The 144,179-nt window shown below is 39.1% G+C and overlaps 2 protein-coding genes, 1 non-coding gene and 3 pseudogenes across 4 annotated transcripts; 5 read left to right on the top strand and 1 right to left on the bottom strand.

The window, feature by feature from the left end:
* Positions 1-35,529: 35,529 nt before the first annotated feature.
* LOC128591439 (synaptosomal-associated protein 23-like) lies at positions 35,530-36,056 on the bottom strand (annotated as a pseudogene).
* Positions 36,057-47,844: 11,788 nt separating this feature from the next.
* LOC128592073 (60S ribosomal protein L26-like) lies at positions 47,845-48,454 on the top strand. Its single transcript, XM_053599912.1, has one exon. It carries the CDS (start codon positions 48,074-48,076, stop codon positions 48,422-48,424), a length of 351 nt encoding a protein of 116 aa, XP_053455887.1. The 5' UTR covers positions 47,845-48,073; the 3' UTR covers positions 48,425-48,454.
* Positions 48,455-53,792: 5,338 nt separating this feature from the next.
* KPNA4 (karyopherin subunit alpha 4) lies at positions 53,793-142,266 on the top strand. Of its 2 annotated transcripts, none has more exons than XM_053599692.1 (17): positions 53,793-53,919; positions 110,627-110,671; positions 111,548-111,637; positions 111,746-111,775; positions 111,867-111,919; positions 113,736-113,831; positions 114,621-114,706; positions 116,325-116,411; positions 118,520-118,689; positions 118,780-118,824; positions 123,512-123,643; positions 127,566-127,694; positions 129,037-129,141; positions 133,866-133,937; positions 135,557-135,719; positions 138,219-138,313; positions 140,290-142,266. In XM_053599692.1, exons 2-17 carry the CDS (start codon positions 110,630-110,632, stop codon positions 140,386-140,388), a joined length of 1,494 nt encoding a protein of 497 aa, XP_053455667.1. In that variant the 5' UTR covers positions 53,793-53,919; positions 110,627-110,629; the 3' UTR covers positions 140,389-142,266. The 2 variants fall into 2 exon arrangements, with proteins under 2 accessions (XP_053455667.1, XP_053455666.1); XM_053599691.1 differs by lacking the exon at positions 53,793-53,919 and adding an exon at positions 69,714-70,072.
* LOC128592974 (uncharacterized) lies at positions 64,744-64,865 on the top strand (annotated as a pseudogene).
* On the top strand, positions 86,560-88,730 carry LOC128591909 (26S proteasome non-ATPase regulatory subunit 12-like; annotated as a pseudogene).
* LOC128593084 (small Cajal body-specific RNA 7) lies at positions 127,910-128,234 on the top strand. The gene has a single exon (XR_008382256.1). It is a non-coding gene; the product is annotated as a small Cajal body-specific RNA 7 (non-coding RNA).
* Positions 142,267-144,179: the final 1,913 nt, after the last annotated feature.

The raw sequence follows: 144,179 nt of genomic DNA, 5'->3' as shown, positions 1-144,179 counted from the left end.
TTGATTCTGTTTTTGGATTTCCTTTTGGTTATTTTCCACTTTATTAGCAGTTTCCTTCATTGTTTCCATCATTTCTTTCATTGTTTTCAACATGTGTATTCTAAATTCCCTTTCTGTCATTCCTAACATTTCTGTATAGGTGGAATCCTCTGCAGTAGCTACCTCATGGTCCCTTGGCGGGGTTGTTCTGGACTGGTTCTTCATGTTGCCTGGAGTTTTCTGCTGATTCTTCCTCATGAGTGATTTCTTTTATCTGTTTCCTTGCCCTAATTTTCCTTTCACTTCCTCTTGCTCTTTAAGTTCTTGTGCCTGTGGAAGTTGTGGGCGGGTTTAGACGGGTTGAACACACGCGACCACTTGCCAGTTTTCCACTGTTTTAGTCCTCCTCTTGGGGTCCAGAAGTCTCTCGCTGACTCCCTGTATCCTCATAGGAGTGATGATAGGCAGTTCCCACCAGCCAGAGATGCCTGGAGTCCTATCTCCCCAGACTGGTCAATTCTGCTCCTCGGTAAGACCTGGCTCAGGGTCCTCAGGACTCAAGGCACCTGGCACACACTTGGTGGGTTTGACGATGCCATGAGGAAGAGGTGAACAAGAAAGGGTGTAGGACACAGCGAGGGCAGGAGTGAGGAACAGGAGGAAGGACGAATGGACCGAGAGTCTGCTTATTAACTCCAAATTCAAAGCATCACATAGGCTCGGCGCCTGTGGCTCAAGTGGCTAAAGCACCAGCCACATATACCTGAGCTGGCGGGTTCGAATCCAGCCCAGCCAGCCAAACAACAATGACGGCTACAACCAAAAAATAGCCAGGCATTGTGGCGGGTACCTGTAGTCCCAGCTATTTTGGAGGTAGAGGCAGGAGAATCACTTTAGCCCAGGAGTTGGAGGTTGCTGTGAGCTGTGATGCCACAGCACTCTACCCAGGGCAACAGCTTGAGGCTCTGTCTCAAAAAAAAAAAAAAGAAAAAGAAATCAAATGTAAAATACCACAGTCTTATTTCTTAGCTATAGAGCAAAGATTTACTACCTTCACTTGGCTGTATTATTCATTCAAACCAAAGACTCCTTCAGAAAGGTTAAAAGACGGAAGGTCCTCATGCCAAGAGCGAACAGTAAAATTAATCAAAAACTATTGATTTAATAACAGGAACCTATGTTCCGATGGATCTGGCTAGAAGTCAGCTATAGGAAGGCATCTATTTTATGGGAAGAGTTGCAACTTCTCTCTCATACTTCTTATTTTCCACCAAGCCTCATGTTAATTTAAGAGCATCCCAAAATGGCAGGAAAGAGCCTACTGTAGAAAAAAAACAGCATTGTGTCTCTCAGTTTGAAGTCAGTACAAAGATTAAAGAGAAAAATGAAGAGCTAAGGCACCCTTTTATCAATTAACTTAAAGGCAAACACTCAAAAGGCAACTGGAAAATCGGGCAAATCGATTCTGGGTTGTAAAATTTGGAACTCTAGACTTTTTAAAAAGACACTTCTATCACTGCTCATTTGCAAGTGAAGTGAGCTGTTCTGCATTTATAGGACTAGGGCAACTGTTAAATTCCAGGAGTAGTTTCAGTCCTAATAATCCAAGGCTGCTCCAGCTCTCCCTTGCCTGTGTCTGTGGAAAGGCTCAGTGTCACTGAGGCCAAGTAAATTAACATATCTTGGTCTCATTTGCTTTGCTGTAAAGTGCTGGTCACCCCAGAAGCTGCTGGAAGAATTTATTAGATAATAATTGTCAGAGGCTTTGCAAGCCTGATGTTCTAGCTGCATGCTAAATAGTAATGATTAAAAGTGGGATATCCTTCAAAAGAAACTTAGGGAAAAAAAGAAACTACTTTGGGATTCATCTGAGAATGACTGAGACGCAAAAAGAAACTTTGATTCAAATTGTTCTTGAGCAGCTAGAGGCCTGGGGAAAGCTCTCTTTACCTCATTTTTCTTTTTTTTACCTCATTTTAGAAAGATACCTAGGAAAGAACAGAATCTAAAGGAAATTATTTATGTCTAAAATAATGCTCTCTACTAATACTAGTCTATATATATAAATGTATGTATAAGTGTGTGTGTGTGTGTGTGTGTGTGTAAAAGTAAATGATTCTGTTTGGGAAAATCTTGTCCAGTGGCTCACTAACACTTTGAAAGAATCTAGATCTGGGCACCGTGAGTCTGGGGAGATAGGACTCCAGGCATCTCTGGCTGGTGGGAACTGCCTATCATCACTCCTATGAGGATACAGGGAGTCAGCGAGAGACTTCTGGACCCCAAGAGGAGGACTAAAACAGTGGAAAACCTGCAAGTGGTCGCGTGTGTTCAACCCGTCTAAACCCGCCCACAACTTCCACAGGCACAAGAACTTAAAGAGCAAGAGGAAGTGAAAGGAAAATTAGGGCAAGGATACAGATAAAAGAAATCACTCATGAGGAAGAATCAGCAGAAAACTCCAGGCAACATGAAGAACCAGTCCAGAACAACCCCGCCAAGGGACCATGAGGTAGCTACTGCAGAGGATTCCACCTATACAGAAATGTTAGGAATGACAGAAAGGGAATTTAGAATACACATGTTGAAAACAATGAAAGAAATGATGGAAACAATGAAGGAAACTGCTAATAAAGTGGAAAATAACCAAAAGGAAATCCAAAAACAGAATCAAATCAGAGATGAACGATATGAAGAATATAAAAAGGATATAGCAGAGCTGAAGGAAATGAAACAGTCAATCAGGGAACTTAAAGATGCAATGGAAAGTATCAGCAACAGGTTAGACCATGCAGAAGAAAGAATTTCAGAGGTAGAAGACAAAGTTTTTGAGATAACTCAGATAGTAAAAGAGGCAGAAAAGAAGAGAGAGAAAGCAGAACGTTCACTGTCAGAATTATGGGACTTTATGAAACGTTCCAACATACGAGTTATAGGAATTCCAGAAGGGGAAGAAGAATGCCCCAGAGGAATGGAAGCCATACTAGAGAATATTATAAAAGAAAATTTCCCAAACATCACCAAAGATTCTGACACACTGCTTTCAGAGGGCTATCGGACCCCAGGTCGCCTCAACTCTAACCGAGCTTCTCCAAGACACATTGTGATGAACCTGTCCAAAGTCAAGACAAAAGAAAAGATTCTGCAAGCTGCCAGGAGTAAGCGCCAGTTGACCTACAGGGGCAAATCCATCAGAGTGACCTCAGACTTCTCTAATGAAACTTTCCAAGCAAGAAGACAATGGTCATCTACCTTTAATCTACTTAAACAGAACAATTTTCAGCCCAGAATTCTGTACCCTGCTAAGCTAAGCTTCAAAATTGATGGAGAAATCAAATCATTTACGGATATACAAACATTGAGGAAATTCACCACAACAAGACCAGCTCTACAGGGAATACTTCAACCTGTTCTGCACACTGACCACCACAATGGATCAGCAGCAAAGTAAGAACTCAGAAATCAAAGGACAGAACCTAACCTCCACACTGATGCAAAAGATAAAACTAAGCAATGGACTCTCACCAAATAAGACGAATAGAATACTACCACACTTATCAATTATCTCCATAAATGTTAATGGCTTGAATTCCCCACTGAAGAGACATAGATTGGCTGACTGGATTAAAAAACACAAGCCATCCATTTGCTGTCTGCAAGAAACACACCTGGCTTCAAAAGACAAATTAAAGCTCCAAGTCAAGGGTTGGAAGACAATTTTTCAGGCAAATGGAATTCAGAAGAAAAGAGGAGTTGCAATCTTATTTTCAGATACATGTGGATTTAAAGCAACTAAAGTCAAAAAAGACAAAGATGGTCACTTTATATTGGTCAAGGGAAAACTACAACAAGAAGACATTTCAATTCTAAATATCTATGCACCAAATTTAAATGCTCCCAGATTCTTGAAACAGACCTTACTCAGTCTGAGCAATATGATATCTGATAATACCATCATAACAGGGGACTTTAACACACCTCTTACAGAGCTGGACAGATCCTCTAATCAGAAATTAAACAAAGATATAAGAGATTTAAATGAGACCCTAGAACAATTATGCTTGATAGACGCATATAGAACACTCCACCCCAAAGATAAAGAATATACATTCTTCTCATCACCCCATGGAACATTCTCCAAAATTGATCATATCCTGGGACACAAAACAAATATCAACAGAATCAAAAGAATTGAAATTTTACCTTGTATCTTTTCAGACCATAAGGCACTAAAGGTGGAACTCAACTCTAACAAAAATGCTCGACCCCATCCAAAGGCATGGAAATTAAACAATCTTCTGTTGAATAACAGATGGGTGAAGGAAGAAATCAAACAGGAAATCACTAACTTCCTTAAGCATAACAACAATGAAGACACAAGCTACCAAAACCTGTGGGATACTGCAAAAGCAGTTTTGAGAGGAAAATTCATCGCTTTAGATGCCTACATTCGAAAAACAGACAGAGAGCACATCAACAATCTCACAAGAGACCTTATGGAATTGGAAAAAGAAGAACAATCTAAGCCTAAACTCAGTAGAAGAAAAGAAATCTCCAAAATCAAATCAGAGATCAATGAAATTGAAAACAAAAGAATCATTCAGAAAATTAATGAAACAAGGAGTTGGTTTTTTGAAAAAATAAATAAAATAGATAAACCATTGGCCAGACTAACTAGAAATAGAAAAGTAAAATCTCTAGTAACCTCAATCAGAAATGATAAAGGGGAAATAACAACTGATCCCACAGAGATACAAGAGATCATCTCTGAATACTACCAGAAACTGTATGCCCAGAAATTTGACAATGTGAAGGAAATGGATCAATATTTGGAATCACACCCTCTCCCTAGACTTGGCCAGGAAGAAATAGACCTCCTGAACAGACCAATTTCAAGCACTGAGATCAAAGAAACAATAAAAAAGCTTCCAACTAAAAAATGCCCTGGTCCAGATGGCTTCACTCCAGAATTCTATCAAACCTTCAAGGAAGAGCTTATTCCTGTACTGCAGAAATTATTCCAAAAAATTGAGGAAGAAGGAATCTTCCCCAACACATTCTATGAAGCAAACATCACCCTGATACCAAAACCAGGAAAAGACCCAAACAAAAAGGAGAATTTCAGACCAATCTCACTCATGAATATAGATGGAAAAATTCTCAACAAAATCCTAGCCAATAGATTACAGCTTATCATCAAAAAAGTCATTCATCATGATCAAGCAGGCTTCATCCCAGGGATGCAAGGCTGGTTCAACATACGCAAGTCCATAAACGTTATCCACCATATTAACAGAGGCAAAAATAAAGATCACATGATCCTCTCAATAGACGCAGAAAAAGCATTTGATAAAATCCAGCATCCTTTCCTAATTAGAACACTGAAGAGTATAGGCATAGGTGGCACATTTCTAAAACTGATTGAAGCTATCTATGACAAACCCACAGCCAATATTTTACTGAATGGAGTAAAACTGAAAGCTTTTCCTCTTAGAACTGGAACCAGACAAGGTTGTCCTCTGTCACCTTTACTATTCAACATAGTGCTGGAAGTTCTAGCCAATACAATTAGGCAAGACAAGGAAATAAAGGGAATCCAAATGGGAGCAGAGGAGGTCAAACTCTCCCTCTTTGCTGACGACATGATCTTATACTTAGAGAACCCCAAAGACTCAACCACAAGACTCCTAGAAGTCATCAAAAAATACAGTAATGTTTCAGGATATAAAATCAATGTCCACAAGTCAGTAGCCTTTGTATACACCAATAACAGTCAAGAGGAGAAGCTAATTAAGGACACAACTCCCTTCACCATAGTTTCAAAGAAAATGAAATACCTAGGAATATACCTAACGAAGGAGGTGAAGGACCTCTATAAAGAAAACTATGAACTCCTCAGAAAGGAAATAGCAGAGGATATTAACAAATGGAAGAACATACCATGCTCATGGATGGGAAGAATCAACATTGTTAAAATGTCTATACTTCCCAAAGCAATCTACCTATTCAATGCCATTCCTATCAAAGTACCTACATCGTATTTTCAAGATTTGGAAAAAATGATTCTGCGTTTTGTATGGAACCGGAAAAAACCCCGTATAGCTAAGGCAGTTCTTAGTAACAAAAATAAAGCTGGGGGCATCAGCATACCAGATTTTAGTCTGTACTACAAAGCCATAGTGCTCAAGACAGCTTGGTACTGACACAAAAACAGAGACATAGACACTTGGAATCGAATTGAACACCAAGAAATGAAACTAACATCTTACAACCACCTAATCTTCGATAAACCAAACAAGAACTTACCTTCGGGGAAAGACTCCCTATTCAATAAATGGTGTTGGGAGAATTGGATGTCTGCGTGTAAAAGACTGAAACTGGACCCACACCTTTCCCCACTCACAAAAATTGATTCAAGATGGATAAAGGACTTAAATTTAAGGCACGAAACAATAAAAATCCTCAAAGAAAGCATAGGAAAAACACTGGAAGATATTGGCCTGGGGGAAGACTTCATGAAGAAGACTGCCATGGCAATTGCAACAACAACAAAAATAAACAAATGGGACTTCATTAAACTGAAAAGCTTCTGTACAGCTAAGGTGACGATAACCAAAGCAAAGAGACAACCCACACAATGGGAAAGGATATTTGCATATTTTCAATCAGACAAAAGCTTGATAACCAGGATCTATAGAGAACTCAAATTAATCCACATGAAAAAAGCCAACAATCCCTTATATCAATGGGCAAGAGACATGAATAGAACTTTCTCTAAAGACAACAGACGAATGGCTAACAAACACATGAAAAAATGTTCATCATCTCTATATATTAGAGAAATGCAAATCAAAACATCCCTGAGATATCATCTAACCCCAGAGAGAATGGCCCACATCACAAAATCTCAAAACTGCAGATGCTGGCGTGGATGTGGAGAGAAGGGAACACTTTTACACTGCTGGTGGGACTGCAAACTAGTACAACCTTTCTGGAAGGAAGTATGGAGAAACCTCAAAGCACTCAACCTAGACCTCCCATTCGATCCTGCAATCCCATTACTGGGCATCTACCCAGAAGGAAAAAAATCCTTTTATCATAAGGACACTTGTACTAGACTGTTTATTGCAGCTCAATTTACAATCGCCAAAATGTGGAAACAGCCTAAATGCCCACCAACCCAGGAATGGATTAACAAGCTGTGGTATATGTATACCATGGAATACTATTCAGCCATTAAAAAAAATGGAGACTTTACATCCTTCGTATTAACCTGGATGGAAGTGGAAGACATTATTCTTAGTAAAGCATCACAAGAATGGAGAAGCATGAATCCTATGTACTCAATCTTGATATGAGGACAATTAATGACAATTAAGGTTATGGGGGGGGAAGCAGAAAGAGAGAGGGAGGGAGTGGGGTGGGGCCTTAGTGTGTGTCACACTTTATGGGGGCAGGACATGATTGCAAGAGGGACTTTACCTAGCAATTGCAATCAGTGTAACTGGCTTATTGTACCCTCAATGAATCCCCAACAATAAAAAAAAAAAAAGAAAAAAAAAAAAGAAAGTGAGCCTCAGAAAAGAGAGACATCACCCAGAGGAAAAGTGTCAGACGTTGTATCCCTAAATATAATATTTTTCTAAGTTCTGTCAAAAAAAAAAAAAAGAAAGAATCTAAGACACTATAGGTAACTCTCAAGTAATTATTCTTTGCATAATAATGTTTAGGGTTATATTAGTACTATGTGAATTTTTTATAGATGCCCGTTTCATAAATTTTCTCAAAGCAAAATCATTTGTGTGCAGATGTATGTTTCTCTATGTGGGTATTTACTATTCTTTTGACAGAGAACCACTAATAGACAATCTGCAGAATATGTCATCTATTTTCAGGATGTTAGAGAAGAGAGATCTGAGATCTCACCTAATCTAGTAAATTCTCCTCACCAACGAGGGAACTGAGGCCAGGAGACTTTGGGTAACTTGTCCAAAGTCATACTAGAACAGTGAATAAAATTCAGGTCTCTTGACTACCAATCCAATATTCTTTTAATGTCTCTCTCTTTTTTTTTTTTTTTTTTTTTTGAGACAGAGTCTCACGATGTTGTCCTCTATACAGTGCTATGGCATCACAGCTCACAGCAACCTCCAACTCTTGGGCTTAAGCGATTCTCCCGCCTCAGCCTCCCAAGTAGCTGCAACTACAGGTGCCCGCCACAACGCCCCGCTATTTTTTGTTGCAGTTGTCATTGTTGTTTAACTGGCCTAGGCCGGTTCGAACCCACCACCCACGGTGTAACCATTGTGCTATGTGTGCCAAGCCTCTTTTAATGTCTTTAAATAAAATTTAAAAGGCAATCCAACATACTACTACTTTTTAAAAACTCCAGATAGATTCTAAACATCTTCTTAGTGAAATTGTATTTTTATACATCTTTGTATTCACATAGGGTCTAGAATTCTTCCATGTAATGAGTGCTCAGGACATATATTTAAATGAATGAATGGATTTTTCTTAAGGTTGTAGTGCACATGTACTACAATCTTTCTTTTTTTTTAGTGTAATTTAACAAAAATGGATTTGTGTTCTTTTTTTAGTGTAATTTAACAAAATGTTCTTTTTTAGTGTAATTTAACAAAAATGGATTTGGTTCTACATAATTATTAGAAACTACATTATGATGACACAAACAAATGAATAAGGCACAGTTATTGGAATTTTTAAAACTCATCTGTCATCATATAAAGAAAGACTGCTAACATAGATTATACTAAATTACCCATTTCTAAACAATGGAGGGGTTTATTTTTTGTCTATGGATTTTTATTTAGAAAACATTTTAACAGTGGTAAAAATATATAGAACATGAAACTCACCATATTAACCATTTTTAAGTGTGCAGTTCAGTGGCATTAAATCCGTACCCAGTGTTGTACCACCATCACCACTCTCCATCTCCAGAGCTTTCTTCTTCCCAAAGTGAAAATCTGTACCTATTAAACAAGATATGCCCGTCCTTCCCTCCTGTCCCCAGCCCCTGGCAACCACCCTTATACTTTCCATCTCTATGAACACGAATACCCTGGGTACCTCCGAGGAGTAGAACCTGAAGATTACATTTTGGTAGTTATAAAACAACTGACTGACATTTTCACATTCCTTTCCCTATCTACATTCAGTGTTGGGCTACGTCGCTGGAAGGTCACACATTCTGATGAAAATTGAAAAATAAGATGTTGGTTCAAATTGTGGTGGGACCACACCTCTGGTGCATTTCACAAGGGTACATGTTAAATCTACTAAAGGTAGAATATAAATATCTTAACACAATAACTAAGAAAATGAGGTGAAGGCTATGTTAACCAGTTTGATGAAAGCATTTCAAATTGTATCTAAAACCAGCACATTGTTCCCCATAATTGTGTTAATGTACACAGCTATGATTTAATAATAATAAAAAATGTTAGTTCAATTAAACCATAACTGGAAAAATAAACACATATGCAGCAGTAAGCAGAGATGTTATACCCATTGGACTGCATCACAATATTGTAGATAATATAAAGACATAAGGAAAATGTCCATATTCAGTTATCTCACTAGAAAATTGATCATCATTGTCCTGTACTTTTATATTTAAAATATACCAAAATAATATCAGTGGCTTTGTTAGGGTGGTAACAATGTGAATGGTTCTTTCTTATCTCTATTTATACTACTTCTGTAACAGAAAAAAAATTGTCTGTATAATTAAAATGAGTCCTATAAAAAAAAGTTACTAACATCTGTTCCTTATGGCAGCTCAAATCTTTTGAAAAACCACCCTACATTTTGATAGTTCCCCCATTGGGCATCCGGCCTTCCTAAGGTCAGTTCTAACACTTGACATTTCCTGGTCTTCCTAGCCTCTAGAGTCCAGGGTTAGGCTCTATAACTTCCCTTCTGGCTCTCGGTTGCACCTGGTAAAAAACTACCTAAAGAATAGGCAGGGTGTAGAAGACACTCATTCTGCTGCATGGTTTCAAGGTCATGGTTCAGGGTGCAGAGGTAGGAGCAGGAATTTCTCCATGGCCAGCAAGACTGTTTGGTTCTTGGGTTGGTGGTAGCTTTGTCTGGGCTAGAACCTGTTCTGCCCACCTTCCCAGTGATTCCCCGCTCCTTCTAGTCTTCCTTAATAAGTCTCTTCTTATTTAAAAAAGCTAAAGTTGAGGGTGGTGCCTGTGGCTCAAGGAGTAGGGCGCCAGTCCCATATGCCGGAGGTGGTGGGTTCAAACCCAGCCCCAGCCAAAACTGCAAAAAAAAAAAAAAAAAAAAGCTAAAGTTGAGTTTTGCATCTGCAACTAAAAATGTGGACAGACGGAAAAGGCTGACTAAACTGGAATTTGTCTAAGGAAAGATGAATGAGGGGTGAAATAAGAGAAGATCTTTCAGCCAGAAGGTTCTGGATTAAGTGCACGTTGAGACTTTAAATATCTTAACGGCAAAAGGACATTGGGATAGAATAAAGACCTTGTGAGTAAATGCCATGAGTGTCGCTTCCAGTCCGAGGTGTTGAAGAACTGGTGTGTGACTCTACAGCTCTCACTGTTCCTGCTGCAGCAACCGTGGGGCCTTGTGTTCCAGACGAGGTAGCTGTAAGGTGTCTGAGTGTCCACCAGCTCAGGTTCTTGAAGACGGTGTGGAAGAGAGCCTCCCACTGATCACATAAAGCAAGCAAGGTGAGCAAGAAATAAACCAGTGTTAATATGAGGGCACTGAGATTGAGGGGTTAATTTATTACATGATATAGTCCAGCATAACCTAATTAATACACAATAATATCTAAAATGGAATGTTTTAATAATCAAAATAAATATGTATATACAAGTTTAAAGATTCGTATGTCTTAGAGAGCATCTTATTCAATAAAAGTAAATCAAATAAAGCCTGGATTGAGGATTTGTTGCCATTTTGCATTAAGCAAAGATATTTGGGTTTACCTGAAAGCAACAGTAATAAAAAACAAGTAGCACATTATGAAAACTCCTAACAATTTAGTGACGTTAAAAAGAACAAATAGAGCATGCTTTTCAGTTCTCACACTTATAAAAAAAGAATTCAGAATGTGATTAATTTTCTTAAAATAATTCCCCATAAAGCAGGATACAATAATTAAAAAGCAAACCTTTTTTATTTGGTATGAAACTGTCATTTGTCTGCAGAGAGAAGTGTGAGAAAATCGTTAATAGAATTTGTTGAAACTGCTTCTGGCAAAACTAAAGGAGATGTGAATTCAACACTCATTCGAACAGATTCATCAATATCTACTTGTCTTTGCAGCCCCTTTTCCTTTTTGAATGTCTTTTCTGGCCTGCACAACAGCGGTTTTTTTCTGTTCGGTAGTAAATGACCTTTGTTTTATAAAGCCAGCACAAAAGATCAAATTAGAGAAAATAGGAGAAAAATAGGAGACATTTCTGTTGGACATAAAAAAGAAGAGTTTCCAGACTGCCAGAATGAAAGAATATTGGGAGTGGTTATTAAGAGAGAAGGCCTGGTCTTTTGTCAAGCACATCATTAAGAAAGACTAACTTTTCTTAAGACATATGCCTAGGTCAGATATTCTTTCATGGTCCTTTACAGTTCTGTGTTTTTATAATTGTAAGACTAATATCATCCCCGAATTCTATTGGCTTTGGGTGTTTTCATTCCTATCATTTAAGGTCTCTGGTACCTGTTCAGTGGGGCTGAGGGACGGTCTATGCCCCTTCACTGGCCAAGTGCGCGCGCACACACACACACACAGAGGTCAAACAATTCTTAGGCACCTGCAGAGACAGAGTCCAGACTGTGTGAGTAGAGTGGTGGCAGTTCTCCAGGGCCCTCACTACTGAACTGCTTCATCTCTGAGCATGGGTGTTCTTCCGTGGATGTTCTCCTGGTGATGGAAAGTGTTCCTGTAGGCACCTGTCTCCCATCACGCCACCCTTCCCCCTACCGTCAGTGTGCCTTCCCTCACTCCCTCTCTCCCCTCGTTTTCCGTGCCTTCTCTCCCCATGGCCTCTTTGTGTGGCCTAGAAATCCTGTGAGTCCCTGTCACAGGCTGGGAGTCACAGCCAATCTTTCTTCCACCTGTCCCTGTTGCTGAATGGGAGAGGAAAGGAGAAGGAAGGTTTATATCCTGAAGACAGAGACATGATCAGAAGGACATGTGTATGAAATATTTTTTCTTTTTTTCTTCCCCCCTTTCTTCTTTGACCAACCCATTAAAAACTTCAGACATCTTGTACCAGAGAGTTAATCTGCCGACAGCTCACAACAAGTCCATATAGAGGAGTCGTATTCCACCAATTCTATAACTGATCAATTTTATAAAGCATTGCTTTCCTCCCAACCTTCCATAACATTGCAAGGTTCCTTTTTGTTAACTAGTCTTGGGATGAGCCATTGCCCTTTGCTAAGAGTTGAGGGAAGGGCAGCCTCACCACATACATCAAGTATCCTGTAAGGGGCACGGGCCAGCAAACTACACAGGTGCGGCCTATGAGCCAAATCCAGTCCATTGCCTGTTCCGTAAGAACAGTTTTATTGGCACATGGCCCTGCCTGTGCACTACCTTACTGTCAATGGCCACTTTTGCTCTAAAAGGGCAAAGTTGAGCAGTTGCAACAGAGGCCATATTCCAAAAAGCCTAAGATATTTACTATCTGGTTCCTTATAGAAAAAGTTTCCCAGCTCCTGATACAGTATATCGTATCTAAAAGCCAGAACACCCCAAATGAAAGGATCTATGTCAGCTGGAGCTTGTAAGGGTTTTGGATAGTTAGGGATTTTTGATTTGTCTTCTCTTGAACAGACCTACTCTCTGCCGAAGTTGGCCCTCTCATTTTCCTTTCCCTATATCCTGTGTGCTTTTATTGTAGCTAAAAGAGTTATCACATTTAAAATGGAAGAATCTATAAAATTGACATAGTTAGGTAACTGCCTTATGTTTAATTTAGATGGCCAAGTCCATAAACTTGAAACCTTGCAGTCTCTCTTGACTCTTTCCACATCCCTCTGCCCATATCCAGCTGGTCACCAAGTTCTATTAACCCTACTTTCTAAGTGTGTCTAACATGAAAGCCCCTTTCTCTATTCCAGGTATCCTACTTGAAGCCCTTCACTCTTATCTGAACTAAATCAACGGCCTCCTACTTACGCTCCCTGCCTTCCAGCCAGCTGACCCATCCGAATCACTCGCCAACGCATGGCCTCCCCTCACACACACTAGTCAGTCTCACCACAGGGACACCACTAATCTCAGAATTAGGGCTTCTATATCACTCAATAACACCACTATGTACCTTGTCACTCAGGCCGGAAACCTAAAAATCATCTTTGATTTCTCGTTTTTCTTGATACCCTACACCTAATTAATCAGCAAGCTCTATCAGCTCTACTTTCAAAAATTTCTAGTAATTCTGATAGAGTTAGAGGGAGCCCAACAATTGACACAGTCCCACCGTAAGGTAAGAACCAGCTGAAAGATAGGCACAAAACTCAGACAAATGGAGATCAAAATATTACCTGTATCAGTAATAGAGCAGATGTGGATGGCTCCCTTCTCCTGTATCTGCAGGGAAGAAGGCATCTGGATAGCAAACCACATCTAGGCAGGCTTCCTACCCAGCCTCAGGCAGCATGGACCACATCAGAGACTCATGTGCAGGGCAGAGGACACCTGCCCCTGCCAGCCTCACAGAGTTCAGGACAGGGCAGAACACACATTTGCAGTAATGCAGGCAGGAGGAGCGTGCTGCTGTTGTCCAGCACCGCCTGTGCTGTCTGGAACTCGGACAAGTTCTGGGAGGACTCAGTGCTGATGAGTAAAGAGGCAGGAAAGCACAGGGAGGAAGACTTCCTTCCTCCAACATCCCCCAGATTAACGTTCTCTTACCCCAGTTGGCCTGACTGTTACTAGTGGTGTAGCTGCCTTCTTTAGGGGCCAAGGTGAAAAATCTTTCCCCAACCATCTTCATCAAAAGATTACACACCCAACCATGGCTCTTCTGGTACGCTGGTGGGCAGTGTTTTATTTTGAACCCTGGGAGACTCCAAAAGGAATCCAAATTATACATTAAATTAATTCTAAAACTGCATCCCAACCTGGAAATTCTTGCTCTATTCTATTTTCCTTCCCAAACTACGTCTAGCTACATTGTCCAAAGTTTTGCTGATCAAAGGTTTGGCAATGAGATTATGATAACAACATAAAAATATTCTGCTAATAAAAATGCCAACAAAGTCCCAGATTTGAATATTAACTGCTTTTTAAAAAATAGACTTTCCTGGGAGGAAATTAAAGTTAAAAATTAAATCTCCATGCAAATTAGCCTGAAGATTTTAGACGTTAAAAGAATTAAAGTCTGAAATAACATTCTCATGTACTTGCGAATGAAAAATCCAAAGAAATTGAAGTCTAAACTTTGTCCTTTCTAATTTCTTATTCTGCCTGGTGTCACCTGGGAGTGTCTTCACTGCCACAGAGAGTGGGGCGGCTACAATCTGGGCTATCTTCTGTGGAATAAATGTAGATTGTTTAGGACTTTAGAAATTCAATGTTGTCTCCACTGTGTCCTATGTTTAAAGGCTCCAAGATCTAACAGAACATAGATAATCACAGCACTGTCCCCTCACCCACCAAATCTAGAAAATAAGCCATCTTGTTATCACATGATATAAAATTCTAGAGCCCAGAGTTATTGTTGTCAAAGACCAGAGCAGAGACTCACTGGTACTGGACAGAAAGAAGTTAGACCAAGGCAGTCACTTGGTTTAAACTTTCCAGGGGGGAATTCAGTCTGGGATAGTTATCTAAAGTTCAGAATCCCTGAATTTGCACTGAATTAGGTTCATTCTCCCATCTAGTAGTTAATTTGGGGGTGGGGTGCTGGGGCTCTGCAAATAGCCTTCTTTCTAAGACAGCAGCGTTTGAGACATTACAATTTTCTGGCAAAGTAGAAGCTTGATCGGTGTCAGGCCAAATCACCAGACTTTATTTGATGTGCCTCTGCCTTTCTACTTAAAATCTCTAATTTCCCATTTCCCCTTTGAACTACGTGCTGCTGGCACCCCAGAGCAGAGCTGACTGTGGGCCTCGCCAACAACCCTTTCCCATCTGAGGCATGAAGGGTGCTTCCATTGTCTCTTGCTATGAAACTGCTTAGGGCTGTCAAATCTGTCCAGGGGAAGAATTTTTGCCTCATCGTCATATTTGATTCAGATGAAGAATTGACCTTAGCAGATTCCCAACTGAACGACTATTGATGCTTCAGAGTTTGTGTTTCTAGTGGGCTCTCCTGGGCTCCTGGGTTCACTGGCTTTCCTCCACTTTTGAATATTCCATGATTAAGTAGCCTTTATTCTGGTTTTCTTTACATCTTTAAGAGAAATACTAGTATTTTCCTTTAGTGCTTCCTTCCCTGTGCTGTTATCCTGATCTTTCCAGAAAGAATTCTAGAAACTGAATTTCTAGAAATTTAACCTGCTTCTCAAATAGTTTTCTTCCTTTTCTAACACACATGAAGCCAGAATTGAGGGCCTGCCTTCTTTTTTTTTATTTTCTCTTTGCCTTCTGGCCCAGAATCTGGCTTTTCTGGCATGTTTCTCTAGGGTTCAGGGTGGGGGAATTGAAGCAAAGTTTCTTTCTTTCTTTTTTTGAAGCATAAGTTTCAAATCACCCCAATTTCTCCTTCATTCTTTGAGGAAGCTCCATTGGGGAGGGTGACGGGTCCAGGCCCTACCTTGAAGTTGGGTATCTGTCTCGACACAAGAAAATGGCATATTCCCTTTACCTTAAAGGTGATCATTCCTGTCCACTCCATTCATTTATTTACACATTTATTAATAAAATTTATCATTTTTTTAAGAGTGACATTTTCAAGTTCAGTCTCTAAAATCTAAAGCCATGGTGGGCTGGTTCTTGAGTCTATAGACAAACCACATGACTAGTTGTGTCACAATTTTTTTTTCTTGGGTTTAAAACAATATAAAGTGGAATAAAATTTCAGACAGCTGATATAACACTGCCTACCTAGAGCAAGGCGGTGTGTCATATGACTCTAACCCACCTCTTATCCATCCCCCTCATCACCTTCACTCCCTACCCCCATGTACCTTATACCCCAGGTTCACTGGCGCTCCCAACTCCAAGTCAAGTCTTTACACATAATCTTGTCCCTGCCTTGAGTATTCTCTGCCACTCCAGAGGGTTTTTAGGAGCTCTCATGGAAGGCTCAAATCAATGTCACCTCTTCAGAGAGTTCTCCTTCCCCATCCCGTCCCTGTCTGTCAATTACCTTGGATTATTTTCCCACAGCACTTACTACTCTCTGAAATCATTTCTTCATTAACCTCCTCTTCTATGAAAACATACATTCCCTGAGAGAAGAGATTTTGTTTTTCTTTTTCACTGCTATAATCCAAGTGCTGACATCAGAATAGATGCTCAAAAATATTTTTTTGAATAAATGCTGGGAGCTAATATGTATACATTGGAAATTTAGACATTTCGTTAGTATTTGGGTGCGGACTGAGGTGGTAGCTTTGAATGAGGCCCTCAGCAACCATGTTCCTGGCACACTGAGGCCATATGTCTGACATCCAGGGAGGAAGGAAGAAAAAGAGGAGTTGGGGAAACAACCCCACCATCATTTCCAAATTTCCCAAAGACAAAGTTCTATAGTTGTAGAAACCATTATAAAACCAACCAAAGTTTATGAAATCAGCTGCATAAATCACATAATTTAATACAAGATTCTGTTAGTTCTCTAAGAAGAGAATTACCAGGTGTTTGATCCGGGTACACAGGAGGAACGTACCCAAGAGGAGGCATTCCTCTGATCCTCTGGGTTATATGGCCACACAGTAAGGTGTCTCTGTGATTGCTACTTGGCCCAGCCTTCAGGTGTGTGCTTTGCTCCTGGAAAGGGGCAATAATAAAGAACAGAACCACTGAATACCAGAGGCCAAGAGCACCAAGCCCAGCTGGAAGCTGGGAGAGGAGGATGGGAGGAGAGCCACTGAGAGTGGAATTAAGGAGCAACCATGAACACGTCAGTGTTGGGAGTGAAGGGAGAGATCAGGCCAGAGGGGACCACGTGGCTACTGACGATATCAGAAGCCAGGAAGACACCTGGTGCAGCTACCCTAAGGATTCCGTACAGGGGTTGGGACCTGGGGTCTCTAGATTTTACTAATAAAGACTGAGCCATGTGCTGCTGTTACATCAACATGGCCTGGGGAAACCTGAGTTACACACACAATCAAATATGACATAAATTAAGAGGAAACAACATTGGGGAAAAAACCATCTGTCGCTGTATATTTTAGTAAGTTTGATCATCAGAAAGAAGAAAATAGGGCGGTGCCTGTGGCTCAAGGAGTAGGGCACCGGCCCCATATACTGGGGGTGGTGGGTTCAAGCCCCACCCGGTCAAAACTGCAAAAAAGAAGAAAGATGAAAATAAATACCTCTAAACTAAGCCAGGTGAAAGAAGAGCATAAAGATCATAGAGGTTTAGATTATTAAATGAGGAGAAAAGTTGCTGAAACAGGAAAGAAGAAGGTTGGAGGGACGAGAATGTGGGATGACAATGAGGAAATTAAAGGCTAGTTTGGAAATAATAACCAACATTGTGACACGGAAACAGCAGAATTTTTAGTTTGAAGTGATAATGCTTTGAGATGTACATAGCAATTTTGGAATTCTTTTTCTGGAATAGCCATCAGAGCTGTCATCATATGGGGCCTGACAATTAAGTTCATGAACTCATCCTAGAAAAAGTGCTCTGGAAGGGTAGACTAGGTGCTGGGATTGGTGCGTAGCTTCCTACGGGGAGGACTTCAAAGGTGACCACAGCAATAGTCAGCGATAAGGTGTGTAGCACTTTCTCTAGGATGAGTTCGCGAACTACATTGTCAACTCAATTTAAATAATTACATACAATCCTATAAGTGAAAGTGGTTTCTAGAAAGTTTAAGAAAACGAGCCGAGCACAATGTGGCCTGGCTTGCCCAGACACACAGAGGTGATAATATCCAGGGATGTCTTGGGCCAGGGATTAGATGCATTTCAGGCTGTTGTGAAGGAGACCAGGGCTGGCTCACACAGGCTGAATTCAGAACAGCCTGCCAGGTGGTTTTCACCGTCAAGCCATCCTGCACACCCCATTGCCTGACTAATGTGTCTGAAGCAAGCCTTTAATTACCAATAAAACCTTCTCACATCTCACTAACTCAACTCTGAACTCGGCCTGGCTCTCTAGGCCAAGCCCTTCCTATTAACCTTCCTTCCCAGTTCTCCCCAGTACGTCCCTCTCTCAGGCCTCTCTTTCTCCCCTGTCCAGCCTCCTGGTCTTTTCTCAAGATGCCACCTTGGTCTGAAATGCATGCTGTCTTCTGTCTGATTAGCCAAATGTCATCCTTAGTCAAGGTCACACATTTCAATTCCACATGGGTCTTGCCTGATTACTCCCATCTTTGAACTCCTAAAAACCTATTGCTTAGTTATATTGGTGTGTATTATTCACAATTATTTTATATCTATTAGTGCCAGGAAATAAAAGAAAGAGAAGTTTGTTTGTTTGTTTTTTTGAGACAGAATCTCACTATGTCACCCTCAGTAGAGTGCCGGGGCATCACATCTCACAGCAACCTCAAACTCTTGGGCTTAAGTGAATCTCATGCCTCGGCCTCCCAAGTAGCTGGGATTACAGGCACCCACCACAATGCCCAGCTATTTTTTTGTTGTAGTTGTCATTGTTGTTTTTAGCTGACTGGGGCCAGGCTCGAAACACAGCCCCAGTGCACCCTAACCACTGAGCTATGGGCACTGAGCTGAAAGGAAATAAATTAACAGCGAGAAGTGAAAGTCAAGGGGGAAACCTCATTTTAGATTCTGACCTGGAAGTGGGCGATGCTGGAAGAAGGATGGATTTATTAATTTAGATAAACCCTGGTTATCTTGTATTTACTTTTTTTTTTTTTTTTTTGTAGAGACAGAGTCTCATATACCGCCCTCAGGTAGAGTGCCGTGGCGTCACACAGCTCACAGCAACCTCTAACTCTTGGGCTTACATGATTCTCTTGCCTCAGCCTCCAGAGCAGCTGGGACTACAGGCGCCTGCCACAACGCCCGGCTATTTTTTGTTGCAATTTGGCCGGGGCTGGGTTTGAACCCGCCACCCTCGGCATATGGGGCCGGCGCCCTACTCACTGAGCCACAGGTGCCGCCCTTGTATTTACTTTTTAGAAGTAAAAAAAAAAATCATTCTGTCATTGCTTCTGACATCAGAATTAAAAATCAATCATTACTAGAAAAAAATTAATTGAAATAAGAATGGAATCATTTACAACTCCTTGTTTGGCAAAATTTAGGAAGGAAGATAATGGTTTCTAATGTGGCAGGAATATAGAGCCGTAGGCAGGAGTGCCGAAGGGTGCAGCCGTGTAGGAGCACAACCAATCACTGCTAGTTCAGCTAAGCACACTCCACAACCCAGTAATGCCTGGCTTCAGTATGTAGCCAGAGAATTTTTGTACGAGTCTATAAAGGGCCAGGAATGAAGATATCTGCTGTATTATTTATTATTCATGGTGACAAGACGTTGGAGGAAAGCTAGGGGCTGTCAAAGGGAAAGAGGCAGGCTAACTTGCAGATGCATGACATGGAACTCTACACAGCAAATAAACCACAGATTAAATGGATTCACAGAAAAATGGATAGAAAATAAAAACATATCTTACTACTTCACGAAAAAGTTAACAAATAAAATAGATCTCAGTAATGCAAAACCATAAAACTGCTAAAAGATAAGGCAGGTGAAAACATAGCCAATCTTCAGTTTGCAATGATTCATGGCTATATAATACCAAAAGTACAATCCATGAAAGAAAATATCAATAGGTAGAACTTTCGCTAAAATATAAAAATTTCTGCTCTGTGAAAGATGCTGTTAAAAGAAAAAACAAAAAAATAAGCCACAGATAGAGAGAAAATTTTACAAATACGTATCCGATAAAGAACTTATATCCAAAATATACAAAGGGCTCTTAACTCAACAATAAGACGACAAGCAACCCGATTGAAAAATCTCGACCAAAGAATATAGAGAGATGGCAAATAAGCATGTGAAGGATGCTTAGAATTCTATGTTATTAGGAAAATGCAAACTAAAACAACAATTAGACTCCACTGCACACCTACTAGAATGGCTAAAATTCAAAGCACTGAGACAACAATTAGATTCCACTGCACACCTACTAGAATGGCTAAAATTCAAAGCACTGACACCACCACATGGTAGTGAAGATGTGGAGCAACAGGAACGTTCATTCATTGATGATGGGAATGCAAAATGGTGGGGCCACTTAGAAGACAGTTTGGAAGTTTCTCACAGAGCCAAACACACTCTTCCATACAATTCAGCAAGTGCACTCCTTGGTATTTACACAAATGAGCTGAAAACTTAGTTCATACAAAAGCCTGTACACAAATGTTTATAGTGGCTTTATTCACAATCACCAAGCTTTGAAAGAACCTGAGATATCCTTCAAATAGGCAAATGGATCAACATAATAAAATATTATTATGTGATAAAAAATATTATTCAGTGATAAAAAGAAATGAGCCATTGGGATCTAAATACATTTTGTTCAATGAAAGAAGCCAATCTAAAAGGACTACATTCCCACGTGGTTCCAACTACAGCAGGTCCTGGAATAGCATCCTTCCATTCAATATCATTTGGTTACAACATTGACAAGAATAAAAAATGGATTCCTGGCTTGGCGCCTGTGGCTCAAGTGGTAAGGCGCCAGCCACATACACCAGAGCTGGCGGGTTCGAATCCAGCCTGGGCCCACCAAACAACAGTAATGGCTGCAACCAAAAAATAGCCGGGCGTTGTGGTGGGTGCCTCTAGTCCCAGCTACTTGGGAGGCTGAGGCAGGAGTTGGAGGTTGCTGTGAGCCGTGAAGCCATGGTACTCTACCCAGGGTAACAACTTGAGCTCTGTCTCAAAAAAAAAACAAAATCGGTTCCCAGGGGACACTATGCATGATGAGTCTGCATGGTCTCGCCGTGTCTACATGGGTTTTCTGTTGGTACTCCGGTGTCCACCCTTGTCCCAAAGCTGTGCACAATAGGTGATTTGGCGTGTCTAAAGGGTCCCAGCCTGAAAGAGTGTGTCCCGTGATGGGACGACGTCCTGCCCAGGACGGGTTCCTGCCTGGTGTCCTGAGCTCCTGGATAGGCTCTGGTCACCCTCCACCATGAGCAAAATAAGCAAGTTGGAGAACAAATAAATGAATAAATGCAAATTATTGTCAAATAAAAATTGGTAAAGCACACGATAATCATGCCAATGTATGACAATAAAGGCTGAGGTACTGTTTTTTAACTAACTGTGTGAAGGTAGAAGGAGGCCCACCACCACTGTGACCATCATCACTCACTGAGTCACCAAAAATTGGGCAATCATCATATTTGTTTTCATTAAACTTTCTTAAATGTATGCATACTTCACGTTTATTTTGATGTTTAATTTTAATAGTGTTTTAGGTCTTTATTTAGAAGTGTGGTGATGGGGCCAGGTGGAGAAGCTCATGCCTGTAATCCTAGCACTCTGGGAGTTGGAGGTGGGTGGATTGCTTTAGCTCAGGAGTTCAAGACTAACCTGAAAAGAGAGAGACCCTATCTCTACTAAAAATAGAAAAATTAGCCGGGCACTGTGGCAGGTGCCTGTTGTCCCAGCTACTGGAGAGGCTGCAAACAAGAGGATTGCTTAAGTCAAGAGTTTGAGGTCGCTGTGATCTATTATGATGCCATGGCACCTGACCCAGGGCACAGAGTGAGACTTGTCTCAAAAAAATAAATAAAAATAAAAAGTTTGGGGTGGTGCCTGTGTCTCAGAGGAGTAGGGCGCTGGCCCCATATGCCAGAGGTGGCCAGTTCAAACCCAGCCCCGGCCAAAAAACTGCAAAAAAAAAAATAAAAAGTTTGGTGATATTTCTGTGACCAGAAATATCCGTTAGGAACTTAACTCGTATTTGTATTGGTTAGGCTACAGTAAAAATTGATTTCATTATACATCATTTTGCTTAAAATCACCATTTCCAAGAACATCTCAACCACAGTGAGGACTTCTTGTATATGACATTCTAGAGAAAGCAAAACTATGGAGACAATAAAAGGATTAGTTGTTGCCAAGAGTTTGGGAGGGAGGGGAGAGGCATTATGCCAATATAAACATCCTGGCTTTACTATTACACTATAATTACAAAAGATGTAATCAATGGGGAAACAAAGTGGGACCGCTAATCATAGGATCTCACTATCCCATCTTCGCAACTCCCGTGAATCTATACTTCTCTTAGAAATATAACATGACGTCTTGGCACCATAGCTCAGTGAGTAGGGCACTGGCCACATACACTGAAGCTGGAGGGTTCGAGCCTGGCCCGGGCCTGCCAAGCAACAATGACAACTACAACCCAAAAATAGCCAGATGTTGTGGTGGGCGCCTGTTGTCCCAGCTACTTGGGAGGCTGAGGCGAGAGAATCTCTTAAGCCCAAGAGTTTGAGGTTGCTGTGCGCTGTGAGTTCACAGCACTCTACTGAGGGTGACATAGCGAGACTCTGCCTCAAAAAAAAAAGGAAAGGAGGCGGAGCAAGATGGCAGCCGAGTAACAGCTTCCTTGCATCTGGGCACAGTGAGTCTGGGGATATAGGACTCCAGGCATCTCTGGCTGGTGGGAACTGCCTATCATCACCCCTGAGAGGATACAGGGAGTCAGCGAGAGACTTCTGGACCCCAAGAGGAGGACTAAAACAGTGGAAAACTGGCAAGTGGTCGCGTATGTTCAATCCGTCTAAACCCGCCTGCAACTGTAAGTTCAGTAGCAGCAAGACTGCAAACCAGAAAGGCCTTACCTGTGAACTGTTTCAGTGTCTTTGGACTTGGCACTCAGCTGAACTGCCTTGGGGAGAGCCTGAGCGGGAGTGCGGAGAACTTTGGCCTTTGTCTAGGGCCCCAGTCTGAGTCGCTGAGCCAGACAGAGCTAATAGTGTTTGACTCTGGGTCAAAGGCAGACATTGTGAGCCATCTGCCCGGGCAAGCTCCGCCCTCAGGGTCGCAGAGCTGGAATTGGGTGGGAGCTGCTAACTCAGCGACCAAGTAGCCTAAGGGCGGGGTCTGAGCCGCCTTGCAGCCCTAACCCTCGGGGGCAGAGGGAGACCAGTTTTGACACACAGGGTAAGTGGATAGCCACTTCAGCAGTGATTCCAGCGACAAGCACTTCCCTGAGAAAGCTTCTGCTCAGTAAGTGAACAAGTTCAAAGTGCCTTTTAAGTGGGCTGAAGAGAGATTTAGGGTGTCTACCTGCTGGGATTTGAGAAACTAGCAGCCTCCAGTCGTATCAGAACTGTGATTAACATCTCATACCCCAGAAGACCACGTGTTACCCAGACAATATTCAATAACATATACATACTGCTCTGTTTTTGGTTGTGTTTTTTTTTTTTTTTTTTGGTTTGTTTGTTTTTTTTTGTTTATTTTGATGTTGTGGATTGTTGTTTTGTTTTTTAAGTTCAACCTTTTCCATACAGATCCTTTTTCTTTCTCAATTTTTCTAGTTTAATTATAATTTCCCATTGCTGCCTATTTCAATAATTAGAACTTCATTTTTGTTAGTGTTTCTACCGCTATTATTTGGTTTTTCCAGCCAATTTTATCCCGTAAAGTTTTCTGTTTGCTTGTTTTGGATGATTTATAGCATTTTTGTCTTTCCTCTCTACTTGGTGGAGGTGGGGTACTGTGTCTGATCAGGTTAGCAAAGAGCTGCTGACCTCAAGGGAACCACCCAACTGGGCACCCCCAGAAGGTGGTTTTCTTTTTTTTTAAGGTTCTATCAAAGTACCCTACTGTACACCTATATTGCTCTGTCTCCCTCTTTCTGTGCCTCTCTTCTTTTTGTCAATATTCCTTTTACCCACCCCCTCTACTTTCTCTATTTTTCTTTTTTTTTTTCTTATCACTCGGTCCTCCTTTCTTTCATCCCTTTTTTGCTCTTAAACCTTCTCACCCTTCTGGTCCTGTAACCCTTAGTCCACAGGCACGAGAACTTAAAGAGCAAGAGGAAGTGAAAGGAAAATTAGGGCAAGGAAACAGATAAAAGAAATCACCCATGAGGAAGAATCAACAGAAAACTCCAGGCAACATGAAGAACCAGTCCAGAACAAACCCGCCAAGGGACCATGAGGTAGCTACTGCAGAGGATTCCACCTATACAGAAATGTTAGGAATGACAGAAAGGGAATTTAGAATACACATGTTGAAAACAATGAAAGAAATGATGGAAACAATGAAGGAAACTGCTAATAAAGTGGAAAATAACCAAAAGGAAATCCAAAAACAGAATCAAATAAGAGATGAACGATATGAAGAATATAAAAAGGATATAGCAGAGCTGAAGGAAATGAAACAGTCAATCAGGGAACTTAAAGATGCAATGGAAAGTATCAGCAACAGGTTAGACCACGCAGAAGAAAGAATTTCAGAGGTAGAAGACAAAGTTTTTGAGATAACTCAGATAGTAAAAGAGGCAGAAAAGAAGAGAGAGAAAGCAGAACGTTCACTGACAGAATTATGGGACTTTATGAAGCGTTCCAACATACGAGTTATAGAAATTCCAGAAGGGGAAGAAGAATGCCCCAGAGGAATGGAAGCCATACTACAGAATATTATAAAAGAAAATTTCCCAAATATCACCAAAGATTCTGACACACTGCTTTCAGAGGGATATCGGACCCCAGGTCGCCTCAACTCTAACCGAGCTTCTCCAAGACACATTGTGATGAACCTGTCCAAAGTCAAGACAAAAGAAAAGATTCTGCAAGCTGCCAGGAGTAAGCGCCAGTTGACCTACAGGGGCAAATCCATCAGAGTGACCGCAGACTTCTCTAATGAAACTTTCCAAGCAAGAAGACAATGGTCATCTACCTTTAATCTAAAGGTTCTGTTAAACAGAACAATTTCCAGCCCAGAATTCTGTACCCTGCTAAGCTAAGCTTCAAAATTGATGGAGAAATCAAATCATTTACAGATATACAAACATTGAGGAAATTCGCCACAACAAGACCAGCTCTACAGGAAATACTTCAACTTGTTCTGCACACTGACCACCACAATGGATCAGCAGCAAAGTAAGAACTCAGAAATTAAACGACAGAACCTAACCTCCACACTGATGCAAAAGATAAAACTAAGCAATGGACTCTCACCAAATAAGACGAATAGAATACTACCACACTTATCAATTATCTCAATAAATGTTAATGGCTTGAATTCCCCACTGAAGAGACATAGATTGGTTGACTGGATTAAAAAACACAAGCCATCCATTTTCTGTCTGCAAGAAACACACCTGGCTTCAAAAGACAAATTAAAGCTCCGAGTCAAGGGTTGGAAGACAATTTTTCAGGCAAATGGAATTCAGAAGAAAAGAGGAGTTGCAATCTTATTTTCAGATACATGTGGATTTAAAGCAACTAAAGTCAAAAAAGACAAAGATGGTCACTTTATATTGCTCAAGGGAAAAATACAACAAGAAGACATTTCAATTCTAAATATCTATGCACCCAATTTAAATGCTCCCAGATTCTTGAAACAGACCTTACTCAGTCTGAGCAATATGATATCTGATAATACCATCATAACAGGGGACTTTAACACTCCTCTTACAGAGCTGGACAGATCCTCTAAACAGAAATTAAACAACGATATAAGAGACTTAAATGAGACCCTAGAACAACTGTGCTTGATAGACGCATATAGAACACTCCATCCCAAAGATAAAGAATATACATTCTTCTCATCACCCCATGGAACATTCTCCAAAATTGATCATATCCTGGGACACAAAACAAATATCAACAGAATCAAAAGAATTGAAATTTTACCTTGTATCTTCTCAGACCATAAGGCACTAAAGGTGGAACTCAACTCTATCAAAAATGCTCGACCCCAACCAAAGGCATGGAAATTAAACAATCTTCTATTGAATAACAGATGGGTGCAGGAAGAAATAAAACAGGAAATCATTAACTTCCTTGAGCATAACAACAATGAAGACACAAGCTACCAAAACCTGTGGGATACTGCAAAAGCAGTTTTGAGAGGAAAAGTCATCGCTTTAGATGCCTACATTCGAAAAACAGAAAAAGAGCACATCAACAATCTCACAAGAGATCTTATGGAATTGGAAAAAGAAGAACAATCTAAGCCTAAATTCAGTAGAAGAAAAGAAATATCCAATATGAAATCAGAGACCAATGAAATTGAAAACAAAAGAATCATTCAGAAAATTAATGAAACAAGGAGTTGGTTTTTTGAAAAAATAAATAAAATAGATAAACCATTGGCCAGACTAACGAGGAATAGAAAAGTAAAATCTCTAGTAACCTCAATCAAAAATGATAAAGGGGAAATAACAACTGATCCCACAGAGATTCAAGAGATCATCTCTGAATACTACCAGAAACTCTATGCCCAGAAATTTGACAATGTGAAAGAAATGGATCAATATTTGGAATCACACCCTCTCCCTAGACTCAGCCAGGAAGAAATAGAGCTCCTGAACAGACCAATTTCAAGCACTGAGATCAAAGAAACAATAAAAAATCTTCCAACCAAAAAATGCCCTGGTCCAGATGGCTTCACTCCAGAATTCTATCAAACCTTCAAGGAAGAGCTTATTCCTGTACTGCAGAAATTATTCCAAAAAATTGAGGAAGAAGGAATCTTCCCCAACACATTCTATGAAGCAAACATCACCCTGATACCAAAACCAGGAAAAGACCCAAACAAAAAGGAGAATTTCAGACCAATCTCACTCATGAACATAGACGCAAAAATTCTCAACAAAATCCTAGCCAATAGATTACAGCTTATCATCAAAAAAGTCATTCATCATGATCAAGTAGGCTTCATCCCAGGGATCCAAGGCTGGTTTAACACACGCAAGTCTATAAACGTTATCCACCATAGTAACAGAGGCAAAAATAAAGATCACATGATCCTCTCAATAGATGCAGAAAAAGCATTTGATAAAATCCAGCATCCTTTTCTAATTAGAACACTGAAGAGTATAGGCATAGGTGGCACATTTCTAAAACTGATTGAAGCTATCTATGACAAACCCACAGCCAATATTTTACTGAATGGAGTAAAACTGAAAGCTTTTCCTCTTAGAACTGGAACCAGACAAGGTTGTCCTCTGTCACCTTTACTATTCAATGTAGTGCTGGAAGATCTAGCCAATACAATTAGGCAAGACAAGGAAATAAAGGGAATCCAAATGGGAGCAGAGGAGGTCAAACTCTCCCTCTTTGCTGACGACATGATCTTATACTTAGAGAACCCCAAAGACTCAACCACAAGACTCCTAGAAGTCATCAAAAAATACAGTAATGTTTCAGGATATAAAATCAATGTCCACAAGTCAGTAGCCTTTGTGTACACCAATAACAGTCAAGATGAGAAGCTAATTAAGGACACAACTCCCTTCACCATAGTTTCAAAGAAAATGAAATACCTAGGAATATACCTAACGAAGGAGGTGAAGGACCTCTATAAAGAAAACTATGAACTCCTCAGAAAGGAAATAGCAGAGGATATTAACAAATGGAAGAACATACCATGCTCATGGATGGGAAGAATCAACATTGTTAAAATGTCTATACTTCCCAAAGCAATCTACCTATTCAATGCCATTCCTATCAAAATACCAACATCGTACTTTCAAGATTTGGAAAAAATGATTCTGCGTTTTGTATGGAACCAGAAAAAAACCCGTATAGCTAAGGCAGTTCTCTGTAACAAAAATAAAGCTGGGGGCATCAGCATACCAGATTTTAGTCTGTACTACAAAGCCATAGTGGTCAAGACAGCATGGTACTGGCACAAAAACAGAGACATAGACACTTGGAATCGAATTGAAAACCAAGAAATGAAACTAACATTTTACAACCACCTAATCTTTGATAAACCAAACAAGAACATACCTTGGGGAAAGACTCCCTATTCAATAAATGGTGTTGGGAGAACTGGATGTCTACATGTAAAAGACTGAAACTGGACCCACACCTTTTCCCACTCACAAAAATTGATTCAAGATGGATAAAGGACTTAAACTTAAGGCATGAAACAATAAAAATCCTCCAAGAAAGCATAGGAAAAACACTGGAAGATATTGGCCTGGGGAAAGACTTCATGAAGAAGACTGCCATGGCAATTGCAACAACAACAAAAATAAACAAATGGGACTTCATTAAACTGAAAAGCTTCTGTACAGCTAAGGACACAATAACCAAAGCAAAGAGACAACCTACACAATGGGAAAGGATATTTGCAAATTTTCAATCAGACAAAAGCTTGATAACTAGGATCTATAGAGAACTCAAATTAATCCACATGAAAAAAGCCAACAATCCCTTATATCAATGGGCAAGAGACATGAATAGAACTTTCTCTAAAGACAACAGACGAATGGCTAACAAACACATGAAAAAATGTTCATCATCTCTATATATTAGAGAAATGCAAATCAAAACAACCCTGAGGTATCATCTAACCCCAGTGAGAATGGCCCACATCACAAAATCTCAAAACTGCAGATGCTGGCGTGGATGTGGAGAGAAGGGAACACTTTTACACTGCTGGTGGGACTACACACTAGTACAACCTTTCTGGAAGGAAGTATGGAGAAACCTCAAAGCACTCAAGCAGACCTCCCATTTGATCCTGCAATCCCATTACTGGGCATCTACCCAGAAGGAAAAAAATCCTTTTAGCATAAGGACACTTGTACTAGACTGTTTATTGCAGCTCAATTTACAATCGCCAAAATGCGGAAACAGCCTAAATGCCCACCAACCCAGGAATGGATTAACAAGCTGTGGTATATGTATACCATGGAATACTATTCAGCCATTAAAATAATGGAGACTTTACATCCTTCGTATTAACCTGGATGGACGTGGAAGACATTATTCTTAGTAAAGCATCACAAGAATGGAGAAGCATGAATCCTATGTACTCAATTTTGATATGAGGACAATTAATGACAATTAAGGTTATGGGGGGGGGAACATAAAGAGGGAAGGAGGGAGGTGGGTGGGGCCTTGGTGTGTGTCACACTTTATGGGGGCAAGACATGATTGCAAGAGGGACTTTCCCTAACAATTGCAATCAGTGTAACGTGGCTTATTGTACCCTCAATGAATCCCCAACAATAAAAAAAAAAAAGGAAAGAAATGGAATATAACTTTGCAAAAGAAAAGTGTTATTATTATTGGTAGTACTAATATAGAGATGTCAGTTATCTAAGAAAAGTTCAAATACATTTTGCTTCTGGCTTTTTAATGCATAATACATCTAGGCAACTTGCTCTGCTCCTAGACCCAGCTATTCTTCAATATATTTGCTTGGCTCCACCTACAAATATATTCTTCTGTTCCTTGCAACTACATGACCCATCTCCTAACACTATCACCGCTCAGCCTCCTCTGGGGATGAGGGATAAGCCTCAGCGCAGTCTCCATTAGCAGGAGCCAACACAGAAATTCCTTCTCCTCCCGCCATGGTCCATCCTGTGCTCCAAGGGCTTTACATGGTGTCTCCAGAGACGGTCACATAACCGAGTAACTTGTGTCTTTGTGAGTTTGCGGCCAGCTTGATAACACACTGCACTGTATTTGATTTCCTTTCTTCCTTGCCTTATTTCCTATTTCTCTCACTTTTGCTGCCCTGGGATGGCACCTCCTGTACATTTTTAGCAGGTAAGGTTTGCCTCAGATTTTGCTTTTTAGGAAACCTGGGCTAAGACAAGTGTGCTACTGAAAAGTTATGCTCAAATTGAATTTTGTTAAATTGAATTATATTTTAAGTGCATTTAAAAGATTTTCTGCTTAAGTTTTTTTAATGAAGTGAGAAACTTTCTGTAATTCACATAAATCTATTCTGTCAAATTTACTTTTTTGTATGGTTAAACTGTTTAGTCTAAATTTACTAGTTATCCACCTCAGTTTTTTTTAAAGAATAAGTGAGAAATTTCTTTAACAGATAAGTACTATACAGATTAGTGGTGTAATCTACATAGATTTTCGCCCACAGAATAAAACATATGGGATTCCACTATTACGTTTATAGAGCAATGGGCAAATGGCCGGTACTGAACAAAACACAATTTTGTTAAACTAGTAAATTCAGACTTAACAGTTTAACCATAATTATATGTATATCTTTAAGTGTTTTTCCATTAATGATGAGCACTTTCAGCACTCAGATTTTGGATTTTAATACCTTTCTCTAGTAAATGGAACCAGGGATCCTTGGAGAAATGGCTGATTCTACAGCTGGGGCAGGGAAAATACAAGATGGAACATCCTAGAATGCCCAAAAAGCAAAAGTATGTAGCCAATGTGAGTGAGCTCCCAAGGCAAACTGGAAGGATTTGAGGGTGAAACTATGAAGCATGTCATGTCTCTGTTAATAATGATGTAAATAAATGATTAAATAAATAAGAGGGAAGAAAGAAATTTTCCTTTCACTGGCATTTTGAACACTTTTTGTAAGGATACTCTCCCCGCAGGAGGTTGAAACTGAATCTCTCTTTCCCCCTTGAGTGTGGGCTAGATTTAGTCATTTTCTTCTAAAGCAGCAGTTCTCAACCTGTGGGTCGCGACCCACAGGAACTGTATTAAAGGGCCATGGCATTGGCAAGGTTGAGAACCATTGTTCTAAAGAATAGAGCATGGACAAGGAGGGAGAGAAGAAAGAGTAAGAAATGGGACCAACTCTACCTTAACCAGGTGGTCAAGGTTAACACACCAATGCTAAGTCAGACTGGCAGAATGTATCCATGGCGTGACGTCTTGACAATAGCACTTCGTCTCAGTGGTCATCCTCTCCAAAACCCATCACCCCATCTCACTGGAGAAAAAATCAAATTGAAGGAAACTCTACAAAATACCTAGCCAGTGCTCCTCAAAAGTGTCAAGATCAGGAAAAATAAAGACTGTTCCAGATCAGAGCAGGCTAAGGTGATACAATACTTCAGTGTAATGTGGTTTCCTGGATGAGGTGTGGAACAGACAGTGGCAAAACTAGTGGAATCCAAATGAAGCCTGGACTTTAGTTAATAGCAACATACCAGTGTTGGTGTCTTAGTTGTGACAAATGTACTTTGGCAATGAAAAATGCTAACAGCAGAAGAAATTGGGGGTGAGGGGTGTATGGAAAATCTTTGCAACCTCCTTATAAATCTAAAACTATTCTAAAATTAAAAGTTTTCTTTAAAAAAGCTCTAAGTTGCCAAGCGATTATAATGTAACTAAGAAAACAGAAACCAGAAAGGAGGAACATTTCATCCAGATTCAGTTGGAGAGAAGAAAAATAATACATGGCTTATTTTCACATTATTATACACTTCTTTTTTGTTTTGTTTTTTTTTTGAGACAGAGTCTTACTTTGTCACCCTCGGTAGAGTGCTGTGACATCACAGCTCACAGCAACCTCCAACTCCTGGCTTAAGCAATTCTCTTACCTCAGCCTCCCAAGTAGCTGGGACTGCAGGCACCCACCACAACGCCCAGCTATATTTTGTTACAGTTGTCATTGTTGGTCAGCTGGCCTGGGCTGGGTTTGAACCTGCCAGCCTTGGTGTATGTGGCTGGTGCTGTAACCACTGTGCTACGAGCGCCGAGCCTATACACTTCTTTTTAAAAAAACCGTTCTGAGAGCATTAAATACTGTAAATGAGCAAAGGAAATAGAGAGGTAAAGTCGAGTGACAGGCAAGGTCAGAGACTAGGCTGAAGGCTGAGGAGACCAGCGTGAGAGCTCAGAGCCGTGGAGCTGGCACAACGAGCTTGGGTTGCCCAGGGTGACACGGAGCACTCAGCCTGCTCAGCCTCTTCCCTCTCAATGCCTACCTTGCTCAACATTGTGACCCAGTTGGCACTGATCTCATGATCTCAGTGATCCAGAAAGAGACAGTTTGGTATAAGAGGGAAGTCATTAAAATTTGGAAATGTAGTGTCTCCTTCCTGTCCATATCCCAGATTGTCCAGAACTGTCTGCTTCAAAATCTGGCCACTGGTGGGTAGGGAACAATTCAGCTAAGTTTCTATTTGCCCTACCCCCCCAGGAGCTCATCGTGGTGCTGTCCAATTTTCTCAGATGAAAAATATTTAGAAATATACAAACTGCAGCATAATTTTCCCTTTTACGGATGGTGGTCCTGATTCACATCCAAAAACTACCTGGAGAAAAAATAATTACTCCTACTGTTAACACCAATTAATAGATCCCTGTAGCTTAAGTCATTACAAACACTACTGTGGTGGCAAACATTAAATATGAATTTAAAACTTACCTTACTTTTACTTCCACGGTAGAAATGGGCAATCATATCAAGTTTATTATTTATTCATTTGTTTGTGTATTTATTTTAGAGAGGGAGTCCCAGGCCGGAGTGCAGTGGCATCATCATATCTCACTGCAGCCTTGAACTCCCGGGCTCAAGCCATCCTTCTACCTCAGTGATTTCACTGTACAAGTGAGGAATATGAAGATCTGAGTACTTCTGTAAATGGTTATCTGGCTTGAGTTCTGGATCCTGCCCACCACTCCACATGGCTTTCCATGCTGGTTCCTCCATATTTTTAGCCTGCTTGGCACTGCCAGGTCCCTTTATGAGCTCAAAGTTTCCAGACTGAATGAGGTGAAGGTAGATTTGGGGACAACATGGGAATAAGATGTGCCTCTCCCCAGCGGGCAGGCTTCACTCTGCAGCCCTCACTGCCCTCCTTGTGTGTTGTCAAGCAACGGGAATTGGCCTTTTTCACAGTTTCACAAAAAGCACTGAGTTCCAGGTGCTGGAATTCCTCCAGGTAGAGAAGGTTTCACATGACATTTAAAACTCTAACAAAGCAATGTGATATTTGAGATTCTGAGATTTGTTTTAAAATGATCCAGGAAGGAACAGGGGAGAATGGGGTACTAAGGAAATAGAGTTGGCCATACATATATAGGAGATGGCTTATATACATAGGACATGGGAACAGCCTAATAACAGAAATGTTGAAGCAAAGTGACAGCTACATGAGGCTTCCTTATATAATTTCTTCTACTTACGTTGTGTTTGAAAATTTATAGAATAAAGGTCGACAAATTGACAAGCAAATGAAGAAATAAACAACATCAAAAATCAAAATTTGAAGAACATATAATCAGGGCAGGCTAATCCAGTTTAATGTATAGGCCTTAGAGATAATAACTCAAATGGAATGGAAGCTTATTCCTCTTTAACAAAATGGTTCAGGGTAGGTGTGCTGGACTGCAGGAGACAGGCTCTGCTCCATCAAGTCATTCAGAGACTCAGGCAGATGGAGGTTCTATCTTCTTCAATATGTGGCTTCCAAAGTCACTGTCACCACCAGAAAAAGGAAGGGAGCACAATGCCCAATCTCTTGAAAGAACAGTTCAGAAAGGCACATACTACTTCTGTTCACATTCCATTTGCAAGAGCTTAGTCATGTGAAATAGCTGCAAAGAGGGCTGGGCAATGTGGCTTGTAGTTTGACAGGCACGGCCCAGTTACATCTGCAGTGACAGAAAGCACACATTTTGATAGACAACTAGCCATCTCTGTCTCAACCATCTAGTAGACCTGGCCATTATCATAGACAGAGGTCAATTTATCATAAAGCTTGATAAAACTTAAACTTCAGGGCCTCTCACTTGCATGGGTCTCTTCCAAGGACCTGTGAAGGGGTCTACATCAGCTACCAATTTCTGTATAACAGATTACTCTAAACAAACCAGCTTAAAATAGCAAACTTAAAATAAAACACTGTTTCTCTGAGAGTGAGGAATCTGGAAAAGACTTAACTGGGTAGTTCTAGCTCAGGATATTTATGAAGTTGCAGTCAAATTGTCAGCCAGGGCTACAGTTATCTGAAGGCTTGACCAGGGATGGAGGATGTGCTTCCAAAATGGCTCGTTCACATAGCCATTGGCAGGAGCCTGCAGTCTCTCACCACATGGGCTTCTCCACAGGGCTGCCTGGGGGGTTTTGACAACATGGAAGCTGGGTTCTCCCACAGTGAGTAGAAGTCATACGTATGTTTGAAAATTTGTAGAATAAAGGTTAACAAAGCTAGCCTCAGAAGTGACATACCATCACCCTACTGTCTTCCATCAGTCCCAGACCAATCCCAATACAAAATGGAAGAACTATGCAAGGGCATGGATATGAGGAGAAAGGAAGCATTTACATGGCCGTATATTTCTGTAACATTTGCAAAAGTAAGATATTTCTATATATTTTTTTAATTTTCAAAATTACTTTTAGTAAAACAGAATAAATTTTAATTTTTTGAACATCTAAAGCTACACAAAACACAAAGCAATCTATTTTCTACCTGAGATCAAAATAAGTTTCTTTTTTCTATCAAAACAATTCTTGGCACTGAGATCAGTCTGAATTCACTTGATGTACTTTATCAAACTTTTCCAAGAAAATACAAGCCCTCTTTTACAAGAGAAATTCTCTTGTTACAAATATATATTTACATGTTCTTTAAAGACTAATGATATACTTAAGAGGTTAATAGGCCTGGAATGGGACCATTATACTATAATAATAGGAAAATAAAAGTACATTCATTTATCCAAAGTGTCCCTGAATGGTGCAATAAGAAATGGGATCACAGTTTCTGTGATCAATGAGGTTGCAAAATTGTGACATATAACAAAAATATTGTGTATAAAAGCTCCAAAATCAAGCATTAGCCTAAATCAGCAGTAACTGCAACTTGAATAAAAAATTATACCCAACTAGATCTTTACCATGGCTATGCAACTTCTTGTTTTGTGGCCTGCAGATTTTTACAGAGGTAACAACTGTTCTTAGATCTGCGCCTGTCACCCCTCCCCCCCCACCATAAGAACAAAAACAAAAAAGGGAATAAACACATCTATAGCTTCCTTCTTCATGGCTGTCTTTGGCAATGCTTCCAAATTTTGAAAGCAAAATAAACTGCTAAAGAAAATGAAGAGGATGAAAACACTATATGTGATGTATGAAAACCAATGGAAGACCCTAGTAATGTAAGACAGTGAGAAAGAAAGTACTGGAAGGAAGGCTGAGCAGCAAGCCTCAAGAGCAACAGAAACACAACACGAGGGGCTGCCTGCTACATCTCTGGCCCTTATTCCACATTACTTCCTGAATAGAAGAATGTGGAGTCAAAATTTCAAACTCTGAAAAATATAATAACTTTGGAGGAAGAGCTAGGGATGTGAATGAATGACAAAGGGGCATAGTAGTGGCTTCAGCTGTCAATGACTTTCTTTGCTCTGGCATTGGCAATGTCACCACCTTTTTGGTGTCAGCCTTTTCTGTGATCTGTTTTGCTATTTGGAGCTTCAATCTCAGCACCCATGTCCAGGGCCATGTTTTTTTACGTTTCCCAGGATGCTGCCCACAAGAGCAGAGTGGGAAATGGAAGAGTGAGCTTCTCTTCCATTTCATCTTCTCTGGCATCTTAGTTGTATGTTTAATGTATCCTCCACTGGCCACTCTTGCTGTTGGTGGCTGAGGCTGACTATGTGTCACCCAGTCTGGCTGCTTAGATATCACATTGCTAGGCAAGTCGTCTAGGCCATCTCCCCATATCATCTTATAGGTCTTACCAGACCCACAAGTTCTTAGTTCTATTACGTGGAGGAGACACTCTAGACCCCTGCACTTGTTGAGTTCTGTTCAAGTCTTCTCCGCCCCTCTCCTGTCCTTATTTGTTTGGTCCATACCTTCTTCTATATGATTTAGTTGTTCCCCTTGTTCATCCAGCACAGTGATGGTCTTGATTCCTGCATCCTGAGACTCAATGACTAAACCCAGGATTCTTCTTGTACTTCGCAGAGACTCATCAGTAACCTGGTGAGCCCTCAGCTGAATTTCTTCTGATGATAGATTATCTATGATGAATCAAAACTCTATCAGGCACAGAAATGGAAATGTGGATAGCAAGCAGTTCCGGTCACTCCTCTGCAGCAACTGCAGCTCAGAACCTCCAGACTGGACCTGGAGCTGCGCCCTTACCATGCCTGTGTGCACAGAGCCTGCACACATGTGCCTGTATATTTTTTTCTTAACAAATTAATTCCCCAAATCGCAAAAGCTTTTAGCTACACAAAACATGAATCCTTTTCTTATGTGACCTTCCTTAACACTTTCTAAATGGTTTTAGAACTTGGTGAAACTATTCCACAAGACAAAATCATCCTTACTAAATTCCAAAGGGAATGAAGCACTTTTGTAAAATGTATTTTTTGTTCGTTTGGTTGGTTTTTGCAGGGTTTTTTTGGCCAGGTTTGAACCCACCACCTCTGGTGTATGGGGCTGGTGCTCTGCTCCTTTGAACCACAGGCACTGCCCAGAATGTATTTGTTTTGATTACTGTTAATGTTATCTAGTTTGCGCACTGATGATTTATCATCAATGCTGATGAGAAGACAGGAGATCTGCATTGTAACCCAGATGCCATGCTAACAAGCTGAATCATAAGATGCAGGCTGCTTTCGGGGCTGGCTTTTTGTCAGTACACTAGTGGCTGCATGAACTAGTGTATACAGACCCTTCCAGCCAGTTCTAAAAAGTCTATGAATTAATGACATACCTCTTTATGCCTCAAACTCCTTAACCATAAAATGAGGATAACAGTGTCCCCGGTTTCACGCAGCTGTCACAATGATTAAGTAAGGAAGCCTACATAAAGAGCTCAGAATACGCCTGGCAAACATGCTCAATATATGTGAGTCTTTCTTATTACTTTATCCCTGAAAACTCACCAACCTCAAGAAGCATATTTTGAAATGTTTTCAGAGTATCAAAGTAATTTGTAATTTCGGTTTTCATCTCAGATGATTGTATATTTTTAAAAGTTGGCAAATAGCAACGTGAAATAATACACATTGATGGGATGGGAGTGTAAACTGGCATAATGACTTTGGTAGTATATCCACTTATGCTAAATATGTGCATACCCTATGATAAAATAAATCCTCTTTTGGCTATAAACCCAACAAAAATGAGTGCGTATGACTACCAAAGATATATACAAGAAAAATCATAATAGCTTTATAGCCCAAAGGTTAAAAAAAACTCACAATGTCCTTTGACAGTAGGAAGGATAAACTATAGTGTATTCATCTGATGGAATGAACATAGCAATGAAAAAGAACAAATTATACCAACATGATGCTGAGTTGAAGAAGCCAAGCATACAAAATAATGCATACTTTACAATCCCATTATGTGGTGTTCAAAATCAGGTAAACACATCTCTGATGATAGCAGTCAAAGTACCAATTACCTTTGGGAGGATATTGATTGAAAGAAGGTGCAAGACAGTAGAGGACGCCCAGAGGCAGACGACCTGAGCAAGATGATCTGCAGCTGCGGGGGACCCTCGGACGATTCGGCCGCAGGTGCTCCTTCCAGAGAAAGCGCCCGAGCCCATGGGGATCCTTAGGCACGCAATCATTGTCTAACACTCCCCCTCACCTGTCTTGTGCTGTCTCAATAAAAGGCTACTGCGGAGGTTGCTCGGGGCTATCTTGCAAATAAGGTTAGCCCGCCTCCTGCAAGCTTGTACTTCTTTTTTTTTTTTCGTAGAGACAGAGTCTCACTTTATGGCCCTCGGTAGAGTGCCATGGCCTCACACAGCTCACAGCAACCTCCAACTCCTGGGCTTAAGCGATTCTCTTGGCTCAGCCTCCCGAGTAGCTGGGACTACAGGTGCCCGCCACAACGCCCAGCCATTTTTTGGTTGCAGTTTGGCAGGGGCCGGGTTTGAACCCGCCACCTTCGGTATATGGGGCCGTTGCCTTACCGACTGAGCCACAGGCGCCGCCCTGCAAGCTTGTACTTCTAATCCGCGTCACACCTGGTTCCTTCCTGCTGCGATGGAGACCAGGGCCATAGGGGTCCTAGGGGCTGCGACACAAGAGAGCCTTCCAGGGTGCTGGAAATGTTCTATGTATTGATCTGAGAAGTGGTCACATGGGTGTATATGTAAGTAAAAATCAACCTTTAGATTTAATAATTGTACATTTTATTGTAAGCTTAACCTCAATGAAACTTTTGTTAAAGTTGGTGATGGTATAAGGAAACATTGGTGGTATCATTGACAAACAGGCTGGAGAGTGATTTAGATTTATTCAACTCTTTCATTTTAGCTAATAATAAAGCTTTACAGTTGTGTTATTAGGCACTAATTAATGAACAATTATTTATTTATTACTCCCCTAACATATACTATCCCATTAATTGTATAAACGGTTCATACTTTGACAAATATTTAAGTACTCAATACTCTGCTAGGTGGTGGGACTATCAATAACTAACAAAATAGACATAGCCCTTGCCTCCACAGAGCTAGTTCTACTGGGTCAAGATGGAAAGTAAATCGTGAGTGACAACTGCATGTCACAAATGTATTGCAGAGGGGTTAGAAAGGTGTGGAATAAATCAGTCAGTCACATATGCCACCGTCTATCCCTTCAGCGGCTCAGCATCCATTCACTCTTCTTCCCACATTTCAAACTTCAAATTGCAGCAGTATGTTCCTGCCTCTCATTATAGCAATCATCCCTGTACAAAAGAAGCTACCATTCGTTGTCTCCCTTTGAGACACAGAATCTCAGCAATAAGTTCATTTATTTGGGGGTAATGTTTTTTCTTCCTCTTGCTAAGTCACAACTCAGTATTAATATCCTGAAATCTATGGACTAAGCTGTGACGTAAACCACAAAGGAAAAGGGCAAGGGAAAAAAGATCTTATAAAGGAAGAAAATAAAGCACCATAGCTGGTTTTCATAACTTACTTCCTTCACTACTTACTCTATGACCCCTTTTCCCTCAGCCAGAAACTTAAGTGATTGGAACAATTTACCTGATGAGATGGCCTAGCCTTCCTTCCTAAAAGTCCTAGCCCATTATGGATCTTATATACAGGTTACTCAGGGTTTGCATTGGGTTTTACCACTGGGCAAGGTGGTAGTAGAAGGCAAAAGATGCCCTACGGTCCAAATATGCTCCTCCTGCATTCATTGTGCAGTAGAAATCCTACTGCTCCTTTAAAATCAGAGTTAAGTACCCTAGCCAATATATGTAATCTTTTTCTTCCCTTGTTCATAAAGCATGAGAATAAAAAGAGATCAAGTATCAGTCTCAACTCCCAGTTCAATATAACCACTTTGTGTCTCCTGATGGTCTCATTCCTCCCTTGTATTATAAAACTGTTAGAGAAGAAAGATTAAAATTTACAGGGACAGGAAGCAAAAATTTCGGTAGTGGGGCGGCGCCTGTGGCTCAGTCGGTAGGGCGCCGGCCCCATGTACAGAGGGTGGCGGGTTTGGACCCGGCCCCGGCCAAACTGCAACAAAAAAAAAAAAAAATTTCATTAGATTTATTGGTGGGATGTGTCACTGTTACTTTATATTCAGAACCCATCAATTATGGTTGACTGCTAACATTACAACCACACAGGGTGGTGTTTCCCAGCTGGTACCTCAACTGGTCTACCCAAGGACCTTCCACCTTTCTAAAAGCCTATCCACTTCTCCGTAATGGGATACATGGTAAGTCTAGTGAATCTCAATAGTATTAGCACAATGCTTTACTTCATTCACCAATAAACAAATTCCCAGGTCAGAAGCAATGGTTAATGGGATACTGGTAAACTTGGTACTTAGCAAGTCTATAGATAATAACACAGGTAAGAATTTTGCATGCAGGAAAAATAAACCTATATCTATGGAAAATGCACATTGCAATGAGGAAAAATAGCTGCCCCCTCTGTGATGGAAATAGGCCTATGTAATCAACCTGCCACTAGATGACTGATTTATATCCAGGGATGGGGCTATTACCCTTGTGAAAGGTAATAAGGGCCCCAAATCAGTAATGACTGTGGGAATGTAAATGAGAGAACAAATATAGGAGATGTCCCATACAGAGTCCAGGGATCCTATAATGTACAGGACAGCACTCAACAACAAAGAATGATCCAGCCCAAAAGGTCAGTGGTGCCAAGGTTAAGAAACCAATCAGAAAACAAGTTATATGGCCTTTCTTAAGAAATGTTTTAAATTATGAAATAGTTGGCTTGGCGCCTGTAGCTCAGCAGCTGAAGGTGCCAGCCACATACACCAGAGCTGGAGGGTTTGAATTCAACTACAACAACAACAACAAAAATAGCCGGGCATTATGGCAGGCGCCTGTAGTCCCAGCTACTTGGGAGGCTGAGGCAAGAGAATCACTTGAGCCCAAGAGTTGGAGGTTGCTGTGAGCTATGAGGCCATGACACTCTACCGAGGGCGATATAGTGAGACTCTGTCTCAAAAAAAAAAAAAGAAAAGAAATGGTTAAAACACACAGTATGATAACACAGCTACACACTTACCACGAAAATTTTGGAGATGTTCACAACATGGTTATTCTCTCTCAGGAGAAAGAGGTGATGCTGCAGGTCTGGATAATCCTTGTGAAACATTCTGGCCCTCCAGAACTGAGGATCGGTCATATCTGATGGAGGAATACTTACATATCCTCAGAGAAAGGTGAATCATTTCTCCTTTACATAATTTTAAAACAGAAATTTTCTGAAAGCAATAATGTATTAAATTAAAAGTGAGAATTTTCTATTTGGCTCATTAAGCAATAATATTAACAAATACCAATAAGATACCATAGTATCTGGAAAAGAAAGAAAAATTATGATGTGAGTGAAGAAAAGTTTCAATAAATGGAGCATAACACTTCATAAGGACTCTGTAGTCTTTGCTTAAATAGAATCAGAGAGGAGAAGCCAGTCTAGTCTTAAAAGACCCTCTAACTCCATCAAAATCTAACTTGGCAAATACTTTAGTCTCATTGTAGGCAAGATCCACCATCTGTATATTCCACCATGTATGTTATTTCTCCTGTAAGATGCCACAACTATAAATGAACAAATTAAGTGTCTCCTTTAGGCTTTTAATGAACATTAGGGCTTATGAGGTAAACAGTGATGTGCAGACTAAGAGAGGTCAGACAGGCTAGCCAAGGCACTCTTCCTATAGGCAGGCTGCTTCAAGTTCACATCACGGCATATTTACAAGATCTACACATAGCAAGACCGTAAGAGTCACTCCTGTGTAGGTAGTATTCCAAACGTAAAGTCTTCGTGAGCCAAGGATCCATAGTGTTTCTATTAAATCATAGCAACTACCACAGTTTCTGTGATGGTCAATTTTATGTGCCAGTTTGACTAAGCTAAGGGATGTCCAGATCACTGATAGAGCATTATTTCTTGGTGTGTCTATAAAGGTTTCTTGAAGAGATTGGCATTTGAATCAATAGACTGAATAAAGAAGATCCACGCTCACCAATGTGGCTTGGCACCATCCAATCTTTTGAGGGCTGGAACAGCACAAAAAAGCAGAGGTACAATAACTCCTGGTCTTGAGCTGGGACATCCATCTTTCTCCTGCCCTCCCAGTCATTGAGCCTTGGGGCTTGGACCAGGACTTATATGTTTGGCTCCCCTGGATTTCAGGCTTTTGGGCTTGGACTAGAATTACACCACCACTGTCTTGGTCATCCAACCTGCAAATAGCAGACTATGGGACTTCTCAGCCTTCATAACAGTGTGAGCCAATCCCTCGTACTAAATCTCTTTCTATAAAGCTCTCTGTATACTATTGATTCTTTTGCTCTGGAGAACCCTTGTTTGATCCATGTCTACCCACCCATGCAGATCTTGTATTTGTGTGTGTGTATACATATATATATATAATATGCATTTTCTTTTTTTAAATTTCAGATTGATACTAAGGTATAAATGTTTAGGTTACATTTTCATTTCTAAGGTAAAGTTCAGATTGTAGTTGAGCCCTTCACCCGGGGATGTGCTCAACACCCTCACATTGTGCACGGTAGGTGAGATCCACCAAACACCCTCCTCCCTCCTTCCTTCTCCTCTCCTCCTCTCTCCTTTCCCCTCCCCCTCACTAGACTATACTTGTGTTTTTCTTTTGTGTGATCATGTAGTTGTTTATATTTTGCTTTCATATCAGTATGGAGTACATTGGATACTTTTTTCCCCATTCTTGTGATACTTTACTAAGAAGAACGTGTTCCAATTCCATCAGGTAAACACGTAAGATGTAAAGTCTCCGTCTTTTTGCAGATGGCTGAGTAGTACTCCCCCCTACCCATGTACCACAGTTTGTTAATCCATTAGGATGTGCATTTTCAATCCAGAAGACCCCAGCCCCCTCAAGCAGAATTTTGTGTGGATAATAATCCTGTCTGTGGTTTAACACACTCATGTAAGTATTTAAAGCTGTACTGTCCAGTACACTAGTCAATAAGCCGGGTACGCTTACTGAGCATGTGAAACATGACTAGTCTAAATTGAGACACGCTATTAGTGTAAAGAAAATGGGATTTTCCAGACTTGAGGGAAAAAGAAGGAAAAATAGCTCTTTAATTACATTAATTACCTTTAGAAACTGTATTTTAAATCTTTGATTAAATAAAATATATTATAAAAATCAATTTCATCTGTTTCTTTTTAATTTTTTAAATGTAGCGTCTGGAAATTTTAAAATTAAATGTGTAAGTTGCATTATATTTCTATTGAACAGAACTAACATAATTGAGACACATTGCTGATATGACCTATATGGTCCAGAACTTAACATTCATACGTTTTTCCATATATGGAAAGTATGTGGATTGGGGTTTCGTCGTCGTTGTTGTTGTTGTTGTTTAGAGACAGAGTCTCACTTTGTCACCCTTAGTAGAGTGCCGTGGATGTTAAGATCGATGGTGTTACAATGTTTTTTTTTTTTTTTTTTTTTTTGAGACAGAGCCTCAAGCTGTCCCCCTGAGTAGAGTGCTGTGGCATCACAGCTCACAGCAACCTCCAACTCCTGGGCTCAAGCAATTCTCCTGCCTCCGCCTCCCAAGTAGCTGGGACTACAGGTGCCCGCCACAAGAACCAGCTATTTTTTGGTTGCAGCTGTCATTGTCGTTTGGTGGGCCAGGCTGTATTTGACCACCAGCTCAGGTGTATTTGGCTGGCCCCTTAGGCGCGTGAGCCACAGGTGCTGAGCCAGGTGTTACAATCTTAGTTAACATAATCACAGCAACCTCCAGCTCTTGGGCTTAAGCGATTCACTTGCCTCAGCCTCCCCAGTAGCTGGGACTAGAGGTGCCCACCACAACACTTGGCTATTTTTTGTTGCGGGTTCGAACCCGCCACCCTCTCTGTATATGGGGCCGGCACCCTACTCACTGAGCCACGGGTGCCGCCCAGTATATGCATTGTTAACAAGTGATATTGTGCTAGGATGGGTGATCCTATTCACAAGAAAGGTTTTCTCAAGGAAGGAGTAGTTCCTTGTGAGGAAACTGGTGAGTCAGTTACAAAAGGCATATGTCTGAGGCAGAAGGAAGGATGATAGGGATGTAGAAGACAGAAGTCATTCTTGATTAGGCATTTTTTGGTAAGTAAATAATTACGAGAACAGGATAACCTTTTTATCCAAAAAGCTTTAGCCAAGGTCCATGTTGGGAGTTTTCTCATCCACAATGAATAGGTAAAGAAAATATGTATTGCTGCAAAACAATATTATATAAACTTAGTGACTTAACAACACACTTTTATTGTCTCAGTTTTTGTGAGTCAAGCATTCAGGTACAGCTGGGTCCTCGACAAGACTGAATTCAAGGTGCTGGCCAGGGCTGTGTTCTCATCCAAGCTTTGACTGGCCAGTGATCCACTTCCACATGCCCACACGGCTGCTGGCAGCATCCAGTTCTTTCTAGGATGACAGAGGATGATCCTCAGTTTTTGTGTTGTTGGCTGGAGGATGCTCTCACTTTCCTTGCTAAGTGGTCCTCTCCATAGGGAAGCTCACAACACAGCAGCTTATTTCTTTAGAGACGGCACAGGAGAAAGTCCCCCAGCAAGATGGTGTTACGATAGTTGACATAATCACACACGGGTAACCAAGTACATCCTATTACTTTTTGCTGTATTGTACAGCTTAGAAGCAAGTCACAGGTCCCATACACACTCAAGGGAAAAGGATTACACAAGGGTATGATTATCTGGAGGTAGAGCTCTCGAGGCTACCATACAGCCTGTCCCACAATAGGGTTAAAAAATTAGGGAAAGATGTCACAGTGGTACCAAAAGTGTCTGTGTTAAGATCATTTTCATTGATATTTGCCAAATGGATTTGGAAGAGAATAAAAATAATGAAATTTCTTAGTTTTCCCATAGGAATTATTTTCTAAACAGTAAAATGTCATAACGAAAATAAGCAAAGATTAGTCGATGGAAATTGTGAGCAACAGCAGTGGCACCAACACAGGGACTTACAGCTGAGAACAAGCACAGAAGCAGAAACCGGAACCGCACAGCAGTCTTGGTGAAGCAAAGGTCAAGACAGGTGCCTCCCCTTCATGAGTGCCCGGGGTTGGGGGCATTCCGGCCAGGGCAACCCCAAGACTTTAGCAAGATCATGGGAAAATGTGCTGGCCAGCCTGGCAGCAAAAGGGCAGTAGGTGCCTAGCGAAGGTTCCCTTCTCACAGAGATTCGAAAAACCCTCCACTGAATGGCCAGAGATGAGGCATAGACTGTGACTATTTTAAAGGAGAAGGCAAAGGAAAAATGTGCTAAACCATAGTGTCTGGTGCCAGTGCTCAGAAAAGGTGACTGCCTCATTAGTTGTAGATTTTGAGTTTAATAAAGATGCTCTTTAATAACAAAAATTCCATGCACTAAAGCTAAACCATACTGCATTTTAGTACATGCCCTGATTTGTTTTCAACCAACATTTATCACGTAGTCATTGTGCTAGGAAGTCTAGTAGGTGCTTGGAATACAATGTGAGCAAAAGTGGGTAAGGTCTCTGCTTTTGGAACTTACAGTGGTGGGAAAGATGGACATGGATTGAGTAATTAGACTTATAACTGTATGATTATTACTGGTGGCCATCATAAAAAGAAAATAATAGAGTACTTTCAGAAAAACATAACAGGGGGATCCTATCAAGTCCTGGGGATCAGGATTGAAGCACAAGACATTCAAGCTAACACTTGAAGGATGTACTTCCTGCCAAAAGGAAATAACACCTGAGTGGCCCTGAGGGGAAGGAGTTTGAGATGCCCTGGAGGAGGAGGGAGGCTAACAGGGTGGGGCACAGCCAGCAGGAGCTCAGAGTGACAGGAATAACCACGCAGATCTGCCAGGCCACAGCAGGGAATTTTAAATTGTATCCTAAGAGCACGGAGAAGTCACCAGAAGGTTTTCATAGAGAAATAACATAATTTGATGTCCCTTTTAAACTGTCATTCTCATAGCTGTTGGGGATTGGACCAGAAAAGGTGCAAATATTGACATAGTGCAGCCAGTAAGAGGGTTTTAATAGTTGTCCAAAGAGATACAATGGTGGCTTGGACTAAGGCAATGACAGTGAAAATGGACAGAAGTGGATGCATTCAACAAGTACTTCCAAGGTGGAAAAATCATTGATTGAATGTGAAGTACCTTGCACAGAGGAATGGAATTTTCAAGGATGACAACCAAGTTTCTGGCAGGAGCAACTAGATGTGGAGAGTTAACACTGACTGATAAAAGGAAAAAGTAGATGGGAATAGATTTGGGGAGTTCAAGAGGTTTCGGTTAAAGACAAAAGATGCTCCTTTCTCTTGCCTAGGACAATAATAAAAATAACTATAAAGAATGTTGTGATTAGATAACAACTGAACCATCTGACTTTTGCTTGTCGATGTAAAGCATGCACTGAGTATTAAGAGGTAGAGTGTGTGTGCTACGGGAGCAGACCGTGATGTCACAGAGCAACCTTTGGACCATTCCTACAACTTACTTCTGAATGGAAATGCCTGTGATGCGGCCTATTTTGACAACATCCCACTATAATCAACTCTGGCAAGTCAGTACTAAGCAAACCAAGCATTTGATCAATCTTCCCCCCATTAATGGAGCAGCTACCAAAAAGTGAAACCTTAGACACTAGGACCAACAACTCTTTCAAAAGAGTTCGTAAAACACAAAGAAAATCATGAATGACCAAACATTCTGATCTCTCATCCAATTACCTGCAGATAGCAGGCAACTGTTTTTCTAAGTGAGAATGAAGGTTATTCTACAAACATTATTAGTTCAATATCAAGCAGGTGTTTAGATTATGAGTGTATCTGCTATATTAACATTTCATAACATTGATTTATCCAAGTGTTTTTTGCTTTTCCATGTTCGTTGGCCTCTCAGGGCAAACACTGTGAGGCTGCAGAAAGTGGCACTATGACCCAAAGTGGATATTCATGCTGGAAAGAAAATGTTTATTGTGTGGATTATAAAGTGTAATTGATGTCAATAATAGCTCCAAAAATGTACTAATTTGACAGGCGAATTCAATATAGATAAAAAGAATTGGAAGACGATAATTCAGATCACACTAATAAAATATTGTGTTCTGAGCTACCCAAATACAACCAGAATTAAGCTAGAATATAAATAACTTGTTCATAGAAAATATCTATTCTATATTCTAAGATAGTAGCTGAATGCAATAGACTGTAAAGAGAGTTCATTGTGATTTTAGAATCACATGAATCACATTCACTGTGATTTTAGAAATGTAGATTCAGATATCAAACACAAATGATTATTGACTATGAAAAGACAAATAATTTCTTATGTGAAAAAATCAGATAGCAATGAATACAAAGACAAACATTTACAATTTAGGTTTATAAAAATAGAAAATGAATTCATCTACCTCTGAAAAGTGCTATTCAATCAAAGATAACAATTACTTTAGACAGTCGTTCAAATTTCATGACACTGAGGAGAAAGGAATACGCCATAAATTATCAATTAAAACATAATGATTTCATTATATTTACTTTCTTTTGCTTACTACCATTCCATAGTTTGGTGTCTTTGGTCTGGTTAAATTGTAACCTGAGCAGTACCTATTCACTGATCCACAACAGGGGATTCTAATTTTTATTGTGCAATCATTTATAAACCTTGGACTGTATCCACTTACATGTAAGCAACACCAGTGATGACTCTTAGGAAACCAATGCTTTGTGGCCTTTTCCAACAGTGCAGAGGTTTGTAGCTCAACATGTTGGTTTTTTAAGTTTTTAAAGACTAAGATGAGTTGCAGAAAGGATTAATTCACCAAGGGCTCTTCAACCTTAGCTACAGAAACTGGTAGTCTCTTCCCAGGGAAATTTGCAGATTTGGGAGCAGTTCCAGAAGTAACATTTGCTTTTCACTGGACAAGCTTCTACTCTTTGATTTTCTTTATGTATTTATTTTTACCACATACTTGTACTACCTTATAATCACGAGTCACAACTTTAAAACATCGATAACTACAACAACAAAGTTATGTACAGAATAAATAAAACTACAAAAGTAGTTTTTCATATCTGCCTTGGAAGTAGTGTTTTTCTCAAAGTTCCACAGAATTTACTGATATTCCTACTATAAAATAATCTACTGTATTACATAAGATCAAAGCTTAAGCTCTATATAGTCAATAGGGAGAAGTTAATTCTCTGCATTTCTAGATTCATGATATCAAAAATAAACTGAACTCCTCAAAAGCCAAATCTCTTTTTAATCAAAAGTTCTGATTTCGGGAGAGGCAGCGGGTGAGGATTGCCTAGGGGTCGCCGTGAAGCAGAGGGATGGAGGGTCAGGGGATTTGGAGACTCAGAAACGAGAGCTGACGGGAGGGATCATGTGGAGATACAGAGTCAAGTCCAGGCAGTGCTATTTCCTAGAGTGGTCTCCGAAAGTAACAGTTGTAGCCAAAATGAAGTTCAATCCTTTGTGACTTCGGACCGAAGCAAGAACCGCAAAAGGCATTTCAATGCACCTTCCCACATTCGCAGGAAGATTATGTCTTCCCCTCTTTCCAAAGAGCTGAGACAGAAGTCCAATGTTCGACCCATGCCCATCCGAAAGGATGATGAAGTTCAGGTTGTCCGGGGGCATTATAAAGGTCAGCAGAGTGGCAAAGCAGTCCAGGTTTACAGGAAGAAATACGTCATCTACACTGAGCGGGTGCAGCCGGAAAAGGCTAATGGCACAACTGTCCACGTGGGCATTCACCCCAGCAAGGTGGTCATTACTAGGATTAAACTGGACAAAGACCGCAAAAAGATCCTTGAAGGAAAAGCCAAATCTCGCCAAGTAGGAAAGGAAAAGGGCAAGTACAAGGAAGAAACAATTGAGAAGATGCAGGAATAAAATAATCTTATATGCAACTTTCATTAAACACTGCTAAAATGAAAAAAAAAAAAAAAAGTTCTGATTTCATCCCAATGACTTTCTTCTGTTACAGCTGCTAACAAGAAATAAAATGGGCTAAGTTGAATTGAAATTGTCTCTTATTTCCTACCCTCCAAGCTCCAAAGAATGTACCATGAGAAGTGAAAAAGTCTTGTTTTTTTGTTTTTTGAGACAGAACCTCATTTTGTGACTCTCAATAGAGTGACTTGGCATCAGAGTTCACAGCAACCTCAAACTCTTGGGCTCAAGCGATCCTCTTGCCTCAGCCTCCTGAGTAGCTGGGACTACAGGCACCTGCAACAATATCCAGCTAGCTTTTCTATGATTTTTAGAGACAGGGATCTCACTCTTGCTCAGGCTGGTCTTGAAGTCCGTGAGCTCAGGCAATCAATCCCCCCACCTTGGCCTCCCAGAGTGCTAGGATTACTGACATGAACCACCACGCCTGGCCAAAAAGCATTGTTTTAAAGACAGAGAATCTGAACAAATCATGACAGTGTTACGTCACCACCAGGTAGCAAGGCCTGGCTGTACATGGCACTGAAGTTAAGGTTCTAGCTCAGTGGTTCTCAACCTTCCTAATGCCGCAATCCTTTAATACAGTTCCTGTGGGTCGCAATCCATAGGTTGAGAACCACTGTTCTAGAAAGTGAAGCAGGCAAAACTCACCCTGGGTCTAGGTTTCAAATTTGCCTAGATGTGAGCCCCAGATAAAATGGCTAATACCATCTGCACTCACCTGTGGCTCAGTTGTACTAGTAAATCAACTTATTAATGAATAGTGAGCAAAAAGATCTAGGTCACCTACATTTTCTTTCTTGGTGAGCTAGGTCCATTTCTGACTCCAAAGTCTAGATCTGAAATTGTGTTGGAGAAATCCAAATCAGAACCTAGGACTTAACCTGGTTTAAAATGTTTTCTCTCCTTTAGCTCTATGTTGGTTCAAAGAAATGGAACAAGTTATGGAGAATTTAAAAAAAACTTGCTGATAAAGATGTCATTTTTTCTTTAAGATTTTTCAATATCACTCAACTAGATGTTATTGTGCAAAAAAATTTAGGAGTAGGAAAGTTTTCCAAGATATTCCATACCGATATGCACAACCTCTGTACACAGGTCAAATATCTCTCCAACTGGCTTGAAGTAGTCTTGCTCTGTTGCCCCAGCTAGAGTGAAGTGACATCAGCATAACTCACTGTAACCACAAACTGCTAGGCTCGTGGGATCCTTCTGCCTCAGTTTCCTGGGCAGCTAGTACTATAGGTGCATGTCACCAGGCCTAACTAATTTTTCTATTTTTTGTAGAAATAAGGTCTTGCTATGTTGCTTAGGCTGGTCTGGAACTCCCGGCCTGAAATAATCCTCCTGCCTCAGTCTCCCAAAGTGCCAAGATTATAGACATACAGATGTGAGCCACCACACCCAGCCTCCAATTGGCTTTAATTTTTTTTTTTTAATTTAGAGACAGAGTCTCACTTTATCACCCTTGGTAGAGTGCCATGGCATCACAGCCATATTGGATACCCTATGTGGATACCCTTGATTGCCTTTTCTTCCCTAATTGCAATGGCTAAAATTTCCATTACAATGTTAAAGAGCAATGGAGACAATAGGCAACCTTGCCTGGTTCCTGATCTAAGTGGAAATGATTTCAATTTAACTCCATTCAATACAATATTGGCTGTGGGTTTGCTGTAGATGGCCTCTATTAGTTTAAGAAATGTCCCTTCTATACCAATTTTCTTAAGTGCTCTGATCATGAAGGGATGCTGGATATTATCAAAAGCGTTTTCTGCATCAATTGAAAGAATCATATGGTCTTTATTTTTAAGTTTGTTTATGTGTTGAATTACATTTATAGATTTACGTATATTGAACCAGCCTTGACACTCTGGGATAAATCCGACTTGGTCATGGTGTATAATTTTTTTGATGTGTTGTTGGATTCTGTTTGTTAGGATCTTATTGAGTATTTTAGCATCTATATTCATTAGTGATATTGGTCTATAATTTTCTTTTCTTGTTGGGTCTTTCCCTGGTTTGGGGATCAAGGTGATGTTTGCTTTGTAGAATGTGCTGGGTAATATTCCTTCTTTTTCTATATTTTGGAAGAGGTTTAGTAGTATAGGTACCAGTTCTTCTTTAAATGTTTGGTAGAATTCTGACGTAAAGCCATCTGGTCCTGGGCTTTTCTTTTTAGGGAGATTTTGTATAGTTGATGCTATTTCAGAACTTGATATAGGCCTGTTCAACATTTCCACTTCGTTCTGGCTAAGTCTTAGTAGGTGGCGTGCTTCCAGGTATTAGTCGATTTCTTTCAGATTTTCATATTTGGGAGAGTAGAGTTTCTTGTAGTATTCGTTAAGGATTTTTTGAATTTCTGAGGGGTCTGTTGTTATTTCATCATTACCATTTCTGATTGATGAAATTAGAGATTTTACTCTTTTTTTCCTGGTTAGGTTGGCCAAAGGTTTATCTATTTTATTGATCTTTTCAAAAAACCAGCTTTTGGATTTATTGATCTGTTGTATAATTCTTTTGTTTTCAATTTCATTTAATTCTGCTCTGATTTTGGTTATTTCTTTTCTTCTGCTGCGTTTGGGGTTGAAGTGTTCTTCTTTCTCCAGTTGCTTGAGATGTTCCATTAAGTTATTGACTTCTTCTCTTTCCGTTTTCTTGAGGAAGGCTTGCAGTGCTATAAATTTCCCTCTTAGGACTGCCTTCGCAGTATCCCAGAGGTTCTGGTAATTCGTGTCTTGTTGTTTTGTTCCAAAAATATGGTGATTTCCTTCTTAATCTCATCTATAACCCATGTATCCTTCAGCATAAGGTTGTTTAGCTTCCATGTTTTTGTATGGATATGCAGGTTCCTGTTGTTATTTAGTTCAACTTTTATTCCATGATGGTCTGAGAAGATGCAAGGAATAATTTCTATTTTTTCAAATTTGCTGAGGATATGTGGCCTAGGATGTGGTCGATTTTGGAGTATGTTCCATGGGCTGATGAGAAGAATGTGTATTCAGTTTTGTTGGGATGAAATGTTCTGTAGATGTCTGTTAAGTCTAGATGTTGAATGGTTGAGTTTAAATCTAAAATTTCTTTACTTAGCTTCTTTTTGGAGGATCTATCCAGGACTGCTAAAGAGGTGTTAAAATCTCCAACTACTATGGAAGTGGAGGAAATCGAGTTGCTTATGTCTGTAAGAGTTTCTCTTATAAATTGAGGTGTGTTGTGGTTGGGTGCATAAATATTAATAATTGAGATCTCATCGTATTGAGTATTACCTTTAACAAATATGAAGTATCCATCCTTATCCTTAATTATTTTGGTTGGTTTAAAGCCTATTGTGTCTGCGAACAGGATTGCAACACCTGCTTTTTTCTGCTTTCCATTTGCCTGGAATATAGATGACCATCCCTTCACCTTGAGTCTATATCTGTCTTTTAATGTAAGATGAGATTCTTGGATGCAGCAGATATCTGGCTTGAGTTTTTGTATCCAGTCCACCAACCTATGCCTCTTTAGAGGACAATTTAAACCATTCACATTAATTGAGAATATTGATAAGCCTTTTAAGAGACCGGTGGACATTTTTAATCCTTTTGCGACTGTGGAAGTTGGAATTTGATCAAAATTTTTTTGGGTGGGTTTACTTTTGTGGTGGAGAATTACACTGGTCTTTATGGAGGATAGGTCGAAGAATGTCCTGGAGAGCTGGTTTAGTTGTGGCAAATTTCTTCAACATGTGAATGTCGTTGAAGTATTTAATTTCTCCGTCATAAATGAAGCTCAGTTTAGGTGGGTACAGGATCCTGGGTTGAAAGTTATTTTGTTTTAGGAGATTAAAAGTCGATGATCCTCTTCTAGCTTGAAAGGTTTCAGCAGAGAGCTCTGAAGTTATTCTGATATTCTTCCCCTTGTAGGTAATGGTTTTCTTTCATCTAGCAGCTTTCAGAATTTTCTACTTCATATTAACTTTAGTGAAATTGATTATGATCTGTCTGGGGGATGTCTTATTTGGGTTGAGTTGTGTTGGAGTTCTGAAACTGTCTGCTATCTGAATTTCGGAATCTCTTGGCATGTCTGGAAAGTTCTCCTTCATAATCTCATGGAGAAGAGACTCTGTGCCTTGTGAAGCCACTTCATCACTTTCAGGGATCCCTATAAGACGAATATTGGTTTTCTTCAAATTATCCGATAGCTCTCTGAGAGAGTAGTCTGTTTTTGCTCTCCATTTCTCTTCTTCTTTGAGGGTTTGGGAGCATTCGAAAGCTTTGTCTTCAATGTCAGAAATCCTTTCTTCTGCTTGCTCCATTCTGTTACTGAGGGATTCTATTGTGTTTCTCAGATCTTTGAGGGATGCAACTTCTTGTCTCAATGTGTCAAAATCTTTGGTCATTTGGTCTTTGAATCCATTGAATTCTTGAGATAACTTTTGGAATTCTAATTCGATCTTATTTGCTATCCAGATCTTGCATTCAATTTCTGACACCTCAGCTATTTGTTTGTGCATGGGGTCTTATGCTGTTTCTGCCTCATTGATCCTTGGGGGAGTTAATCTAATCTGAGTATTCATATTGCCAGAGTTTTTCTGTTGATTTTGCCTCATGATTGTTTTTCACCGTTGCCTCTGGCTGTCCTCAGAGTTGGGGAGGTGTCTCTCCAAGATTAGACCCCAGCAGGATCACTCTATTGTTGCTGGATCTTTGTAGGGAGTGACCCTGTGTAGTTCCTCTGGGGCTGCTCTAGCTAGGGAGTTCTGATTGTGGAAGCAGCTCCGGTTTGTGACACACCCAGATCCAGCAACAGGGCTGGGGGTGGTGCGCATGGTTCTGGGAGTGCCAGGCACCCAGTGACTTTGGCACAGAGAGCCCAAGGCTCCAGCAGTCTCTGGCCAGGAGAAGAGCTCTGCACAGAGGCAGGGAGGGCTCCAAAGGTCACGCAGGTACCAGAGTCCCTTTTCAGATGAACAGGCTAGTGTGGAAGCTGGGAGGACATAGGATGGAGGACGCAGGGTTGCATGGTTCCCGCAGTTCCTGGTCAGGGAATGCGGAGGCCCGGTGGGTGCAGGTCACCTGTCCGGGGTCGCTGCACTGTTCTTATGGAGGTCTGGGTGGCGTCAATCCCATGAGTTTGAGCCAGGGCAACAGCCCAAGGCTCCAGTGTGCCAAAACCGTCTCACTCTGCCCCTAAGGATTAAGGTTGTAAGGCAGCTCAGTCCCCGCCCTTAGGCTGCTCAGTCAGTAGGTTACTTTGACCCACCCAATCCTTGCTCTGATACCCTGAGGGCGGAGCTTGCCAGGGCAGTTCTTTCACAATGGCTTCCTGCGCCCAGCTCAGTGGCTCAGTCTGGGGCCCCAGACAATGCCCAAAGTTCTCCACACTCCTGCTCAAGCTCTCCCCAAGGCAGTTCAACTGAGTGCCAAGTCCAAGAACACCGAAACAGTTCACAGGTAAGGCCTTTCCAGTTTGCAGTCTCACTGCTGCTTGTACTTACGGTTGCCGGCGTGATTAGGTCAGTCGAACACACGCAACCACTTGCCAGTTTTCCACTGTTTTTGTCCTCTTCTTGGGGTCCAGAAGTCCCTTGCTGGCTCCCTGTATCCTCAAAGGAATGATTATAGGCAGATCCCACCGGCCAGAGATGCCTGGAGTCTTGTCTCCCCAGACTCGCTGTTCCCAGTTGCAGGGAAGCTGTTACTGAGCCGCTATCTTTAATCTCTCCCCATTTGACATATTTTCATCACACTGGTTAACATAGCCTTCCTGGCTATGTTATTGTGTTAAGACATTTATATTCTACATTTGCTAAGTTTCACATGTACCCTTGTAAGATGCACCGTCAACTCCATATTTTTAAAAATCTTAAATCTGAAAAAAATTTTAGGCTCAGTGCCCATAGCTCAGTGGTTAGGGTCCTGGCCACATACACTGAGGCAGGTGGGTTTGAACCTGGCCTGGGCCTGCTAGACAATAGTGACAACTGCAACAACAACAACAAATGGCCAGGCGTTGTGGCGGGCGTCTGTAGTCCCAGGTACTTGGGAGACTGAGGCAAGAGAATCGCTTAAGCCCAAGAGTTTGAGGTTGCTGTGAGCTGTGACAACACAGCACTCTACTGAGGGTGACATAGTGAGACTCTGTCTCAAAAAATAAATAAATAAATAAATAAAAATAAATTTTTAGTCCCAAGCAGTGCTGATGAGGGATACTCAATCTGAAATAATTTCACACAAAATCCAACCTCAATATTTTTCTGTTGTTCATTTTCATATCAATTTAGTTTTTCTGAACTTTAAAAAGGAAGTGTGGTTCAGGTAGCTTTTATAATTTCAGTTGTTAAAAATACGGTCGCTTGCTTTCAGAGGGTCCCTGCTCTGTAACCCTCTTTCGTTTTAGTCTGGACTTTCTTTCCATTTCCATTGTAGCTGTCCAGCCGACTTCTGACTGTGCTCTCAGCCATTTCTCCTCAGTGTGAGGCCCCAGGCTGGAAGTGAAACTGCTGGGTTCATTTCAAAAGTTCATGAGATTAAACCACTCAGGCCCCTGGAAGTCATCCCTGGAGATCCCCCGAGTTTCCTAGCTCTGCCACCTAACTAGCTGAGTGACCTGGGACAGATTACTGCTCTGGATGCCTACTTCCTTAGTAGTAAAATAGAGATCAAATAGTATAAGGAGATGCTTACAAGATTGGGTAGCACCTGTGGCTCAGTGGGTAAGGCGCCGAACCCATATACCGAGGGTGGTGGGTTTGAACCCGGTCCCCGCCAAATTGCAATAAAAAAATAGCTGGGCATGTGGCAGGTGCCTGTAGTCCCAGCTACTCAGGAGTCTGAGGCCAGAGAATCACCTAAGCCCAGGAGTTGGAGGTTACTGTGAGCTGTGACGCCACAGCACTCTACCAGGGGTGATAGAGTGAGACTCTGTCTTTAAAAAAAAAAAAAGAAAAGAAATGCTTACAAGATTGCTGAAATTAAGTTAGCAATTTCTGAATGTTTTTTCAAGGAAAATATCCATCCGCTCCTTACTGTGAACTCACCTTGAAGTTGAACGAGCTCTCAGGTGAGCTGCTCTCAACCCTCTGCCCTCCGTATTTCAGGGAACCTACTCAAATAACCATAGTTAAAGCTTTAATTTACCCAATCAGCACATTTCACACTATTTTGGTTTTTAATAAAAGACTCGAGAGAAAGGAAAGATATTCAGTGTCACCCTACCAAGAAAAACAAAACATTTGTCTCCAGTTTTAATGGAAAAGGGTATTTCTCATTATTTCTGTTTTTTCCCCTTTCCTAAACTTTCTAGGGACTCATAGGTAACTTTGTGCAAATGCAATCAATTAGAACTTCTTAACACCTGGTCCCATTAGCAAAGGTGACAATCTTTTTAGAAAGGCTCTGGAAGAACTTTAAGTTTACAGCATTTTTGAAAGGTTTTTGAAATTTTCATTTTTTACAGCTTATGACTTCTTACCAGAAATTTCTATTATTTATGAATACTTCTTTAATCTGTTGGGGGTCTCATTTTTCCTTTTTTAGCAACTTTTCTCTGCTTTAGAACATACTACATATAAACACAAAAAAACTAACCAATCAGATTTTTGGTATTCAGGCTGCCAAAAAGAATTTCACAAGAAAAGTACGATCCCCCCAAACAGGAGGTATTCATAACAACCACATATAATGTGTGTGAGGTTTATCCAAGGTGCAATTATTGTTAGTTAAATATAATGTGTGGTCCTGGTTTGAATCCTGGACCAGGAAGGTTTTTCCCTGATTTTTCTATAAAGGACACTATTGGGGAAATTAACAAAATTTAAATATCTGCAAATAACAATTTTGTATCAAATTTTCTTATTTAAGTAGTTTTACTATGATTATGATAGGAAATGAATTTGAAGCATTTGGGTTAGAAATAGCATGCTATATCGTACTCTTGGAGTTGAGAAAAAGAGAGAACATGAAAACAAATGTAGTGACATGTTAACATTTGGGGAATCTGGGTGAAGAAGGTACATGGGAATTTTTAGTACTATTATCTAAAATAATATTTTGAAAATGATTTGGGTTTTTTGCTTGTTTTTGTTTTTAGAGATAGGGTCTTGCTCTGTCACCCAGGCAAGAGTGCAATGGTGTAATCATAGCTCACTGCAGCCTCAAACTCCTGAACTCTAACAATTCTCCCTCTTCAGCCTCTCAGGTAGCTGGGTCTACAAGGGCATATCAGCACACCTGGCTAATTGTTTTTTATTTTTTGTAGAAATGCAGATCTCACTATGTTGCCTAGGCTGGTCTCAAACTCCTGGCCACAAGTATTCCTCCCACCTCAGCCTGCCAAAGGGCCAGAATTAAAGGCATGAGCCACCACGCCAGGCAAAAAAAAAAAAAAATTTAAAGAGTTTGTGGGGTTAAGAGCAGAAAAAGATTAAGATCAGTGTATCAGAAGTTCTCTTTGAGAAATTACAGGAGTGAATGTTACACATGAAAAGCAAAAACCTTACTAGTTTAAAAGAAAGTTGGGCTCGGTGCCCGTAAGTCAATGAGTAGGGCGCTGGCCACATACACCAATGCTGGCGGGTTCCATCTCGGCCTGGGCCTGCTAAACAACAACAACTGCAACCAGAAACAGCCAGGCGTTGTGGCAGGCGCCTGTAGTCCCAGCTACTTGGGAGGCTGAGGCAAAAGAATCGCTTGAGCGCAAGAGTTTGAGGTTGCTGTGAGCTGCAAAGCCATTGCTCTCTATCTAGGGCGACATAGTAAGACTCCTGTCTTGAAAAAAAAAAGAAAAGAAAAGTTGGGAGCATATAGTGCCTTGCATATTTGGCTAGGAAAGCCAGTACAAAGTCACTACCTGAAAGGTCCTCACTTCGATAGATACACTGATGTTTAATTCAATACACTGCCATTCCATATTAGCAGAATCAATGGTACCCCAGTGAGCTAACAGAGCAGACTAAGGCCATCAGAAACAGCAAGCACTAGTAGAGTGGCAGAGATGAAAATGACTTATTATGCTCAGTTAGCAAGTGGGGCAAGAGTCACACTTGTGCACTATTGGTGGGATTTAGATTAGTATAATCTAATATTTCTGAGAAGCAGTCAGGGAGTGCATATCACATTTTAAAACATTCATGCCCTGATTGCAAGAGGGACTTTGCCTAACAATTGTAATCAATGTAACCTGGCTTATTGTACACTCAATGAATCCCCAACAATAAAATAAATAAATAAATAAAAAAAAATAAAAATAAAAACATTCATGCCCTTTGACTCAGCAACTCCACCTCTAGAGATGTATCCTAAGGAAACAGTGGGGCAAGGGAAAAGAACAGGAGGCAATATATGTCCATCAGGAAGAGACTGATTAAATAGGACACGATTTATCAATACAAGAGAATATTCTTCAGCTATAACAAAGTATAAAATAGGGTGGCGCCCGTGGCTCAGTGGGTGGGGCGCTGGCCCCATATACCAAGGGTGGCTGGTTCAAACCCGGCCCCAGGCCAAACTGCAACAAAAAAATAGCCGGGCATTCTGGTGGACATCTGTAGTCCCAGCTACTCAGGAGGCTGAGGCAAGAGAATCGACTAAGCCTGGAGGTTGCTGAGAACTGTGATGCCTTGGCACTCTACCAAGGGCAATAAAGTGAGTCTCAAAAAAATAAAGTATAAAATAAATGAACCGGAAGCAATGTCCCAAATATATTAAGTGAAAAAGCAGGTTGCAGAACGGTATATATAGTATGACCCTATTTAGATTTATATTTCTTAACTTAAACATATCATATAGGCATTTTTTAGAAAATATTGATGGAATGGGAGGGTGAAGTGGCTCACATCTGTAATTCTAGCACTCTGGGAAGCTGAAGCCAGAGGATCCTTTCAGCTCAGGAATTTGAGACCAGCCAGAGCAAGAGTGAGACCTCGTCCTACTAAAAATAGAAGAACTAACCAAGCATTTTGGTGGGCACCTACCGTCCCAGCTACTCGGGAGGCTGAGGCAGGAGGATCACTTGAGCCCAAGAGTTTGAGGTTGTTGTGAGCTATGAGGCCATAGTACTCTACCCAGGGCGACAGAGGGAGACTCTGTCTCAAAAAAAGAAAAGAAAATACTGAAATAATGCTGCCAAAAAATAATCGTGGCTAGGTAAGGAGTTAGGATAATGTTCACCACAGTAAACACAGCAGATTACATATTTGTAAGGACTGATACAAAATGAAAACATACAGCCCCTGGTATAAAAACTGAGACATTCTAAGATAAAGACAGCAGAGTATTAAGCCAAGCACGGGGCTCTGTGGGATTGCATGGGTCACAAGTCCATAAAGCCAGGCCTGACAAAACACAATGCTACATTACACTGTAAATTACACGTCATGCATACTACGATATATGCTACAGTAAGTGGGCAGGTAGGTCTATATCTTTCTCTCTCCCTCCTTTTTGTTGTTTTGTGTATTATATTAAGGGCAATACAAAGTGTGTTTAAATTATTCCTAAAAGCAGCTAGCATAATAAGGGTGCTGAGATCACTAATTTGCCAGTGAGCCCTTTAGGGTACTTCACATGCCACAAGAGTGCCTCCAAGAGGACTGACAGCGATCCAACCAGGAGACGGAGACATATGCATAGCTGTTAAGAAAGATCTCTATAGTCAATTCTCACTACTCTTTTAAAGAGTTTTCCATACTGGTGACTACTGGGACAGATAAATGCAGGGTAATTTTTTTCTTCTTTTTGTGTGGCAAGTAGAAGTGTAAGAACATGAATAGAAAACTTAAATAGGTATTTTTTTAAATAGGTATTTCTTATCTCTAAAAATTAAATAGCTCTTCTAGCACACTTGGATATTGTTTCTTTTTTTTTTTTTTTACTGCTCTAAATGGTTCTATGACGTCTTTCAATTAATCAAATAGTAATGTTACTAGTCATTAGTTGACTTGATCTGCTTACAAGTTAAATGTTTCCTGTGATGCTTCTATTTATAAATAGAACTAAAAACCTGGGAAGTCTAATTTGGGATCAGTATGGTAGCTATGTTCTGCCATGTAGAACATCAAGGTTTGATTAGGCAGATCTTAGGATTGTAGCCAAAAAGCAAGAGCACAAGACATTATAATACCTAATGGACTTTAAATAAGATGATCTAACACTTACCAGGTTCTGATTCTTATTAGTTATGTGGGTAGCAACCTTCAACAGGCCACAGAGAGAATGTTAACATAGGCATGTAGGCAAAAGAGAAGGACTTCTAAGATTCAACAGAGTGAAGAAAAACACTAAAAGCTGTCGTTAAAGACTTTTCTGAAGTCCATCATAAGGTAACTAGTGGTAACTAAGTCTAAATGGCACACACCAGGAGCTGCAGACCTTTAACTTCATAAGCATCTGGAGAATTTGTTGAAATTCTATTTGAGAAGTTCTCCAAGGGACTTCAGGGGTTTGTATAACACCGTGACAGACTATAAATAGAACACTGATAAATCCTATGAGGTGTATGTTTCAAGATTAAATTCTGTGCCTTGAAAGTGTTCAATCTTGCACTATTTTTTAATTGATGTTCCAGAATTATAATGATATCTGTTTACATGGTACCACATGTCACATCTAATCTATGCTCAGTAATAGGGAAAAACAACTAATAAATCCATCTGAGTCTTCCTCATATGAGATTATCCAAGGCAGTCATCTGTTTTAGGATATCAATCTGTCTTCATTAAAGTTATGAAAACTACTCATATCTGTGAGAATTTTCTTTTATTTTTCCTTTTCTTTCCTTCCTTCCTTCCTTCCTTCCTTCCTTCCTTCCTTCCTTCCTTCCTTCCTTCCTTCCTTCCTTCCTTCCTTCCTTCCTTCCTTCCTTCCTTCCTTCCTTCCTTCCTTCCTTCCTTCCTTCCTTCCTTCCTTCCTTCCTTCCTTCCTTCCTTCTTTCTTTCTTTCTTTCTTTCTTTCTTTCTTTTGAGACACAGAGTCTCATTTTGTCACTCTTGGTAGAGTGCCAGGGCATCATAGCTCACAGCAACCTCAGACTTTTGGGCTCAAGCGATTTTCTTGCCTTAGCCTCCCGAGTAGCTGGAACTACAGGCACTCGCCACAACGCTCAGCCATTTTCAGAGATGGGGTCTCGCTCTAGCTCAGAGCTGGTCTGGAACTCATGCACTCAGGGGATGCACCTGCCTTGGCCTCCCAGAGTGCTAGGATTACAGGTGTGAGCCACCGCACCCAGGCTGTGCTCTCATTTCAAAACATAACCTATAATCTAAATGTAAGACATTACTGCAGATAGGAATCTATCATCTTCACAAATGCAAAAACAAGCTCTATTTAATGCATTTGCCTTTCGTCACCTCCATAGATACTTCACTGCTTTTACCTTAACTATTACAATGACTTTTTCTTTTAAGTAATTATATACAAGTGTGTCATACAAGAAAAAGTTTCTAACAGTAAGTATCCTCTGGAGACTGAATGAGATACAACTCAAGACATGTTGCAGATGGAAAAACCACTTGATGGGGGTGTTGAAGTGAGAATTCAAGCACAAAATAGGTAGTTGAACTGGATAACATTTAGGTTTTCTTCCAATTTGAGACATCGTGAATATGAAACAATGCTTACAGGTCTTGAACGGGCAGAGGCATTGAGAATGGAGTAGGCAAGCGAGAAAGACTCTGAAGACATCGTATTTATTGATACATTTGGCAGTGATTGAATGTGGGATATAGGAGAAAAGGATGAAGAATCAAAGATACTTAATGTTTTTCAGCTCAAGAAAGTGAATAGTACCATTTGCAGAAATGAGAAAGGATTAAGAATTAAGAGGCTTTCCTTTTTTTGTTGCTTTGATTGTAAAGGAATCCCCTTGAACAGGGTGACTAAAAATAGAGAAGATAACTCTATTTCTGTCTTGTTTGTTGGTATTATGGATAATTCCAGGAGGTCAGTCCAGATGTGGCAGGGGATCTCAGTCCACTGGGCTGGACCTGCGGGGGCAGGGCACTGAGGAGACTAGTAGAAGGGAGCCAGAATGCTTGGCATATAGGCTACAATTCAGGAGCAGCAGGAGAACAGCTAATGGAGACACAGTCTGCCTCTTCGGGAATTGACTTAAGAACAAGGACAGGCCTGAGCCTTCCAGGAGCTAGGGAAGGGAGTGGCAGAGCAAAGAGATCTACGCTGACACCAAGAACTCAGAAATAGACTTCATAAGCTTAATGGAGCCAGTCTTAGTAAAGAATGTCATAAAGAAAATAGTTTTTGAGTTTTTAGTTCTATTTATAAACAGAAGCTCAGTGAGTAGCGCGTCGGCCCCATATACCCAGGGTGGCAGGTTCAAACCCAGCCCTGGCCAAACTGCAACAAAAAATAGCCGGGTATTGTTGCGGGCACCTGTGGTCCCAGCTACTCAGGAGGCTGAGGCAAGAGAATCGCCTAAGCCCAAGAGCTGGAGGTTGCTGTGAGCTGTGACGCCACAGTACTCTACCGAGGGCAACAAAGTAAAACTCTGTCTATAAAAAAAAAAAATAGTGTTTGAGAAAATTCAAGAAGAAAACTAAAGGCAGAGAGGGTCCCAGGAAAGTATTGCATAAATCTATTCAGAAAGTAATATATATCTGTATATTGCTTGTAAAATTCTCTTGTTGAAACACTAATTATTTGGTACATTTTTGTGTAAGAGATATATAACCAGAAATTTACATGTGCATTACTTTTTTTTTCTGTTGCCCAGACTGGAGTGCAGTGGTGTGATTATAGCTCATTGTAACCTTGAACTCCTGATTCAAGTGATCTTCCTGCCTATCTCAACGTTTTTATTTTTTTTAGATATGGGGTCTCACTATGTTGCCCAGGCTGATCTTGAATTCCTCACCTTAAGCAATCTTCCTTGGGGCACCCATAGCTCAGAGGTTAGGGCGCCAGCCACATGCTCAAACCAGGCCCAGGCCTGCTAAACAAAACAACAACAACAATAACAAAAAGCCGGGCATTGTGGTGGGCACCTGTAGTCCCAGCTACTAGGGAGGCTAAGGTAAGAGGATCGCTTGAGCCCAAGAGTTTGAGGTTGCTGTGAGCTATGGCGCTACAGCACTCTACAGAGGGCAACAAAGTGAGACTCTATCTCAAAAAAAAAAAAAAAAGAAGAAGAAGAAGCAATCTTCCTACCTTGGCCTCCCTAGGTGACGGATTACAGGCGTGAGCCACTGTGCTCAGCCCTGTGCATTACTTAGAAACGTGGCATGATATATGATCTATTGCTATAATATGAAGCCTAATTACCCTTAATTGCCCTTATTTTAACTCTGTCCTTACCTTAAGGCTGAAACCACTTTATAATGAGCTCTGCTAAGCCAGATCTGGTAGTTCTCAAAGTGTGTTCTCAGAACTGGAACATCATTAGCATCACTTGAGCTCTTGTTAGAAATTCAAGCCTTCAGGGGCTATTCCAGAGCTACTGAAACAGAAACCATAGAGTCCACCAATCTGGGTTTTAAACCTTCCAGGTGATTCTGATACACTTACAAGTTTGAGAACCACTCCCTTAGGCATTTTAGAACTAGACCTCTTTAGATGCTCAGCTGAGATCTGTGTGATAGACAAGGGAGTCGAATGGTCAAGTAGAAATAAAGGGTCAACTATAAATAATTTGCAGCAAGGAAGGCCTGGAATCAAACAAGGGCTCCAGCACCTGTTGTGCAGAGTCTGGAGTAAGTTAAGTACTTAGCCTCACTGAATCTCAGTTTCCTCATACATAAGATGGAAAAAATATCTACCTTGAAATGTTACTATGAACACTGATGTTTATGTAACTCCAAGGTAATTAGTAGTGCTGGCTATACTTCAGGCCCAGTCCAAACGCCTGCCCTATCTCTTACTGTATGATTTTGAGCAAATTACTAAATCTCTCTGTGCTTAAATTTTCTCATTTGTAGGCTCAGCGCCTGTAGCTCAAGCGGCTAAAGCGTCAGCCACATACACTAGAGCTGGCGGGTTCGAATCCAGCCTGGGCCAACAATGCCAACCGCAACCAAAAAATAGCTGGGCATTGTGGTGGGCACCTGTAGTCCCAGCTACTTGGGAGGCTGAGGCAAGAGATTCGCTTAAGCCCAGGAGTTGGAGGTTGCTGTGAGCTGTGATCTAAAAAAAAAAAAAATTTCTCATTTGCATTTGTAAAGTGAGTACAGGTACCTCATTGTGTTGTTGTGAGGATTCAAGGAGTTAGCATATAAATAACTTAAAAGAATGCTTGCCACCTAAGTGCTCAGTAACTGTTATCTGTTTAATAGTAGAAATACAAATAACAACAACAATGAAATACTTTATGTAAATTACAGATTTATATCCATTTAATCTATATAGATACATAGATTAAACACCTAGACCTAGAATATGGTAGATGCTGTATATTTGATAACAATTGTTACTACTAGTGACATTATAGCATTCGTTCACAAAAAGAAAGATTACCAAGGGTTCCAGTATACTGGCACCCCTCATACTTCCATATAGTCTTTACTTTTTTTTTTTTTTTAGAGACAGAGTCTCACTTTATCACCCTCAGTAGAGTGCTATGGTGTCGCAGCTCACAGCAACCTCCAAGTCCTGGGCTTAGGCGATTCTCTTGCCTCAGCCTCCCAAGTAGCTGGGACTACAGACACCTGCCAGAACGCCCGGCTATTTTTTTTTTTTTTTTTATTTTCCGGCTATTTTTTTTGTTCCGATTTGGCTAGGGCCAGGTTCGAACCTCCACCCTCAATATATGGGGCCATGTCCTACTCGCTGAGCCACAGGCACCACCCTTATCTTTACCTTTTAATGTCTTATCTCCCCTAGGAATAATCTCTGTGGATTATATCAATACTAATTTTCTTTTCTTTTTTTTTTTTTTTTTGAGACAGAGTCTCAATATGTCACCCTTTGTAGAGTGCTGTAGTGTCACAGCTCACAGCAACCTCAAGCTCTTGGGCTTAAGAGATTCTCTTGCCTTAGCCTCGCCAGAAGCTGGGACTACAGGCACCTGCCACAATGCCTGGCTATTCTGGGGGTGTAGTTGCCATTGCTGTTTGGCACAGCTCGGCCGGGTTCGAACCCACCAGCTCCGGTGTATGTGGCTGGTGCTCTAGCCGCTGAGCTAAGGCACTGAGCCTAATTTTCTTGTTTTAATAGACTACTATAGTTATACAAGATGATACCACTGGAGGAGGTAAAGGGTGGATGAGACCTCCTTGTATACTTCTGTGCAATTCCTGTTAATCTGTGATTATTTAAAAATAATAAAAAGTGCTCCCTTTGGCAGCACATGTAGTAACATTGAAACGATACAGAGAAGATTAGCACAACATGGATGCTAGGGTTCCACCACAAGGATGACATGTAAAAATAAATAGAAGCCTGGGGTGGGGAGCTTGCCTGAAGTGAGAAGTATTAGGACTGCAGGTTGGGCCTGTAATTCTGTTTTTCTCCAATTAAATAGTCAAAAATAAGTTTAAAAAAACCTCAGATGAAGAAAAACTAGATGATTCCTCTCTCTCAATTAAATTAATATCAATTCATTATCTCTTACCATTCAGGGACTTCAGTTAAAATACAGAAGTAGTTTTCTACAGGCTTCCTGAGTTTTTTTTTTTATTGTTAAATCATAGCTTTGTACATTAGTGCAATCGCCTGTACCCATTCTAAGATGCACCATAGATGTGGCCCCACCCATTACCCTCCCTCCACCAAAACCTCCCCCCTCCCTTCCCTTTCCTTGGCCCCTTCCCCATAGTCTTGTGCTATAGTTACAGTCTTCATGTGAAAGCTATAATTTCTTCCTGAGTTTTAAGCCAGAAATGTCTGGCAATAAAAAGGAATAAAGTCCTCCAATACCCGATCAATTTTTTTTTCAGAGAAAAATAAAGGTATATTACCAAAGGTTCAATGTTTTTCTATTTAAAAAAGAACCAACTCAACTGTAACAAAAACAAATTATATTTTAGTAAGATTTGGCAACATCTTAAATTTTTTCAGTTTTCAGGCAATACTATCCAGTATTTTACTCAAAAAATCAACCCTAAGAATTTGGGTGGTGCCTGTAGCTCAAGCGTTTAAGGCATCAGTGATATATACCAGAGCTGGCAGGTTCGAATTCGGTCCAGACCTGCTGAACAATAACAACTACAACCAAGAAATCACATGTAATCTAAGGCAGTCCCCAAACAGTAACAGAAACCATAAAATCCATATTACAGATTAAAAAGAGATGCTATAATCTTAATTAAACATATGTATGAGAATAGTTTAAACTGGTTAAATTAAATAATTAACAATTATAATTCTTTTTGAGATTACATTTGATCAATTAAAATCCTCGTTAAGTCTTCACAAATCCCCTCACAAATCTCTGTAATAGAACAGAGAAAGTGTCTTTCTTTACAGAGTGACTCATGAAATATTAACAGCAAGTATCTCCATAATATTTTAGACTTTCCCTATGCCAAAGGTAATTCCAAGTCAAGAGATTATATTACCTAACATCGAATAGCCAATTTGAAAACAGTTTTTTTTTTTTTGAGACAGCCTCAAAGCTATTGCCCTCCGTAGAGTGCTGTGGTGTCACAGCTCGCAGCAACCTCAAACTCTTGGGTTTAAGGGATCCTCTTGCCTCAGTCTCCTAAGTAGCTGGGATCACAGGCGTCCACCACAACATCCGGCTATTTTTTGGTTGTGGTTGTCATTGATGTTTGGCGGCCCAGGCTGGATTCGAACCCACCAGCTCCAGGGCATGTGGCTGGCACCTTAGTTGCTTGAGCTACAGGCTCCGAGCCTTGAAAACAGATCTTATATGTGCGTACACAAAACAAACTTTGTAGTATTTGGTTGTAACTACGCTTCATATACACAAAAAGCATCTTTGTTACATAGTCTTTTTGCTATAGACTGAATGTTTGTGTACTCTCAAAAATTCATGCTGAAATTCTACCCTGCACTGTGATTAAGAGGTAATGAGGTCATGAGGGTATAGCCTTCATGAATGGTATTAGTGCCCTCATATGAAAGACAAAGCTTGCTTTCTGGTTGTTCTCCAACACAGAAGGGTACAGAGAGAAGACAACTATATTCAAACCAGGAAGTGAGCCCTCACTAGATACCACATCAGCCTTGATATTGGACTTCATGTCCTCCAGAACTGTGAGAAGTAAATGTTTGTTGTTTAAGCCACCCAGTGTGTGGTTAATTTCTTACAGCAGCCCAAACTAAGATAATGTTGACATGGAACTAATAAGTCTGCATTTTACTACTTTCTTAGTTCAATAAATTAAATTTCTAAAACCTCCTACCCAGAGCTAGATCTATCATCGCTTGCCAATTTTGTTGCCAATCTGCATTTAGAGGTATTACAACCTCTCTGAAGAACTTTGTTTCCTGTAACAAATTGTGTATTGTATTTTACTTGGGAAAAAACTAAAGTATAGACACTAAAGATGCAAACTTGTTATCAAATGAGTAGTGACGATTTTAAGTGAAAAATTTAGGCCAAGAAAGAGACTACCTAAGAATTGTAATTAGAGATATTCCTTGTCTTAACAAAGTGTATCACAACTACTTTTAAAAAAGTAGGTGTTTTTTTTTAACCTGAAATATATATCTTGATTTATTCCCTAAACTTTAACCCTGGAATGAGCATGACATCAAATCAAGAATTCACAGAAGGAACTCAGTGTAATTTAGAAGCAATTATAACTCAATGCACAGTTTTGTCAAGAAGGGTTAGCTTGTTTTCGAACTTCAGGGACACACATTCAATAAAGCCTGATTCAGGTCTTGTATTTGACAAATAGGCACAGAGTATGCACTGTATGCCAAGTGTTACTGGGTACGTGATAGTGAACTACAAAAAATATGCATAAGGTCCTTGACCTCAGAGAGCTTATTGTCTAGAGAAAAAGACAGACTGTAGTCAGTTGATAAATAAAATAAAATAAAATTACAAGTTGGTGCTGTTTACTATTTGCATTGCATCTCTCTCATTTTTTAGGAGTATTCTGCAGAGAAAACATTGGGTTGTTGTTTAAACATCAGAAACAACCAGTTGTAGCTGGGAGCTATGAAGACATGTAACAGTAGACAATTCTATTCCTTTCATCATGAAACCTTTCATAATATTTACTCCAAAAAGTCCAAAATATTCATCTAAACATGCATGTTGAGAGGATAACTTCTAATCATACAGGGAGCACTCACCAGTAATTTGTTTTCTTGTACCCTACTTATGAAACAATTCATGATGGTGGAAAATATACACATACTCCAGCTTTTGAAATGAATTTTCTTATCCTAAATTCATTTTGAAAAACATCAGTGCTGGCTCTGCACCTGTGGGTCAAGAAGCTAAGGCGCCAGCCACATACACCTGAGCTGGCAGGTTCGAATCCAACCCGGACCCGCCAAACAACAGTAAAATAGCTGGGTGTTGTGGCTGGCGCCTGTAGTACCAGCTACTTGGGAGATGGAGGCAGGAGAATCGCTTGAGCCCAGGAGTTTGAGGTTGCTGTGAGCTGTGATGCCACAGTTACTCTACCCAGGGCGATAGCTTGAGGCTGTCTCAAAAGAAAAAAAAAAAAAAAAAAAGAAAAACATCAATGCTCTAGCACACAAATGGAATGTTACTTCAATTAAATCAGTCTTTGGGGAATAACAATTTATAACAAACTTCATCATTCGTATTTAAAGATTGGCATTGAATTTACATTCAAGTTAACTTGTTATTTTCAAGCACAGCTTTTGTTTGCTATAGTGCAGCTGAAAATATACAAAGTACTGAGGACGTTAAAGGTATTACTCTGCCTCTAATTTTTTACCTATTATAACATTCTCTCCACATGACTGCGAAAGTACTCCAACTCTCTTAATTCCCTCTCCTCCAAAAGAAACTCAGTCATTTATGTTGGCTAAACCCATTGACTTCTTTTTTAAATGTAAAAAAAAAAAAATTCCCCCTCTTTTGACTTCCTAAGTGTTTCCTAAGAAACATTTGCATTTCAAACGTTTCTTTCTGCACGTTAGTCTACTAAAAACAATTACACACACACACACACACACACACACACACACACACACACACACACACACACACACACACACACACACACACACACACACACACACACACACACACACACACACACACACACACACACACACACACAGCAAGTTCCCGGAGTGTCAGGGTTTCTTCCCCCTACCTCACCAATTTTGAACACACCCAATGCCTGTACTCCTTGATCCCGACCCAAGTTGCTACTTCACATATCACTGCACGTTGGCTGTTATTTGAATACATTTAAAAATAATTTCCTCGTGCTGTTTTCTGAAATTTTTGAACATGTTCTTTTCTATTTTATGTCTGCCTCTGCTGCTGATGTTCCTGGTAAAGATGGTATCCTTGGAATTCCTTTCTTAAAAGAGTTACAATATTACATTCTGTGTCAGATGCCATGGTCCCGCCCTCCAGCAGTTAATGCTTTCTGGTTAAGTAGCTTCTTTAACTTTCTAAGACGAAATACCTAGTAAGTGGTGTCATCCCAGATCATCAGCAATTCCTAAGTTCCTAACTGTTGCGGGACTCTGTCAGAAGGAATGAATCTGGTTTGTTTAATGATCCCCTTTCCTTTTCCACTCACTGTCCCTCTCGCTCTCTGCTGCGCCTCCGGAACCGACATCAACTCTGTCAGTCCTGGTCCCCAGACCCGGCCCTCAGACAGCAGGGACCCCCCTGTCTGCGGGGCGATGCAGCAAGGGGTTCTCGACCTGGGCTAGAGCCGAGGCTCAGCTCTACTACCTGCTAATGAGCGGAGCGTGCAAGGAATGCCCTCAAATAGAGGACGCACTGGGGAGGAAAGAACGTTACTTTAACTCGTATTCCACCCTGGACCCCGACGTCTGCGGCTGCCCTGACAACCGGAGCAAACCAACTCGCCCGGCCCCTCCTTCCACCCTCCCCCAGGTCTACTTTGCTTTCGCTTCCTCCCCCTCTCTCCGGAGGCACGTGGTCCCTCCCCGCCTGCCCAAGCTGCACGCCTCGCCTCCCCACCCCTCCCGGCCCCCAGGCCACTCCTCCCTGCGTCGCTAGCTTCCCCTTTCCGTTCGCTCTTCCGCCCCCGCTCTCCATCGCCCCTTCTGATTGGTCAAACGCGCCGGAGCCCAGTGGGCCAATCGGCGATGTGGACTGTCGGCGATGGGCGTGGCCGCGGCGCCTGGGCCCTCAGATCGAGGCTGCCTCCCCCTCTCTGCCGGCTGCACACATTCCGCCGCCGTTGCCGCCGCCCGGCCCCGCAGTTGTCTTTGCTGGATCTGCGGTCGCGCCGGGGTGAGAGCGAGAGGGCGGGCGGGGAGAGGAGGAGAACGCCCAGGTGGAGGCAAGTGAGAGGAGGAAGGAAGCGGCGGCGCGGCGGGCATAGCAGCTGAGGCGGCGGCCCGGTTCCTGGGAGTGTCGGTGCGGCGCGGTGGTTGGGGCGGATCCCGCGGGGCCCGGGCGGGGGAAGGAGTCACCGGCCCGGCCATGGCGGACAACGAGAAACTGGACAACCAACGGCTCAAGAATTTCAAGAACAAAGGCCGCGACTTAGAGGTAAAGTCAGGGGCGCCGGAGCGGTGGGGGCTGTGGGCCTCGGGCCGGTCTCCGCCGGGACGCTGAGTGTGCGGAGTAGGGGCGGGAGCGGCCGCCGGCCCGGGGGAATGGCGCTGGGGCCGGCCGGCCCGTGACGCCGGTGCTAACGCGCCGGGAAGTTTGTGTCGGGCCTCCTCCGCCTCCGCCAGGGAGCGAGGTGCCCGGGGACGGCCGGCGCGGCCTAGGCCTGCCCAGCGGAGCCGGCCCGGCGCGGGTGCGAGGGGCTGGGCCGCGCGGCGGGGAGGCCGGGCGCGGCCAGCGCGGAGGAGGCGTGCGTGTGCGGCCGGCTCTGCCCGGGCCCGGCCCGGCCCGGCCCCCTGCCCGGCGGCGGCGGAGATTACGGCTCTCGCTCGGGCACCGACGTCTCGCGCCGCGGGATGGAGGGCGATGGGGGCTGGGGTGCGACAGTGTGGTGACATACTGGGGCACGGAACTTCCTCCGCGGGGCCAGAGGCGTGTCCACATTAAGATATTTTTTCTGGTCTTCCCGACTCCCACTTTTATCCCTGCTTTCCCCCCAATATTCAAACTACAGGAGTCAACTTCTCCGTTGAAAAAAACACACCCCGGCATGAGAGGCCATCCTGGTGATGCTAACAGTGCCTTCCAGCGGCCTGTGTTTCACTCGGGATATAGCTGATTGAAGATGTAGCCCATGGTATGCCCTCTTCCAGGCAAAGGATACCCCTTATTTCATCTTGTTCAAAAATGTCTTTCCCCCTCCTGAGAGGAGACCACCAGCTGCATTCTTACATATAACGTCCAAAGGGTTGTACAAAACTGTCATCCTCTAATCTACAGTATCCTTTCCCTCCACCTGCTGGTGGTGGTTGTGGGGGATGGGGTGGGCTATAGAATGGCACCATAACGTTTTCCTATTTAAAAAGGGAAAAAAAGGCTTCGCCGTCTGACACTCAGCTGCTCCCCAAGTTCTCAGTCTACATAGTGTATGTGTTACACTCACATACTCACACACATGCCACTGAGACTTCTGATAGAATACTTTAACTCCTCAGTTATTAAGAGTTTAGGTAAATAAGTTTAATTCTCCATTCTGCATCTGAATCAGGAGTTTAACTTTTAAGAGAAGATGATCAAGTAGTATTTTTTATGTCCTTTGTACATTTTTGTAATAGCATCTTCAAATTCTCATTGTGTGTTTCTGAAATGAACATTTGCTTGACCGAGTTTTTTTGGGCTTTTTCACAAAGCTCCTTGTGATGTGTTAATGGATTTCATAGTTTGAGAGACTGTTAAGACTGGGAGTGTTTTAGTTACGTGATTGTTTTAGGCTTAACCTGAGATGCGTTATTCTTGCGATTCTTTTTTTAACACAAAAATTAAACATCTTTATTGAGATAATTCATATGCCATAGAAATCAGCCTTTTAAATGTACAATTTATGATTTTCAATAAATTTACCTAGTTGTGCAACAATATTGATGGATTTTTTTTTTTTACTACTGTGAATATTAGAATGATAAAAATCACACAACTTAAAAACTAATGAATACCACAAAGTAACAAAGTCCAGAAAATAGCAGTTAGGTGCTTGACAAATCCCTGTTACCTCACCCCGCCCCACATTTCTGGTTTCATTTTTCTACCAACTTCATCAAGATGTAATTTACATGCCATACAAATCGTCCATTTATAGTAGCATGAAGTGTATTCAGGAAGATGTATAACCATTATCTCAATCGATCTTTGAACATTTCACTTTCATGAAAAGAAACCTGTACTCATACACAATTGCTTTCTATTTCTCAACTACCCCAGCCCGGACAACTACTTCATCTTTTTAGATCTGTCTACTCTGGATATTTCCTATAAATGGAAATATACAATTTATGGTGTTTTGTGACTGACTTTTTTCGAGTAATGTTTTCAAGGTTCATTTATGTTGTAACAAGAATATATCAGTGCTTCATTTTTTCTTAGGGTTCAATTCCAGTTTATGGTTATGCCACATTTTGTTTATCCATTCATCAGTTGATTGGTGTTTGCATTGTTTTCACTTTTTAGCTATTACTCAAAATGCCCCTGCAATGAATATTCATGTGTGCTTTTTTTGTGTGGTGTGTGTTTTCATTTCTCTTGGCTGTATACCTAAAAGCGGAATTGCTGGGTCATATGTAAACTTTATGGGTAAACTTTTGTGGAATTGCCGGATTATTTTATGAAGTTATCCTTATTTTTATAATTGCTATTTTCCCTTAATGTCTATCTCTACCATTTTGGTCAAAATCAGATCAAGTGTTGGGTTTGTATTAGAAGAATACCACATCATGATATGTGACTTTAAAAAAAATACTTGTATATAGACATAGGCAGTTTAATTTTTTTGGTTTTGTTTTTTTGAGAAGTTCACAGTGCTTTATGGGCATCCTCTGTTGACTTTAATATCCCTGTATATATTAGGAATAGGAATATGTTCACTTTTCTTTCTTTTTATGGAGATAGTTTCACCTTATTGCCCTCTGTAGAGTGCAGTAGCGTCACAGCTCACAGCAACCTCCAACTCTTGGGCTTAGGTGATTCTCTTGCCTCAGTCTCCCAAGTATCTGGGACCACCACAACACCCAGCTATTTTTTGTTGCAGTTCGGCTGGGGCTGGGTTTGAACCCGCCACCCTCGGTATGTGGGGCCAGCGCCCTACCCACTGAGCCACAGGTGCCACAAAGTACTAGACCTAGAGTACAATATTCCAGGAATATTTTCACTTTTCATTTTTTTTTTTTTGTTTTTTTCTTTTTTCAAGTCTCACTGTGTCACCCTTGGTAGAGTGCTGTGGCGTCACAGCTCACAGCAATCTCAAACTCTTGGGCTCAAGTGATTCTCTTACTTAAGCCATCCAAGTAGCTGGGACTACAGGCACCTGCCACAATGTCCAGCTATTTTTTTGTTGTAGTTGTCATTGTTGTTTTAGCAAGCCTGGGCCGGGTTCGAACCTGCTAGCCCTGGTGTATGTGGCCAGCAGCCTAACCACTGAGCATGGGCACTGAGCCTGTTTTCAGTTTCCACCTAAGGAAATGGTATAAGATTAATGGAAAAGTCATACTTTATTCTGTGACTTACTGAGAGTAACATACTCCTGATGAGATAGAAACATCTTTGATTATCCTTGGAGAACCCTGTAATGGCATATTTTGTATAGTTGTTAATTATATATATCCCTATATTTCTCAAAACACTTATGCTCATTTTATCCCCTTCCAAGATGTGGTTACTATGTTGTGTTATGTACATAGTGTATACAAAAATTCTAAGAAAATAATTGCTTTTCGGTGACATCTGTTTCATTGGGAAGTCTTTGGGGAAGAAATACAGACCAGTGTTGTCCAAAAAAGTTTTTTGAATCCACTGTATCAAAATCCCATTGCAACATCTAATACGTATTAAAAAATTAGTGAGATTTATTATTATTTCTTTCATACTGGTTTCAAAATCCAGTTTATATTTTACAGTTACAGCATCTCCATTTAAACTGTATTTCAGGTGCTTACTAGTCATATGTGGCTAGTGGCTACCTTATTGGGCAGTGCATATATAGAGTAGAGCTTATACAGAAGTGTTTTTCAACCTTTTTTTTTATCTCACAGCACACTTGAACCTGTAGTTAAACTTCCATGACACACTTAAGTTATGGTGATCAAAAAAAGAGTAAAAGAAAAGAATATACTTACTGTACTTTGAAGTTCTTTAAAAAATAATTTAATTAATGGTTTTTAAAAATATTCGAGACACACCTAAAATCCTCTTAGAGCACACCCGTTGAAAATCACTTCTATAGAGTAACATCATGGTAGCTTTTTGTTTTATCTAACAGTTTGATTAGAAATGATGAAGAGTACAAAGTACTAGACCTAGAGTTTAGTTTAATCTAGTCTCTAACTTTGTTATGTGACCTTGGGGGAAATCACTTAGTCTTATGGTTCTTTTTATCAGTAAAACTAGAGGTACTTGACATCTGCTTCCTGAGTGTTGTAAAGATTAATAGGTTAATGTTAGGAAGATGCCTGGCAGTGTACTGAGCATTTTATCACCTTCAGCTTTTCTGTTTAGGGGGAGAGTGGGGATTTAATAGGATCCAGTGTAATTGAAGTCTCTTCCTCCTCTATTTGCACTTGACTCTTTTTTTCTTTATGTGTATGTATAATTTAAGTTATATTGGAAGGTTTTAATACAGAGATACGTAGTTGCTCATTGAAGGGTAGTTTGGGCACAAGGAGTTAATGACCCTTTTAAAGTTAAAATTTCTAAGTTTTAGAGTTGAAACTTAACCCTTAGCTTTCAATCTGATATTTGCTCCTACCTTTTAGTCTACCAATCTGGCTTCTCCAAAATATGGTTATGCTAACTTTCTGGAAAGACAAAAAGCATCAAATAAGGCATATATGTTAATGTCCATTTAAAATAATTTTCAGGAACTGTTGATGATGTACACCACAGCTTGACTTCTTCCCTTCTGTGTGGTAGATTTCCAGTATTAGTTGAGAACAGTAACCATACATAGAGGGTACACAAGCAACACAGGAAATGGATAGTAACCAAACTTCAAATAAAAAATTTGCCAGGATAAAGCAAATTACACTCATCTAATTTATGTTTTTAAAGTAGATGGAAATTCTCCTATAGACTTTATAATAAACCTACATAGTTTTTGTGGAAATTCTGAGACTATCCAGGGTCAAATACAGTGTAAAGTATGTTAGAAAAATAATTATATCTTATAAAAACATAATTTCGAGAAAACATCTTACCCTAAATATGAAAGAATGTTAAAATGCTTCATAATTAGAAACTTGAGATTGTCCACCCAACATATAATGAGAAGTCAGCTTGAACTTTTTTTAAAAAGTTGTGGTTGGCAAGAGTTTAATAAGTTAATCAGCTGTTGTGTTGTTTTGAAATAGCCTTGGTAATACGTTAAAATGTGCAGAAGGAAAAGCGTTGTTAAGCTATTAAGTCTTGTTAACTTTTAGAGACTGACCTCTCTCATCACAAATCTTGGAACATATTTACTATACTTAAAATAACTACTGTCTAATTTTTCATTTAATAGTCCAAGCATGTGACAATATGAGATATCTGATAGAAATATAGTTAGGAATTAAATAGACATTTTTGTGCTTCCTGCCACCTTTTCCTGGTTTGCAAGGTAGCAGATTTCAGAATTGCTTCATTTGTAATTTTTTTAGAAATACCAAGATAGCCTTGCTTTTCAGTCACTAGTATGTCAAATAAATATACAAGATTGTGAAGTATTGTAGGAGTGATACAGATTTAAAAGAAATTAAACTACTTTTGAAAAAAATGCATAATAGTTTTTAAAGATTAACTCCTAATACCTGATAGTCCTTAAACTATTTTAAAATGTTTTCTGGAGTAGCATTCTTCTACTTGAGGCCTGTAATAATGAAATGAGAGCATACCATCAAATTTAACCTTGATTGCTGATTCTGGTACTCCCTGGTTTAGTTTTGGAACAGAGGAGAGGAGTATAATTGGAGGGAACTTTTTGAGGACCTAGTATATATGCTTTTAACTGAATTCTTATTTCTCTCAATCTTGTAAGTAGAAATTATTGACTTCCTTTTAAGGAATTAAGATTCTCGTGCTTCTGATTTAGGATAATATTCAAGGGAATGGCTTTAATTTGTGTGTCAAAGTAAAGTCTGTTTTTTGTCCTATACCACACTTTTTCCCATTGACTTCTTTCAGCCGTAATGCAGGTCTCAAATTTGATTAAAAGATTTTATGTGAAAGTTTATGAGGTATAAAAAGTATTTAGGGCTTGGCGCCTGTGGCTCAAGCAACTAAGGCGCCAGCCACATACACCTGAGCTGGCGGGTTCGAATTCATCCCTGGCCCACCAAACAACAATGACAGCTGCAACCAAAAAATAGCTGGGCATTGTGTCCCAGCTACTTGGGAGGCGGCGGCAGGAGAATCATTTGAGCCCAGGAGTTTGGAGGTTGCTATGAGCTGTGATGCCACAGCACTCTACCCAGGGTGACAGCTTGAAGCTGTGTCTCAAAAAAAAAAAAAAAAAAAAAAACGGTATTTAGTAAGAGTTTTCATTTTCTCCCAGAATTGATTTTTGGAAATTGTATATCATGTGCGGACTTTGAACACTACAGAAAAGAATCCATTTTCTGTGCTTTCCATTTAGGTTTGTTGAAAGACAGGATTGGAGAGACTCACTGTTTCTGTAGTTAATATGAGAACAGTTGTTATATGGTCATCTTCAAAGTAATGACAATATTATATGCATTTGTAATGCCCTTAATTGTGATATTTTCAAGGGTTTGGGGCTAAAGACCCATTTACACTGTTAAAAGTTAAAGACCCTCAGACAGCTTTTTGGGGTGTGTATCAATATTTACCACTTCAGAAGTTAAAAGTAAGCACTTAAAAAATATTTTTCATATGAAAATGAAGGCATTTTACACAAATATAAAAATTTTAATGAAAAATAAAATTTATTTTGCAAACCCAAAAATATTTAATGAGAGGAGTGGCCCTGTTTAACCTTTTTTTTCAAGACTGTTTAAGGTTTGACTTAAGAGAAGGCAGCTGAATTCTCATATCTATTTCTGAATTCAATCTTTTCTGATATATTGTTTGGTTGAAGTGTATGAAAAATATCCACCTTCACATGGATAGGCAGTTGAAAGAGAGGGTGTTTTAATAGCCTTTTCAGGATAATTACGGAGATTACTTTTTGATACTACAGCATAATTCCACAAATGGTAGTTTTTTTAAAGATTAGTTGCAATGTAGAATCTGGAGCAACATCAACGAGCTTTTCTTGTCTTTTTTTTTTTTTTCCAAGATAGCGTCCCACTATGTCGCCCTCGGTAGAGTGCCATAGCATCACACAACCTCAAACTCCTGGGCTTAAGAGATTGTCTTGCCTCAGCCTCCCAAGTAGCTGGGACTACAGATGCCTGCCACAACGTCCGGCTATTTTTTGTTGCAGTTGTCATTGTTGTTTAGCTGTCCCAGGCCAGGTTCCAACCCGCCAGCCTTGGTGTATGTGGCTGGTGCCGTAAGCACTGTGCTACTGGCGCTGAGTTGTCTTTTTTTTTTTTATTTCAATATATGTGTATTATTTGGGGGGTGGGGGGGAGTTCATACATTTTGGTTGCATAGTTTGCTTTTGGAAAAATCAGGGAACTTTTCTTACACTGTTACATTAAAATCCCTTTTCTGTCTTTTTCTGTCTTGCACTTCAAATGTATCTTTTACCCAGGCCTGATTTTGTAATGTCATGTCTTGGAAAACGTTATGTCACTGTGTTATGCAGATCTTCCAAATGCTGACACATTTTATTAGACAATGAAAAATAATTCACAATTAATGTTACCATGCTGTTCAGAAAAAAAGTCCTCTAAGTATTGGGAATCTAGCAAGCTTACAGTGGTGGATACAAGTTTGCTAAAATTCTAATTTTCACTTGCAGGCTCAAATTTTGTCATTAGCAATAAATGCTATGAATTGTTTTTCTTGAAGCCATAGGCCCACTTTGCTCATTTTTGTGAAAACATCTGCCAGACACTGAGTCTGAATAACCATAATCTGACTGTCAGTCGTTCTTTAAAGTAAAAGTGGTATTCCATGAAAAAATGGCCAGTGCAATTCTCAGCTAAATTGCATAAGTACTTTCTCCAGGAGAAGTCAGCATAATATAGAATTGGTTTATGTGTAATCCCCATTTTATAACACAACTGGAAAGTAAAGGCTTATATCCAATAAAATCAATCAGTTTTTACTTTTCATCAAAGATATTCTTAAGTGAGCTGGCTTTTTGTTCTTTAGCTGTGAAATACAATACTTATAGCTTGATACCATTGCCTTAATTTTTGGTAAATTGCAGTAATCTTAACCCTATGGTATTAATTCACATGTTAATACAATAAAAAAGTATTATTTATAGTATTAGGAAAATAGTTTTCCTGTGGACTCTCTATGAAAGTCTCAGGGCCTACACAGGGGCCTGTGAACCAAACTTTGAGAACCACTATCTTAATTTATTATCATAGCTTGTGTTACAGATTGCTGGCACTTTTAATTATTACAGGCTCTTAAAAGGCTTTATAGAATAGGAGTTAAAAGAACATGGGCCATGTACTCGCTTAGATCTAGGTTTGAATTCTGATTCCTCAATTTAATAATCATGGAAGTTAACTTAAATCTTTCTGAGCCATTAACATGCTTAATGGTGCCTAGCATCAGAGTGAATGGAGGCTCTTAACTATTTCAACCAACTTACCTCATAACATTATATCCAAGTAAACCCTTGTGGTCCATGTCAGAATAACATTTTGCTTGTGATTCCTTTTTGTACCCCTGTGTGCCATAATCCAAATCACATCACACAAATTGGCGGAGGCTTTCTATCCCCCTTATTAAGAGTCTGTTGAAAGCTTCCTTTTCCCACATACTTCAACCCAGTTACCACAACCTCACTGGTTTCTGACTACATTTCTCTAATCCAGTGTTGTAAGTAGGTTTTGTAACTGTTTTCCCACAGAACTGTAAATTTGACCAGAAAGCAGCTCTATCTAATTCACGCTACTTAGTACCAATAATGAAAATGATCTAAGTTCATTGACATTTGCTGGTATTAACATTAGCTTGATTATTAAAAATGCTAAAAAAATTTTTCCAAACTATTAGAACAAAGTTTGGTCACCTGACATTTTTACCCTAAATTTAATTTATATTAAACTTAATATAATTACATTTTAAATAATGTATTTTTGGCAAACCTGGAATTTTATTACATTTTTACTAAGAAAAGTCAGAATCCTAGGGCTGTGCACGATGACTGCTAGCACTCTGGGGAGACCACGGTGGGTGGATTGCCTGAGCTCACAAGTTCGAGATCAGCCTGAGCCAGAGTGAGACCTCACCTCTAAAATAAAAAATAGCTGGGTGTGGTGGTGGGCGCCTGTAGTCCCAGCTGCCCGAGAGACTGAGGCAAGAGAATCACTTAAGCAAGAGTTTAAGGTTGCTGTGAGCTACGATGCCACAGCATTCTACCAGGGGAACAGAGTGAGACTGTCTAAGAAGAAAAGTCAGAATCCTAAGATAAAGTGGTTTCCTAGTTTGGTGATACATATTTTCTAATATTAGAAAAAGTGAATCATATTCTATCTCAGATTCTGTTCTTCAATGAAAACTTTACATGCTCAGTACTCTTAGTACTTGCTTTAATTATGGTGTGCCTTTGTGGTTCCTTAAAGTAGGTGTTACATAAATTAATTTAGTAGTTGTGTCCTGAAAGACGACTTGTGGTCTCTGATGATTGTATCAAATGGCTGGGTCCTGTTTGTTACCTGTCCCACCTCTGTACACTGGTCCTCTTTAGCCACTTTGATCTGTTACTGGTGCATAAAAGCAAAGTACTTGTTTTAAGATTTTCAAATAACGGTTACATCACTCCTGGTTCTTTAGTAGGTGTGAAACCTAAATGTTTTTCTGGCTGTCCTTAGAATGATGGCTTTAAAGATATAAGGTTTTTTTCAATAATGTTGATATTGAAAGTTAAGTCTGATAACTTTAGGTTGAAAGAGCTGATTTTTATATTATGTAGTTAGGTTTTAGGGAACAGAAACCTAGCTCAAATTACTTTCAGCCTAATAGAGGAATCTGGTTCGCATAACCAGCTAAGTCCAGGGTTATAGGTGGAATTAATTATGATAAGTACTAGTGAAAGTCTAGGAAGGGCTTTGATTGGACAAGGTTTGATTGCAGGCTTATTCCTTAATTAGTCACCTTGGGGATAGAGTAATATGGTTCTGTGATTGGCCAGTACAAATTATCAAGTTGTCATAGTACTTCATTCCTTTTTATGGCAAAACAATACTCTATTGGTTTATCCATTCATCAATTAATGGACATTTGGTTTATTTCCTTGTTTTGGGTATAATGGATAATGCAGCTGTGAATGTTCATGCACAAATTTTTGTGCACCCATGTTTTAAATTCCCCTGCATTTTTTGTAGAGATGAGGAGTGTTGGTACCTTCACTTAAACCACAGGTTTGCTACAAGAATAAGGAGTCTGTTAGAATAAGAAAAAAGGAAGGAAAAAGCCTATTGAAGATAAAATTACAAAGAACCACTATCCAATACAGATGTAAGTGATTGGTTCCTTATTTCACCTTTCAATATTGTGTGGAGATGTTCATTATATCACAGGTGTATCTGTAGAATTGAGTTTATCGCTGACCAGTTGTTTTATCAAACATCTTACAGCGAGTATTTTGTTCATATTTTTTCTTCCTAATGTCTTAAATAATTTTTCCCTTTCGTTTTTCAACTTTAAAGACAAGTCAAACACCCATAATCCAAAAAAACAGAGTGCTCCAGAATCTGAAACTTTTTGAGCACTGGCAATGACTTTGAAGGGAAATGCTCATTGTAGCATGTCAGATTTTGGTTTAGGGATGCTCAGTCTAAGTATAATACAAATATTCTAAAATCTGAAAAATCTGAGACATTTCTGGTCCCACATATTTCAAATAAGAGAAACTCAATCGGTGTTACCTTTAATGATGAAAAGCTTAATCAAGATCAGTAAACAAATGAGAATATGCTCAACATAATTAGTCACTAAGGAAATCTAGATCTAAACCATAATGAGATACCACTTTACACCCACTAGAATGTCAATCTGTAAAAATGACAATAGCAAGTGTTGGTATGTGGAGAAAGCAGAACCATTGTAGATGGCTGAAGGAATTGTAAAATTTTTCAGCTACAAGGACTATAACTTAGCAGTTCTTGAAAAAGTTAAGTAGTTACCATGTGACCCAACAGTTTTACTCCTAGATAAAAATGCAGAGGAATTTAAAACATATGGCTGTGCAAAAATTTGTGCATGAACATTCATAGCTGCATTATCCATAATACCCAAAACAAGGAAACAAACCAAATGTCCATTAATTGATGAATGGATAAACCAACTGTGGTATGTCTATACAATAGAGTATTGTCTTGCCATAAAAAGGAATGAAGTACTATGACACCCCCATCTGTTGTTTCAGTTACCTACTGTCAACTGTAGTAGGAAAGTAGGTGAGTACGGTATAATGTATTTTGAGAAAAGGAAGAAGATCACTTTCTCATGAGTTTTATCTTATTTTTAATTTTTTTATTTTTTTTGAGAGTCTCACTATGTCACTCTGGGTAGATTGTCGGGGCGTCACAGCTCACACAGTAATGTCAACTCTTGGGCTTAAGAGATTCTCTTGTCTCAGCCTCCCAGGTAGCTGGGATTACAGGCACTTGCCACAACACTTGGCTATTGTTGTCAATGTTTTAACAGGCACTGGCCAGCTTTGAACGCACCAGCCCCTGTGCATGGGGCTAGCGCCCTAACCACTGAGCTAAGGCGCTGAGTCGCTTGTGACTTATTATAGTATATTGTTATATTATTGTATTTTATTATTAGTTTCTGTTAACTCTTATTTTGCCTAATTTATAATATATATGTGTAAGAAAAAACATAATACAGTATAGAGTTCAGTATGTGGTTTCAGGGGTCTGTTGGGAGTCTTGGAATATGTCCCTTACAGATAAGGGAGGACTACTGTACTGATAAATGCAACAGTATGGATGAATCCTGAAGATATACTACCTGAAAGAAACCAGTCACAAATAATTCCATTTATATGTGAGAAGATATAGCAAAAGAAAAAACATCCTACTCTTAAGTCACTCAACACAGTATTTCTGGTATCAGATGTGTGGGGTTTTTCCACACACCAAGCAAGCAATCAGTTCTGTAGCAGACACCAATTCTGTCCATTAATTCAATTTAATTTTTACACAATCTACTTGAAGATAATTCAAATCACAGGTTGAGGGCTTGGTGTCTCGCAAGTATGTACCCATGCAGATGTGATCATAGGTTGTGGCCAGCAAATCAAGGGTTCCCACGACCCTTTTCTTGGGTTCAATTTATTTGTTAGAGCAGCTCACAGAACTCAGGGAAAAGCTTTGCTTACATTTACTGGTTTGTTATAAAGGATATCACAGAATCAGGGGTTCCCATGACCCTTGTTTTGGGTTCAATTTATTTGTTAGAGCAACTCACAGAACTCAGGGAAAGGCTTTACTTACATTTACTGGTTTGCTATAAAGGATATCACAGAGGATGCAGATGAACAGCCAGACATGGTATATGGGAAGGGATACAGAATTTCCATGCTCTAGGCACTCCAACCTTCAGGCACCCCCATGTTCAGCTATCTGTAGGCTCTCAGAACCTAGACTTCGGGGGTTTGTGGAAGCTTCATTACATAGGCATGGTTGATTAAATCATTGACCATTGGTGATCATCTTAATTTTCAGCCCCTTTCTCTTACCTGGAGGCTTGGGGGAAGCCCCAACCTTCTAAACGTGCCTTGGTCTTTCTAGTGACCAGCTCTTGTCCTAAAGCTATCTAGGAACCCCTGGCACCAGTGATTCATTAGCATACTAATGAGACACTCCCAATCACTCCATAAATTTCAAGGATCTTAGGAGGTCTATCTATGTCTAGAGATGGTCTGAAGTCCAAGTATTTCACAATGTGAAATGTCCATTATAGGCAAATGCATACAGAAAGAGAGGAAATTAGTAGTTGCCAGGGATTGGGACAAATGGGAAATGACTGCTAATGGGTATGGGACTGCTTTTTGTAGTAATGAAAATCATCTGGGGTTAAGTTGTGATCAGCACATAACTTTGTGAATTGTACTAAAAGGTACTGAACTGTATACTTGAAATGGATGAATGGTATGGTATGTAAACTATATCTCAATAAAGCTATAAATGTTAAAAACAGCAATAAAAAGCAGGAGCAGTGGCTCACGCCTATAATCCTAGCACTCTGGGAGGCTGAGGTGGGTGGATTGTCTGAGCTCAAGAGTTAGAGCAGCCTGAGCAAGAGCGAGACCCTGTCTCTAAAAAACTAGCTGGGTGTTGGGCAGCACTGTGGCTCAAAGGAGTAGGGCACCAACCCCATATCCCGGAGATGGTGGGTTCAAACCCAGCCTCAGACAAAAACTGAAAAAGAAAAAGAAAAAAAAAAAAAAGAAAGAAAAAACTATCTGGGTGTTGTGGTGGGCTCCTGTAGTCCCAGCTACTTGGGAGGCTGAGGCAAGAGGATCAACTTGAGCCCAGGAGTTTGAGGTTGTTACGTGAGCTATGACACCACAGCACTCTACCAGGGTGACAAAGTAAGACTCTGTCTGGCAGAGAAAACTTAAAAAGACATGAGTGGGGGCTCTGACTGCTTTCCACTGCTGAGGGCGTCACAGTTAAACTCCAAGCCGCTCTTTTCCACTGATTTCCCTTTCTGCCTTCTCTCTGTTAAATTCATTGGCTCAGCAAATATTTATTCAGCATCTGTCTGTGGTAAGCAGTGAGGATAGAGCAATGAATAGCACAGGCTAAGTTCCTATTATCATGTAGTTTACATTCTAGCAAGTGAACATCTCTCAGATCCCTGGCCTTAAGCTGACTCTGGAGATGTTCAACCACCGTGAACTAGGGTCATAGTAGATTTTTTATTTTTCTTTCCTAAGCTTAGATTTGTAATAAATAATATACATTAAGTTTGGAGAAAAGTTGGAAATCCCAAATGTTTTGTGTCTGATAACTCTTCCCTTGAGATTTGTGGTAAACTTAATTTTTAGAATGAAAAGACCTAGGATTACATCTCATTAGCTATTGACCTAAATTAGGAAAGTTTAATCATTTTTTTCCAAAAATTTTTTTTCGCCCTCATTTCTTGCATCTATAAAATTAAAATTCTACATTAGTGGGTACTTGTTTTGAATTAAGATTTTGAGAATGCTAGGGGCTGACCACAGTGGCTCACACGTATAATCCATTAGGGAGGCCAAGGCAGGAGGATCAGGCCAGGAGTTTGAAACCAGCCTGGATAACACAGCAAGACTCTAGCTATACAAAATATTAAAAAAAAAAAAAAAAAAAACATAGTAGCATATGCCTGTAGTCCCAGCTACTTGGAAGACTGAGATGGAAGGATTGCTTGACCTTAGCATTTGGGGCTTCAGGGAGCTATGATCTCACCATTGCACTCTGGCCTGGGTGACAGAGTAAGACCCTCTCTCTGAATGAATGCAAGGAACACATCCTTATTCAGACTACATTAAGTAGGACAAAATGTTAGGAAAATTAAAGGTCCAGTTCTCACATATCCAAGGTACTTCCTAGGATTGTCTTGGTGATGGGAATTCATGGACCTTTGCAGTACTGCCCTGCCAATCGCTCATCAGCTATACGTTTTCTTTTCTTTTTTGTAGAGACAGAGTCTCACTGTACCACCCTCGGGTAGAGTGCCCTGGCGTCACACGGCTCACAGCAACCTCTAACTCTTCGGCTTACGTGATTCTCTTGCCTCAGCCTCCCGAGCAGCTGGGACTACAGGCACCCGCCACAACGCCCGGCTATTTTTTTTTTTGTTGTTGTTGCAGTTTGGCCGGGGCTGGGTTTGAACCCACCACCCTCAGCATATGGGGCCGGCGCCCTACTCACTGAGCCACAGGCGCCGCCCTATACGTTTTATTTTCCTATTACTAATTCTTAGTCTTCCCCCCGCCCCTTTGGTCTTAGTCTTTATGTGCTAAATTACAAGAGAGAATGTGGCTAAGCTTAATAAGCTTTGCCCAGGCTGAAGCAAATGGTTTTTACTGGTGACCTGCTTATGGATTGGTTTTTCCTGAGACAGGTGCTTTCCTCCTAACTCCCACCTCCAGTCTGCTGTGATTTGGGGAACATGGGAGTATCCCATGATAAAGACCATCTTTTGATAATTTCACTTCCATTCTTTTAATGTTAACTTTCTACTCTTATAATCTAGGGCAAATTATTGTCTCATCTCCAAAGTAATTGCCTTTTTTCTGCTGTTGCTCCTAATAATCAGTGTGGTTTTTTTCGAAAAACAAAGCAAACCAAATCATGCTTCTTCTGTACTCCAGCAGCTTCCCACCACATGTAGCTTTCACACTCCTTACTGAGACCTTCCAGATCTTGCCAGATTTACTTTCTATCTATTGCTATCTCTCACTTCAGTATCTACCTTAGTTACTGTATTCTCTTTCATCATCTTTTAATTGGAACACTCTTAACCCATCAGTGGCCCTCCAGGCCCTTCACACATGCTGATCTCAGAATGCCTTCTTTAGGCCTCTTATCTCTGTTACCTTCCCTTCACCTGCATGGTTATTTGAGAATCAGCCTTTGAATCTCAGCTTCAATGTCATTTAGTCCCAGAGGCCATCCCTGAACAATTTAATTGTTCAACAGCAATTCCTGTTGTTTTCTTTAAGATCACTGATAATAATTTATGTATTTACTCAATGTTAGGTTTTCCCATCAGGTATAAGCTCCTTGAATATTAAGGACCTTGTCTGTTTTGTACACCACTATATTCTTAATTCTCATCATAGGCCTGGCATATAGTCAGCAATTAAGTAAAATTTGAGAGAACTAAATGAAATTAAAAAAAAAATAGGAACTGTAGCATATTCTGTTTATAATTGGTAACTAAATCAGAATTTTGAAGTTAGGGTTATTTTTTCTCTTGATTGTTAGAAGTAGTCTATGGTAATTTTTTAGAAAAACAGGAAAATAAAATCTTTAATATTCTCACTATTTTTTAGAATATGTCCTTTTTCTTGTTTACATTTTTTTCAAACATGTTTCAATTTAAATTCGGTTCTCTTGAGAATAACTCATATTAGAATACAGCAAAGTTTTCAACCTTGACAATGTTGACCTTTGGGGCCAGGTAGGTTTTTGGAGGTGGGGACTGTCCTGTGCAGTGTAGGATGTTTGGCAGTGTCCGTGGCTTCCACGTACTAGAGGTCAGTAGCACATTCCCCACTCATCCCCTGTTGTGACAGCTAGAATAGTCTCCAGAAATTGCCAAATGTCCCCTGAGTGGCAGAATCATCCCAGACGAGAACTACTAAAATACAGTTACTTCAGTAAACTTCCCAGACCATGATTGCTATTTTCACTTTTTGATTCACAAACCTTAAGCAATTTTCTATTATCTCTACAGGGTGTTCAGCCTTTCTTTTAATAAGCTGGGCATTTCAGGCTTTCAGTTCAGTTAGATATTTGAGTGTTTGCTGCATAAATGCTAGTGAAGATAAACATGAAATTACTTGATCAAATTCTTTTAAATTTATAACTCCCTCATCCATATAAACTTCATCTGTGATTTTTTTTTTTGAGACAGTGTCTCACTATGTCGCCCTCAGTAAATTGCTGTGGCATCACAGCTCACAACAACCTCAAACTCTTAGGCTTAAGCGATTCTCTTGCTTCAGCCTCCCAAGTTGCTGGGACTACAGGCGCCCACCACAACGCCCGGTTATGTTGTCATTGTTGTTTGGCAGGCCTGAGCCAGGTTCGAACCTGTCAGCTCCGTTGTATGTGGCCGGTGCCCTAGCCACTGAGCTACAGACGCCGAGCCCATCTGTGACTCCTTTTCCACTTCAGGCAAGTGAACCCATCTCACGTGTAACATTCAGTTCTGCTTTTTGTTTTAGTCATTGCTTTTGCCTTCCTGGAAACACCTAGTCCTCCCTTTACCTTGCCATTTCTTTTCAAATCCAGCACTATGGGAGGTAAAGTGAGAGGATCACCTGAGGCCAGGAGTCAGAGAACAGCGATAGCAAGACCTCGTATCTACAGAGTATTTTTGAAAACTAGCTATATGTGGTGGTACACTCTCTAGTCCAGGTACCTGGGAGGCTGAGGTGGGAGTACGGCTTGAACCCAGGAATTAAGAGTGCAGTGACCTATGATTAGGCCACTGCACTCCAGAGTGAGACCCTATCTCGGAAAAAAAGAAATAGAAAATAGTCCTAAAATTCATGAGGTGCACCACAAAGGACTCTGATGAATAGACAAAATAAATCTTAAGAAAGAACAAGACTGGAGGAACAGCATGGGGATAGGCAGGAACACTCAAACAGGAACCATGGTGGTGCAAAGGGGGCTGACGGGCACATCGTCAGGATGGAGGTGGACACCAGAGCTGCAGTGCACCTGCGCCTGCCGGAGGGTAAGAAGCTGGAAAAGGAAGGAAGGCTTCAGGAAGTTATTGAAACCCTCTGGTCTTCGGAAAAATAGACCCGAACTGCTTCTGATATGCTGTCTACATCCCGAATCTTAGTTGGCAGTAGTAAAGACATGCTGTGAGGCTATAAAATGGAATTTACTTTTTGAAAATATTATGTTTTTGTCAAAAAGGCAGAGTCGATTAAAACATGCTGTTGCAAAAATGGTTCAAAAATGCTGTACTTTATGTTGAGGAAATCATAGACCTTTTTTTTTTTTTTTTTTGTAGAGACAGAGTTTCACTTTATTGCCCTGGGTAGAGTGCTGTGGCGTCACACAGCTCACAGCAACCTCCAACTCCTGGGCTTAGGTGATTCTCCTGCCTCAGCCTCCCGAGTAGCTGGGACTACAGGCGCCTGCCACAATGCCCGGCTTTTTTTTTGTTGTTGCAGTTTGGCCAGGGCTGGGTTTGAACCCGCCACCCTCGGTATATGGGGCCGGCGCCCTGCTCACTGAGCCACAGGCGCCGCCCAATCATAGAGCTTTTAATCAAACTTTTATTAATTGATACTTTATGAATGGTTACAGAAGGAAAGATTTATGTTGAAGTCAAGTGTGCTTGACAGACTAAAACATGAGCAAATGTATAAGAGCGAAATGGTTATATGAAAGAGACAACCTCCGTATTTCAAGAGTTACAGGTAGAAACCTGTGGGTCGGTTAAAAAGAGTGGATGGAGTTTATTTTGGAGCACATAAGGCCCTGCCTACCTGTGAAAGATTATATTTGGACACAAATCATCTGCAAGAAAATTAACACCAAGTTTTTCCAGGAAGAAAACAGAGAAATTAAAGTTGAAATACTACAATTTAATGATTCAGTTGGATTAACATGAGGAATCCTATCTATTTGCAAGCACCACAGAGCAATATATGATACTCCCTGTATACAGGGTCTGAAGAGTGTTGGACTTTATGTTATTCTGGCTCCTTTTGACAACCAGATTTGGTTCACTGAATAAGTGGTAACAGGAAGTTGGAAGAAATTTGCAAATACAACAATCTCTTAAAGCTTTCTGTCACAATGGCGATGGTACATTGGTGCACACATGTTAAGGACAGAGGGATGGAATTAAGAAACGTTTCCCTTGAGAGTCCTACAAGTGGTGTTTTTGATTCTACAGAGGAAGGTAAAAAAAAAAGGTAAACTTGAAAAACAGCATTGTTGAATGTATATAGAATAATGACCAAGTATTATACGTACATAACATTTAGAAGAATGGCACAACTTTTAGATTTACCTGTTAATTGAGTCAGAAGCTTTTCTTTCCAATCTAGTAGTTAACAAGAACATCTTTGTTAAAGCATACAGATTGGGCAGGAAGTATAAACTTACAGAAACACAAGGATCCAAGTAATTTATTAAATGACTAGTCTCAGAAACTGAACTCATTGATGTTGCTAGTTAACAAAACTACCCACCCCAAAGCTAGATATGAGATAATACGTAATCTACAGTAAGGGTCTTAATGGTTTTAGAAAATAATTAAAATTAGAAGTCATTAAAAAGATTTTTAAAAAGACTGGTATATATGTTGGGTTTTGTTCCCCTAATCTCAGCCCCTTTATCCAAAATTTTATAATAGTAAATGTATTTGAGGCCTCTTTTAACCTTTCAATTTTCTGATTTCATTGTTAACTTTGCATTTGCAATTGGTGCAAATATATAACAAATTTTTATTGTATGAATATGCAAAAAATCATGTCATAATTTACCCAAATGTGTTTTTCTATCGTTTGAAACATTTTTAACTACTATTTGTTTTTATTCAGCTAACAAACATAACTTAAAAACAGCAGCATATGCACATTCACTTTCTAAAGTTACTTCTGTTTCTAAACATTTCATGGGGTACTGATTTGACAGGTTTTTTTTATTTATTTATTTTCATTGAGACAAAGTCTTACTTTGTGGCCCTTGGTAGAGTTTCGTGACATCATAGCTCACAGCAACCTCCAACTCTTAGGCTTAAGTGATTCTCTTGCCTCAGTCTCCCAAGTAGCTGGGACTACAGGTGCCCACCTCAATGCCTGGCTTTTTTGGGTAAAAATGGAGTCTCTCTCTGGCTCTGGCTCAGGCTGGTCTTGAACCTCTGAGCTCAGGGCAATCCACCTGCCTCGGGCTCCTAGAATGCTAGTATTATAGGCATGAGCCACCATGTCCAGCTTTGACAGATGTTTTTTTTTTAAATAAAATAAACTCTGTCATAAAGCTATCAGTCATTTAGTAGAATTAAAAAGCAGCACAGAACATACCCCCCAAAAAGAACAAGGCTCTCCAGCCTTATACGTCATAACTGCAAAATACATTACAAAGCAGGCTCGTCACCTGTGGCTCAAGCGGCTAAGGCGCCAGCCACATACACCTGAGCTGGCGGGTTCGAATCCAGCTGGGGCCCGCCAAACAACAATGACGGCTGCAACCAGAAAATAGCCGGGCATTGTGGCAGGCGCCTGTAGTCCCAGCTACTTGGGAGGCAGAGGCAGGAGAATCGCTTGAGCCCAGAAGTTGGAGGTTGCTGTGATGCCATGGCACTCTACCCAGGGCGACAGCTTGAGGCTCTGTCTCAAAAAAATTACCAAGCTTCTGTAATCAAATCAGCATGGTACTGGCATAAAGACAGATGATACAGATCAGCAGTGAAGAACAGAAAGCTCAAAGTAAATTACTGCATATGTGGGCAAATTGATCTTTGACAAAGATGCCAAGACTACAGGTTGGAGAAAGGATAGTGTACTTTCTTTCACAAACAATCCTAGGAAAACTAGGTATTCATGTGCAAAAGAACAAAATTGGACCCTTCCAAAAATTAACTCAGAATGGATAAAAGATTTAAACATAAGATGTGTGATTATAAAACTGGAGGGAAACAGGGAAAGTTTCATAAACTTGGTCTTGGCAATGATTTCTTAGATATGACACTAAAAGCATGCTATAACAGAAAAGTGGGACTATACCAAGTGTATGGTGCCCCACGATCATACTAATGTACACAGCTATGGTTTAATAAAAATAAATAAATATAAAAAAAAAGAAAAACAAAGAAAAGCTATGCCGCAAAGGAAGCAATCAACAGTGAAAAGCAGCCTTTTTCACTGGAATGAGAGAAAATATTTACAAATGATCTATGTGATAAGGGGTTAATATCTGGAAGATATAAAGAACTAAAACTCAACAAAAAAATCTAACAGCTCTTTAAAATGGGTAAAGGAAGCCAGCCATGGTGGCTCACACCTGTAATCCTAGTGCTGTAAGGCAGGTGGATGGCCTGAGCTCAGGAATTGGGAGACCAGCCTGAGCAAGTGTGAGACACGGTCTTCAAAAATAGCCAGGCATAGTCCTGTAGTCCCAGATACTTGGGAGGCTGAGACAAGAGGATAGCTTGGGAGGCTGAGTCAAGAGGATAGCTTAAGCACAAGAATTTGAGGTTGCTGTGAGTTATGAAATCACAGCACTCTACTGAGGGTGACAAAGTAAAACTCTGTCTCTAAATAAATAAATAGGGCAAAGGACTTGACCAGATGTTTCTCTGAGGAGGATATACAAACAGCCAGAAACACACCATCAGTAGTTATTACTGATGCAGATCAAAACCACAATTAGATCTACCTCCCATCCATTAGATTGACTACTTACTATAAAAACAAGAAAAACAAAAGGTAGCAAATGACAATGAAGATGTAGAGAATTTGGAACCCTTGTGCCCTGTTGGAGATAATGAAATAGTGCAGCTGCTATGAAAAACAATATAGTAGTTCCTCAAAAAGTTAAAAATAGAATTATCATGTGATCCAGCAATTGCAATACTAGATATATACCTAAATGAATTGAAAGTGGGAATGAGGGGCGGCGCCTGTGACTCAATGGGTAGGGCGCCAGCCCCATATACTGAGAGTGGTGGGTTCAAACCCAGCCCCGGCCAACTAAAACAGCAGTGACAATGCAACAAAAATAGCTGGGCGTTGTGGCAGCGCCTGTAGTCCCAGCTACTTGGGAGGCTGAGGCAAGAGAATCGCCTAAGCCCAAGAGTTGGAGGTTGCTGTGAGCTGTGACGCCATGGAGCTCTACCCAGGGTGACAAAGTGAGACTCTGTCTCAAAAAAAAAAAAAAGTGGGAATGAAATATTTGTACACACCTTTTTTTTTTTTTTTTTTTTTTTTTTTGCAGTTTTTGGCCAGGGCTGGGTTTGAACCTGCCACCTCCAGCATGTGGGGCCGGCACCCTACCCCTTTGAGCCACGGTGCCACCCTGTACACACATGTTATAGCAGCTTTGTGCACGATATCCAAAAGATGGATACATAAGGTCTTTTGACAGATGAATGGATAAACAAAATGTGCATGTACACACAAGGAATATTACATAGACTTAGGAAATTCTTTTCTTTTCTTTTTTTTTTTTTTTTTAGAAATAGAGTCTCACTTTATCCCTCAGTAGAGTGCTGTGGTGTCACAGCTCACAACAACCTCCAACTCCTGGGCTTAGGTGATTCTCTTGTCTCAGCCCCCTGAGTAGCTGGGACTATAAGCGCCTGCCACAACACTGGCTACTTTTTGTTGCACTTTGGCCGGGGCTGGGTTCGAACCTGCCACCCTCAGTATATGGGGCTGGTGCCCTACCCACTGAGCCACAGGCACTGCCCAGGAAATTCTGATACTTGTTATGAGCCTGAAGCATTATGCTAAGTGAAAAGACCAAGTACTCCATCATTACACTTTTATAAGATATCTAGAATGGTCAAATGGATAGATACAGAAAACAGAATGATTGTTTCCAGGGGCTGGGAGAAGGGGATTTGTTTAATGGGTATAAAGTTTCAGTTTGGCAAGGTGAAACAAGTTTTGGGAGATTGGATGCACAACAGTGTGAACGTTCTTAATATTACTGGATTGTACAGTTAAAACAGTTAAGATGGTAAAGTTTACATTATTTTTTTTCTTACTACTATTTTTTTAAATTTTAAAATAGGATAATTGTTATATATATTTTACTATTAGCAAAACACCAAATGCTGGTGAGGATGTGGAGCAATAGAAATTCTCACCCACTTTGGAAGACAGTTTGGCAGTTTCTTAAAAACCCAAAATAGGCTACAGTGGTTTATGCCTGTAATCCCAATGCTTTAGGTGTCCTCAATGGGAGGATTACTTGAAGCTAGGAGTTCAAGAACAGCCTGGCAACATAGTGAGAACCCCCTCCCCCAACTCTATAAGGAAATTAAAAAGTTAGCCAGGCATGGTGTGGTGTATGCCTGTAGTACTGTAGGAGGCCAAGGTGGCAGCATTGCTTGAGCCTAGGAGTTTGCGGTTATGGTGAGCTATGATCATGCCACTGTACTGTACCCTGGTGACAGTGAGACCCTATCTCAAAGAACAAAAACAATAAATTGGAACTTAACTATTTTATCCCTAGCATTCGTACTCATTGGTAATTACCCAAATGAGTTGAAAACTTACATCCACACAGAGCAGCTTTAATTATAATTGCCCAAACTTGAAATCAACCTATCCTTCAGTAGGTGAGTGGGTACACTGTGGTACATCCAGGCAATAGCATATTACTCTGTGCTAAGAAGAAATGAGCTCTCAAGTCATGAGAAGACATGGAAGAACCTTAAACCATTGACTGACACAGTAGAAGAAAGAATTTCTCCCTTGGCACAATGTTTTATTACGAAAATAAAATGAAAACTTTGAAAACAAAATGAGCCTAGAATGCACATCAATAAAAAAGTAATATGAAGCTTAAAATTAGTAACGTAAGAAGTAATGTGGAAACTTGAAAAATAGTTCATAAGGGTAAAGTGCTTTTCTTAACTTGTCAGACTTAAGTGTAATTTTAAGTCAAACATAAATAGGAAAAAATGAGATCTGTTGAGTTCTGTTTATCTAATCCACATTTTTAGAATTAAATTTTCAATATTAATCATAACAATATGAATATCAACAAGTAAGATTTTCATGAACCAACTGCATGCAGGGTTTTTGCCTGGGAGACAACCCATCACATAACATGTAAGGTCAAGAGATGTGAGTTTATATGCTTCCTGATATCCTGGGTTTAAAACTAGCATGAGGCCAATATCTTCCAGTGTTTTTCCTATGCTTTCTTGGAGGATTTTTATTGTTTCATGCCTTAAATTTAAGTCCTTTATCCATCTTGAATCAATTTTTGTGAGTGGGGAAAGGTGTGGGTCCAGTTTCAGTCTTTTACATGTAGACATCCAGTTCTCCCAACACCGTTTATTGAATAGGGAGTCTTTCCCCCAAGGTATGTTCTTGTTTGGTTTATCAAAGATTAGGTGGTTGTAAAATGTTAGTTTCATTTCTTGGTTTTCAATTCGATTCCAAGTGTCTATGTCTCTGTTTTTGTGCCACTACCATGCTGTCTTGAGCACTATGGCTTTGTAGTACAGACTAAAATCTGGTATGCTGATGCCCCCAGCTTTATTTTTGTTACAGAGAACTGCCTTAGCTATACGGGGTTTTTTCCGGTTCCATACAAAATGCAGAATCATTTTTTCCAAATCTTGAAAGTACGATGTTGGTATTTTGATAGGAATGGCATTGAATAGGTAGATTGCTTTGGGAAGTATAGACATTTTAACAATGTTGATTCTTCCCATCCATGAGCATGGTATGTTCTTCCATTTGTTAATATCCTCTGCTATTTGCTTTCTGAGGATTTCATAGTTTTCTTTATAGAGGTCCTTCACCTCCTTCGTTAGGTATATTCCTAGGTATTTCATTTTCTTTGAAACTATGGTGAAGGGAGTTGTGTCCTTAATTAGCTTCTCATCTTGACTGTTATTGGTGTACACAAAGGCTACTGACTTGTGGACGTTGATTTTATATCCTGAAACATTGCTGTATTTTTTGATGACTTCTAGGAGTATTGTGGTTGAGTCTTTGGGGTTCTTTAAGTATAAGATCATGTCGTCAGCAAAGAGGGAGAGTTTGACCTCCTCTGGAAGATATTGGCCTGGGGAAAGACTTCATGAAGAAGACTGCGATGGCAATTGCAACAACAACAAAAATAAACAAATGGGACTTCATTAAACTGAAAAGCTTCTGTACAGCTAAGGAGACAATAACCAAAGCAAAGAGACAACCTACACAATGGGAAAGGATATTTGCATATTTTCAATCAGACAAAAGCTTGATAACTAGGATCTCTAGAGAACTCAAATTAATCCACATGAAAAAAGCCAACAATCCCTTATATCAATGGGCAAGAGACATGAATAGAACTTTCTCTAAAGACGACAGACGAATGGCTAACAAACACATGAAAAAATGTTCATCATCTCTATATATTAGAGACATGCAAATCAAAACAACCCTGAGATATCATCTAACCCCAGTGAGAATTGCCCACATCACAAAATCTCAAAACTGCAAATGCTGGCGTGGATGTGGAGAGAAGGGAACACTTTTACACTGCTGGTGGGACTGCAAACTAGTACAACCTTTCTGGAAGGAAGTATGGAGAAACCTCAAAGCACTCAATCTAGACCTCCCATTTGATCCTGCAATCCCATTACTGGGCATCTACCCAGAAGGAAAAAAATCCTTTTATCATAAGGACACTTGTACTAGACTGTTTATTGCAGCTCAATTTACAATCGCCAAAATGTGGAAACAGCCTAAATGCCCACCAACCCAGGAATGGATTAACAAGCTGTGGTATATGTATACCATGGAATACTATTCAGCCATTAAAAAAAATGGAGACTTTACATCCTTCGTATTAACCTGGATGGACGTCGAAGACATTATTCTTAGTAAAGCATCACAAGAATGGAGAAGCATGAATCCTATGTACTCAATTTTGATATGAGGACAATTAATGACAATTATGGTTATGGGGGGGGGACAGAAAGAGGGAAGGAGGGAAGTGGGTGGGGCCTTGGTGTGTGTCACACTTTATGGGGGCAAGACATGATTGCAAGAGGGACTTTACCTAACAATTGCAATCAGTGTAACCTGGCTTATTGTACCCTCAATGAATCCCCAACAATAAAAAAAAAAAAAAAATTAAATAAATAAATAAATAAAAATAAAATTACAAAAGAAAAAAAAAACTAGCATGAGTTAAATACAACTCATGTGGCAGTTAATGTGTTAAATTTATATTGCTGAGTGAAAGAAGCCAATCTGAAAAGGTTGCATACTGTATAATTCCAATATAATATTCTTTAAAAGGCAAAACAATGGAGATAAGAAGATCAGTGGTTTATAGGGCAGTGAAAATATTGTTTGATATTATAATGGTGGATGTATGTCCTTATACATTTGTCAAAACCCACAGAATGTACACCACCAAAAGTGAAAACCCTGATGGCCGTTGGGTGATGATAATGTGTCAGTGCAGGTTCATCAACTGTAACAAATGTACCAGGATGTTAGTAGAGAAAGGTTTTGTATGTGTGGAGGCAGAAAGTATAGATGAGTATATGTTTTACTATACTATGAACCAGAAACTGTTCTGAAGAAGTATTTTTTTTCTTAAGAATATGTATGGCATGCTACAATTCATGTAAAACATGTTAAGGATATATGTGTAAAACTATTGTAGATATGCTGACAGGCACTAAAAAGACCAAAACATTCATGAGAATTAAACTATTCAAATTCAGGAAAATCATTGCTTTGAGGCAGAAAAAGGACAAGGGGACTGGAAGGTTTCATATGCAGTGAGATTTTTAGAAGTATTTATAACACTTTAAAATGTTTGTTTCATTTAAAAATAAGACAAATAAGATAATATTTATTATACATGGGTATTATGAGTTTTGATTTTTTAATATTTGACATTTTTTAATATTTGACGTTTTTTAAGTTCATCTTACAGAAGTGATTAAGTTGAGAATGCATATGTTAAAACTTAGTCTACTCCATTGACTGCAATGGGAGAGGGGGGAACCCTTATTAAATTTACACAAATTTAGTCAAAGGCTCACCCTAGAAATGACACAACCTCATCAGAAACGGGACTCTGCTCTCAGTGTGGCATAAGAGACCAAGAAAAGGCTGGAAAATGGATTTTGTTTTCATTTGGAGAAATTTTAATGTTTTTTATTATTTTTTATTTTATTTTATTTTTTTTGAGACAGAGTATCAAGCTATCATCCTGGATAGAGTGTCATGGGGTCATAGCTGACAGCAACTTGCAACTTGCGCTCAAGTGATCCTCTTGCCTCAGTTTTTCTATTTTTAGTAGAGACCAGGTCTCACTTTTGCTCAGTCTGGTCTCAAACTCATGAGCCCAAGCAATCCACCTGCGTTGGCCTTCCAGAGTGCTAGGATTACAGCCATGAGCCACCTCAGCTGGCCATAATGTTTTGTAAATCTCAGAGCTCAGGTTTGTTTTTTTGTTTTGTTTTATTTTTGTAACTAGGTGCACTACTACAGCAAGTCTTGAGTGATATTTTAAGCTTACTATGTCTAGGGATCGGAATATATGGTGACAGAAACAGCAGAATTCATAGGGAGGGAAATGTTGGAACCTTGATTCTCTGATGAGGATTAGCAATATTAAACTACTTTATAAAGTAAATATATATTTAGTAATCCAGTGGTTCCCAGTCCTAATCTTATTTGACCTGTCACCAGCATTTGACATAGTTAATGACATCACAGCTCACAGCAACCTCCAGCTACTGGGCTTAGGTGATTTCTCTTGCCTCAGCCTCACAAGTAGCTGTGACTACAAACTCCTGCCACACGTGCAGCCATTTTTTTTTGTTGGAGTTTGGCCGGGGCCAGGCTCGAACCTGCCAAAACTGGCAGGGGCTAGCGCCCTACTCACTGAGCCACAGGCACCGCCCGTAGTCAGCATCGTAAACTTAGCATGTTCAAAAGTGATACTACCCTTAAAACCTGCTGATTACTTTGTCTGCTCCATCTCCGTGACATTTCTATCCTTCAGTTGCTTGATCCAAAGACCTTGAAGTCATTACTGTCTCTTCTGTTTCAGTCTGTCCAGTCCATTAGCAAATTTCATAGATTCAGCCTTCAAGGTAAATCCAGATTTGACATTTCATAATTCTCTGCACTACTCTGATCCAAGCTATTATCTCTTGCCTGGATCGCTGCAGTTATGGTATACTCCCAGCACAGGAGCTGGAATGATTCTGTATTTTAGGTTAGAACTTTGTCTCTCCTTTGCTCAAAATCCTCCAGTGACCTTCTGTCTCTCTTAGAGTAAATGTCAAAATCTTTCCAGTGGCTGGCCATCCATTTCCTACTCCTCTTACTCATTGCACATTTCTCTAGACCAGTCGTTCTCAACCTACCTAATGCCACGCTCCTTTAATACAGTTCCTCATGTTGTGGTAACCCCGAACCATAAAATTATTTTCGTTGTTACTTCATAACTGTAATTTTGCTACTATTATGAATTGTAATATAAATATCTGATATGCAGGATGGTCTTAGGTGACCCCTGTGAAAGGCTCGTTCAACCCCCAAAGGGGTCACGACCCACGGGTTGAGAACCACTGCTTTAGACGAACCTTACGTGTTCTTTCATGTTTGATTCTTTTTTACTTGTTAATCCCTCTACCTTGTATATTTTCTGCCAGTTACCTGCGTGGTTCGTTCACTCACCTTCCTAAGGCCTTTACTTTAAAATATCCCCCTTCCTGGCTTTATATTTTCCTAGTAACTTAATCACTGCTCTACTATGTATAAAATTTAACTGCCATGAAGACAGGGATTTTTGTTGTTTTGTTTCCTGCTATCTCCTTAACACTGGGGACAGTTTTTGGCGTATAGTAGGAGGTTAGTAAAAATTTGGTGAATGAATGGCTTTCTGTGTAGATAGACGTAAAAATCTGTTTAGTATATGAGTATAATTTTAAATAGTCCTTTAGGAAAGTAATTGAATGTTTGACTTTTAATAGAGTTTTTTTATTGTTGAAGATGAAATAATTGAACCTAAGTTCACAAAGAAAAATCAGAGGACTATTTTGAAGGTGAATACTGAGGGAAGAAAGTGAGGGAAAAGTAATGTGGTGTAGTATAACATTGGGCTGAGTCCAGGATATCTGAGTCTTGGTATTCTTGAGGAAGTCACTGGGCCATAGTTCCTTTCTCTGTAAAATGAAATGATTCAAATGATTTCTGTTTTTTTCAGTTACAAAATCCTGTATGCTGTTTGTTTAAACTTTTTCTGTAAGAAAACCATGAATTTTTGAAATTATTATGTTCTTACAGAATGAAAGCATTCTTCCTTTTTTTTTTTTTCTTGAGATAGACTCTCAAAGCTGTCATTCTGGGTAGAGTGCCATGGCAACATCATCGCTCACAGCAACCTCCAACTCTTGGGCTCAAGTGATCCCCTTGCCTCAATTTTTCTATTTTTAGTAGTGATAGAGTCTCACTCTTTTTTTTTTTTTTTTGAGACAGAGCCTCAAGCTGTCGCCCTGGGTAGAGTGCTGTGACATCACAGCTCACAGCAACCTCCAACTCCTGGGCTCAAGCAATTCTCCTGCCTTCGCCTCCCAAGTAATTGGGACTACAGGCGCCTGCCACAACACCCGGCTATTTATTGGTTGCAGCCCTCATTGTTGTTTGGCGGGCCTGGGGCTGGATTTGAACCTGCCAGCTCAGGTGTACGTGGCTAGCGTGGCTGGCATCTTAGCCGCTTGAGCCATAGGTGCCGAGCCCCCCCCCTTTTTTTCTTTTAGAGATAAGAGTCTCACTTTATCACCCTTGGTAGAGTGCTGTGGCTTCACAGCTCACAGCAACCTCCAACTCCTGGGCTTAGGTGATTTCTCTTGCTTCAGCCTCCCAAGTAGCTGGGACTACAGGTGCCTGCCACAACACCCAGCTATTTTGTTTTGGTGCAGTTTGGCCAGGACCGAGTTCAAACCTGCCACCCTTGGTATATGGGGCCGGCACCTTACCCACTCAGGGCTGAGCGTCGCCCTGGAGTCTCTCTTGCTCAGGCTGGTCTTGAACTTGTGAGCTCAAGCAGTCCACCTGCCTCAGCCTCCAGTGTGCTAGGATTACGACATGAGCCACCATGCCCAGCCTGAAATCATTCTTTTAATCTTTGTTGTTTTTCATATTTCATTTTAATTTGATATTGTTTTATAAATGAAAAAAATGTAGTTTTCACTTGAGAACACACAAAATCAGCAGAGAAGGGCGGCACCTGTGGCTCAAGGAGTAGGGCGCTGGCCCCATATACCAGAGGAGGTGGGTTGAAAACCCGGCCCTGGCCAAAAAACTCCAAAAAGTAAAAAAAGATCAGCAGAGAAATCAGACTGGTCCAAGCAGTTTTATAAAACCTGGGTTCTATCAACTTAATTTGGTTGTATCTCATTTCATCTCCTCAGTAATTTGTCCCAGTGTCTTTTCCCATGAGTTGAGTTTTCTTTAACCCTTTATTCAGACAGTTCCTGAAGTTTTATTTCTTCTGTTAAGGACCCAGTTTGAAGGGAAGTGACCATTCTTACCAGCATTTGATCAATCCCTTTGTATCCGTTCATTCTAGCATACCTTCCCTTGTGCTCATATAAAACTTAAATACACCTTTCTTCAGTGTAATTGGTTTCTTTATATGTTGTCCTCAGTCACTTTTCTGTGATTCTGAAAGTTTATCTTGCAGCATTTACCAGTCCTGAGAGCTTATGTATTATTTTCCAAACCTATGGTCACGTCTAACCTTTTTTTCCTTTCCTGTCAAATCTCATCTTTTTGCCAGCATGCTGCTCACATGCATGCACATGCACACACAGTTCATTTGGAAACTACTTCTGCTACCAAAATGATCTGTTGAAAGGTCAGTGATTTCTATATCTTCTTGGCATTGCAGCATAATTTAAGGCAAGAAAAGCAGGATATGAAAATACTAAGCAGCTATACCAGAGTCACAAAATAGCTCTTTATTGTCTACAATTTTGAGCTATGACTTTTTTATGATTCTTGGCATAGAAACTACTTTACCTTGCATGATAACCTATACAAATGACAATTAAATATTTTTAACATTGTCTTTTGAATTTGATAAAATTGATACAATTTTTGAGGCATAAACTTAAGAGATCTATTGAATTTTCTTTACAAAAGAGGGAATTAGTGCCCATAAAAGTGGTAACTTGCCTGAGATTTTAATAATTAAAAATAGAGGGCGGCGCCTGTGGCTCAGTGAGTAGGGCGCCAGCCCCATATGCTGAGGGTGGCGGGTTCAAACCCAGCCCCGGCCAAACTGCAACAAAAAAATAGTCGGGCGTTGTGGCGGGCGCCTGTGGTCCCAGCTGTTCGGGAGGCTGAGGCAAGAGAATTGCGGAAGCCCAAGAGTTAGAGGTTGCTGTGAGCCGTGTGACGCCACGGCACTCTACCGAGGGCGGTACAGTGAGACTCTGTCTCTACAAAAAAAAAAATAGAGCTGAGATTGGTATCCATATAAAAGTAGTATAACCATATATTAGTGAACCATTTTGAGAGGAAATATATGCATTTATTTTCTTCCCTACCATACGTAACCTCTTGTATAAGATAAGTGAATATAGAACACTGTGGGTATTCATACATCTCCTTTCAAAATAGACATGTGTAACTTTTGAATTTAATACATTTTTCTGTCATTAAAGTGTTGAGATAGTGAAACTGTACTGTAACTGCATTCTTTGGAATTAACAGCTGTTAAGTTTCTAACATTTTTGTGACTTTTAAAAATTACATTTATGAGTGTACTAATCAGTTTTGTTTTGTTTTTTCAGTTTTTTTTTTTTTTTATGAATGTACTAATCAGTTTCTTTTTTTTTTTCTTCAGAGACAGAGTCTCACTTTATGGCCCTCGGTAGAGTGCCGTGACGTCACACAGCTCACAGCAACCTCCAACTCCTGGGCTTAGGCGATTCTCTTGCCTCAGCCTCCCAGGTAGCTGGGACTACAGGTGCCCGCCATCACGGCCGGCTATTTTTTGTTGCAGTTTGGCTGGGCCAGGCTTGAACCCGCCACCCTCCATATATGGGGCTGGCGCCCTACCCACTGAGCCACAGGTGCTGCCTGTACTAATAAGTTTCAGTGCTAATAATTTAAATATGATTGTATGACATTTCTGGACTAGAATTATTTCTTAAAATTGCTCCAATAGCTTGCCTAGAATAAATCTGGGCCTCCTACACTGAATTTATTTTCAAATTTCTTTTATCCTCAGTCTCCATTTATCTTTCCCTTATTAAAAAGAGATAAGAACTTAATTCTGCATATTAAGATTTTTGCCCATAACCAGCATAACTTTAGAACTTTGATACTGTTAATAAGTACTATCTCTGAGAATTAAATCTACAGATTGAAAATTAGAACTTATTCCTTAAGTGAACTTTTCTAAATGAAGCATTAGGATAAGATTTTTTACCCCTAGTAGGTATTAATTATTGGCCCACTTGGGGTAAGCATTTTCACTATTTGATATTTTAAGTTTCCCTGTTATTGACATAAATTTAAAACTCAAGATTTATTTACTAATTGTATGCCACATGCCAGCATATATACTGTTCGACAAAGGCATGATGGCTGCTGCTGGAGAAATCAATAAGTAGAGATGGAAGGAGAGAGAAATAGAAAAGGAATGGGTAAACCTACTTTTGCAATTATAGTATTTTTAGCTTTTGGCTTACCATATTAATTAGATTGTACTTACCAAGTATGTTTGGGTTGTGGCGATCATTTGGATTGAAAACACCTAGTAACTCAACTTTTTTCCAAAAACTTTTTTCCAAACTCACCTAGTTTTTTGTGACATGATTGATTTGGCTCTTTGCCTACGGGTCATTTCTGGCTTCAGACATTCTTCAGCAAACTCTGCATGAGGAATCTTTTATAGTTCTCTCTTTTTGTATGTGTTGTATTTTCTACCTGGAATGCCTGTCTCTAAAATCGTCAGTCTTGAAAAGTGAGCTTGTTATGTAGTCTTTAGTACTTAACTTCCATACTGTCAGAGCACCTTGTTTGTTGTAGCACATTTATTAAATAAGTAAAATCAGGTAGCATGTTTAGAATGGTTTTGTGGGGGGTTGGCACCAAATATTTGCTAGGTGTTGGTTGGACCTTCCTTTACTATTTTATTAAATTATGTTTCTATGTTGTAAGAATGCTGTCTCCACAAAGGCATAGATGTGCTATGTCTGGTCTATCTTCATATTCCCGGTGCTTGACAAATAGATGATTAATAACCATTTGAGTGAGTGAGTGAATGTTTTCCAGCAGGATCTAAGTAGTATTATAATATTAAGCCCTATGTATATACATAACATTTTAAAACAACTTTATTGAGATAATTTGCCTGTCATAAAGTTCACAAAAAAGTTCAGATTTTAAGTGTACAAAACAGCGTTATTTAGTACATTTTCAAAGTTGTGCAGCCATTATCATAGTCTATTCACTGCACAAAAATCTCTCATGCCTATTTAATTTTTTTCTTTCTCCTTTCCTTTCACTTTCCTTTCCTTTCCCTTTTTTCTTTTCTTTTTTTTACACAGGCTCTCTGTTTTCCAGGAAGGAGTGCAGTGGACATTTATAACTCACTGCAACTTCAAACTCCTGGGCTCAAGCTGTCCTGTCACTTCTGCCTTCCCAGTAGCTGGGGCTATAGGCATGTGCTACCATACCCAGCTAAATTTTGAAAATATTTGTGTAGAGGCAGGGTCTTGCTGTGTTGCCCAGCCTGGTAAATTTTTCTTCTCTCCCTCCCCTCCCCTGCCTTCCCTCCTTTTTTCCTTTCTTTTTTTCTTTTTTTGGAGACAGAGTCTTACTATGTCGCCCTCAGTAGAGTGCCGGGTTGTCACAGCTCATAGCAACCTCAAACTCTTGGGCTTAAGCAGTTCTCTTCCTTCAGCCTCCCAAGTAGCTGGGACACATGCCTGGGCCATGCTCTCTCATGTTAAATACAAAAACATGTTTTATTTATTTATTTACTTTTTTATTTTTAGAAACAGAGTCTCACTTTGTCATCCCCAGTAAAGTGCTGTGGTGTCACAGCTCATGGCAACCTCCAGCTCTTGGGCTTAGGTGATTCTCTTGCCTCAGCCTCCCGAGTAGCTGGGACTACAGGCACCCACCACAACACTCGGCTATTTTTTGTTGCAGTTTGGCTGGGGCCAGGATCGAACCCGCCACCCTTGATACATGGGGCTAGGGCCCTACTCACTGAGCCACAGGCACTGCCCCTAAAACATGTTTCTTTTAGATAGAAATAATATTCTGGGGTTTTTTAAAGATTCACTGCTTTGAAATTTTTTAGAAATTTCTTAACCCCTTTTGCCTAGATTTAAAATTTTGTAACTGTATGTCAGGCAAAGACATAATAAATCTGGATGATCTGCCTAAATGCTGCCCCCCACCCCCACCCCTTTGTAGCCTTTGTCCTTTAGATATTTCTTTGGCCTACAAATAAGACTTTGGCCAGTTTGGCAGCTTTTTGGAGTTCTAATGGCCAGTGTTGCTTACTGCGGCAGTGTAAGTCATATGAACTCACAACTATTATATTTGCATGTGGTATACAAAGTCAGCTCTCTGAGGGCAGACTTAGAAAAAGAATCTGCCTTATATATCCTTTTCATGAGATCCAAGGGAAATAAATGTTTTTCTTGATTTCTGTTGGGGTTATGACTTGAAATGTCTAATGCTATTTTTAAGGCGTTTGTTTTTTGCAGTAAAAAACATGGGCAGATGCTGCCAGGCTGAAGTGCATAGGATGTCTTTTCTACCAATTCCATTTATAGTTTTCTCTTTACTTTGCTATTTCCATTTATAGTTTTCTCTTTACTTTGCTATTCTCTTTACTTTGCTATCTCTTACTTTCCATTTATAGTTTTCTCTTTACTTTGTTCTATAATAAAGAGATTGTCATATCTCTTTTATTTTGCAAAAAGTTTCTTTAGATAATACCCTGGTCTTATGTTATTACTGTAGTGGTAAATTGGTTTGATAAATCCTTTATTAGTATTTCCAAATTTTCAAAAATTCCTGACTTAATAAATGAGAAGCAATATAATTAGGGGGAGGGTGGAACAAACAAAACATTTTGGGGGCAATTGAAGCAACAGCAAAAATTCATTACTGGGATCTGATCAAACTAAAAAGCTTTTGCACATCCAAGAGGCACAGCAAGTAAAGTAAACAGACAATCTTCAGAATGGGAGAAGATTTTAGCAGGTTCTGGTTCTGACAATTAGAATCTATAGAGAACTCAAACTAATCAGTAAGAAAAGAACAATCCCATTTCTATGTGGGCAAGAGACTTGAACAGAAACTTCTCTGATGAAGACAGGCGCAGGGCCTACATACACATGAAAAAATGCTCATTGTCCTTATTCATCAGCGAAATGCAAATCAAAACCACTTTGAGATATGATCTAACTCCAATAAGATTGGGCCACATCACAAAATCCCAAAACTACAGATGTTGGCATGGGTTCAGAGAGAAGGGAACACTTCTACATTGCTGGTGGGAATGCAAGCTAATACAACCTTTTTGGAAAGAAGTTTGAAGAACACTCAAGGAACTAAAAGTAGATCTACCATTCAATTCTGCAATTCCTCTACTAGGTATATACCCAGATGATCAAAAATTATTTTACAACAAAGACATCTGCACCAGAATGTTTATTGCAGCCCAATTCATAATAGCCAAGACATGGAAACAGCCCAAGTGTTCATCGACCCATGAATGGATTAACAAATTGTGATGTATGTACACCATGGAATACTATACAGCTATAAGGAAAAATGGAGACTTCACATCTTTTATGTTTACCTGGATGGAGCTGGAATATATTCTTCTTAGTAAAGTATCTCAAGAATGGAAAAAAAGTATCCAAGGTTCTCAATACTACATGAAATCAATGTATAATCACCTATACGCTCATATGAATGGCAAAACATAACTATAGTCCAGAAAGTAGAAAGGAAGAGGAGAGAGAGGGGAGGAAATGGGGGATATGGGAGGAGGAAGGGTATTTGGGGGGACCTCATCTAATGTGCATGATGCAGTGGTACATTTCAAAACTATTAAGAAATGAGTATAATTGTGATGGATGTGTTACTTAGTTCAGTGTAAGCATTTCACATTGTATATCGAACAGTACCCTGAACCCTATAAATGAATCAATGTACAAAGTTATGATTTAATAAAAAAATAAATAAAACCTTAAAACATTTTTGTAGATATGCAATATGTAAGTGTTTTGAATTTATTTAATAAATTTCTCTAAAGGCCAGGTATCATGGTTTATACCTGTAATCCCAGCACTCTGGGAGAGGTCTAGGTGGGCAGATCACCTGAGTTCACAAATTCGATACCAGCCTGAGCTACGGTGAGACCCTGCCTCTAAACATAGCTGGGTGTTGTGGCAGTCACCTGTAGTTCCAGCTACTCAAGAGAATTGCTTGAGCCCAAGAGTCTGAGGTTGCTGTGAGGTATGACACCACAGCATTCTACTGGGGGCGACAAAGTGAGGCTCTGTCTCAAAATAATAATAATAATAATAATAATGGTAATTTTCTCTAATGAAATGCCCATTATACCTCAGTCCTGCTACTTTTGGTTAATCATAAAAACTTTGCTTAGACAAGAAATACTTGTAAACGTCAGAAGTCTACCTTATTTAATTTATCAAAAAGTCTTTTAAGGAATACATTTTATGGATAATATTTCCTGTATGTGAGACCTAGGACATAGTTTTTTGTTGCTTATTATGAGTCATTTATGATTTTATATTGTGATGCTATGCATAATTCATTGTCTTGGTAATAATACTTTTGCTTTAGTGAGAACTATGGGCTCTCAAATTGAGTGATATGCTATTTGACTTCCAGGCATGTGGAATCAGTATGACTTAGTAGTTCTAGTGGCTTTGTAAAACACTGGGTTCTAATCCTGGCCAGCATTCAGCAAGTAATTTAACTTCTCTATGCTTCAGTTTCCTTGTTTGTAAAAAGAAATAAAGGCTTTTTTCCCTTACCCATAAAGTTGTAAAGATTAAATGAGAAATAGTAGATGCTAAAACCATTATTATAGTGCATAGCTAATTGTTGTTATTCATTTCGTAGCCTTTTTTCAAAAGCATTTTTAAATTGAGTCCTGATATTTAAAAATCTGTATCTGGGGCGGCGCCTGTGGCTCAAAGGAGTTGGGTGCCGGCCCTATATGCCGGAGGTGGCAGGTTCAAACCCAGCCCCGGCCATAAACTGCAAAAAAAAAATCTGTATCTGTACCTTAGCTTCACTTAAGCAAAGATAAAATGAATAGGTCTTGACAAAACTTGATGTAGACCAGCATGGTAGCTCACGCCGAGCTAATTGCAGCACTTTGCGGGGGTGAGGTAGGAGATTGCTTGGGTCCAGGAGTTTGAGAACAGCCTGGGAATATAGGGAAATCCTGTCTTTACAAAAATATTAAAATTTTAAAAACAACTTCATACAATACTTCAAAAAGGAAAATATGTATTATTCATTTGCTTTGGATAAATCACCTGATACTACCGACTTAGCACAGGTTTTATACTTCATTTGGGTCTTAACAGAAGATTTTCTTGACTGTGAAGAATAGCTCACTTTGGGCAGTCTTGTGAGCAGAACACAGAGAATAGTTATCTTCAACAACTTTCAAGATAATTGTCATGAAATTGGACTGAATTTCATAAATTTATTATTGAGAGTATGTACAGACAGTATACCTTCCATGATAGGAAGCCATGAAGGATTTATTGTGTAGTTAAAAAGGATATTAACAGATTCAGATGCTCTCATTTCTTTTCATCATTACCTTGCATCAGGAAAATGTCTGTACTAAGGCTACTATTTTAAATGACATTTGTTACAACAGGTTACAGGTATTATTAACTATGTTGTGCAAATACAGTAGAGCATCATCAGTTTTGTAACATGCTAAAGTTGAGCGATGTATTCAGTATTATTCTAAAGTGCACTATCACAAAGATAGGTGTTAGCCAAAATTTTATCTCTTTGACAACAGATAGTTAAATTTTATGAAGAACAGAATCAGCAGTGTGAATTATTAAAAGAAGATTTGTATAGGAATGCAGCATTTCTGTGTGATCATGTCAAATCAAGATGACCTGAATATCTCTTTACAAAGTAAAAGTAAGTTATATAGTACATGGCAAAAAAATCCAAGCATTTCAAAAATGCTATCTTTTTTCAGAACACACCTTTTTCAAAAGGAAATTTTGGATGAACACTTTCCCCAGTTAGCAAAGGTTATTTATAAGTAGGAAGATATATGGGAATCACTTGAAGAATATGTTTATAAACCTATTAATTGGAGAATACAGTGAGAGGTTCACGGACTTTGGGAATCATGACATCCCACTCAAGTTAGCTTTCCAGCCTAACCTAGTTGATATGACGAAGGCACCTAAAGGACTACAAATGGAATTAATTGAGCTCTCAGTAGATGACATTTTAAAGTCATTGCTTGATACTAAGAAAGATCCAATTGAAATACGGAAAAATGCAGTAGAATACCTAAAAAAAAAAAAAAAAACCAATGTTTTGCTTTTTATCCACATATTGCTGTGATTCTATAGGGTGTCCCAAAAGTCACCATACATAAGGCAAATGGAAAATTGTAGCTAAATGTATATGTATTTAAAAAATATTCAGTACAAAATTTTGCAAAGTACTGGTCAACGTGTAGAGACTATTTTATAAATATTTTGTAAAATTTTGTAATGAATATTTTGTAAATGTACATTTAGCTGCAATTTCCCATTTTCCCTATGTATGATGTCTTTGGGGTGACTTTTGGGACACCTTGTACATTTTCTTACCTAATCCAAATCAAGATGCCCTTAAGGTCAGAAATCACTGACCTCATCTAGAGGATCCCCTGAAATTGCCAACCTTCATGGTGCAACCAAAATTCAAATGCTTTCCAACAAAAAGCAGACACAACTAAGTCATTGAAGGATTAACTTTAAAATTAACAGTTGTGATTTTTTAAAAATTATTATGTATGTAGTAGTTAATTACAAAATAATGTACATTTTTATGTATATCTAATTGAAGTTTCTTGAATGTGGCCTTACTTGAGTGTAGCTAAATTAATGTGGTCTTTCGACATGAAAAGGTTAGGCAATTGGTGAACCTGGTTCTTTGTACCCTCAATGAATCCCCAACAATTAAAAAATCAGGCAGGGGATATGGTGAGAACATTTGACTAGACTTAAGCTACTATATACAAAGTCTCGACTTTTACTCTGAAGTGGTGGTCAGTTGGATGGTTTTGAACAGGGGAGTAATAATGATCTTGATTAACTTTTTAGAAGTGTTTTACTGAGGCCTTGAATCTTTCCTCCCTTAGAATTGTAGGCAACATTCAAGAAGACCTGAGAACTCAGAAAAAATTTTCATCTTTATTTTCAGTAACTTCTAGCTGGCAATATTTCTTTACTTAATCATGCAGCAACCAATAAACCACAGTAGTATTAGATACCTTTGACTTTGTCACTGTTAATAAAAATCACACTATTTTTATTGCAGATTCCTGAAATATCATATATGGTCATCATTACTTTGAAATTATAGTAGTTATTAGACCCACTGCTAGAACCCATTTAATGTAATAAATACTCATAATTTTTTTCACGTTGAACCATTTTTGATAACTGTATATCAACATAACTAGTTTCTTTTGTTATCTGTGTATTTCTTTTGTGTATTTATAAACACTCTGAAAAGGTGTCCACTCATTTTTACCAGGCTGCCAAAAGAGCCCATCGCACATAAAAATTAAGACTCCCTGTGAGGGGCAGCGCCTGTGGCTCAGTTGGTAAGGCGCCGGCCCCAAGGGTGGCGGGTTCAAGCCCGGCCCCGGCTGAACTGCAACAAAAAAAATAGCCGGGCGTTGTGGCGGACGCCTGTAGTCCCAGTTACTCAGGAGACTGAGGCAAGAGAATCGCTTAAGCCCAGGAGTTAGAGGTTGCTGTGAGCTGTGTGAGGCCACAGCACTGTACCAAGGGCCATAAAGTGAGACTCTGTCTCTACAAAAAAAATAAATAAATAAATAAAAAACTCCCTGTGCGGTTCACTCTGGTTGATGTGATAAGAATAGGCTGGGAAGGAAGACAGAGGGCAAGAGCAGGAGGGCTGTACAAGTTTGGAGGCTTTGGTTTTAATCTAGGTGAGAGATAATGGTAAGTTAGACCAGAGTAGCTGCAGAGGAGGTAGTGATATGTGTTTGGATTTTGGATATGTTTGAAGGTTAGGACAATAGGATTTGGTAACAGATTGGGTGTGTAATGTGAGAGAAAAAGAATCAAGAATGGCTGCAAGGTTTTTGGCTTATGCATCTGCAAGAGTGGAGTTGACCTTTGCCGAGATAAGAGTAGAGTATGTTTTTTTTGTTTGTTTGTTTTTTGTTGTTCCAGTTTTGGCTAGGGCTGGGTTTGAACCTGCCACCCTTGGTATATGGGGCCAGCGCCCTACTCACTGAGCCACAGGCGCCGCCCAAGTAGAGTATGTTTGTTAAAAATCAAAAGTTCAGTTTTGGATATAAGCTTGAGATATTTATTAGACTTCTAAGTATTACTTTGTTACATGTATTTCTGTTTAATATATCTTGGGATATGCAGTTGTTAGAAATATTGAGGTGAACTTGTATGTAGAAACAGCTTGGATTTGTATTATTTCTAAATATTTGAAAGTTTTTTACAGTGAGCATGTACTGATACAATAGGTAACTTATAAATGAGAAAAACATAATTAAAAATAAGAGAATGGTCACAGTATTTCATAGAATAGTTATATGATCATTAGAAAGAATGAAATGTGTTTATGCCACCATGGGAGATCTATAAATCAAGGTCTGTAGATAAAGTAAACCAAAATAAAGTGAGGAACAGACTAGAGATTACATGTGTATCCAACTGGTAATAAATCTAGTAGTGTTTACTTTTAGAGAAGGAGACTGTGAGTGAGCTGGAAAGTTCACTGCGGTTGTTGTTTTTTGTTGTTGTTTTTTTTAAGCAGCTGGATTTATTAACCTTGTAAATTTGTTACTTTTTATCATGTCATCGGTTCATTAATATAGGGAGTAAGATTATGGGCTCTTTTATCCTTTGTACCTCTGTATTTTTATAAACCTTACGTTAACAGTTTTTAAAATTGATATATCCAGTATTATAGATTAACTGATAATTTCAAAGAGATTTTCAGTATATTGAAATGTAAAATGAAGATACAAAATCATCTATATTGTGAGTAAAATATGACTTTGACTAGCAGAAAAAATTAGGGGTATACATTAAAATGTTAATAGTTTTCTCTGGGTGATGGAATTTGAGGTGATATTTAAAATATTATTAATTTTTTTATAGACTATGAGAAGACAACGGAATGAAGTTGTAGTTGAATTAAGGAAGGTGAGTATGTCAAGGCATAATTCTGACAGTGTTACAGCATATGTACACGATATCAAGTATTTATGTAAAACGTGTAAACTTTTATTTACTTAATATAGTTAAGCTTTTTAAAATCTCAACTCCTTAGCATTTCTTTTTCTTTTGAAAAAAGAGAGATTTTGATTAAATTTGATAACTTTTTAAGGTTGAGGGGATACAGTTTTCTGTTATCCAAAGACAACTTATTGGATGTTTTTTCTCTTGTAATTTTTAATGATTTTTATAAAGTATAAGTCATAGAGATACTGTTATACTAAATAGTTCTGCTGTTAATGGACAGTGGTTATGCCCTGAAAAGAACTTGTTGCTTATAAATTTCATCAACTTTTCAAGTATTGAAGTAGGTTGTAGTTGAGAATATATATTTGAAGATTTGCCTCAAACATTTTAAATGAAATCAAATGGCCCTTGATTTTTGTCAGGCATTGCTTTTGTCTAATTTTGAACTGCCCAACTTTTGCTTTGACTTTGCTTTTAGGTGATAAAGAGAAGCTTCCAGATGATATGTAAAATGGTTTAGTACTTTCGAATAAATATGTGTGTTTGGTTCTGGCTTAAACTATCCACTGTCTTCTGTAGTCAAACTTTTATTTTTGTTTTGTTCGCTTTTACATAGTTCACTGGTCATTAAAAATGTAATATTTGGGGTTTGGGACTCAAATTAGTGTTGCTTAAGTGTTTAATTCACAATATAGCTTAATTTTTTGCATTTGAATTTTTCTTTTTAAAGGCACTGTATATTTCAGTTTGGAGGCACATGCTTGCCTTACTTTTTAATGAAAGTATTTAGATTGTTTTTTAAACTGAAGTTCTTTTATTTATTTATTTTTTTTTAAGAATAAAAGAGATGAACATCTCTTAAAGAGGAGGAATGTACCGCATGAAGATATCTGCGAAGACTCTGATATAGATGGTGATTATAGAGTGGTAAGTTATTATCCTGACAACTTTAAAACTACTAGTGAAAGATTACATATGCATACAGAATTTTAAAGTGACATGTTACCATAGTTTTTTTTCTCTTTTTTTCCCCAGCAAAATACCTCTCTAGAAGCTATTGTACAAGTAAGTTAGTTTTTTCCCATCTTCATTTGTATTTCTAGTGCTTAACAACTATTATTGATTATTTACATTATAAATTGTTTTTTTTTAATAGAATGCTTCAAGTGATAACCAAGGAATTCAATTAAGTGCAGTTCAAGCTGCTAGGTAAGTTAAATTTTGAGGACATAATTAAATTTTATAACTTACACAGGGGTTTTATTTTGGGTTTTTTCTATATAATAGTCCTGTTTAGTAGTCCTATCAATCAAATTTAACTTTTATAGCAAACAATAGTAAACAGCCATGAACTGACAGTCATGAACCACCTTTAAAAATTGTTCTCTGATGCTCGGGAGGCTGAGTCAAGAGAATCGCGTAAGCCCAAGAGTTAGAGGTTGCTGTGAGCCGTGTGACACCATGGCACTCTACCCGAGGGCGGTACAGTGAGACTCTGTCTCTACAAAAAAAAAAAAAAAATTAAAAAAAAAAAATTGTTCTCTGATGAACGGTGTGCTTAAAAATCATAAATTTTTTGAGCTGAAAAATATATATACAGATGCTAGGAAAAAATTGATTTGACAAATTAGTGCCATAGACCAATAGGAAAACTATTTATAAAGCTTTGCTTTTTACTAATTAATAGGTTTAATTTTATAAAAAGATTCTTCAAAGCCTTATCAGGTAACTAATTATTCTGACAGTCCTTTTATTGATCAAAAATAAATCAAGACATGTAAGTTCCTACATCGGTGTATAGACAAACAGAAACTTAAGATTTAGGGCTGGCCGGACATAGTGGTTCATGCCTCTAATTCTAGCACTCTGGGAGGCCGAGAAAGGTGGATTATTCCAGCTCGCTGAACTTTATTAAACATTGCCTTTATGTAGTAATGCCAGAGATTAAAGTAGGTAAAGATTTGTGTTAGTCCACATAGAGCATTTATCAGCTAAATCTACAGTTTACCACATGTGAAAATAGGCACTAGGTTTTGTTTTGGATCCTGTAAGCTCCATGAGAGCAGGGATTATATATGTCTATAGCTCTAGCATCTTTCAGGATCTTTTCTTATGTTTTATTGTCCTTATTTTATTTCTCTTTAGTTGCTGATATGAGAATGCTATTGGACTTTTATGACCTTTAGTTCAGTATGTAAAGTAGTGTGAAGAATTAAGTACTAAGGCCGGGTGTGGTGGCTCACGCCTATAATCCTAGTGCTCTGGGAGGCTGAGGTAGGTGGATTGCCTGAGCTCAGGAAGCGAGACCCTGTCTCTAAAAAATAGCCAGGTGCTGTGGCTGTGGTGGGTGCCTGTAGTCCCAGCTACTAGGGAGGCTGAGGCAAGAGAATCGCTTGAGTCCAAGAGTTTGAGGTTGTGTGAGCTGTGATGCCATGGCACTCTACTGAGGGTGACAAAATAAATCTCTGTCTCAAAAAAAAAAAAAAAAGAAGAAGAAGAAGAACGAAATACTAGTATCTGCTAGAAATATCAGATATGCCAGTAGCCTGCCTGCTTTTGTCCTTTGACTTTGTTGTGACCTAGCGTGAATAACTTAGACTATTTTGGTGACTTCTTAATTCCTTTCTTATCAAAGTAAATGCTATTTTGAAGAAGTTTACCCACTTTTTTCTATGAGCTTAAAAGTAAGGGCAGACATAATACGTGCTAAACATTTAGTTATCTTTTTATAAGTTATAGTCAGGACTTTTTTGAGGGAATAATATTGTACTGATAAAATTGTAGTTTGTGTCTATCATATTTTCCTAATTATTGGGTCATCTTGGTAAATTTAATTTATAAATTAATCTTTTTATAATTGAAGAAATGGTTGCATTATGTAAATTATAAAAAATAAAACTTTGAGAGAGGATACTTGTACCACATATTCAGATTTATGATAATGTCTATGTCAAATGTGAATTTAAATTTAATTGTAATATTGTATGCCATTAAGTGTCTCATTGGCTATTTATATCTTTTACAGGAAGCTTTTGTCCAGTGATCGAAATCCACCAATTGATGACTTAATAAAATCTGGAATATTGCCTATTTTAGTCCATTGTCTTGAAAGAGATGACAAGTAAGCACATTATCTTTTTAAAATTTGGGAGGTAGCCTTTGGAGAAGGCCAGATTTTCTAGTAGTTTGATCTTTAAAGAAAAAAGAGGGCTCAGCGTCCGTATCACAGTGGTTGCGGCACTGGCCACATACACTGAGGCTGGCGAGTTCGAACACCGAGGCTGCCCGGCCTGGGACAGCTAGACAACAATGGCAACTGCAACAAAAAAATAGCCAGTCATTGTGGCAGGCACCTGTAGTCCCGGTACCTTGGGAGGCTGAGACAAGAGAATTGCTTAAGCCCCAAGAGTTTGAGGTTGCTGTGAGTTGTGATGCCATGGTACTCTCCCGAGGGCAACACAGTGAGACTTTGTCTCAAAAAAAAAAAAAGAAGTAGTAAAGAAAAAGGGGCTATGAATGGAAATAAAAAGTCAAAAGGTGTATTAATGCCAGCAGATGAAGGTAAAGGACAATGAGGACCTTGAGAATGAAGAATTTAGTTTTTAAGCTTTGAAAATTGACAAGAACTAATTTGACCAAATATGTACTTGAGAAAACTGAGGAATATTTTGCAAATATCTTAATAATAAGTCCTTATTAAAAATAAGGACACAAGAGGAGATTTGTATGTTTTTTATACTGAAGAGCTATTTTTAAACAGTCCTTGGAGGGTAAACAAAAAAAAAAAAAAATGCTGGATGGTTAGATGCCTTTTGAAACAAAGTATTTACTACATCTAAAATGTGAAATGTTTAGTAGACATTTGGGCAATGTACAAATATCTACTGGTTTATTTTTTTTTCTTTTGTAGTCCTTCTTTACAGTTCGAGGCTGCATGGGCTTTGACAAACATTGCATCTGGAACATCAGAACAAACTCAAGCAGTAGTTCAGTCCAGTAAGTTTTTCTTTCTTTTTTTGGCTGGGGCTGGGTTTGAACCTGTCACCTCCAGCATATGGGACCAGTGCCCTACTCCACTGAGCCACCGGCACCGCCCCAGTCCAGTAAGTTATTAATAAACAAAATTCCCATTTTTAAAAATGGGAGTCAGTAAAATAAAGTGATTTTCCTAAAAGAACATAGTTATTTGTAAATAGCTATTATGTATAAAATAACAGCTACTAAGTTGCACATAGGGTTATTGAAATAGACCACCTTAATTTAAGTATTACTTTAATCATCTTCTTGAAATAACTAACATTTTCTATTTCCCCAAATTTACTTGATTCCTTTCTAAATCTGAGGACATTTCCTAATTACAGAAGCAGGTTATATTATTGTCAAATTATTTATAGGATATCAGTAGAAATACAGGAGTTTTTTATTTCCATGTTGCCTCTCAACTGCTCTTATTGAGGTTGCTATCAGATGTTAAAGAAATCTTATATAAAGTAGTCCGATCAAGTGGATGATTTGAACAGTTTATCACTGTTATTTTTAATAAGATTGTCTTTTATGTTTCAAGAGCTGTAAGTGGAAAGTTATTATTAGAAGTAATAACCAGAGTGTATTGTTTACATGAATGCCATTTGATTGTGAAGACTTTTAAAATCCTACTTAAATTTATGTAAGTAGGGTAGTTGTCTAGGCTTGTTAAAATTGTAAGCACTGATTTCTACATGATTTTGAAAGGAAACAAAGGTATTATTCAAGTAAACATTTTATTATGAAGTTATTTGTGTTGTAGTATTACTTAGAAAAGATAATTACCCGAAATCCTACTAAAACTGTTTTGGTTTGTGTTTAGGTGGTTTTTGTTGTGTGGTTTTTTTTGGAGGGGTGGGGTGGGGTTGTTTTGTATTAAGTAAGTCCTCACTTTTTTTCCTTTCTGTTTTATGTTACCTTTAAAGATTAGAAAGAGGCTTACAATTTAATACTGCTGGTCTATTTTAATAAATGAAAAATAATGGGTAAATGAATTAATTTTTATTTTAAATAAATATAATTGATCTACATATGCTTAAGTAGCATCTTTCAAAATAACGTGTGTCGGAGGAAGAAAAGTTGTTGAGTCCAGTATTTTGTTCACATGTTCAGATATGGATCTGTTTCTTATCCTTGTTGAGTAATAGAATCACTTTCTGATTCAGAAGGTCTCATGTGGCCTAGAAATCACTAGCCTGTCCAAAGAACCACATAGTGTTAATTTAAATTTCTGTATTCAAAAGTTACTTCAATAATTGGACTTTTCAAATTTGAGGATAATACTTAATCTATAAGTATAAATCTTAAATTAGAATTAAATCCAGGTTTAATTGTGAGTGAAATTTTATAAGTTTAATTTAACATTTGCTTGTATGTCAAAACTCATTTTGATGCTGAATAAGCAGTCTGCTGGTCAAAACACTTGTAATAATGCTATTTTAATAAAAAACACTAAATAACAACATATTTTTGGTAGGTTACTTTTTTTTTTTCTGTAAGGTTCTTTTTAGCAAAAAAAATCAAGATTGATTTTTGGTTTAGTGTTTATTGTCTTCAACTTTAAGTGTTAACTTGTGTTTTCCTCTTTCAGATGCTGTGCCACTTTTCCTGAGGCTTCTCCATTCACCCCATCAGAATGTCTGTGAGCAAGCTGTGTGGGCATTGGGAAATATCATAGGTTTGTATAAAACTTGGTGGAATACCAGTCCAGCAATTGTTACCACATATGGGTTAGTTCATTGTAGATCTTTTGCAGAGTTTAGTACATTAAAATTTAGTAATATATAAAATGTAGTAGTATTATATTACTATCTTCATGAATCAATAGAAGATATCTGTAGTTTGTTGATAGTCCAGTTAAAATGTTTAACATCAAGGTACGTTTTACCATACCTATCACTTTTTTTCTGATAAATAATTGTAGAGAGAATGATTAACACATTGACTGACAGCCTAGAAAAAAATATTTTTTCCTTGGGGCCAGGGTGTTTTATTAGGTCAAGAGATATGTGAGTTATATATACTTCACGAGACCCCAGAGTGAAAACTAGAATAATAAGTTAAATACATCTCACATGGCAGTTAATGTATTGAAGACAATTCTAATATTTCAAGGATTTGGTTTTTTTTTTACCCAAAGCCTGATTTAACCCAAACTCAAAAATTTGAAGAACCACCCTCCAGAAGAAAATGTGAAAAATCTGGGATCTGAATTGTATTGTTCTTCTGGCTTAGTTCACAAACCTTGGAGGTGGGGTTTGGGTGTTTTTTCTAGGGGTCTCACTAATTTGATGAAGCAGGAGGATTCTAAATATTATTTGTGCCAGACTCTTTAGTGTTCTTGCATGGAAGTAATCAGTATTAGTTTGATATACCTCCTCTTCAGTGGTCTTTTACAGGATCAATATGGAAGGTAGGGGATGGTTATGAGTTTTTCAGAGAGGATTTCTCTGTGAACTATTTGGTATAAGATGTACTGCTAACTGTGATAAGAATGCTATTGTTTTCTTCTGTTTTTTTCTTTGGTACCATAATGCTCAAGCAAAAGGAAGGTGGTTGTTTCTATATCCCTCACTCCTTTGATTTTATCCTAAATTTTAGATTTAGAACTATCTTTGGCTTTTGATTCCACTGATATTCTGGAATTAATTAGAATACATAGATGCAAAAAGAGCAAATATTTTATCTCCAAATATTATAATGCAAGGAAGAATGTTTTCACCTATGATAATACATGTTTTCACACTAGAAATTACAGTGACACTCTAGACACAGAAGTTGAGTTTGGTAATTCCCTCTAGCATTGTTTCTCAAACTTAAGAATGCTATGAGAATACCACATACGTTCATTGATACAGAGTCCTGGACCCACAGAGATTCTGCTTCAATAGGTCTGAGCTAGAGCTCAAAAATCACATTGGGAACCAGCTGCTCTAAGAGTGTTGGTTCTCCCCTTTTTCCTACATAGTTTTCTCAATGTATGGAGTAATCTATAATTCATATTCTTTTGATGCTTTGATATTGGATTATAAATATAAATTGGACAAATATTTTCTCTTTAATAGTATTTTGATGTGTCTTTCTTACTGAAGTTTGTTAAACCAAGGGTACCATTGTTTTGGGGTTTTTTTGTTTGTTTTTGTTTTTGTTTTTTTGTTTTTTTTTGAGACAGTGTGCAACCTCAAACTCTTGGGCTTTAAGTGATTCTCTTGCCTCAGCCTCCCAAGTAGCTGGGACTATAGGTGTCTGCCACAACGCCTGGCTATTGTTTTAGAGATGAGGTCTCTCTCTGGTTCAGGCTGGTCTCTAGCCTGTGAGCTCAGGCAATCCACCCACCTCGGCCTCCAGAGTGCTAGGATTACAGGCTTGAGTCACTGCGCCCAGCCAAGGGTACCATTGAGAGAGAAGGGAAAAAGCAACAGTTCTCGGCTCAACAAAATATGTTTTACCTTTTTTTTTTCTAGGACCATCAAGCAAGAAGAACAGAATATTTGTTAAAACCCTTAGGCTTCCAGAGTTTAGATGACATAAAAACATTTTATAAGTGAACAGTTTATAAAGCTAAGGATGTGAATAACATGCAGAAGAATACTTTGGCACCTTATGTCACTTCTCTTGGATCAAAGACCTTGAATGTGAACTTGGTTATTATTACCTTCTACATAAAACTAAATAGTATATCTGGTTAAAATACAGAAGGAGAATATTGTACCCTGTGCTTTATGTTTTCTGAAAATTCTTATTGTCAAGATATTTTATTGAAGTAAGAAATCCTTCTTTTTCTAGGTGATGGGCCCCAGTGTAGAGATTATGTCATAAGTCTTGGAGTTGTGAAACCCTTACTTTCCTTCATAAGTCCATCTATTCCTATAACATTTTTAAGAAATGTTACTTGGGTTATGGTCAACTTATGTCGCCACAAAGACCCACCACCACCAATGGAAACCATTCAGGAGGTAAATGAGGTTTTTGTTAATTAAAGTAGATACAATTATGTGTATTTTTGGTCTGTTTATGTTTTAAATTCTATATATTTCTCTTCTCAGATTCTTCCAGCCCTTTGTGTTTTAATTCATCACACAGACGTAAATGTGAGTAATGCTTCTCATCGTATATTTTACATATACACACATACACACACACACATTTGGGGGAGAAAATGTTATACTAAGACATCCTATCAGTGTACATGAAATCAGATTTTTCCATTTCAAGAGCTGTAATAAGTATTTGGTATTTTTTTATGTACTCTGTGTTTATATCACAAAATACAGTTTTGGTGAAGAAAACAAGCATATGTTATTTGGTCTGGGCAATAGCAGGTATGTGAATATATTAGTGTTGTAAAAACTCACATTGAAAGTTTTTAAGTTGCCACTTATCTCTCACTAAATCATGTCTTTGTTCATGAGCTTTTTGTGGAAGTTCATTTTGACAGCTTGGCCAAAGAGAATACACACACACAGTGACATTTTTGTTTTTTGGAAGATAAAAGTGAGAAACATTTCTCCTTAACTGCGTGAATTTATCTCCATATAGCAAACCATGAACATCATTTGCTCTTTAATTCCATTTTTAGTCTTACTTTTCCAATTGTAGTAACTTTTGAATTGGCTTCATTCATCAAGGTAACTCTTGATTACCCAAACAAGAAAAAAATCAGTGCAGACAAGATTTTGAACGTATATTTTGCTTATTCTTACCCTCACAGATGGCAAAGAAAAAAATAATTCAGGGAATGTGATAAGGTGGAAAACTGCCCCAACTGCTTATAAAAGGCAGACTAGTGTTAGTGTGTTGCAGAAAGTAGGAGTGTAGTGGGTAAGGGGGATTACACGAGGGAGAGGTGTGGCAACAGCTGTGAGCTTGGGTGGTTCAGTAAAAATAGTTTGGTGTAATGACGTATATTTGATGAGCTGCTTTTGTCTCTGTTCCTACAGTTATACCTTGTTTGGGAAGCTCTATAAAGCTTGTGAAACAATTTAAAGGTAGACTTGTACTATGTCAGTTAGTGACATGATGTACAGAATTCAAAACTTTTTGGTTTTAGCTCCAAATAGTCTAGGGTCTTAAAAATGTGTAAGCAGTTTCTGGTATTGGCTCCTTATAGCTATGTCCTTCGATTTAATTGTAAATTTTAGTATTTTCCTTTTAGATGATTTGCCAAAAGTTTAATCTAAAAGTTTATGCCTCTGCTGGAAAACCAAACATCTTGGTTGACTTTATTCAGAGATTTTTTTTTCACTTATTTACCCCAATCTAGATGAGATTAGATTCCATTTTTCTTGTTTTTGATATATCCTAAAGAATTTCTCAAACCAGTTTGCATTTTTCTTTCTTTCTTTCTTTCTTTTTTTTTTTTTTTTTGAGACAGAGCCTCAAGCTGTCACCCTAGGTAGGGTGCAGTGGCATCACAGCTCACAGCAACTTCCAACTCCTAGGCTCAAGTGATTTCTCCTGCCTCCGCCTCCCAAGTATCTGTGACTACAGGCGCCCGCCACAACTCCTGGCTATTTTTTGTTGCAGCCATCCTGGTTTGGCGGGCCCAGGTTGAATTCAAACCCACCAGCTCAGGTGTATGTGGCTGGCGCCTGAGCAGCTTGAGCTACAGGCACCGAGCCTGCATTTTTCTTTTTAATAGACTGTTTAATAAATAATACTGCTTACAAAAATATGTTTACTAAAAACAGGATCTTCTAAGGTAAACACTTAACAAGTTCTTAAATCAGGCCATGAAAGAAGTTAAAAGAAAAATTTGAACTGCTTCCACAAATCATAAGTGAAACACTGACATTATACTGTAGTTGTAATTTGTAAACTTGCCACAGAATATAAGCTTTATATAAAAGTATACATGAGATGAAGTTTGATTTGGATTGTGATTTTGATCTGAGTATATTATTGACATGTTTAGCACCAGGACTTTTTAAAAAATGTTATCTGGCTTTTACGTTTTCATAAACAAGAACCTTTAAATTTCTTATCTGTCAACAAATTTTAGTATGTGTTAATACTTTTAGTATATGTTAATGTTTATTAACATTATATGTTAATAATGTTAATAAACTACAAAAAGTAGTTTTATATTTGCAACTTGAAATTCAGTTGTTTCACATGTGTTGATACCACTTTCTTCATGTAATTACTTTAATTTGATGTCTTTTTTTTACATTAAAAAATATCCTTAGAGCTTTCCTTTATTTCTGAAGGAAGCAAAGGCAAAGTACTGATTTCCTCCTTTCAGGAGCTTCTTGGTCAATTGTGAAGGTTTTAAACGTCTAGCTTGTCTTTTGACACAGAGTTTGCATTCCAGGAAGGCTTTGGAATTAAAACTACAGGCACAGTTATAATGCCTGTGTCTCTGTCAATAATCGTATTATTTATAAGCAGCAGTTTAACAGTTTGTCATGCTGCCCTTTGGCCACGATTTCTAATTAGAAGTTAATATAACAAAAGATCAAATACATGGCCTGTTGTACTTAAAAATACAATCATGAAAAACATTCTACAGGTTTTTTAAAATACAAATTAATTTCAGAGGCTGCCATTTTTTGGTGGGGGGGGCAGCAAGTAGCAGCTGGTATAAACATACATATTTTTTAACTGAGCTGGGTTTTTTTTGTTTGTTTTTGAGACAGAGTATCAATCTGTCGTCCTGGGTAGAATGCCATGGCATCACTGCTCACAGCAACCTCAAACTCTTGGGTTTAGGGTGGCGCTGTGGCTTAGTGAGTAGGGCACTGGCCCCATATACCAAGGGTGGTGGGTTCGAACCCAGCCCCCGCCAAACTGCAACAACAACAACAAAAAAAAACAGCCAGGCATCATGGCAGATGCCTGTAGTCCCAGCTACTCGGTAGGTTGAGGCAAAAGAATCGCCTATGCCCAAGAGCTGGAGGTTGCTGTGAGCTGTGACGCCATGGTACTCTACCAAGGGTGATAAAGTGAGACTCTGTCTCTTTAAAAAAAAACTCTTGGCTTTAGCAATCCTCTTGCGTCAGCCTCCCAAGTAGCTGGGACTATAAGTGCCCACCACAACACCGGCTATTTTTTGGTTGTAATTGTCATTGCTGTTTGGCAGGCCTGGGCAGGATTCAAACCTGGCCAGCTCTGATGTACGTGGCTGGTACCTTAGCCACTTGAGCTACAGCCAACTGGGTTGTTCTTTTAATCATAGATGTCATGTGTTGATCTGTGATTGTTTGTAGAAACAGAGTCTCACTTTATCACGCTCAGTAGAGTGCCATGCCTTCACCCAGCTCACAGCAACCTCTAACTCCTGGGTTTAGGCAATTCTTTTGCCTCAGCCTCCCCAGTAGCTGGGACTGCAGGCTCCCGCCACAACACCCGGCTAATTTTTTGTTGCAATTTGACCACCCTCGGTGTATGGGGCCGGCACCCTACCCATTGAGCCATAGGCACCACCAACCTCTGATTGTTTAAAAAAAATCTTGATCTGCAGCTGTGGGGAGTTTTTACTATTTAGTAATTTTCCTCCAGTTTTTTTTTGTTTTTTTGTTTGTTTTTGAGACAGAGCCTCAAGCTGTTGCCCTGGGTAGAGTGCTGTGGCATCACAGCTCACAGCAACCTCCAACTCCTGGGCTTAAGTGATTCTCTTGCCTCAGCCTCCCAAAGCTGAGGCTCCCGCCACAAGGCCCAGCTATTTTTTGGTCGTACTTGTCATTATTTGACAGGCCCAGGCTAGATTTGAACCCACCAGCTCTGGTATATGTGGTTGGCACCTTAACCACTTGAGCTATGGGCGCCGAGCCTTCCTCCAGCTTTTTAAAGCAAAGCAAGATGGCTGGAAACAATTAAACTACTATAATATTAATACTGGGGTATTGGCTTTAGGCATACTTCCATGGTACTCATGATACTATACTCCTTGAATATATCCATTTAGCCTGGATGTTTTGAACCACTGTGCATGTCGGATATATACAGTCTTTCCAGTTACAGTAGAATCTCCATAGTTGACCATCTCCTTAAGTTGACCTCCTTTCATAGAACAGAAATGCACCACATGTACATATCGGTACAGCAGCTGAGGCACCAGCTACACACATCAGTACAACGGGCCTAGTTCCTCACGTTGACCAGTTGTCACAGTCCCTTGGGTCGTTACTTTCAGGGCTTCTACTGTATATACATTAGCCGTAATGTCCTTAAACCTGTTGTCCTTTAGCCCTTAGGTAGGAGAATTGTCTTTCTCCTATTTTATGTGCTATGTAGTATATGTGTATGGCTTACTAAATTAAGATGGGATACTGATAAAGGTTTAGGACCATAATTAACCTAAATATCCTGAATATCACTAAAAGATGTACGTACTTAATACAGACCTTTATAGATGCTGATGTTTAATATAACATCAAGAATTTCCATGAATTTAGGTGAGTAAAGAAAGTAATGGAATGGGCGGTACCTGTGAGGCTCAGTCGGTAAGGTGTCCGCCCCATATACCGAGGGTGACGGGTTCAAACCCAGCCCCAGCCAAACTGCAACCAAAAAATAGCCGGGCGTTGTGGCGGGTGCCTGTAGTCCCAGCTACTCAGGAGGCTGAGGCAGGAGAATCGCCTAAGCCCAGGAGTTGGAGGTTGCTGTGAGCCGTGTGACGCCACGGCACTCTACCGAGGGCCATAAAGTGAGACTCTTGTGTCTACAAAAGAAAAAAAAAAAAGAAAGTAATGGAACAATCTTAGATAAGTTGTACGGTTAAGAGCTATTAAAATGAGAAAATAATCAAGGCTATTTAAATTTTTATTTTATTCATAGATATTGGTAGATACAGTCTGGGCCCTGTCTTACCTTACTGATGCTGGCAATGAACAAATACAAATGGTAATAGATTCTGGAATAGTTCCTCATTTGGTTCCTCTGCTCAGTCACCAAGAAGTTAAAGTTCAGGTAAGTTTGTTCTTGATAAAATCATAAGTAGTTCTTACCACTAATTGCTTTAAGCGTGGCATTCAGTGGTGGATGATTTCAATAGTTAAAGTATATCCTTGGCTGGGAACATGGCTCACAGCTGTGATCTGAGCACTGTGGGAGGTACCTGTGGCTAGGAAGAGCTAGCCTGAGCGAGAGCAAGATCCCATCTCTACAAAAAAAAAAGGAAAAGGGTGGTGCCTGTGGCTCAATGGGTATGGCACTGGCCCCATATACCGAGGATGACAGGTTTGAACCTGGCCCCGGCCAAATTGCAACAAAAAAATAGCCGGTGTCGTGTTGGGTGCCTGTAGTCCCAGCTACTCGGGAGGCTAAGGCAAGAGAATTGCCTAAGCCCAGGATTTGGAGGTTACTTCAGGGTCACTTCAAGGCCACAGCACACTACTGAGGGCAATAAAGTGAGACTGTGTCTCAAAGGAAAAAATTAGCCAGATGGGGCAGCACACATCTGTAGTCCCAAACACTGAGGAGGCTGAATCAGGAGGAGCCCAGGAGTTTTGAGTTTGCAGTGGGGTATAATGACACCATTGTTCTCCAGCCTGGATGACAGAGCAAGATTCTGTTAATCAGTCATCCTTCTTAGAATAACAACATAACTGTGTTGGTAGTAAGATAACTACAATTTAACAAGAACTCCCTTTTCCCTGCCAAAAAGAAAAAAATGGGGATTCCATTGTAGATTATTGATTTCTAGCGTAGACCAGGGCAATTAACTGTAACAACTTGGATGGCATCTGTAACAAGTATTGACACTTTTATTTTTTCCTCTTTTGCTCTCTTACTCTTTCTCCCACCCCCAAACATTTAATCACTGGGGAGGTTCCGTTAACTTATCCATTTTGCTAGTATTGAGGTCAAGGTGTTGTACTGAAATGGGCTACTTAGGAGTTTCCTAAGTTGTTGCTTTTCCATTGTTTAAGCTTTTTTTTATATAATTTTTTTCTTTTATTATTTTTAAATTCTTCCACATGATTTTTATCCCAAAGAACCTCCATCTAGAAGAAACTAGAAAGAGAGGGTAAGAAGTTCACACAAATATTTTAAGCATTAATTAATAGTAGCATCAAACTATAGTGGTAAAGGGAGATGTACAGAGCTCTCCCTGCCTTTCTGAAGTAAATCGTGTATTTTAATCTGATGATGGTTTAGAGTCTGCAGAGTACAATAATAGCACAGGAAAACCTGCTAACCTGACTCACTAATCCTAACTGGATATCAAAATCAACTGTGTAGAACTTAAAGAAAAATATTTTTTAATTTCCCTTTCTAACCCCTAGAGACTCTGGGATATTTCCTAGAAACTTGAGCTTTAAAAGCTCTTTAGGTGATACTGATGTGAAGTTATAATAGAGACCCAGCACCTTTTTTTTTTTTTTTTTTTTTTGTAGAAACAGTCTCACTTTATGGCCCTCGGTAGAGTGCCGTGGCCTCACACAGCTCACAGCAACCTCAAACTCCTGGGCTTAAGCGATTCTCTTGCCTCAGCCTCCCAAGCAGCTGGGACTACAGGCGCCCGCCACAAGGCCCAGCTATTTTTTGGTTGCAGTTCAGCCGGGGCCGGGTTTGAACCCACCACCCTCGGTATATGGGGCCAGCGCCTTACCGACTGAGCCACAGGCGCCGCCTGAGACCCAGCACCTTAAAAGAAAGAGGGAACACTTAGCTAAATTCAGAAAGAACTGATTAATAGAATATTTATAGTCATTCAAGGGTATTTGTAACTAATTTTAAATATTCTCACTATATGTTTATCACTAAGGTTGTGGTACTCATGCCTTTGTACAGGATTTTGGTTTGTATTTTGTTCTTGATTTTTCAGAATGCATATTAGACTTCAGTGAGAACATAAGGCTTGGAATTTACCTTTAGCCAGTGCACAAGGAAAGTTCTGACTTTTCCTGATATCTAAGGGAGATTTTCTTAAACTTTGCAACTTCCATGCCATAATTTAGGAAAACAAAATAGTAAAATGAACCCTCATAGGTTTTCGCTGTGCACCCTACTCGTTCCCCAGATTGTTTTGACACAAATCCTATATACCATATCATGTTATGCAGCTTCCATTTCTAAAATATAAGGCAGTTTATCATAACCACACACTATTAATGCACTCTTAAAAACCTTAGTGTTAAATACCCACTCAGGATCCAGATTTTACTCGTTACCTCATTATCTTTTTGGACAATTTTACCAAATCAATATCCAGAGTCCACACAGTGCATGTGGTTGTTCTATGTTTTAAGTCTCTGTTACTTCGTAACTTTCTTCTCTTTTATTCTTTTTTCTTTCCCCTTTTAAATTTATTTGTCAAAGAAGCTGGGTTACTTTAAAACATTATTGAAGGGTGGCACCTGTGGCTCAGTGGGTAGGGCGCTGGCCCCCATATACCAAAGGGTGGTGGTTTCAAACCTGGCCCCAGCCAAACTGCAACAAAAAAATAGCCAGGCATTGTGGCAGGTGCCTGTAGTCCCAGCTACTTGGGAGGCTGAGGCAAGAGAATCTCCTGGGCCCGGGAGTTGGAGTTTGCTGTGAGCTGTGACGCAGTGGCACTCTACTGAAGGTGATAAAGTGAGACTCTGTCTCTAAAAAAAAATTATTGAAAAAAATTAAAGCCCAAAATAAATGGAAAGATATTTGTGTGTAGTGTTTAAATTATATTTTCTTTCTTTTTTGGGGGGGAGCAGAGTCCCACTTTGTCACCCTCAGTAGCGTAACGTAGCATCACAGCTTACAGCAACCTCAAACTCTTAGGCTCAAGCTATTCTTTTGCCTCAGCCTCCCAAATAGCTGGTACTACTGGCCCCTGCCACAATGCCCAGCAATATTACAGAGACAAGGTCTCGCTCTGCTCAGGCTGTTCTCAAACTCGGGAGCTCAGGCAATCCACACACCTCAGCCTCCCAGGGTACTAAGATTATAGGCGTGAGCCATGGCACCCGGTCTATACAATTTTAAATAAAAAAAAAAAAAAAAAAATTTATGCAGTGGAATATTATTTGTCCATGAAAAGGAATGAAGTACTGATACAAACTGTAACATCATGCTAAATGGAAGGAGCTAGACATAAAAGTACTTTTCAATTCCATTTATATGAAATGTCCAAAACAGGCAAATTCCACTTAACAGAAAATGACCTAATGCATCCACAGAGAAATAATTGGTAGTTCAAATTGTTACAATAGTGAAATCTCATTAAGTAGATTTCTGCTTTCCTGAAAGGTGGTATGTTTTCTTTTTTATTTTTTCAAGCATCAAATCTAAACTACTGTCTTTTATTTATCTATTTATTTTTATTTTTTGAGACACAGTCTCACTTTGTCACCCTCCGTAGAGTGCTATGGCATCACAGCTCATAGCAACCTCCAGCTCTTGGGCTTAAGTGATTCTTTTGCCTCAGCCTCCCAAGTAGCTGGGACTACAGGCACCGCCACCGCCACTACCACCACCACGCCTGGCTATTTGTTGTTGTTGTTGCTGCTGCTGCCATTGATGTTTTAGCTATCTTGGGCTGGATTCGAACCCACCAGCCTCAGTGTATATGGCTGGCGCCCAACCCACTGAGCTACAGGTACAGCCCTAAAGTACTGTCTTATTTTCTTTATGGCATCAATTACTGTGTAAAATTATTTTTCTTCTTTATTTATTGACTCTCCTTTTCTTACAATAACGTAAATTCCATAAGAGACGGAATTTGTGTGTCTGTCTTATTCCCACCTCTGTCTAGGTCAGTACCTGATACCAAGTGTTTGAAAAGGATAGATTCATTGGGATGGAAGAATGAGTGAATGAATATTTATCTTTTATAACCTGCCTAACATAACCTTTCATTAAGGAGTATTTCACATAGGACAGTATGTCATTAAATCTCTTTATATTTCAGACTGCTGCACTTAGAGCTGTGGGCAACATTGTTACTGGAACCGATGAGCAAACACAAGTAGTTTTGAACTGTGATGCTCTTTCACACTTCCCAGCACTCCTGACACATCCCAAAGAGAAAATAAATAAAGTAAGTATTCTTGAATCAAACTTCACAAATAGCATATAAAATACCAGCAGTTTTTATCTATAAAATTAGGATCTTAGAAATGTCTGTGAGATTATTACATTAATATTAATATTAAACTATCATTTAGACATCTAGGGAAATATTTCTTTATAACATGGATTAGTGTGTTTTTCATATATAAAAAAAACAATTGTAAAGTGCTGTTTTGGCTCTCTTGGAAATGATGAAATAGAGATAATTGGGTGTTGAATGTCGTGTGGCTGGAAGTTTTTAATATGTATGTTTAGTAGTTTTTAGTTAATATTTAATAGATACTAGAGATAGTGTGTGCACGCATGTGTGTGCTTGTGGCGGCTATGCCGAGGGGGCACTGATGGGTGATGCTGACATTGGAGTGCATCTGAGGCTGTTGTAGACGTAATGGGGGTCATTGATTACAACATTGCCAATGATTATAACCCAAGAACAGCTCACCTAATTAGCCGAACACCCTAAAATCTCTAACAGGTTCATGAAACATGGTCCTGTGATCTGATCCAACAGAGCCTAGTGTACATTAGCTAATACTGATATTTTTTAGAATAAAACTTGGTCACTAGTTTTTAAAAATAGAGAAGATGTTTGCCTCTAGTAAACTGATAAATTTAATAAATGTATTAAGTTTGGTAAGTTACAGTAATATCCTACATAGGATTTGAAGCAGATATTTTTGTCTTCTTTCATGCTAACTGTGGTTTCAGTATGCATTTATTATCTATGACACTTATAAAACACCTGGGATCACCACCGACTTGTCAAAAGTAGTACTACTGTGGTATAAAAAGTAACATAAAAAGATCATTGATGTAGACCAGTAAAGCAATAAATATCTAGTTTCTTGAGAGAAATGTTATGGTGAATGACTGTTAGAAGTACACTAAACCAATCCACTATTTTTTTATTTCTCCATAAATTGTGAATAATTTAAATTTATCTACTTTTGCTAGGACTATTAATCAAAATAATGAGGAAAGGACCCTTACAGTTTTAGGATTTGTGTTTGTATTATAGCTCATCAGTTCATTACTATTTATGAGCCAAGTTTCTTTTGAGTCACACTATTTGGGAGCAATGGTTTTAAGAATTCTTTAGAAGGGTTAATTTGTTGTGGCTTGGATTAGAATCATTAGCAGTTTCCCAAAGAAAATATGGAAAGGGGGTAGAGGAGTTGAGTTGCCTCAGATTTTTATTATCGCACTCATTCCATAATGAAATCATTTGGACAGATTAGTGAATTTTTTTTCGAGTTCAGACATAGATTATTTATTTTAATGAGAAATATTGAAAGACTCTTGTTCTGCAGGAAGCTGTGTGGTTCCTCTCTAACATCACTGCAGGAAATCAGCAGCAGGTTCAGGCAGTAATTGATGCCAATCTGGTACCAATGATAATACACCTTTTGGATAAGGTAAGAAAATCATCTTGTATGTGTCTGAGTAAGGAAAAAAGGATTTAAATCTAACAAATTATGTGAATATATACTTTCCTGTTTAATTAGAACCTTATAGTGGCATGAATACTACCGTAAAGTAATTTTATTTTTTTTTTTTTGAGACAGAGCCTCAAACTGTTGCCCTGGGTAGAGTGCTGTGGCATCACAGCTCACAGCATCCTTAAACTCTTGGGCTCAAGCAATTCTCTTGCCTCAGCCTCCCAAGTAGCTGGGACTGCAGGTATCTGCCACAACGCCCAGCTATTTTTTTGTTGTTGTGGTGGTGGTAGTTGTCATTGTTGTTTAGCAGGTCTGGGCCGGGTGTGAACCCACTAGGCCTGGTGTATGTGGCTAGCGCCCTAACCACTGAGCTAGGGGTGCTGAGCCAGTAAAGTAGTATTAATATTAAAAATTTTTGGACCTAAGTTCTTACATACAAAAACCTTGGGAGGAAGGGAACCTGGCCCTTTTTCTGGATCATTCTTTTGCCAAAATTGCTGTATCCTGGGACTTAGTAAAAATTATAATTATTACTAGTAATAAGTGTCTGTGTGTTATTCTAAGCACTGTACACATACCATGTATTATCTCAGATGATAAGCCTGTAAAGGTAGGGATTATCCCCATTCGACAGATGGAGAAACTGCTATATACAAATAAATGGCACAAAATTGAATAGCAAGTAAATATTCTATTAATTGTGTGCCATATCACCTCTCTTGCTCATAGTAGCATTTAGAAAAAACAGTTTACAATGTCAGTCATAGCAGGAGAATGCTTTATACTCCTCTATAATTAAAGGGACGTTATCCCAGTATCTTCTGTTCCTCCACATGTCCTGAAAATTGGTAGATCTAGTTTAGCTTTTTAGACAAGAATGAGTACTTCATGGATGACTCTGTACTTAACAATCATATCAGGAGACGTGTACTGTCCTAATCACTTCTAGTGATCTTAAGATTGATGAGCGATCTCTGGTGTCATCAGCCTATTCCAGTTGATGATTATACGGTAATCCATCAATCTTTCACGTACAGTTTTTAAGTCATTGTGGATGAGCATTGTCTGGATCCCTTGTTTCACTAGGAGTTGTAAATTGATGACTTTCTAATTCTTAACATTCTTTATATATTATTGGCCATAATTCTTTAGGAAATAGCTTTTCCTTTATCAACTATTGGTTACTCTGAAATAAAATTCAGAAGGCAAGATAAGTGTTTGATTCTTTCTCCTTACCAGTCATTTTATACTGGCATGGATCTCTAACAACCTTGAAAAGAGATCAGAGTGGATTTTTTTTTTCGCATCATTAGGAAATTATTAATTTTTAAATATATTTTGCAAGTTTTAGTTCACTTTAGTTGTTACTTTTTTTTGTTTGATTTTTGAAACGTAATCTTGCTCTCTTACACAGGCAGCATGCTATCACAGCTTGCTATCATAGCTTGTTGCAGCCTGGAACTCCTGGGCTTAATCGATCCTCAGCCTTCTGAGTAGCTGAGACTACAGGCACATGCTACCACACTGAGCCTAATACTTTTTTTACTGTTTGGTTTTGTTTTGTTTTGTTTTGTTTTGTTTTAAATGGATCTTGCTTTCTTGGCCAGGCTAGTCTTGAGCTCCTGCAGGCAGTCTTCCTACCTTGGCCTTCCAAAGTGCTGGAATTACAGGCATTAGCCATCACTGCACCACACCCAGCCTAGTTATTCTTTTTGAAAACCTAAGTTTCCCTCACCAATGGGAACCTCTTAAAGTTGGTGCCTATATCTTTATTATATCCCCTAGTAGTTTTTGATGACATGATTTCTAGGCATATCTTGTATGTCTTCTGACCTAGAGCTGGAGTGAACCATTTTTCTAGGGTATCTTGATTGATTTTTGTAGGGAATGGTATTTAAGGATCATAATTTAGGTGTAAGGGTGGATTATTTTATAAGGTTGTCATTGTTTCTAAACCAGAACAAACAAAATAAATGGTAGGTATTTTTATGGTAAAGAATGATGAGTTCAAGAACATGAGAATTCAGGCGGCGCCTGTGGCTCAATGAATAGGGCACCGGCCCCATGTACCAGAGTTGGTGGGTTCAAACCTGGCCTAGGCCAAAAACTGCCAAAAAAAAAAAGAACCTGAGAATTCATTAGAGATAAATCAAGAATGAAAAGTTATCAAATACTGGCTTCGTGCCTGTAGCATAGTGGTTACAGCATTGGCCACATGCACCGAGGGTGGCGGGTTCAAACCCAGTCTGGGCCAGCTAAACAACAATGACAACTGCAACAACAACAACAAAATAGTCAGGTGTTATTGGTGGGCTCCTGTAGTCCCCAGGTTCGCTTGAGCTCAGGAGTTTGAGGTTGTTGTGAGCTGTGAAGCCACTGCACTCTACCAAGGGCAACAAGGTGAGACTGTCTCAAAAAAAAAAAAAGAAAGAAAGAAAAGTTACCAAATATTACTGGATATTTTAGATATCAGGGTTTTAAAAAAAAATTTTTTTTTTATTTTTATGTATTCATCTCTTTTCTCTGAAAATCTTCCTAAAACCATGAACTTATGATATATAGAGAGCTATAGATATATATCAGTATATATTATTTTTAGGTACATCATTGATGACATGTACTAAAGACAAAAACCCTGCTGATTTTCAGCATTAAGAGATGCAAATATAAAAAAAATCAAAATAACAAGATCATATTGCCACTAACAACATGGCTATTGAATGTACTTTTAAGATTTCTTTGAGGTAATTTTGTTTTTAGGATATAGTCTGTCAATGATGTTCTTAAGAATAATGTCATTTTTATAGAGAGCTTCCTTATTCGTTGTTTTTTTCCTACATAGCACTGCATTGTATGGCTATACTACAGTATATTCAGTCAATCTGTTATTGATAACATTTGAGATGTCTCCAGTGTTTTGCTGTTAAATTGTACTTTAAAGGCCAGGCATGGTGTCTCGTGCCTAATTCTAGCACACTCTGGAAGGCTAAGGTAGGAGGATTTCTTGAGCTCAGGAGTTCAAGACCAGCCTGAGCAAGATCAAGACCCTATCTCTACTAAAAAAAAAAAAAAAAAAAACTAGCCAAGCATTGGGTCCCAGTTACTCAGGAGGCTGAGGCAGGAGCATTGCTTAAAACCAAGAGTTCAAGGTTACAGTGAGCTATCTATGATGAAGCCACTGCACACCAGGCAGGGCAACAGAGGGATACTCGGATAACTCTGTACCAAAAAAAAAAGACTCTAGAGAATAGCTTGTGGTTGGGTCTGGTGCTTCAGGTCTAATCCCAACACTTCGATAGGCTAAGGCAGGAGGAATGCCTGAGGCCAGGGGTTTGAAACCAACCTGGGCCAACAAAGCAAGACCCCATTTCTAAAATTTTGAAAATGAGCTGGACATGTGACACACACCTATAGTCCCAGCTACTCAGAAGGCTGAGCCAGGAGAGTAGCTTGAGACCAGAAGTTTAAGGTGCAAGGAGCTGTTATCATGCCACCACACTCAAGCCTGGGTGACAGAGTGAGGGTCTAAAAAATTTTTTTGGCCCAGTTATATTGGGGATTACTGGATTAATAGATAAATGTCTATGTAAATTTTACCATTTTAATGCCAGTTCCTTTCTGTAAAGATAGCATTTTGTACTCCTACCTGGCCTGGGCCCGTTAACCAACAATGACACTTGGAACAAAATATAGCTGGGCAATGTGGCAGGTAACTGTAGTCCCAACTACTTGGGAGGCTGAGGCAAGAGAATTACTTGAGCCCAGGAGTTTGAGGTTGCTGTGAGCTGTGACGTTATAGCACTCCACTGAGGGCGACATAATGAGACTCTGTCTCAAAAAAGAAAAAAGATACAGCACGTGGATTTCATTTATTTGTATGTTTTGTCTTAATATATCATAAGCATTTTTCTAGGTTGCTAGTCTTGTTAATATTTAATAGCTGCTTAGGGGCGGCGCCTGTGGCTCAAAGGAGTAGGGCGTGTTGGCCCCATATACCGGAGGTGGTAGGTTCAAACCCAGCCCTGGCCAAAAACCTGGAAAAAAATAAATAAATAAATAAAAAATAGCAGCTTATTATTTAATTCAGTAGATTTACTGTTATAAGTCAGTTATACCTGTTGAAAATTTTAGTTGCTTTTACTTTTTGGCTATCATGATGCAGCTCTGACTATATATACAATAACATATGATATTTATTCTAAATAATTTTCTTGGTAAATTCTCAAAAGTGAGATTACAGAGTTTTACATATTATGACTTTTAAAGTGATTTTTAAATTTTTTTTATATTTGAAAGACAATATTTAACATTTCTGTCACAGTTTCATTAATGGTGAAGGGTATTAACGTTTTTTAAAGTTTGTGTTTAAGAGAATCCGTTACTTTAATTTGACTCTGATTATCATGATATGGTAAATTTTTCAAATTTTTTCAAATTTCATTTATCTTACTAACTTCAGTTAATCTGATATTATTAAACAGTAATCTTAAGCCAATTTTTTTCTAGGAATCTCCACATGTTCAGGGTAGATTGAATATAGTTCAAAGTTTTATCATAATGAGTAAAAATCACATATGTATGTAGAAAGACTAGGTGGAAATCTGGGGAAATACACATTTGGAAAATTATTTCAGGAAACATTTTTTTCCAGTTAACCCTTCATTGCAGTTCACATAGTCTGTTGCTTTGCTTTTTTACAGGGGGATTTTGGCACTCAGAAAGAAGCCGCTTGGGCCATAAGTAACTTAACAATTAGTGGAAGGAAAGATCAAGTAAGTTGTGCTTTTATTTAGTCTTCAAAACTGGGAAAAATATAAGTATAGGTAATCCTGAGGTTTAAAGTAATTTTTATAATTTAAAATATTAGCGAGGTAAAAGCTATTCTGTGACTTTTTTCACACAGAAATACACTTTGACTTCCTTCAGTCATATATCATAGAAGAGAATTATTCTTTCCAATATGTTGGTGTACAAAATTTTTCCTATCTATGGTAAAATTGACTCGCCTGTAATGAATGTATGTGGGGGTAGTTTTTTTAACAGTGTTAAGAAAGAACAGATTTTTAGGTTAATATGGCGGAAGGAAACTGACTCACATATTCTCATAGATTGTTCTAACAACACAAAGTACAAAACAGTAATTAACCACAAACAAATTCATCATTATTAGCAAACCAAACGAAGAATTAAGCTAAACCATATGTCTAGGACTAGGAACTAGGGTAAGGAAGGTGAGGTGGCTAGGGTCTAAAATGTAAGTAGGCACTCACTGTTAGGGTCTGTCAGGTGACAAGCTTAACTGCCAACTGACAAAGGAACGTAATGTTGAAGGGCTCAAATCTGTTTCTCAGAGTAGGTAAAAAGAGTGAATTTAGAACTGAGTAACAGTGAATTGACGACTGTGACAAGCTGTTGACTAGTAGTGATCAGTGAATCCACGTACACATGAATATAAAAAAAAAAGAAATGGAAATAATAACTAACAAGTGTGAGCTCTGTGTAGTGGCTCATCACACTTGTAATTCCACATTTGGAAGGCCGAGGCTGGTGGATTGCCTGAGCTCATGAGTTCAAGACAAGCCTGAGGAAGAGTGAGACCTCATCTCCAAAAATAGCCGGGTGTTGTAACAGACACCTTTAGTCCCAGCTACTTGGGAGGCTGAGGCAAAAGAATCACTTGAGCCCAAGAGTTTGAGGTTGCTGTGAGCTGACACCACAGCACTGTACCGAGGGCGACACAGTAAAACTGTGTCTCAGAAAAAAAGAACATATTATGAAAATCATAGAATGGTGAATTGAGAGGTACCCAGGTATGTGAGAGTAGTAAGTATTCAGGGTATAGTGCCTGGATGCTGTCACATTAAACCACTGTAGTTTTCTATTATTTATTTTTTACCAATACTCCTAGTTGATAATTTGGCAGACATTGGTTTTTTAAAAATAGCATTTCAGCCTGCATTAATAGCCTCTTTAACTGATTTCATAATTTCTTGCTATTAAAGGGGAAAGGATCTTTTAAGAAGATCTTTTTGTTGTTGTTCATGAGTTGGGAGAATCTGTGAGTCAGTTTCTTTCTGCCATATTAACCTAAAAAGTCTGTTCTTTTTCTTAATGGGATTAAGAAGGTACATTTTTTTTATGGTAGAGATGTTTATCATGAAGTTAAATGACTCCTTCATTTTCACTTAAGTTTCTTTTTTTCTTGAATTTAGGGGGAGAAAACTAAATATAAATGAAAAAGAGGTTAGATTTATAGTATAGACTCGCTTAACATGGGACAAATTAGGTCATGTTTCCATGCTTAAAATTTCTAAGTCAGATTATTCCAGTGAGAAAACATGGCACATAAAGTTCACCCCATTTTATTTTTTATGTTGTTTTTATTCTTCAGGTGGCCTACCTTATCCAACAAAATGTTATCCCACCTTTTTGCAACTTGCTGACTGTAAAAGATGCACAAGTTGTGCAAGTAGTACTCGATGGATTAAGTAATATATTAAAAATGGCTGAAGATGAGGCAGAAACCATAGCCAATCTTATAGAAGAATGTGGTGGTAAGTTTACTGTGAGCTGTTATTCCACATTGTAATGTTCGTTGTGTAACTACCTTTTATTTTCTGACTAATAAAACACTTGTGTATTTTTCTGTCTTAGATAATCAAGTAACAAAACAAAGTAAATACTATAATCAGTATGTACAGTCCTGCTCAGCCTCTTGCATATGCTTAGGTAACTGAATTGCTGTCATATATTAAACAGCCACTGTGCTAAGATATTGGGAAGACAGTGGTAAACAAGACACAGTCCTTGCTCTCAAGGCATATAGTCTAGTCTTAAAGATAAATATGAACTGATTTAATGTGCTAATTACCCTAATAGAAATGTACAGCAAAATGGGATGCCTAATCCATCCTGGAAGAAGCAGGAAGTGACACCTGAGCTGGATTTTGAGAGATGAATAAGGATTAATAAAGTAAAAAGGGATGAAAGGTGTTCCAGGCAGAAATAACACCATGAGCAAAGTCTGAGGTGAGAAATAGCATTCAGCAAATTGTAAGTAGTTTAGCATTGCTGAATCACAAAATATGGGATAGATTCTGCCAGGAGATAAAGCTAGAGAAGTAGCCAGTAACCAGACTGCTGGAAAGTCTTACAGGCTTTGCAGCACAGGGAGTGCTTTTTGTCTGTAGGGTAGTCGTTTCCAAATCTGGCCATGTGACAGAGCCACCTAGAATGTTAACAATGTGTAGTCACTTCACCTCTTAAAGTTCATGTGTAGACAAAATATGGAAGTCTTAAATGTGGCTGTGGAACAGAATCTAAATGTTTATCAATCTGGATAAGCATAAAAGTAAAGGTGTTTCTGATAAGTCAAGAAGTGAATGAAAGAGAGGTAACTGCAAGAGGAAGAGAACTGGTCTCTTTTAAGTGGGAGAGTTAAGAAGCTTGAAAATTAATCTAACAAGAGATCTATTTATTAAAGCAACTAATAGAAGAACAAAAAATCATAACTGTCCAGTTAAGAACAAAAGGTGGAGAATAGAGCTAGGAACTAATTAGAGAGTAAGTACCAGAAAAATTAACATGTGTAATTGATTATTTTTACTATTAGATTTTTCTTACCATGTAAACATTTTAATTTTTCATAATGTTTTATCTTCATATATTAAAATAAAAATGCGGGTTCTTTAGCATTTTCTACCTCACTTGGAGGTAAGACCCAGGAATCTGTATTTCATAAGCTCCCCAGTGGATTCTGCCATAGGATGACAGGGGAGTAGCACATTCAGATGGAACACAGCTGTCTGGGGAATGGGGCCTTTGGAGGCAAGGAAGCCAGTGGGAGAGTATATAGTGGTCAGGCCACAATAAATGAAGAGCAATGATAGTAGAGATGAAGGGGAGGTGACAAGAGTCAAGAAATGGATAGACTTTTGAGGTTTTTGAGATTCCATTGTAGGATATGAAAAGAAAGCAGAACTTGGGCTTTCTCTCAGACTTCAAGCTGTTGTTGACTATCACCAAGTAAGAATACAATCATAGTACATTCTAAATGAGGAAGGCGAATAATAAATTGTGTTTTTAGACAGTTTGAGTTGTATGTGCCTGTGAAATGCCCTGGTGGAATTCTCATGCAAATGTTTGAATTTTATGCATGTGAAGGAGGCTCAGAGGAGAAGTGAAGCTGTAGATTCGAAAGTCCTCAGCCTACATTTAGTACCTAACTTGTTAGTGGAAGGATCATCAAAATGATAGTATATAGAGTGAGATATGAACCCAAGGTAACTTCCTCCATTTAAGGAATGGATAGAGGAAGAACACTCATGAAGAGGCTATTTCCCTTTGTTTCAGAGACCTTAAAATTATTTCCCCTTTAAAGTAAAACAAGGTCAGATTTGCATATTAACAAGTTGAGTGTGTGTGTGTATACATATACATATACGTGTGTATATATGTATATACACACTATCTTTAATGTTTCTGCATATGATTTATTAAGCTCAGTGTTCACAGGGAAATTCTCTTTTCCCATGAAATACTGTATTTGACCTTGATCATTTTCTAGTATACTTAATAGGTATCTTAGCATCATATTTATTAATCACGAATATCTTAATTTTTTTATTCACACATGCTCACTAGAACAACTTGGCGGATATTAGAAAGTGGGAAGATTCTGCTTTTTACTTTTAACAAACAAAAGCAATTTTACATGTTATAATTCTTTATAAACATTGGTTATGTATTATTCTGAATAGATAGAAGTCCCAGTGCCTTTTTTATACAATTACATGCAGTTAAACACTCCAGTTGTTAATTTTTTCAGTTACTAATTTTTAAAGATAAATACATTGTATCTTTATGCATAAAATCTTTTTATATTTAAGTTACACCTTTAGAATAGATTTCTAAAAATTGTAATCCAAAGAGCTTCAGTCCAAAACTGGATTATATGTAGTCCAAAATTGGACTATATGTGTTGTCAAGATTATTTTAACTTGTCACTACTTTTTAAATATTACAATTGTTTCACTTCATAAAATTTCTTGCAGGTCTGGAGAAAATTGAACAACTTCAAAATCATGAAAATGAAGACATCTACAAATTGGCCTATGAGATCATTGACCAGTTCTTCTCTTCAGATGATGTATTTAATAATTTTATATTTTTCTTAGTTTTATATTTAAACTTAAGTTTGGATGAAATAGTAGAGTAAGCTAGAGGATATTCGTGTATGTATTATTTTGGAATAGAATTAAAATGAATGTATGATAGTAATGTCACTTTGGAAACATAATTATTTCAATGTTTTTAAATCCCTTAAGGATATATTAGCTCTAATGGCAGAAAAATGAGGATTTTTTTATACAGGGTTAAGTGAGGCCGCATTTTCACTGTATGTATTTATCGGTCTCATTCTTTTTTAAATTTTTAATAATATCACATGTTTATAGACAAAACAGGAATGCTAGTATATCCTGTATTACATTCTTCATGACAATAGTTAATCTACACTTAAATGTATTGCCACTATTATTTTTATTTCATCACCAAAACCAAATATGAAGATAATAAGTAGATAAAATAAATCATTGAAAAAGATAAGGCACTATACAGTTAAGATACAGTATGCTAAATAAAATATCTTCAGATTGTCGATAGGTAGTAGAAATTTTAGTGTGCCTCTTTGGAAAAGTAAATCTAAAATTAAAGCCCTTGCTCCTAATAACCTTATAATAGTTAACGAGCCACCAATGGATTTCTTGAATTATTTCTTAACTTTAAAAAAAAAAATGAATCTTATACTAGATCCTTTTCCACATTATTAAAAGAGAATGGAATGTGACTGTGTTAAGCGTCTGTGGCTTGACCATTGGCCTGATAAGGACAATACTAGGAAAGATTTCCTTCCAGATGTCCAGTGTCAGTTAAATAAGTCAGAAGAGCTGTATTATTTTAAAGGTGGTTTTAATCACATGCCTTCAATTTAGATTTTTTTGGAAATCCTAATTTGCAATGTGATGACTAATTGCTGCAATAAGTTAACACAGACTTGGGATTTCTAGTACCCCAACATCCAGTTCTCTGTTCCTGTCTTACATTGTGCAAAGATTAATTCAGATGATGTTATAGGCTCTACACTGTAGCTGTGTAATTCTGTAGAATTTCAAAAGAACCTTTTGGTAAAGCATGTAGAATATTATTTATTCATTATTAACAGAACTGTTATAGGTTGAGTATCCCTTACCTGAAGTGCTTGGTACTAGAAGTGTTTCACAGATTTTTCATTTTTTAGAATTTTAGAATATTTGCATTATATTTACCAGTTGAGCATTCCTAATCCAGGATTCAAAATGCCCATTGGAATGTTATTGGTACTCAAAAAGTTTCAGATTTTGGACCTTTTCAAATTAGGGATATTCAGACTGTATTTTATTATTTTAAGTCCAAATACCATTTGTTTCCAATTGCTATTTGTTAAACAAAGATTACATTTACTTTGCAAAACTGGTGGCATTAACGTTTTTGTCGCCAACGTTACCCAAGTACAAAGGATATTGTGGTGAGTACCAATGTGTACCCTCTCAACTTGAGACTAGGACCATCTCCAATGGATTACTGCACTTTCATTCTTCTGGAAGATGTCCAGCTTGTGGATTCTCTTAAGTATCTTATTATTTTGGCATCCCTTAAGAAAAAGCCTTTAGAAGGTAGTTCTGCTTTCTTTTTTTTGTAGAGACAGAGTCTCACTTTATGGCCCTCAGTAGAGTGCCGTGGCCTCACACAGCTCACAGCAACCTCCAACTCCTGGGCTTAAGCAATTCTCTTGCCTCAGTTTCCCGAGTAGCTGGGACTACAGGCGCCCGCCGCAACGCCCAGCTATTTTTTGGTTGCAGTTCGACCGGGGCCGTGTTTGAACCCGCCACCCTCGGTATATGGGGCCAGCGCCTTACCGACTGAGCCACAGGCACTGCCAGTTCTGCTTTCTAAAGGATGGTAGGACAGTGTTGGCACTTCTTTCTTGTACTAAAGAAGGGTAATGTTATTTATATACATAATATACTTTAAAAGTAATCATCACACTTTTTCTTACCTTTTTTTTTTTTTTTTTTTTTTGCCTAGATTGATGAAGATCCCAGCCTTGTTCCAGAGGCAATTCAAGGTGGAACATTCGGTTTCAATTCATCTGCCAATGTACCAACAGAAGGGTTCCAGTTTTAGAAAGATGTTGTGGAAGTTAGGTACAATGCAGCACTGAGATATATATATATATATACATATATATAAAAAGGTTTGATCCATCAAGCTTGGCTCATGGGATCTGCTGCTGCATTAAATCGGGAAAGAAAATGTGAAGATTTCATTTGGAATCACAGAAAATGCCCAAATGAGGTCAAGATGGCGAGTGGGTGCGAGTGAGAATGAGTGGCAAAATGTAACGAAAACTTTACATGAATGCTTATTTAGGTTGTTCAAAGTAAAAAGGGCTACAGGTCACAGATCTTCAGTGCCTGAGAAGGAACATTGACTTACTCTTTATCAATTGAGGAGAAAGTGCAGTACTGTCATCTTCAAGCCTTGTAAGCATAAAAGAGAACAGGATGCCCATATAAGTCAAAGGAAAATGAGCCCAGGCCTTGCTATGAAGCAATGTGTGAGTGGACAATGTTGAGTGAATGTCTGGCTCAGTGATGGAGAGCCAGGTTCATCTTTCAAATCTAGGGCTCTTCACTCATGAAGCAGACTCCTAGTCCTGGAGTGACTGTGTACGAGAGTGTGGTTGTGGTGCTGTATGTGAACGCATGCAAGCTTGATTCGCCTTCAGGGGGCTAACAAACCTAGTAAATCATCAAAATGAGATCCTAAGTGTTAATGTACACTGGACATGAAAACAAAGACCGGTTTAGCAGCAGACATTGGTTTACTCTGCAGCCTGTGTTTTCTATTTTCCCTCTTCCCTTTTCTCACCTCCCTCCCCCTTTTTTTAGTTTTTATTTACTTTACTTAGTATGGCTTTTTTTAGTTGCTTCTCAAGTCAGAAAACTTTTCAGGAAGGTTTCCCTGTGCATTTGCACCAGATGAATGTTTGATGCTATGAAAAGCTTTCCATATCATCAAAACTAATTTGTGTAGATTTTTGCATGAAAAAAATCATAAATTTCCCTCCAAATAGACTGTGTTGCAGTACACAAGTTGCCATAATAGTATAAAACAGTAAAATGTGCTTCAGAGGCCATCCTTTTCATTTTCAGAGATAACATAAAGATCTTTGCATGAGGTAAATCTACAGCATAGTTCATTTTTAGATTTTGTTGAGTCCTGTAAAGAAGAAGAAGAAAAAAGTTTCAGTTGTGGTAGAATACCGTGCTGTGTTTAAATGTTACTTGTTTTCAAACTTTGTTTTCTATGAAAATGATATGGAAACTTCTAAAATGGAATTTGGTGCATATGTACTGCTGAATAAAGACCGACGAAGAGGTTTGAGTAGATGTACAAATCAAGTAATGGTTTGAACACCTTTAATAATATGCCTAATCTGTTCAATTGTTTTAGAATCTTTTTATCTTAGATGTAGGCAGCCATGAACAATCTATTTTGAGCCACTTTAGGGAGAAAACTTTGTATTTTTAAAACTTGCATAAAAGTTATGCAAGTGGTTTTTATAAATTGGAATAATACCTCAGTTTTGAGGTCATGCACACTAAATTAAATGTGACATAAATTAATTTGTACAAAAAGAACTCTTTATAAGGTGGCTCATTGTAGGAAATCCTGTGCCTTCCCCTTTGAGCACAAGTGTTGCATGAACAACAGTTTGCTATAAGAAACATACCAGATTAGCCACCATTAGCATCTATATCTACTTTGTGTTTAAAAATCAACTGGTAATTCTGAAACACTGTAGAATGGATAAAAATTATTTTGTGATCATAACTCTTTGTTGAACTAGAGTATTTTTGCAGCATTCCTTGTCATCAGAAACATGGTTAAAATTTAAAACTAGAAGCAGCAGAAAACTAGCTTGTAAAATTTATCCAAGTAGAGTGCAGGCTAGGCTGTCTTGGGGAAATAAACATTAAAACTTAAAGCAATGTTTTACATGGGGTGTGTGTGTGTGGTGTGTGGATTTTTTTATATTAATGTAAATCCAGAGTATAATCCAATAGCTTATCCTAGCTTCTTGTCTAAGTTTTTACTTAGAACCAACGTAACAGAAGAAATTTCATAGGTTCTGTAATTTCAGTATGAACATACTAATATTTTAGCCCACTGAATGCGTTCATTTGACACCATATATGCTTCTGCTTTCTCCCTGTCCAAGCCAACGTGTTGACCTTCCTTCACTCTCCAGCAGAGTAGATTGAAAGAGACAAAGGAGCTGTGTTTTTAGTATTACTGTAACTTCAACAAATGGCTCCAAATGGTAGATTGCGTACAAGCGTGATTTTTACTGAAGGCTGTAGTTACTGCAAGGTGAACATAACAGCTTCGCATGATTTGTGTTTTTTAGTAAACAAAAATCTGATTCAAGTAAGCCTGTAAGCTTGTAGTAGGCCGAGTTATTTCATAGAATTACTCTTCTTACAAGGGCTAGCTGATAGTCTAAATATTTTATTTCTGAGCCGTGCCTGTGGCTCAAAGGAGTAGGGTGCCAGCCTCATATGCCGGAGGTGGCAGATTCAAGCCCAGCCCCGGCCAAAAACTTCCCCCCACCAAATAAATAAATAAATATATAAATATTTTATTTCTTCCTGTTGTCTCATATAGGACATTGATATTCTAGGAAGGACTTAATTGTTCAGCACAGTTAATAGTTCACCAGTTACCTGGTTTAAACACAACTCTTTTTCTTAATTCTCCAGTGATCTAGGAAATGGATTCATTTTTATATGCAGACCATTATTTCCGATGAGGAAAAAAAATGGAAGAATAAGCCTAATAAGCTAAATGTTCCTAATGAGCATTGAGCCCTTTGCAAATGCTATAAAAGTAAGAATATTATGTTAAAAGTGTGCAGGAAGCCCTAGCCTAAAATCTTTAAACATATTTCCTTTCTAATTTTCAACAACTTTAGTAACTATTGTGGTGAAATTAATACTTTACACAGTTCACTGGACCAAACCTTGAACATTTCTGTAATTGAAGCTATCCACTAATCATTAAAACTATATCAGGAAGAACTTGGAGGAGAGGATGTATCATTTAGTTTAGTTATGTTCTTTCCTCAATTCATTGGTTGAGGGTTTTTTGGTTTCTGAAAAGGTATAACTGGGTTTATTTGTCACATTGATGTAATACAAGCACCCTTTTTGGATTCTCCATTGCCTCAGTTCCCTCAAGGGAAATGTTACAAAATTTAAACTAAGTTTTGCTTTTAAAGACTAATTGCTGTGTAATTGTTTTATGCTTACCACAAACTTAGTATTTTTTTTTTTTTTTTTTTTTTTTTGTGGAGACAGAGTCTCACTGTACCGCCCTCGGGTAGAGTGCCGTGGCGTCACACGGCTCACAGCAACCTCTAACTCTTGGGCTTACGCGATTCTCTTGCCTCAGCCTCCCAAGCAGCTGGGACTACAGGCGCCCACCACAACGCCCGGCTATTTTTTTTTTTTTGTTGTTGCAGTTTGGCTGGGGCTGGGTTTGAACCCGCCACCCTTGGCATATGGGGCTGGCGCCCTACTCACTGAGCCACAGGCGCCACCCACAAACTTAGTATTTTAAAACACAACATGTGGGGTAGTGCCTGTGGCTCAAAGGAGTGAGGTGCTGGCCCCATATGCCAGAGGTGGCAAGTTCAAACCCAGCCCCGGCCAAAAACTGCAAAAAAAAAAAAAAACACAACATATGTTATTTCATAGTTACTTTAGGTCAGAAGTCCAGAAATGGTCTTCTGCTCCGGGTCTTACAAGGCTGCACAGGTGTCCGACAGAGCCCATTTCCTGGCAACTTGATTCTTCAAGACTTGTTGGATAGGCCAGGCACAGTGGCTCACACCTGTAATCCTAGCACTC

This window comes from Nycticebus coucang, chromosome 8, assembly GCF_027406575.1.
Source record: "Nycticebus coucang isolate mNycCou1 chromosome 8, mNycCou1.pri, whole genome shotgun sequence".
Taxonomy (NCBI): Eukaryota; Metazoa; Chordata; class Mammalia; order Primates; family Lorisidae; genus Nycticebus; species Nycticebus coucang.
The sequence above is the reverse complement of the archived record's forward strand: the minus strand, read 5'-3'. Positions and strand labels throughout refer to the sequence as shown.

Excerpts from the sequence above, each read along its gene's own strand:
- KPNA4 (XM_053599691.1), top strand. The coding sequence starts at position 70,004 with ATGGCGGACAACGAGAAACTGGACAACCAACGGCTCAAGAATTTCAAG. Across the intron at positions 110,672-111,547 it reads TTGTAGTTGAATTAAGGAAG|AATAAAAGAGATGAACATCT; the intron begins GTGAGTATGTCA and ends TTTTTTTTTAAG. Across the intron at positions 135,720-138,218 it reads TCTTATAGAAGAATGTGGTG|GTCTGGAGAAAATTGAACAA; the intron begins GTAAGTTTACTG and ends AATTTCTTGCAG.
- LOC128592073 (XM_053599912.1), top strand. The coding sequence starts at position 48,074 with ATGTCTTCCCCTCTTTCCAAAGAGCTGAGACAGAAGTCCAATGTTCGA.